This window comes from Pleurodeles waltl, chromosome 5, assembly GCF_031143425.1.
Source record: "Pleurodeles waltl isolate 20211129_DDA chromosome 5, aPleWal1.hap1.20221129, whole genome shotgun sequence".
NCBI lineage: Eukaryota > Metazoa > Chordata > Amphibia > Caudata > Salamandridae > Pleurodeles > Pleurodeles waltl.
The window spans coordinates 1,208,673,163-1,208,817,341 of NC_090444.1; the positions used below are offsets into that span (position 1 = coordinate 1,208,673,163).

General features: G+C 46.3%; 1 long non-coding RNA gene across 1 annotated transcript; it reads right to left on the reverse strand.

Moving 5' to 3' along the window:
• Positions 1-20,223: 20,223 nt before the first annotated feature.
• LOC138297374 (uncharacterized) lies at positions 20,224-82,042 on the reverse strand. The gene is made up of 3 exons (XR_011204064.1): positions 81,883-82,042; positions 54,152-54,274; positions 20,224-21,263 (listed from the first exon to the last, which is right to left on the reverse strand). It is a non-coding gene; the product is annotated as an uncharacterized lncRNA (long non-coding RNA).
• Positions 82,043-144,179: the final 62,137 nt, after the last annotated feature.

A 144,179-nucleotide genomic window follows, 5' to 3' on the forward strand; every position in this document is an offset into this window, starting at 1 on the left:
GGTCTGTACCGCCAATGGTTTACCACGGTTTAATGACCGCCGATGTGATTCGTGGGTCATGATGCTGAGGGCGTATTTCTGTTGGCGTAATGGTGTGGGTTTTGGTACTGCCAGTTTATCACTGACCTTTGGGCTGGCGGACTTGTGTGGGTGTCTGTATAGTGGTGGACTTCTCTGTGTGGGTCATAATACCTGTAGCGGTATACCGCTGCGGTCACGGTATGTTGGCGGCAGGCGGCATTTACCGCCAATGTTGTAATGAGGGCCATCATTTGTCTGCCAAACTATTAATCAGGCTTTAAGTCTCAAGCCAATGACTCAGAGGCTAGTTCAAAAACGTCAATGGATAAAAAGGGAGGACCAAAGCCCACTTAACGGATATTGTTAGAAATATGTTTGCTTGATAGCTGTGCTCTCAACACTGAGACCTTAAACACCATCAATGTCTGGTGCATGAACTGTGTTTCAGGGAAGACTTGTAATTTATTGGTAGTGGATAAACTACTAAACACAAATGTTCATTCATAGCATCTGAAGCAGAGTACAGATTAGGTTGTTTAAAATACTGATTAAAATTCACATTTATGTTTTTTTCATACTTTTTAAAACCAAGGGCCTCCTTATAAGTGTGGTAGTCCAAAGACCGCCGCACTCCGGGCAGTCTGACACGCAATTATGACTTAGGCCGGCCGACCCGCCTAAAGACCACTGTCCCAGGCAGGATCACAAATCTTGACGGGGTAACAGCAGTCAGGCTTGTAACCAGCCATGGCTGAGCTGAACTCCGCACCACCTGGCTGATTACAACCCCACTTTCTGCCAGCCTTTTCATGGCGGGACCCTGCCATGAAAAGGCTAGCAGGAAGCCAGTGCCAGGGACCACATCGGGTTCATGGCGGTGGTCCCCCTGCCCAGCACCATCAGAACAGCTTGGCAGACAGTGAATATTCCAAGGGTGCTGGAGTGCTAGGTTACTGGCCCAGGCTCCCTTAAAGGAGCTGAGGCCAATACCCTAGCACTGTTCCAGTCGGTCAGCCCAGCAGAAATGCGTATTGCAATGTTCCCACTGGTCAGCACGGTGGAAACATTGTAATACGCTTGGGGGCGTCACCGGCATGGTGGTGGCATCCTTACTGCGGCTTTCTTTTAAGTGCTAACGGTGACCATCATCTACCTAAAAATGTTACAGAACCTCATTTTATTTATGTGTGAGTTATAGGATTAGTGCCCATCATTCCTCTAAAGGTTGCCTCAGGGCGAGAGAATGATACGTGATCGTGACTAGCTCACCAAATACAGAAAATGACGACCAGATAACTGAAATAAAATTTGATGGCAAAATAATTGCTGGAAACCTCTGTTTGAACATACTCGTTTAACTGCTATTTAACATCTATGTTGAGGTTTACCTTGTATACAGATTTTTTCTATATGACCCACAATCCACTATAGACCTAGCAGTGGGTTCCTGAACTTTTCAATCAAAAAGTCTTTTTTTGCTGAAAAAACATGGTGATTCACACTGCAAGCTACATATAACATGTCTGGTTAGAAATAATGAATGCATCATATACTGCAAATTTTAAAAGCATAGCTACGTGGACAGCAGGTAGGAAAGGTCAGCACCCCTTAAGAACTGTAGAAATGTACCAGCATCACAGTATTATTATTGCCATCAAAGGTATGAGATGAGACGGAACAGAAATAGGATTGTGTCTTTTCAGATGAATGGTATATTGAGTGATTGTACAACCTTCCAAAGCAACTTTCACTAAATGGATAAACAGTGTATGGCTAAATTAGCAACTGCATTTGGCAAGCGTGCCTAACATCTGGGTTTAGTGTATCATGAAAAGTTAATTAGAAAAGAATAAATAGAGAAATCCAAAACATCATAACCACTACATCATTCAGCATTATGGAGTGATAAATCTCTTGGATGCTTCAACTTTGTTAATTGGAAATTACAAGTGTAGTTCCTACCCTTTCTCGCCATGGTCCTAATTTTATTAGGGCCAGGTTCACCATCTAAACTCCTCAACAAAGAAGAGGCAAAAAAAAAAACATATCTTGGTGAGGCAAGTATCAAACAGGTATTCATAAAAGGTAAGGTTTTCAACAAAATAGAGGGGGAATGGGGTGAATGGATGGGCTCTGACAAGGAAGACTAGGTCTCTACAAATTAAGTATTAACAATAATTAATAGGGGCATTGCAATTTAATTTCCCTTCCTTGTTGGAGTCCTAACATTATATATTAGGTCTGGAGCACACTGAAAGGGTAACAAAATGTACACTCTTGAAAACTAGACACCTAGAGGAATCCATGATTGGGTGACTTCCATGGCTTTCTCCAGGTTGTTTTACCTAGAAAGTTCTGGAATCTGCAGGGAGCCACAAACTTTGTTCCACCCAGAAATTCTCTAAGACTTCTGATAAAAAATTTACCTTACTTGTGTGGGCATACCTATTGCCCACAACAGTAAATGGCCCAAAACCCAAAATGGATTCATCACAATTTTTCCACTCAAAACAGACCCGTTTTTTGCAAAGTTGGTAGCTGTAGATTTTGGGCCCTAGCTCAGCCGGCACCTAGGGAAACTTAGCAAACCTGCACATTTTTCAAAAACTAGATAGCTGGAGGTGTCCAGGGTGGTGTCCCTTCTGTGGATCCCATGAGATTGGTTTACCCAAATTGCCATGCAAATCTCAAACTTTGCCATAAAATCACACATTTTCCTTACATTTTTGTGATGGAAACTTCGTGAATCTGCAGGAATTCACAAAATGCCTACCACCCAGCATTACTCCACTTGTGCCAGTAAAAATGCAGTTCCCATTGTATGGCTGGGCCTAGTGCCCATGACAGGAATGATCAAGCCAAGATCAATGTGAGCCCTTGCCTGGGGACTCCTATTGATCTGTCTTATCACAGAAATGTGATGAAAATGTGTGGTTTTAGTCAATGTTTGAGGTTTACAGAGCATTGTGGGTAAGGTGGTGGGGTAAATGGCAGGGAAGATGTGGTGAAAATGATGTGGGAGGCATGCTAAGCACACCTTCCAGACTTCCCCTGGATTTCTAGTTTTCAGAACTGACTCTAGTTCCTACTGTCTACTGGGCTTTAGTTCCTTGGGGGGCAGATGTGGTAATTGTTGCCCCCTCCATCCCTAAAGGAGCAGAACGGCTTCTTGCTTTGTTTTGGGGTAGGAGCATGGCATGCCAGTGGTGGACAGCACCACCCCTATGCTTAATTTAAAATAACATCCCTGGCATCTAGTGGGCTTTCTGCCCCCCTTGCAGGTCAGATCAGGGGTAACAGACAGATGATTGTTTGTATGGCAAATAAGGGTGGCAACATTGTTGTGATGATTAAGACAGACTATGACAATGAGCTATACTCGCAACTGGGGGGTTACTGAACATTATGAAGGATTGGGTAGTAATCCTATTCCACAGATCACCAAGGACTTTAATGCAAAATTTAGAATACAGCATGACCAAGGATTGCTTACTCATGAGTACTTTTATTGACTAATTGATAGACCTTGGTACGCTTGCCTTTACACCCTACCTAAAGTACATAAAAAGCTACATTTCCTCCTGGTAGAGTAATAGTAGCCCAGGTAGGAGGACACCTAATGGATGTTGTCTTGAGACCCATTGTGATGAACCTCACATCCTATATCCAAGACACCAAGCATATTCTTAATTTAATGCAGGATGGTGTGTGGATACCTGGTATGATTCTGGTAACCATGGATGTGGTTTCTTTGTATATGAATATTTCACATGGTTTAGGTATTGAAGCACTGAAAGCTTTTGTCAATACAAGAACTGTGGAGTACATGGAACAGACTGAGATATTACTTGACATGACTACATTGATTCTAGAAAACAATATTTTCCTATTTGATGGCTCCTGCTACAGACAATTACTCAGGACTGTGATGTTTTTGAGATTCGCACTGTCCATATCAAATCTTTTAATGGGATGGTTGGAGGCAAAATGGATCTGGGGCCAAGGAGGAGCCAAGTAGATGAAGTATAACTATTATTGGGGTAGATACATTGATGACTGTCCAATGATCTGGAAGGGAGATGTTAAGTCACTTAATGACTTTTGAGCACAGTACAGAATGGATGGCATTTTTGGATATTGAACTTTTTGTATGTGACACTAATGTCTGTAGTACAATATACAGGAAAAAACCTCTTGTAATGCTCTATTACATGCGTCTAACTTCCATCCTAGGGCATAAATCAATGCCACCCCTTTTGGAGAAATGTTGAGGACAAGGAGGAATTCCAGTCTGGATGATGAATTTAATATGGTCCTTCAGGGTATGGAACAGCGATTCATAACTAGGGGCTAAGAGAGAGCTAAGACGAGGGTGAGACAAACTTCACATTTTTTTAAACTCAAATCTCAACAGCTAAAACAAGTAATGCAGATAAAATATGTTTGGTACCTAAGTGCTACCCTAATTCAGGAAAATTGTATGGTGTCTTGAAGAGACACTGGCATATACTTAGCTCAGATAAGACACTCAACCTTATATATCTTTGAAACCCAGTATCACCAACAGAAGGGGTAAAATTATTGCTAATCTGATTAGTCCAAGCTACCCAACAACAAGAGGCAAATCTGACTGGTTAACAATGCACAAAAAAGGTTTCCACAAATGTGGACGTAGTAATGTATGCAGGTGGGCTGTGGATAACAACACAATTTGAATACAACAGGACTGGGAAGTTTCAGATCTCAATGTACATTGATTGTGGTACCAGATTTGTTGTCTGTGTGATTGTATGCCAATGTCGCAAAATATATTTTGCTACTATGTTCAGGCCACTGAGGGAGAGGATTACGGAACACTTCAGAGCCCTCAAACAACTTGATATGAAGTACCCAATTGCCTTACATACTCTGGATTGTGGAACTGGAGGAAACTATCTTAACTTTAGATTCCATGGAATTGATCATGGTAAAGTAATGTGAGGGATGGTAACAGAGAACTTATGCTGAGGCCTTGTTTAGCCACTTGTATAATGAAAAACGTAGAGCAGTTGAACAAGGTCTCAATATTGATAATGAACTTCAGTATTTTTATGAGGACTAGATGTTGGATGTATCTGTTTTGTCGATTAAATTCATATAAGAACTGTATAATGTACGTGAGATTGACCGATTCATATTAATGGGTCTCTCTAATGATGATGGTTACATTAATGAATATTAGTCATTCTGACTAATGTTTTACTGTTTAAATTTTATATATCATTAAACATAAGGGAGAGTATCTGTTAATATTCTGAAAAATGTTAAATGACTTTTCTGATGAATCTTGGACTACTTCTCTTTGGTCTTTATATAAGTTTCTTTTGGGTTGTGTTTGCTATTTTTTTATTCTTTCTCTACTGTCACACTTCTGTGGTTTATAGGGGTGGGGTTCCGATTGTTTTCTCTCTGCTGCACCTGATTCTTTGCTCTACTTTCTTCTGTTATTGATAACGAATAAGAACGTGACAGTCTGATTTGGAGTTGAATTGAATTATGGAGAACTATGGAGACTCATGATTGAGAACACGAAGGTTGGCTTAGCTTGCGATATGAGGTCTTTGTGGATTTTTTTCATAACAGCATAATTGTTTGTGGTTTAAAGATAACTATGAATGTAGGTAGTTTTATGTAGCCTGGGCTGAGGATGTTGATTATGTAATTATGATACCATTATAGGATGGCCGCCACAATTGTGGATGTATCTTGCACGCTGTATGCTGCTTTGCCGTGAACATATAAGACGTAATTGATTAGATGGCACTTGGTGACATGCCAAAATTCAAATGGAGCACTCTCCATCTTGATATGTGAAGATTTTGAGGTTAGCTTCTATTACCTATTATGAATAAGATGGTGATAGCCTGATTTTGAGTCAAATTGAATTATGGAGACATGTGTTCATGAACACAAAGGATAACTTTAAAGTTTTTGCGATACAGGGTCTTAGTGGCTTTTATCCATAACGGCATAACTGTTAGGGATTTGAAGATGTTTACTAATGTGGGTAATGTAATGTAGTTTGAGATGATGATTACATAGCCAAGGATGTCAACTTTGTAAATATGACAATATTACAAGATGGCTGCCACAACTGTATATGTTTCTGGCACGTTGTACGTTGCTTTGCTATGTACATAATAGACATAACTGAAAAGATGGTGCTTAGTGAACACACCAGTACTCGTACGAGCACTCCATCTCGAAACGTGAAGATTTAGAGATGAGGTTGCTCCTCCTCCTGTTTTGACCCTCGGTCTTTACAAGATAACTGAGGATTTTATTACAAGACCGGAGGCTCATATTATGCAGTCTTTTCATGCTTTAATTTCAACAGCAGCAAAGAAGAAAAAACTATTTCCCAAAAAGTAAAACTACAAAGTGACATCACAAAGGGATATCCAATGAGACGTCGAATACAGCTATTAATATCTTAACTGCGAACAACAAGTCCTCTTTTCTTGCTGCTAGCAGTCAAGATAAGTATTAATATTCTTCTTTTACACAAATTATTTATATATACATTTATTGCTTTTGTTTACTGTTTAGCCGTGTTTGCTTATCGCGCTAACTGTATTTCAAGGTTTGTTTGCGCTCTCACGCGCGTGCCGCTTCATTCTATTCATGTCCTGCACGTCTACTTATGGTCGTTCTTTCACCATTGTAGACGCGTGCAGCCAGCGCTTACCTATTCTCCCTGTGGGACAGCCTGTGCTTCAATTTGCTTCAGGGGCTGTTTCCTTATACGCGCTCAACACATTTTTCGTTTTTCCCCCCGTGTTGTGGAGGCAAGAAACATTCTTCCCTGAGGGCAGCTCGCCTGGGAGGGGTTTTTCCTTCTGGATACCTCCTCCTTTTGCTCACGTAGGCCTTTCTTGAGTGTTTCCTCACGCCCACCCCTGTAGCCACTCCCTGCCTTCACAGGCTGATTGTTTAACTCCTTTTTTGCCAAAACAAATTAGCTATTCCGATTTTTCAGTTATAGCTTTGTTTTTTGTGCTCATTTATACATAGTTTCTTCTTTCAGTATGTCTGAAGAAGAAGATTCCCAATTCTTTAAGGAAACTTTAAAGTCTTATTAAGGATTCTGTTCAACAGGCAGTTTCAGCTCCATGTTGAACATATCCAAAAATTTATAATCCTGTTTTTTCAAACTTATTTCTGCTACTGATATGCCTTCTATAAAAGGCAAGAAACGTGCGGCCACCCTTCCTGGGCCTTCGAAAGGCATTTCTGTTTCTCTTGGTCCTCCCACCCGAGAGGTATCCAAATCGGGAGTCCCTTCCTCTCCTCTCCACATTACCCACTTGAGACACCGATGATGATGATGACTCTCCTAGTCATACAGACGATATGGACGGATCTTCAGATCCATATCTTTATGGGCTTCCGGAGAAAAGGCATAGAATTTCTCCTATTGACAGTGGTGCCGCTCACCCTGTGTCTCAGATCTTGGTAGATCACTCTGGTGAACCAATGTTTGATCCTTCCTTCATGGTTCATCCAAACTCTTAGGAATGGTATCCTGCTGACCATGTGGCAGACTGTCTTTTTATTTACGCCACTCTCTGGACAAAGTTACCAGGAATAAACTCAAATCTGAGTGTCCCCGTCCCTCTTTGCCCGACAATGTCACTGCTACCGCTGTGATTGACCCAAATATGTTCATGTTCTGTTATCTGGTTTTATAGAGCGCCAACTACCCGGAGGCCTCGTAGCGATGACAGAGACATACCACCCAGAGACAAACAAGCCAGAGCCAAATCATGAGATATTAGAAAAGCCAGGTTTTAATAGCTTTCCAAAATTTGTACTCCTGACTGATAGACCAAATGTAGTGTGGAAGGGAATTCCAAAGTTTAGCTCCCTGATACCTCAACATGTTGCTGCCCCATCTGCTTTCTTCACTCTAGGGAGAGCTACTAAGGCTTTGGAAGCCGATCTAAGGGCTCTAGGCAGCTCGTAGAAAGATACCAGCGTTTTCAACTGGTGTGGGCCCCTGTTATGTAAGGCTCGGTGAATGATACATAGGGATTTAAACTTCACTCGCTGTTCTACCGGGAGCCAACGCAAAGTAACCAGCACCCACTTGGCAGATATGTACCTAGGAATATTAAGCAGAAGGCGATCGGCCGCGTTCTGTACTCTCTGTAGTTTATTGACAATGTATTTGGGTGAACCTAAGAAAAGACTATTGCCGTAGTCAAGTCTTGCCAAAATGAGTGCTTGTGGCATCAGCCTTCTTGCCAAAGGCGGAAGTAGACCAAGTACCTTTCTTAGGAGTCTTTGTAAACCAAAACACGTTGCCGAGACCCTCCTGGCCTGGTATTCTGGAGTCAGGTTAGTATCTAACCAAATTCCTAGGCTCTTAATGTAGTCCATCGGTGGTGGCAGAGACTCCAAGGGGAGCACAGGCAGAAATTTATTAACAAGATTGGATTGGTTTCCCATCATTACTTCTGTGTTTTCTCCATTCAGATGTAGTCTTCCAATTAGTCATCCAGCTCGAGACTGCCTGTAAACAGAACGGCAGTACCGAGCTATCTGACCCCTCCTTCGTGGAAAAGGATACCACCAGCTGCGTATCATTAGCATACGAAACCAGGGATAAACCAAAAGGCTCCACTAGGTATGGCAACAGGGCCATATATATATATTAAAGAGAGTCGGGCTCAATGATGAGCCATGTGGGACCCCACATTGCAGCTTATACTGTTCTGAGAGAAAGGAACAATCCAGAACCTGGAAGGTTCTGTTTTGAAGGAATGAGGTCATCCATCTAAGTGCTAAGTCTTTAACGCCGGCTGTCCCCACTCTTTGGATTAAGAGGCCACGATCCACAGTGTCAAAGGCAGCACTTAAATTCAGCATTATAATTGCTGTCACCTGGCCATGACCCATACGTTTTCTGGCCTCTTCTGTGACTGCTATCACAGCTGTGAGAAGGTCTGAAGCCCATCTGAGTGGGGTGAAGGATGTTGTTATCTTCCAAGAATGTAGAGATTCAGGAATTGAAGTGTTTGTCCCGAATTTTGGCCATGACTGGGAGTAAGGATATGGGCCTGTAGTTCTTAAACTCGCTGGCATCTAAACTGGGTTTTTTCAACAGGGGTTTGACTACTGCGTGCTTCCATTGTTCAGGAACACAGCCACTATGCAAGGAAGAGTTTAAGAGTTCCATTATGACAGGTACTGTAACAGGGGCACCCAGGGCTAGTACAAGTAGTGGAACTGAGTCCAAAGGGGATCCTGATTTAAGCTTGCAGAGGAGAGATAAAGTAAGTTCCTGTGAAATAAGGGAGAAGCAAGATAATATATTCGTGGTGCAAGGTATGGCCTGGTCTTGAAAACCATTCTCAACCTCAGGGAGATTTAGATAAATGGAGTCAATCTTCTGTAGGAAGAACCTAGCCAAATTATTGTTGTGCTCTTCCAAAGCTTCCGTGGGGTCTGGGGCTGTGGGAGAATGGAGTACTTCCTTCAGCACCCGAAAAACCTCCTCAGGGGATCCCGCTGCCTGTTCTATCCTGTCAGCATAGTATAAGGACTGGGCTCGTCATATTTTGGTATGATAGTGCCTAATCGAATGTCTATACTCTTCCCTAGCTCCAGATTTTAGGGAATCCCTCCATTTCCTCTCTGAGCATCTACACTTCCTCTTCAGAGTTGCCAAGTACGGAGTAAACCACTGGGCTTTGGCTCTTCTCAAGTGCCCTGTCAGAATCTTATGGGGAAGTAGGGTGTTGAGACAGTCAGTGATCCATTCATTAAAAGGTGCCGTGCCTATGTGGTTGCCTTTCAGAAAAGACTCCTTTCGGTTATCTAAAAGCTTAATCCACTCATCCGGGTTGAGGCAATGCCACCTCCTAACATGCCAGACCGTAGTCTGCAGTTTTTTACCAAATTTGGGAAAGACCCTGAGAAAGGTGTGGATAGAGCCTGGTCAGGTTGCCAGGATAAACTTTTGGATGTGGTGGGTCCTCTCACCAGGATTTTCGATTTGGCTGAGGAGGACAAAATAGACAAATCATCAATAGACCCTGTGGTTCTTTATAACTGGGTGCAACACGCCATTTGTATGCAAACGCCCAATTGTCTATTGAAAGGAGGAAGTGTCTCCTTCTAAAGATCGATCCTAAACTGGCATCGTTGGCCTCTAAAGATGAAGGCCCTTAAGCTAAAGGTTTGTTATTTGGAGATTCCTTCATGAAGGAACTGGGCAAGTACGTCTTCACCTTCGCCACCCTGGACAAGGCTCATCTGTCTATTAAACAGATATTTGCGTCACAGGTTTTTGCCAGGGCCGGCAAAGGCAGGAGTCATTTTGAGGGCCGTTCCCTCAGAGGTCAATATACCAATCGAGACCCCTACAACCAGCAAAATCAACTCGATACCTACACAGGTTACAAGCCACGCTTCTACCCCCGCCGTTCAAGAGGTTATCGGAACAGGGGTTATATCAATAAAGGAGAACAGATTTCCGTTAAGTGTTTCCAAGTCTGACCTTCCTCCAGTAGGCGGCAGACTGGCTGGATTCATGGTGGTTTCTCACATCAGATCCCTGGATAATACATCCCATCCAAGGTTACCTCTTAGAGTTTTATCAACCCCCAAGTCAATCCCTTTTTCCTCTTCCCCTTGTTTTTTCTCAAGAGCAAAACCAACTTCTCTGCAACGAAGTCCAGTCCCTTCTCGCCAAACAAGCCTTAGAAACAGTTCCGTTCGACTCTTCGGGTTTTCTCAGTACCATTTTTCTGGTCCAAAAGAGAAACCAGAAGTTTTGACTAGTTCTGAACCTCAAAAAGTTCAACAATTTTGTGGTCTATCAACATTTCACGATGGAGACTATCCTCCACCTCAGGGATATTCTACTACAAAATGACTGGTTGGTCAGATTAGACCTTCAAGATGCTTACCTCACAGTACCTATTCATCCTTCACACAGAAAATGTCTTCAATTTCAATGGCAAAACTCTTTTTACCAATTCAAGGTTCTTCCTTTCGGGCTCTATTCGGTCCCTTGGTGTTTCACCAAGATTCTCAAACCTGTAGCAGCCTTTCTCCGATCTCACAGTGTCCATCTCATTCTTTACCTAGACGATTTTCTCCTGATGGCATAAGACAAGGACCTTCTCCTTGTTCACCTACACTTTTGTCAAGATCTTCTACTCAAGTTGGGATTCCTCATCAACTTTCAGAAATCAGCCATCATTCCATCTCAAAAAATGGAATTTCTCGGTTTTCTCATCGACACTACTCGTTCAATTCTTCAACTTCCCCAGCACAAAGTCTCCTTAATCAAGAAAGAAATTAATCAATCTGTCCCTGTCTCACATCTCCCTCAGAACTCTAGCTCATCTAGTGGTCAGTTCTCGACTGGAGGCGCATGGTCTCTGAAGGAGTCCTTCTTGCACATGAACAGTTTAGAGATGCTTGCAGGTTCCTTTGCCACCTGATCCTTTACAAAGGACAGAGTAAGTTGTACCATTCTTCTCAGGATGGACAACTTAACCGCCGTCAGATATATCATCCATCTAGGAGGCACCAGGTCCAAGATTTTGTCTACCCTGGCAAAGCATCTCTGGGAATATTGTCTTCCTCGACAAATTTCAGTCAGAGCAGTTTATCTGCCGGGCAATCTGAACAGTTGCAGACTGGTACTCCAGACATCTTCACGATTCCAGCGATTGGCAGTTGCACCCTTCAGTCAATCGTCTTATTTTCATCTTTGGCATCATGTCCATAGATCTTTTCGCTTCTCGCCTCAATTCCCACCTTCCTTCTTTTTTCAGTTGGAGGCCGGATCCGCAGGCTCTTGCCATGGATGCTTTCGTTCAGATTTGGCCGCCATCTCTTCTTTACGCTTTTCCTCCCTTCCTTCCTTCCTTCTGATTCCTCGAGTCCTTGCATAAGCGCGCAGACAACACTCCACACTAGTTCTCATAACCCCATTTTGGCAAGCTCAGCCTCGGTATCCAACTTTGCTGGAACTAACAGACCGTCCGGTCTGGCTTCCTCATTTCCCCAACCTCCTCTTAGATCCCCAAGGTCGGCAACACAACTTGGTTCTCTACAATTCCTTGTTTCTCATTGCTTGGAGGATTTCGGGCCGTCCTGGAGAACCCCAAGAATTTCAGAGGATGCTCTCAAACTCATCCAACAGTCCAGGGCACCTGGTACCTCCAAGGCTTATAAATCAGTTTGGTCCATTTGGTGCAGCTGGTGTATTGACAGGAATTCAGGTCCCTTTTCAGCTGATGTAGTGTTGGTTGTGAACTTCCTTGGCCTCCCAGGATAAGGCCTATCACACTATCAACACTTACAGATCTGCCATCTCTGCTGAACATCATAGAGTCAATGGCAGACCGATTGATAAACATCCTCTCATCGGTCAACTTTTAAAGGGAGTAAGATGTGTTTTTCCTCCATCTCCTAAATATAATGTAATGTGTGATGTTAATTTAGTGTTAAGATTTTTTTACGGCCTGGCCGGATAATGATGTCCTCTCTCAAGCAGCTTTCCTCAAAATTGACTATGCTTTTATGTCTGATTTCCCTTAAACGAGTTTCGAATGTTAAAGCTTTGGATGTTACCTAATTTTTCTTCTTTCCTCTTGGCGTTTCCTTTCAGGTGCAAAGACGTACTAAAACTAGCTTAGCATCTGTTCATTGCCCATTTTTTCCCCTCTCAACCCAAACTGTGTTGGAAATTGTCTAAAGAGCTATGTGACTTGTACTGCAGATTTGAGATCATCCTCTGCCTCCCAATTACTTATTTCTTTTCAGAAACCCCATAAACCTGTTTCTTCACCTATCTTAGCTCGTTGGGTCAAATGGATCATGTCTTTAGCTGGGATCAATGTAGATTCCTTTGGGGCCCATTCTGCCAGAGGGGCCCATTCTGCCAGAGGGGCCATGGCCTCTCGAGCTTTCTGGGCCGGATCCTCTTTACAGGATATTCTCAAGTCTGCAGACTGGTCTAATGAAAGCACATTTAGAACTTTTTACTGTAAACCGATTTCTCATGTTTCAGATTCTGTTATTGCTATGCTTTGAATATGCATAATATGAGCCTCCGGTCTTGTAATAAAATTTAGATTTTCCTAGCCTTGTTGTCTGAAAGGCTAGATTTTATTAAAGACACGGAGGCAAGTATTATCCCACCACTCAATTACCCCTTCCCTATTCCTTTATTTCAGTTCCAACTCCCTCTTCCGGCGTTGGCTCTTCCTAATCAACATGATGTTCTTCCATCAAGGCAGGATACTTTCTTCAGTGGCTCCCCTTCCTGGGCTCCCGTCTACGCTCACCAGCTTCAGGACAGCTGTATTGACATTTTTACACTGATATCTATTTTTTTATGCGATTTTGTTGGTTACTGCTCCTCCTTAGGTCCTGCATCAAGAAAAGAGGACTTGTTCGCAATTAAGATATTAATAGCTGTATTCGACGTCTTATTGGATACCCCTTTGTGATGTCACTTTGTAGTTTTACTTTTTGGAAAATGTAGTTTTTTCTTCTTGAGTGCTGTTGAAATTAAAGCAAGAAAAGACTGCATAATACTCGCCTCCATGTCTTTAATAAAATCTAGCCTTTCAGACACCAAGGCTAGGAAAATCTCAATTACTTTTAGAAAGTTCATGTTTTACTCAAATCCGGATGTGTGGTAGTGGTGTGTTCAGGGTACTGACAAAACGTTACCAGGGAGTTGCTGCCGTTATGGGGTGGTGTTGGGATTATATTGTTCACTCCCATGCATCCAGTTGAGTTTGGATTGTATTTAGGGTACTTAGTGATTATGCTTACACATATTGAGATATGGAACTTCATTCCCTCTGGCGACTAATAATGTTGAACCTTTGAAATTGTTGACATTGTATATTGAAGAGTTTGACTGGTCATAGGCATAAAGTTGCTCTGAAAATGACTTTCTCTGATTAGTGAAGGATAATTACCCACAGACATTTGCACATTTAGCGATTGATAAGATTATGAAATTCGGGATCGATTACAAGGACTATATTCAGATGATTATGCTCTTGAATGTGGGTCTTGTGGTAATACTTCATTCTGAAGGTTATTGTAGGGTGGCATTGCACATATCTATGTATATATATTTCAAAACAAAGGCAGTCTGTTATTCAAGTGGTGCACTCATCTGCCGGTGCTTGTGTAGGAGGCTGGCCTGGTTTGTAGTGGGTACCTTAGGTACTTACAACAGGTCCAGTTATCCCTTGTTAGTGAATGTAGTAGTGTTCTAGCAGCTTAGGCAGATAGAGGTAGCTATAGCAGAGCAGCTTAGGCTGAACTAGGAGACATGCAAAGCTCATGCAATACCATTTATAGTTTCACAGTACTTACACACAAGTAAAGACAATACTCAGTGTTACCAAAAATAAAGGTATTTATTTGGGTGACAGTACCAAAAATACCTTAGAGACAATACTCCTTCTGGAGGTAAGTATTATACACAATATATACACTAGACACCAAAATTAGACAAGTAAATAGTCATAGAACAATGCAAACAGTAGGAAATCCTACAGAATGCAATTGGAGAAAATAGGTCTAGGGGCAACACAAACCATATACTAAGAAAGTGGAATGTGAATCACAAAGTCACCCCTAGGCAAGTGTAGTGTGTGCAGAATCGCTGGGAGAGTAAGACTACAGTAAAGGTAAGTACATTACTCCACCCCAGAGCCCAGAAAAGCAGGAGTAAAGCACTGCAAGTTCTCTTAGGTCACACTGCACCTTGTTTTTGGGATGTTGCAGCAGCCAACCAAGTCTGCAAAGAACAACTGCTGGATTATTGTACCTGAAGACCTGCAAAGGAAGGGGACCATGTCCAGAAGTCGAAAGAAATTCCAGGAAGGACAGGATCCCCTGCCAACCCAGAAGAGGGTGCAAAAGAGTTCCTGGTTAGTTGAAGACTGCAGAAAGGCACCCTAGGAAGATGCCAGCGGGTTCCTGCATAATGCAAAAGATGTCCCACGGCGAGAAGATTGTTGCAGATGAGATTTCATGTTGGAACGCACCAACAAGCCTTGGCTACGACAAAAGTACATTTTGCATCAAAATGACGCTGGATGGACCCAGGAGGGAGCTGGTGGCCTCAATTCTATGTGAGGAGGAAGAGGGGGCGCTCAGCACTTTAAAGATCCCACAGGATGCCAGTCAGCACCCCCAGAAGCTGCAGGATCTGGGTTCAAAGGAGGTGCAAAATGCGGTTGATGCAGCACAACAAAAGAAGATCCCACGCCGCCAGAGAACAACTCAGCAAGTTGAGCATTGCAAGGTGGAGTGCTGGGGATCTGGGCCAGGATGTGCATGAAGGCATTTTGCAAAGAGTGCACAGAGGCTTTAGGAGGCGAAGAAGACACAATGCAGAGGGGTATTGTCGTTCTTGGGGAAGGCAAGGACTTACCTCCTCCAAATTGTGTCAGCAGGATCTCAGGGCAGTCTATGTCGATGATGTCCACACTCTGTGTCCTTAGGAGCATGCTCATCATTGTGAGAGGAGTCCCAGGGTACCAGTCATTGCCTTGGAAGGTGCCTGCTTGGAGCAGGGGAGGGGCTCCATCACTCCACAGGAGATTTCTTCGGTCCTTTTGGTGCAGGATGAAGACAGGGAGTCCCCAGAGCATGCACACCGTGGAAACTGTTGCAGTTGCTGACTTGGAGCTGAGGTTGCTGAAGAAAAGTGTCTCTTGTAGACACTTTGTTGCAGTTACAGTGTTTCTTGGAGCAGGCTGCAGTTGATCTGAGGTCAGAAGAGTCTGAAGTTGTTGCAGCGGATTCCTGAAGGAAACTTGCAAGCAGAATCTGAAGAGAACCCACAGGAGAGACCCTAAATAGCCCTGAGAAGGGGATTGGCTACCTTATCAGGTATGGACCTAACAGGATGGGTCTCTGACGTCACCTGCTGGCAATGGCCACTCAGAGCCGTCCAGAGTGCCCCCACACCTTGCAAAGCAAGACGGCTGAAGTCTGGGACACACTGGAGGAGCTCTGGGCACCACCCCTGGGGGTGGTGATGGACAGGGGAGTGGTCACTCCCCTTTCCTTTGTCCAGTTTCTCACCAGTGCAGGGGAGAAGGGGTATTTGAACCAGTGTAGACTGGTTTATGCAAGGAGGGCACCATCTGTGCCCTTCAAAGCATTCCCAGAGGCTGGGCGAGGCTACCCCTCCCCAGCCTGTTACACCTATTTCCAAAGGGAGTGGGTGTAACACCCTGCTCTCAGAGGAATTGCTTTGTTCTGCCTTCCTGGGCTGCCCAGACCCCAGGAGGGCAGAACCCTGTCTGTGGGTGGCAGCAGCTGTAGCTGCAGTGCAAGTCTCAGAGAGCTGGTTTGGCAGTACTGGGGGTCCATGGTGGAGCCCCCAGGATGCATGGAATTGGCTCCACAATACCAAATTTGGGATGGGGGGGACAATTGCATGATCTTAGACATGTTACATGGCCCAGGAGTAGCAGCTCGTCCATGAGCTTGTCCAGCTCTTCAGGGGTGAAGGCTGGGGCCCTGTCACCTGCAGGATGTAGCATGATAGCTTCCAGTGGCAGTACACAGCAGCTCAGGTATTGAGGTCTTGCTGGCAGCAGCATCAGTAGTCAAGTGAGCAACACTACAGAAGATGGCGGTCACGTCTGCCACATACTGGGCCGTCACCGCCAGCAAACAGCGCCATTAGCCCAAGTCTGAAAAATACAGCAATGTGTTCCAATGGCAATTTCCATCACGGTTGGGACTGCCCACTGCCATGACGACATCTGCCAGCAGACTTAGGTCATTTCCACATGTCCAGGGCGGTAGGTCAGGTGGCTGCCATTTTGAACACATTTCATGTATGGAAAGGTTTTGGGATCTGTGTCATAAACTAAGCCCTTTTTTGTGCAGTATATTGTAAGTACTGCCTTCATGTTTAGTTGTCTGTGCATGTGAGTAGTAAAAACTGTAACTGAGGGATTTGTGGTGATAGCAATGTACACCTATTCTCATGATCTTTTGTCAGTTGTTAATGTAGATAATGTGCTAGAATATGTGTACGACATGTAAAGTCAGTTGAACTAACAAACAGACAGTCAAAGATAAATATACATGTGTAGTACATTAGGTAATTGAGGGAATGTGCACCAAGGAGTGTTATCGAATGCATAGCTATGTCCTGTACTGTAGATGTCAGAGGTTGTAACCACCCTCAACAGCAGGTATGTGTGACTTATATATGGGCATTTACACGATGTATGCATTATTTATGTCACATACAATATTTACATGTTTCCACATAGTTACCCTGCCATGAGGAGAGGAAAGCAACCACCAGCGTATGGTCCATTAGTAGATCTGCACACCATGGAGGAGAGACATACTATTCAGACACATCATCTGAATCAGCAAACTATCATAGATCTTTGTGATAAGGTGGAGCCTGATCTGATGCCTGCCATTCACAATCCCGATGGCATACCACCCATCGTGCAAGTCATGTCAGTGCTACACTTCCTGGCCACTTGGTCCTTTCAGAATATAGTGGCCCTAACTGCAGGGATGTCTCAGCCCATGTTCAGTCTGGTTTGAAGGATGTGCTGTGCGCATTGTTGAAACACCTAGACAGCAACGTACGGATTTGGCCTATGTGAAGGCAAACCTTTATACTATAGGACAAATTCCACATGTGGTTGGAGCCATAGATGGCACCCATGTAGCCTTGGTTCCCCCCAGTGACACTGAACAGGTATATAGGAACAGGAAAAATTACCACTGCATCAACATTCAAGTCGTGTCTGGCAGACCAGTACGGGGTATATTTAAGAGCCCCTAGCATCATTCTAACGCCACATTAGTGTCATTGTTTATGCTAATGTGGCATTAGAAGGCCAAAAATGCCACACCACTTTGTAAACCTTTGGGCTACATTATGACTGCATTAGGCATAATGTTTGCAAAGGGTGCATTACCCAGTTAGGGTGGCTGAAAAAAATAATAATAATAATATGGAGCAGGGAAATCTAAGATTTCCTTGCGCCATTTTTTCAGCATTTTTAATGCTTGCTCAGAGCAGGCGTTGAACGGACGCATGACATTGATTACAACGGGACCCCAATGTACTCTGCAGGAGTAGCGCCAACATTTTCAGCCATGTCCACTTCAAGTCTGCCTGTAATTCCCATCTGCTTTGGTCACTTGCCAAGGATGGAAAAAAATTGGGGGGATAGGGAGAGATAATGGTCCAGTGTATAATCTCCCTCAGTTAATACAATTAAAAAATCTCGATACACTGTTCAAAAAAGAAAGGGACAGGAGGAAAAGTACAAAGGAGTCCTAATATTGAGGAGCAGAAACCTCACACACCCAAATGGGTGTCGTGCTTCATCATCGGAGTTGCTCCTCATCAGACCAGCACTGCAATGTCTGATGGGCACCCCCCCAAGGGGGGGCTCTTTGCCAGAAATCTTTTCTTGATGATGCCAAGACCCCAAGAGTGGGTTTGGAGAATAAAAGGGAAGAAAGGAGAGAAATAATATAAGATAAAATTGACTCACGACCCTAAATAAAGAGTAACAAATTTATTAGTCCATGTAGGGTATGGGCCAAGATTAAAATCAGTAGGGAGAGTGCACCTGAAATAATGGTAGGGTACTCTCAATCACAATTATTGAGGCAGAGGAAGCGAGGAATTACCAAACCTTCCCTGAGAGAAAAGGGTCTACATGTTTCACATCTCTATGGTCCAGCCAGATCCCATGACGCTTCTTCAGGACCAAAATAACATACTTCTCCTATCACAAATAATAATACTGAAAAGACTCCTATAACTTGCACCTGTCAGTTATGTCTCCAGTCACTTACACATTATCTGGTGTAATTTGAATGTACTTATCCTACATGTCGCCCCTCCCAATTTGAGGAACGTACTTCATGGGACAGCATAAGCCACTGGCCGGACGTCAAAATTATTGAAATAACCCCGAACCGCACGGGGTGACCTACCCTGGCTGTGCTCCCGTATGAGTCTTGGCCCATACCCTACATGGACTAATAAATTCATTACTCTTTATTTAGGGTCGTGAGTCAATTTTATCTTATATTATTTCTCTCCTTTCTTCCCTTTTGTTCTCCAAACCCACTCTTGGGGACTTGGCATCATCGAGAAAAGATCTCCGGCAAAGAGCCCCCCCCCCCCCCCCTTGGGGGGGTGCCCATCAGACATTGCAGCGCCGGTCTGACGAGGAGCAACTCCGATGATGAAGCACGACACCCATTTGGGTGTGTGAGGTTTCTGCTCGTAAATATTAGGACTCCTTTGTACTTTTCCTCCAGTCTCTTTCTTTTTGGAACAGTGTATCGAGATTTTAAAAAAAATTTACTTGCCAAGGATGAGCAGCCAAACTGGAACTCTGAAACCAGGTACTAATTGCCTTGAATATGTGGGGTGTAACTAACATAGCCAGACTGTCTGGACATTGGGGTGGAAATGTGTTTCACCGTCAAGTTCACCTGTAGGGTACAGGAGGTGGTCAAATGTGTCATTTGTGCCCCAATATGTGTCTAGCTCATGTGTAAATGTAGAACCATATCCTCTCTCATCACAATGGTTTCTGTTGTATGTAATCTCCCTTGAACCTAGCTGTCAGTGTGTTCCTACTTTGCAGGCCAATGTGCAGGTCTCTGTGGACTGACATAGGTGAGTGGCAAGCCTACAGGTATGTGAATGATCCCTGGACTGGGGATATCAGTAGTGATCTGTCTGTACCATGGGGTATGATTATTAGGAAGCTAAGGTATGGGTATGTGATAAGGTTTTACCAGATGATACAAAACGACCAATCTGTATGCCTCCTGGCTTGTAGGAAGACTAACATGACCCTTACTTCTGTATCCTGTGGTTTAGCATTGTCGGACACCTTAGCAAACATTCTGATGTTACTTTCAGTTATACTATATGTGCTGTTTGCATATCTACCAATAAATGTGTGCGTAGATGTAGTATACAACTTTTTAAAATGTTTATGTTACAATCCTAATGTAATGAGACTCCTAATGATAGATTCAATATTTGACGTCCATGACCAAGGTTGTACAATACAGAGGGACATATTCATACTAGAGTTGGCATGCAAAACAATTGTTCATGGTTGATAAATGACACATACACAGGACTTGTGTTTAAGTGTAATTTATTGAGGACAGTAGAACAATGTGTGACTAGTAGCTTTAAAAAAAAACACAAAATAAACAGTGAAGGGTTCGGTCATGGTGGCTAGCATCAGGAGGGTAGCTGCTCACCATTAGGATACACAAGTCCAGTGTCCTTGCACCATGGGAACATGGAGATTGGTTTCTGAACAGTCAAATGTTGTATCTGTGGCACAAGGGGAACAAGTCAGGAGAGGTTCACTTCCTGCCAGTGGATTTGGTCTTAGCATCTGCACCTCCTGAATGTCTGGGTGGACGTCCACGTTTGAAGGGTGTTCATCTGCTACAGAGGGTGGGGTGTGAGGCATGTCCTTCCCTGGCAGGACCTCAATTCTACTAGCAGTCGCAGATGTTGAAGGGCCTGAAGAGTCTTTACTAGTGGAAGAGGCCCGATGTTGTGTTGTAGCCCTACTCAGGGTAATATTGATGTCCCTCAGCACCCCAGCAACAAAAGCCAGAATAGCATTTTGTGCCTGCCACGGCTTCATGACTTTCTGGTGGTTGTCTCTGCAGCTTTTAGATTTCCCCTATCATAGTGATTACCTGGCCCATCATGCCTTGGGAACTTTGGTAGGGTCCCAAGACTTGGGAGATGGGGGCCCCCCCCATCTTCTGGCCCACAGCATCCCTCCCATGCACCCTACCCCCACATGCCTGTGCCCCTGGCACAGTGCGCACACTCCCGTTGGTGGCAGGACCATCATTGTCAGGGGTGACAAGAGGAGACTCAGATACCTGTAAAGTGGGGCACACAATGGATGAGACAGTCATTGGGACACAGGTTTGGGGTTGAATGGTTGCCTGTGTTGTAAACGCAACAGAGTTTGGAGAAGTGGACGTGGGCAGGGTGAGGCTGACAGTTGTTGACTGAACAGGTGTCCTTGATGGGCCAGGTTTGTCATTAGTGCCCAGACATCCAGAGGTATTGTCCTCAGTGGGGCCTTCATCCAGACGGGTAGTGGCAGTTTCGGGTATCCTGTCCAAGGTGGTACTGGCAAGGTTACCTGTGAGAGAAGTGGAACAAATAGTTCAGGTTAAATTGGGGGTATTGTTGCAGTTGTGAGAGATGCAGACAGTGCCTTAATATGATCCACAGCAATGACAAGGACAGCTGCTGCACAGAATAACTTAGTACATCAAACTCTGACTTGAAGTCCATACACCACGTTTTGAGCTGTTAAACTATGTTGTTAGTGATTGTACTGCTGATGCCATCTGATATTGTCTTATTATTGACATGGGTGTTCATCTTTGTTACCTAGTAAACTCTGGCATGATAGATGGCACAAATAAGAACTGTACAATGCATAATAGTGTAATTGTTGGGACACAGTATGTGTGTAAGCAATATATCTTGACCTGTATCTGGATGTACTGTATGTGCATCCACTTTGACATCTGGCTTTCCACCCCCAGGCGAGTACATTTCTATTTTAGGATTATTTATTCTAAGGCCATTATGAATGGGCACTCAGCAATAGCTGTGTTTTGCTTGTGATGATAGTGGGCCACTGCATTGCTGTCATTGCCATAAATTGTTCCACAATTGAACATTCAAGATGGATTAGATTGGTAGTTAATTTAACATGCATGACATCTCATATTTAGTGCACTGTTCAGGTTTTCACAATGATGGAATATTGCATTCTGGTGGTTGTAGGGCTATAATTTGCAGTACTTCACGTACCATTTCTAAGTGGGGCCAGGGGAGTTTAGTGAATATGTGGCATGCCAGAGAGGAGTATTAAGTCATTTCGACAGAGGTGTAATTGGAGTGGTGTGTTAATTGGGGTGAGGTAAGGTGTTGAAGGAGCATGCAGTACGTGACAGTTGAGTGACATGACTATTGTGGGGACTTCCTGGCTCCACTCCCCAGGTATTCCTTTCAGGCCCTCAGGATGTAGTATGTCCAAGACCTTCTCCTTCCAAGATGTGAAAGTAAGGGAGGGAGGTGGAGGCCCACTGCCAATCTTCATTACTGCTAGCTGGTGCCTGGATGCCATGAAACGTACCTCCTCCCTGAGGTTGTTGCACCTCTTCCTGATGTCCTCCCTTGTGCGTGGATAGCTGCCTACAGCCTTGACCCTTTCAACTAATTTTTGCCACAACTCAATTTTCCTGGCAATTGAGGTTTCCTGGACCTGTGCTTCGAACAGGTGTGGCTCTAACCTCACAATTTCGCCCACAATGACCCTCTACTCCACATCCATGAAATGAGGGTGTTTTTGTGGAAACACGGTAGTGCTGGTGAAGACAGCGTGGTAGAGTTCAAAGTGAAAGGCTGCTGAAGTAGCTAAATGGTGAGGTGTAGGTGCTGTGATGTGAGTGGGTGATTGTTGTTGTGGGTTGTATGTGGCAGTAAAATGTGTGTTGTGTATATTGTGCAGGTATGTGGTGTATGCGTATTGAAATGTTTATGGGTGCCTAGTCTTACTTTTTGTATCTGTGTAAAATGTTGGTTGTGGCTGTGTGCGGTGTTTTGTTTGCAGAGGGTTGTGTAGGGGTGTGCTATATAGTGCAATGAGTAGGTGTGTCGATGTGTGTGTTAGGTGAAAGGGTATTCAAACTATCTAATGTAGTGTTGTGTTCAGTGTCATATGACCGCTGACTTCCGTGGTTCATACCGCCAAAGGTTTTCCGCCATGAAAGAACTGCTGTTGTGATTTGTTGATCAAATCTGGTGTGTGGATTTTTGTCAATCTGGCAGTGCTGGGACAACCGCTTTTCCATCCTCCAAGGTCTTGGCAGATGAGGAAATTTGCCTAATTTTTGTCGGACTTCAGAGTAAGTCTTAATACAGCAATCAGATAACCGCCAACATGGTGGTCTTTTGGCAGCCACCAATGCAGCGGTCTTCCCCTTAAAATGCCAAAGTCATAATGAGGCCCAGAATATGTATGTTACCATAAGCATATATAAGCAATGAAGAGGGTTACTTGTGCATGTTTTCTAATATAAAGATATTAATTTTGTTGTGCATGATTGAGAGAGTGTGGGTGTGAAGACTAGCTTTGAGTAGAGTTTTGGGTGGCATGTGTGAGCTTTGCAAAGATGCTAAAATCAGTATGTGGCAAACTTGCAGTTGTGTTAAAACATGGAGTTAAGCAGAGATGTGTAAGTGAGATGACATTAGGTTTACATATTATAAGGACAAGCCACTTTTTGCATGTTGACCACCCCAAACAATATTTTAACTGATACCGCTGATTTATGGATTTTTTTTTTTTAACACTGAGGATGCCGTCCAGTTCCCAGTGTGTGCTCTGATCACTAACACATGTAGAATTAGCTAATTCCCGATTGGCATATTTAATTTACCTGTATGCCCCTCGTATATGGCACCCAGGGCCTGTAAGATAAATGTCACTAGTGGACTAAAGCACCTATTGTGCCACCACTAATGACAGTACAATAATGTGAGTGTACAGTTTAAAGCTGCAAATTTGACATGGCCAAATAAACCTTTTTGTCAGGCCTAAACCTTCCTTTTTATACTTGTACATCATCTCTAAAGTAGGCCCTAAATGTATATATGACAGGGTGCATAGTGTTTAAGATGTGCACTCAGGTTTTACATGTACTGGAACTGAAAAATCTCCCAAGTCATTTTTCACTATGGCAAGGCTGGCTCTCTCAAAGAAAAGCATAGTATAAAACTTCAATTTAATAGCTACCACAATTCAAGGCTTCAAATTAATAGAAATTTAAAATCCAATCGGATGGTAAAGTGGGATTTTAAATGACTATTTTGAAAATGCCACTTTAAGAATGTTTTTTTTTGTGTGTCTAAAGCCTCTAATAGCCCTTTCTGACATAATCCCCAACTGTTAGCTGGCAACCTTCTAAAATGTGTGATTGTATCCAGAAAAAATAATCTAAAGGCCTTGGCTGGGAGGAGGGGTGACCGCCTCCTGGCAGGATGGCCTGGGGGGATGGGTACATTGTTGGAAAAGGCCCCTCTGCAGGGTCAACCCCAACCATTTTGCTATCCTCCTTCTCCAACCTCATTTTTGCTGGCTTTAGGACTCTGGACACTTTACAACTGCTAACCAGTCCTTAAATGCAAGTGCTCTCTCCCTAAAAACATGGCAACATTGACTCATACCCAATTGGCATATTTAATTTACTTGTAAGTCCCTAGTAAAGTGCACTACATGTGCCCAGGGCCTGTAAAATAAATGCTACTAGTGGGCCCGCAGCACAGATTGTGCCACCCACATAAGTAGCCCCTTAACCATGTCTCAGGCCTGCCATTGCAAGGCCTGTGTGTGCAGTTTCACCGCCACTTCGATTTGGAGTTTAAAAGTACTTGCCAAGCCTTAAACTCCCCCTTTTCTACATATAAATCACCCATAAGGTAGGCCCTTGGTAACCCATAGGGCTGGGCGCTATGTAGGTAAAAGGCAGGACATGTACATGTGTGTTTTATGGGTCCTGAAAGGGAAAACAAAATTCCTACATTTGTGTTCCACTACTGTGAGGCCTTCTCCTTTCATAGGCTAGCATTGGGTCTACCCTCATACTGTTTGAGTGGTAGATTCTGATCAGAAAGGGGTAAACAGGTCATATTTAGTATGGCCAGAATGGTAATAGAAAATCCTACTTATTGGTGAGGTTGGATTTAATATTACTGTTTTAGAAATGGCACTTTTAGAAAGTGAGTATTTCTCTGCGCCTAAAATCCATCTGTGCCTTACAGCCTGTCTCCAATCCATGCCTGGACTGGTTGACAGCTCCTGTGTGCATTCCGCCCACATAACCACAAACACAGGACACTTAGACACATCTGCATACTGAATGGGTCTTCCTTGGCTGGGAGGGTGGAAGGCATGACACTTACATTTTAAAGGCTAGTGGCCTGCCCTCACACAATGGACTGCCAAACCCCTTACTGGGAACCTGGCAGACAGACCTGTACTGAAAAGGGACCTTGTGTACTTCAAAAACACTCTTTGAAGTCTCCACCACTTAAGGCATTTTTGGGTATATAAACTGCATCTCTGACCCCACCAAATCAGACACTTCTGGACCTGAACCTGCAACCTGTCAAGAGGAACTGCCTGGCTGCCCAAAGGACTCATCTGGACTGCTTTGCTGTGAAGGACTGCTGCCCTGCGACGTTGCTGAGAAGTCCTCTCCAAAGGATTGGATTGAGTTTGCCTCCTGTTTTCGGAAGTCTCAGAGCCAAAAAGATTTCATCTCCAAGGAAACTCCTTGTGCACTGAAATCTGATGCAAAGCCTGCCGGAAACGATGCACAGCCAGCCCTGTGACGAGAAACTCGCTGCACAGCTAAACCGGAACGTCGCAGCCTGACAGCACCTGCGTTGCGACTAGAAATTTGACACATAGCCGTTCCAGTTCAACACAGAGCCGGAACGATGCAGTCGGACTTCCTGACTGAAGAATCGATGCAGTGCCTGTTGTACAACAGAAAATTTGATGCATCACCTACCTAAACGTCATAACGCCTGCGACTTGTTCTTGCACGCTCAGGACTTTCCCCACATCGTCCCTGGGCATCCAAAGATCCCCACATCACACTGAGGAACCAAAACTGTGCACCAGAAATTGACACAAAGCCCCTTTGCAGCGTGGAATAAAACAACGCATCGTCTGTGCCGCTTCGGAACATCCGATGTACACCTTATTTTTTCACACATCTCCTCCTCTGTGGTCTTTGTGCGTGGTAATTTTGACACAAACCTGGTACTTGTGCAAGAGACAATTGTTGATTTCTATGATTTAAGACTCTTTTCAAACTTGCAAAAGTGATATCTCAACTTGAGTTTATTGAATCATCATTTTTACCTTAATTTAACAAGATGAATATCTTATTTTTCTAAACCTGTGTAGTGTATTTTTGTTATGTTTCACTGTGTTACTGTAGGATTTATTGCACAAATACTTTACACATTGCCTTCTAAGTTAAGCCTGACTGCTTAGTGCCAGGCTACCTGTTAGAAATGGGGTCTTTGGTTGGCAGTCAGGTTACCCTCTGTCCAAGCAAGGACCCTAACTCTAGTCAGGGTAAAGGAGAATCACCCTCAGTTAATCCCCGCTAACCCCCTTGGTAGCTTGGCATGAGCAGGCAGGCTTAGCTTCAGAAGCAATGTGTAAAGTATTTGTACCAACACACATAGCTACTCAGTGAAAACACCACAAAATTACACAACACAGGTTTAGAAAAATAGAGAATATTTATCTAAACAAAACCAAACATACACAATTCAAGTTATGAATTTTCAAAGAATAAGAGTCTTAAATCCTTGAGAAAAAAGTGAGAACGTTAGCATACAGAAGTTCCTGGGTAGCGTCAAAATAACACTGCACGGGTGAGTGTGTGTCAGGAAAGGCCAGCGATACGTCGATTTCTCACTAGCAAGTGAGACCGTGCGTTGTTCCTCCTCCGGTCGGGTCAGCATGCATCGTTTCTCCTCTCCAGCAAGAGCAATGCGGCAATCCGGACAGGCACCTCTGGTCCGGGCAGGCTTTATGCTGTTTTCCGCACCCAGCGATGTTGTGCTGAAAATTTGGTCTCACGGTATCCCAAAACCACGCTGTGTGGGGTTTGTGTTATTAGCCTCCATTAGTGGGTGTTGTGCGTTGTTTCTCCAGCCGCATTGCATCGGTTTTCCAGCCGCAATGCAGGTGGAGCGTTGATTTCAGCCGCGAAGCCGGCGGCGCATCGTTTATCAGCCGCGTCACAGACAGTCTGTCAAAAGTTTCCCTGCATGGTGGTCTGTGCGTGGATTTTCAGTCCGTCTGCCAGCTTCACCTTTCACGGGCCCAGGAACTGGATAGGGCACCACTTGGCAGGGCAGGACTCTCAGCAGAGAGTCCAGATGCTGGCAGGTGAAGCCTTTGATGGCCCTGAGACTTCAAGAACAGGAGACAAGCTCAGTTCAAGCCCTTGGAGATTCTTCACAAGCAGAAATTCACAACAAAGTCCAGTCTTTGTCCCCTTTCACAGGCAGAAGCAGCAACTGTAGGATAGCTCCACAAAGCACAGTCACAGGCAGGGTAGCATTTCTTCTCAGCACTTCTCCTTGGCAGAGGTTCCTCTCGATTCCAGAAGTGATCTAATTTTCAGGGGTTTTGGGTGCTCTTCTTATACCCCTTTCTGCCTTTGAATTAGGCCTACTTCAAAGGAAAGTGTCTCTTGTTTGTGAGATCTTGCCTTGCCAAGGCCAGGCCCCAGACACACCAGGGAGTTGGAGATTGCATTGTGTGAGGGCAAGCCCAGCCCTTTCAGATGTGAGTGAGCACTCCTCCCCTCCCAGCACAGTTGGCTCATCAGAATATGCAAGCTGCACCCCAGCTCAGTTTGTGTTACTGTCTAGAGAGGTGAAAACAGCCCAACTATCAAACTAACCCAGACAGGGAATCCACAAACCGGAAGAATCACAGAATGGTTTAGGCAAGAAAATGTCTACTTTCTAAAAGTGGCATTTTCAAACACACAATCTCAAAAACAACTTTACGGAAAGATGTACTTTTAAATTGTGAGTTCAGAGACTCTAAACTCCGCACGTCTATCTGCTCCCAAAGGGAATCTATGCTTTAATCATATTTAGAGGCAGCACCTGTGTTAACCTATGAGAGAGATAGTCCTTGCAACAATGAAAACCGAATTTGGCAGTATTGCACTGTCAGGGCTTTTGAAACACATTAGTATATGTCCTACCTAAAACATGCACTGCACACTGACCATGGGGCTACCTAGGGCCTAACTTAGGGGTGTCTTACATGTAAGAAAAGGGAAGATTTAGGCCTAGCAAGTGGGTATTATTGCAAAGTCAAATTGTCAGTTAAGACTGCACTCAAAGACACTGCAGTGGCAGGTCTGAGCCATGTTTACAGAGCTACTAATGTGGGTGGCACAACCAGTGCTGCAGGTCCACTAGTAGCATTTGATTTACATGCCCTGGGCACCTCTAGTGCACTGTACTAGAGACTTACTAGTAAATCAAATATGCCAATCATGGAAAGCCAATTACACATACATTTTTCATAGGAGCACTTGTATGTCAGCACTGGATAGCAGTGGTAAAGTTCCCAGAGTAACAAAAACTGAGTCCAGCACACATCAATAACCTGGGAAACAGAGGCAAAAAGTTAGGGGAGACCACGTCAAGGATGCCAAGTCTAACACTACCCAATAGTGGGCACAGGATAATTTGGATTGTGTGTGACTTACCCAGACTAGGATTGTGGTCCCTATATGGACAAGGGTGAATACCTCTGCCAAGTAGACACCATTTCTAACATTGGTGATCAGCGGTGAGGATAGGATTTGTGTTTGTACAGTGACATAAATAGCCATGTGTACACTACCTACCCACAGTTAAAGGTCAGTTTGGTTTGTCCTTTTTGCTGCAATTTTTTTTCTGCTTTACATTTTAACCTAATACTAAACATGTCTCTGGCTGGGTCTCAAGGAGGGAGGAGCTGCAGAGTTCGATCTAGCCAAGCTTGAGACATACACTGTCAGACAGCTGAAAGGGTTCTGCAACGGGATGGGTGTACCTACCCAGGGTGCAGGAGTAAGAAAAGGCACTGAGGGCCTGGGCAGAAGCCCGTTCACAAGAGAATGTTGTAGTGGAAGAGCCAGAAGAGGGCTCCTCAGAGGATTTGCCACCAGCAGTGGGGTATGACACCCCTAGATCTGTGCCCCCTGCTAAACCAGGGAGCATTGTCTAAAATCACAGCCTGACCACAGAGGAAAGGAAGGAAGAGAGTTTCAACTGCAGATGGCCAGGTTAAACATGGAGGCAGAAGAGAGGAAAGCAGAAAGAGGCTGAGAGAGCAGCCAGACAAGCTGAGGCTACTGCAGCTGAGGGTGTCTTGGCTGAAAAAAAAAAAATGAAAAAAAAAAAAAACTCATCTTGGCTCATGAACTTAGTCTGAAGAAGCTGGAGCTCAGGTCTAGGTGGCCTGAGTCCAGCAATGATGGTGGCAGCATGCATACAGGACCTGCTGGGGACAAAAAGGTTCAGATACCCAAAGATTGTGCCAACTTATGTGGTGGGAGAGGACATTGATAAGTGGTTTTCTGCTTAGGAAATTGCACTGAGGGCTCATGGGGTTCCTGAAGAGCAATGGGGAGGGGTGGCAGGCTTGTGGAAACACGTGCCAGTACTTGGAAAGGAGACACTTCTCACTCTAGAGGTTGGGCCCTGAACAAGTATGCCCCTATGAAAGCCATTTTGATTGCCAAGCTTGGGCAGACCCTTGAAAAGTATCGCCAGAAATTCAGGGACAGCACCAAACTCTCCACACAAACTTGCACACTTTTTAGACTTCTCTAGTAAGGCACTGAATCAATGGGTGAGGGGCAGTAAGGTAGATGAGTATAAGGGGTTATATAATTTGATCCTGAGAGAGCATATGCTCAGTATTTGCTTTACAGAGTTGCACCAGCACCTGATTTACAGTAAGCTGACTGACCCAAGGAAGCTTGCTGAGGAGGCAGACCTCTGGGCTAGCACTAGAGTGTCCAAGAAGGTACCTGTGAGTGACCCCAAGCAGGGTGGTTCCTGTTTCCCCCCCCCTCCAACAGAGTGAGAGGGAGGTTAAAGATGACCCAGACAAGTCCCAGAGTAAGGGGGGGAAGGGAAGGGTTCCAATGCCCCATCAGAGAAACAGGGTGGTGGCCTAGGGCACCCCCATTCCCAACCCTACTGCTTCGAGTCGGTATGTGATTGCTCCAGTAAATAACTTAAGCTCTATGACAGTAACGAAACCCAGTTTATTTTTAACACTTTGTTTTTAAAATACTTTTAATTTCTTAATTCGACGTACTCTGCTGCTAGCGTTTTCTTCCACTCTGCCTGTGTTCAGAGGCAGTCAGCAGCACTTTTTTTTTAACCACCTTACCTTTTGCTTCTGCCCTCACTTCTATACACCGCCTACTTACTCTCATAACCCCTTCTTCCCACCCCTTACACTATCTACATTGGCGGGACTGCCATTTCTGTCCCATTTTCCGCCCGCCATATTGGTCAGCGGTCTAGTTGTTCGGCATCCATTTCAGATGCCCAATTTAAAGTGCCCTACGCGCCGGCTGCGCAAGGTTCGTGATTGCTCCAGTAAATAACTTAAGCTCTATGACAGTAACTAAATCCAGCTTCTTTTTAACAATTTGTTTTTAAAGTACTTTTAATTTCTTAATTCGCCGTACTCGGATGCTAGCATTTTCTTCCAGTGCCTGTGTTCAGAGGCAGTCAGCAGCACTTTTTTTTAACCACCTTACCTTTTGCTTCTGCCCTCACCAGCTCTCACTTCTATACACTGCCTACTTACTCTCATAACCCCTTCCACTCTATCTACATTGGTGGGATCGCCATTTCGGTCCCATTTTCCACCCGCCATATTGGTCGGCGATCTAGTTGTTCGGCATCCATTTCAGATGCACAATTTAAAACCACCCTACACACCGGCCCGAGGAAGACATGCTACCGGAGGAAGCTCTAAAAGATTAGTCTATTCCCGCCAACAGCTGTTGGCTTATAACAGTCCTCCTCGGGATACAGCCCACTGTTTACACCCCTGACTCTGCAAATTGCGCTTGCCACAACTGCATTTGGACCTCTTATGATTTGCCACCCCCTTCTATTAACACTAGTGAACATCATGGCAAGCTTTTTCTGAAAAACTGTCGTTCTTTATCTGCGCACAGCCTACATATTTTTTCATTGCTAGAAGAATATCTTCCAGACACCCTGGTTTTGATGGAAACATAGCTTAATGAAGATTCCTCCCCCAAAGTATTACGGTCTTTACCGCAGGATTACTCAATTATCCAATTCGACAGACCCCAGGCAAGGGGTGGAGGTATTGCCATCGTCCATAAAAATTATACTAAATGTTCTACTACTCCCCTAGATATTCCCAGATGTGAAAGTTTGTTCTTCTCTTCAACTCTCAACTTTCTCTGGAATACTTATCTATCGCCCCTGCGGCCCCTATGGAAGATTCATACAGGCCATGCCAGATTTTGTAGCGGGCATTTCCTGCAAAACCCCTAATTTTACCATACTTGGAGACGTCAATATTGAGGACAATATACAATGTCCCTCTGCCAAAATGCTCCTTTCCAACCTGGCGGCATTAGATTTAACCCAGCTCATTACAGGACCTACCCATAGTAAAGGACATACAATCAACGTAATCTTCAGTAATCTTTCTAATTTTCTTCTTTATACCCCTCTGCCTCTGATCTGGACAGATCACTACTTACTGTCATTTACACCACCCTGTGGAGTCCCTTTCCCCCCACCAACCCTCTATAAAGAGAACCTCCCGCCAATGGTCAAAATTGGATCCTAGGGATTGGCAGGACACTCTTCGTCTGTCATCCTTCAATCATGAAGAGCTCAGTATTGGCCTTATAGAAACCATCAATAACTGGATTTCTACCTCCCTAGATAGTCTTCTTCCTGTTAAAACAACTACTAGAAGGTACAATCATAAGACCAAACCCTGGTTCACATCCCAATTATCAGGAAAATAAATAAAAGAGTGTAAGAAGCTAGAGAGAAGGTGGAGGAAAGACTACTGCATTGCCGCAAACAAATACAGGGCAGCTTTTAGAATCTACCATGATGGAATTAAATCAGCTCAATCTATATTTTACAGTGCTAGAATAGAACAATCTGCTAATTCCCAGAAAGATTTTCCAGATCTTTAAAGGATTTATATCTCCTCTAGTGATCCTCCCACAGGGGGCTCCATTGATCATAATAATGATCTGTCAGATTTCTTCCAGAAAAAGATCATTGATATATATTCCTCCTTTCCGGTCATTCCTGGTCAAGAAAGATGGTCACTCGCATATCAGCCCCTGGAGTTCATCGGTCTCACTTGCAGTCTTTCAGCCTCTGACAGAGGAATTAGTCACCAATTACTTGCATATTATAAAATCAGGTTCTCCCCTTGACACTGACCCTCCTATTTTAGTATTGGCTTCCAACATATTATCTCCCATATTGACCAACATTCTTAACCTCAGGACTTATACCTCAATCCCTTAAACATGCTGTTAAACCCATACTGAAAAAACCTAAGCTCGACCCCACACTGCTAAGCAACCATAGGCCTATCGCTCTTCCGATTCTGGCTAAGATAATGGAAAAGCATAACACTCAGCTAACATGTTTCCTAGAAGACCACAAACTTCTAGACCCTTTTCAGATAGGTTTCAGGCCCCAGCACAGAATCAGCCTTACTAGTAGTCATGGAAAGCACCCGCCAATTGTTACATTGCGGTGGGCACTCAGCTATCATTGTGTTAGACCTCAGTGCCGCATTTGACACTGTGGACCATAACATTCTTCTCCAAAGACTTTGTCATAGGAATGGAAGGCACAGTATTGAGCTGGTTCTCTTCTTTTCTGAAGGATAGAACCTTTCAGGTCCTTGACCACTCATTTCTGTCCAACACACTTTCCCTCACATGCAGGGTCCCAAAGGGTTCTTTGCTGAGCCCCACACTTTTTAATATCTATCTTTTTTCTTTAGCTAAAGTCGTGGAACCTTATGGCCTCTCCTTGGTCTCATATGCTGATGACAGTTAGTGGTGTCACTTTCCAATGAGGCTATCTCTCATTCAAACCTCTCATTGTGTCTGGCAGACATAGCAAAATGGATGACTGAGTCCAAACTTATACTTAATGATGGAAAATCTGAAGTGATGACTGTGGGTAATTGTGCCCCTTCTCATTCTCCTACAATACTTCCAGAGGATTTTAAAAATCTTTCTATCCTGAGACTATATAAAGAGCCTAGGCTTCTGGCTAGACCGTTGTCTTACGATGGACCAGCAATCCAAAAAGATCGCCTCATCTCACTTTTCCCTTCTAAGAACTATGAGGAAAATTCTCAATCTCCTGCCTCCTCTTGCCAGAAGACTTCTTATCCAGGCCCTAATATTGTCACAACTGTATTACTGCAATTCTTTTTCTCAGCTCCCATAGCTGCATAAGGAGATTGCAGGTAGTGCAAAATGCGGCCGGGCGATTACTCAAGAATATACCTAGACATATATAAGCCAAACCTGCTTTAGTCTCCCTCCATTGGCTACGCATTAATTTTAAAGCCCTCTGCATGACACACAAAGATCTTCATAACAAGGGTCACAGATTTCTTAAGCATAACATTTCATTTTACGTCCCAGCAAGGACTTTGAGATCCTCTGCTGCCCTGCTAGTTCATACCACTCGATTCAAGAGAACTATTTGGGGAGGTAACTCTTAGTTAAAGCTGCTCACCTCTGGAACTCCCTTCCCTTAGACCTGAGACAAGAACATCGAGAACTACCTTTTTGTAACAAACTGATGACCACCTTATTCACGTCAATCTTTTCTTGGGTTTTTGCCCCAAGCGGTCACTTACCTTTTCAGCGATGGGAGGCCGTTTGGTAGCCAAGGGCTCTATAAATTCCCTAAACTAACTAAACTCTGAGTGCTCCCAGCAAGGACACAATCTGGGGGATTCTGGCCCTCATTATGACTCTGGCGGTAAAACCCACTTACCGCCACGCTCACCAACTCACGGTGGCAGCATATCCATTCACCATATTATGACACACCAATCTGACAGAATACAGCCAGATACATAAACTCGCCAGACCAAAAGTCATTGATAAACCGGCAGTATCAAAACACACAGTTCCGCCAACAGAATGCCCATCACATTATGACCCACGAATCACCACTGCGGACATTCAACTGCGGTAAACCATTGGCAGTTCATACCATTGCGCTCACCATGGACACCCACATACAAAGCACCACCACATTGGACAATTTAAACACACACCTGAGACCCATACACACACACCACACCCACACCACTATAAAACACACCCATATTACCCACAACCCCTTATGAATACAAATCTTGGCACGCGACAGAAACCAAGACCACTGCGACAACTAGACACACACAACACATACATCCCTCACTCACCTCACTTCACACACCCCAACACAGTACCCAACACACCCACACACATCACAACACCCATGGCACCAACAAGGCACCCATTTCACTGAGGAGCTAAGGGTCATGGTAGAAGAAATCGTCAGGGTAGAGCCACAGCTGTTTGGTGCATAGTTGCAGCAAATATCAATAGCCAGGAAGATGGAGCTATGACAGAGAATCGTGGACAGGGTCAACGCTGTGGGACAGCACCCAAGGACAAGGGATGACATCAGGAAGAGGTGGAATGACCTACGGGAGAAGGTACGTCCCATGGCCGCAAGACACCAGCTCACTATCCAGAGGACTGGCGGTGGACCCCTACCTCCTCCCCCACAACTCACAGCAGGGGAGGAGGAAGTTTTGGCAATAATGCATCCTGAGGGCCTGGCCAGAGTCAGAGGAGGACTGCACTCTGGTAAGTCAACTTTCAACAATTATCACCCCCATACCTGCATGCCATCACATACCCTCTCCCCCACTCCCATCACTGTGCTCCATCCCACACACTCAATCACATTTTGCTAATCCCAATGCCTCGCCCTGGATGCTGTACCAATGCATGGACACCTCTCACAGCCCTGCATGGACACTCATCACTAAAGCATGCACAGCATAGGTAAACTAACAATCCCACCAAACACCAACAGACACAAGTAAAAGCTGCCAGGGCAACACCAACCATAGAGGGGAAGCCATGGATGTGCAATATGTCCTACACATGAAGCATAATGCATCATTTTCATCCCCACAGGTACCCCAGCCAATGTCACTAGAGAGGAGGTGCCAGAAATATCTAGTCCCCCAACAGAAGAGGCCCACAGTGATGACAGTAACTCTGGTCTTCAGGATCTGGACAATCTACCTGGCCCATCAGGGACCACTGGACGGCCAGTTACACAAACCCAGTCACAGACCCCCACAGAGCCTCCCCCATCAGGAAACACCACAGCACCCACCCAGCGTACCTAAATCTGTCCGCAAGACACGTCAATCAGCAGTGTGCCCACCTCTACAGGGACCCAGCCACACCTCGCCCTCAAGACAATCAGGGACCTGGGGTCAGTGGCAGTGGGCTCACGGTTCAGGGGACAGAGGCACAGACCAACAGGGAAACTGGGAGGATTGCTCTGCACCAGGGGGACAACAGGAGCAGGGAACCAACTCTCCAGGAGGAACTCAGACCCTGGGAGCCTATCAACATTCCCAGGACACGATGGGCCAGATCCTAGACAATGTGCAGGAGAACAGGCGGCTGAAAGAGGACCAGTATCAGGGAGAACTTGCAGGCCATCAATAACACCCTGATCTGCATAGCAGGGGTGCTGTCAGACATGGCCAACATTATGAGGGAGACAGTGTCACACCAGAGGGGCCCCTGCCACCAGCCATCCATCCATCCATCCAAACAGCCTTCCACTTCCGCTGCTAGTGACCAGGAGACCCCACCACAGGACCCACAGGCCACTGGCACCCCTCCCCCTGCAGAAGGTGAACCACCCCAGAAACATTCCCTGTGATCCAGACAGAAGCCAGAGACACTTGCCAAGACCCCCACCAGATAATGATTCTCCTGATTGTCCCCCTTGTGTCCCACTCCGTCACCCTGTCCACCTTGTACTGCCATTGCTCCCCTTCCTATGTCCCCTTGGACAATGCACCTGTGCTACAAACAGACTGGAACAATACCCTGGACTTTCCTCCATCACCCCATCCCACTGCACTTTCCCCACTATATATTAGTACACCAATAAACACCCTCTGATATAAATCAATTTCGAGTATGTCTTGTATTTCAAATATGTATTGATTGAAATAGGTACAACCAATGCAAATGAACTGTACTTAGGATAAAATCAATGACCTGCAGCTGGCTGTTGTGATTACACCAGGGGTATTTGTCAAATCAACATCTGCTAAATGAATAGCCAGAGGGAACAGTAAGTGGGCATAGAAGTGTTAAAAACCAGCATGCCAATGCCACACAGAATACGACCAAAGTCATTGAAATGTAAAGTTGCACTGTCTCACCTTTGTCTCATTGGAAGTACTGACAGATCACAGATGTTCTATTGGCCACATCCTCATCCTCTGCCTTCACATCCTCACTGTCCACAGGGTTCACTGCTGCTACAGGGGCATCTCCAGTCTCCTCCTGCAGAAAAGGTACATGGCATCTGAGGGCCAGGTTTTGCAACATGCAGCATGCAGCATGCACAACTATCTGACAGACCTTCTTGGGTGAGTAGCACAGGGATCCACCTGTAAGATGGAGGCACTGGATCCTGGCCTTCAGGAGGCCGACGGTCCTTTCGATGATTCTTTTGGGTCACCCAAGTGCCTCATTATAACGTTCTTCTGCCCTTGTCCTGGAATTCCTCACTGGGGTCTGCAGCCATGTGTTTGGGTAACCAGAGTCACCTGCAAATATTGAGGGACAACATTTAGCCACACACTATCCTATATGGCCAACACCATAGGCATACACCAACTTATAATGGGTGGGAACCAGGGCTCACCTATTAGCCACACCCTGTGCCTCTGTAGTTGGGACATCACATTTGGGATGCTGCTATTCCTCAGAACAAAGGCATCATGCATCGACCCTGGATACTTAGCATTGGCGTGGGAGATGTACTGGTCCGCCAAGCACACCATCTGCACATTCATGGAGTGGAAACTCATAAGATTCCTGAACACCTGTTCATTGTGGCGGGGGTGGAAAAATGTAATATTTGTTCTGTCAATCACCCCAGTTATATTGGGGATATGTCCCATTGCATAAAACCTGGCCTTCAGTGGCCAAATCCTCAACCTGGGGGAATGCAATGTAGCTGCACATGTTTTATCAGGGAAGACAACACTTGCCAGCAGTATTCAGAACACAGGCTGTGACATTCCTGCTGCTAAGCCCACTGTCACTTGGGGAAAGAAAAAAAACCAGTTGCCAGGAAATGGAGAACTGATAGAACTTGCACAAGAGGGGATATCCCAGAGGGCTGATGGATAGCAGATATCAGGTCAGGCTCCAAGTGGGCACACAGCTCTGTGAATGTGGCCCTGTCCAGTCTATATGTGAGGATTATGTGCCTGTCATCCAGTGTAGCCAAGTCCACAAGGGGTCTGTACACGGGGTATGTCTCCATCTCCTATTCACCCGCAGCAGTAGGTATCCAAGGGACAAAAGAGTGTGGAGGCTGTCACAAACTGAACAATGGAGCCACAACACTAGTCCAATCTGTAAACATGTTATGGGACAGTGTAATTTGTTAACTATGTACCTATTTGTCCTGTGATGCAGCATTATTCCATAGGCCTTCTCCACACCCTGAAATGGTGTCCGCCTGTCCTGTGTGGAGGGACAGGTGGAAGTGAGGTAATGGCGCTGATGTTGTGCGCAGTGGTAGTAGGCGGTCAGGAACCGCCATGCAACTTCTCATTGGTTATAATTGGGCCCTATGGGGTACAGTGTCCAATGGTGATCTACGCCAGCGGTGACAGTATGCACCGCGGTGGACGTGACCGCCATTTTCTATCATATCTCACTTGTTTCCTGACCTTCCATAGGAGAGGACTTACAATGCATGTGCTGCTGTGACCTGTGTCTGGAACCTACCAGGGAAAGGGCCCCAGCCTTCACTTCTGAGGAGTTGCAGAGACTGGTGGATGGGGTTCTACCCCAGTGTGGACTGCTGTATGGGCCTCTAGACCAACAGGTGAGTACACTGTGGGCACGAAGCATGTGACATGAATGCATGCAGTTGTGTGTGAAGGCATTGTGTAAGGGGGTGGATGCCCTCTTGGCAGTGTACACGTCGTGTGCTGGGCTATGTGTGCCAATGGTGATGGAAACTAGTATGGTGAGCCATTTGTGTTACTGGCTGGACTGTTTGTCTAATGGCGTATTCCTGTCTGTATTTCCTCTGCACGTCAGCGTCCATCAAAAGAAGGGTATAGGGAGTGCCATCGCCAAGGCGGTGTGGACCCTAGGCGTCTATGGCAGGCAGAGCACACACTGTTGGAAACGGTGGGAGGACCTGAGACGCTGGGCACAGAAGACCAGAGGCCCAGCTCGGGATGGCCTCCCAACAAGGAAGGGGTGACCCCACTGATGGGCCACATACTGGCGGTGGCCTATCCTGAGCTGGATGGGCACTTGAGGGCATCAGAGCAGCCACAAGGGGGTGAGCACAGTGGCCATCATTGAAGCTCACACCTGGAGGGGTGGTAGTTGTGTGTCAGTGGGTGCCCCTAGGCCAGGCATAGCAGCATAGGTCTTCTGGTGGCTAAGGGTCTGAATGGGAACTACTACCTACTTAGCTTGTTAGCATATACTGATGGTCAGGGCTTCGTGGGTCCTAGGAGTGCTGCAGTTGGCGGTGTGTGCTCCTCCTCATGCCTTGATGGCTAGCAATATCACTGGTAGTGCAATGCATAGTCCGTATGCCTGGGGGGGGGGTGGGGGTGGGGGGGGGGGGGGGGGGGGGGGTTCGGGTCAGGTCATTGACCAAGTTTATCTTTGTCTCTCTACCCCCTCTTTCTTGTTTTGTCATCTTGTCCTTGTGCGTTAGGGAGGTGCATCCCACAGAACCCTGTAGTCAATTCCTTCATTCTTGTGCAGCTGGTTGGGTGTATGGTGTGTTGGATGTGTGTGTCACTCTCGTTTTCCTCCCTCCCTTGTGTGCTAGGCGGCTGTACTCACCTTCGTCCTCTTCGCCAGCGTTGGTGTTTGTGGTGGAGCATGACACAGAAGATCATTGGGGGAGGGGGGGGTGGGGGGACATGCAGTTTGGGTTCCAGGGAGGTATGGTTCTTCCCTGTGTCTCCAATGGTGAGTCCTTTGACTTCTGTGCTCCGTTTCCGTCAGGCTTTTGATAGCGTTCGTACCGCCCCAGAAAAGGTGGCGGATTTAAGGGTCTTAATATGGTGGGCGGAACCGTCTTCCTCCTGGCTGTAGGCTGCTACTGCCGTGCTGACTGTTGATTCCACCCTGGCGGACGGTGTGGTACATTGCCTGTCTTTTGGAGATATCACCACCATGGTCATAATTTGGCAGTAGTTACTGATAGCCTGTTGGCGGTATTACCGCCAACAGGCTATCACCCATCGCCAGGGTCGTAAAGAGGGCCTCTGTCTGTTCAAAGAAACCACCCATTGGGGGAACCTCTATAGGGGTGGCCAGTGTGGCCTTGGGGGGGGGGGGGGGGAAGTGGTCACCAGGGGCAGGTCATAGACCATGCCCTAATTTCCCTCATTTAAGAGATACTCAGAGGGTAAGCTGGTGATCCCCGAGGGTGGGAGTGAAAGGGGTCCCAGTCACTGCTCAGAGGTACAAAGTGGCTAGGCATACCATGATGGTGGAGAGCATAGTTTTCCCAGAGCAGTAAACCAATCAGGTGTGTAGGGTGACTCCAGCCCATGGGTAGGATTTCTTCCACCCTATAGCGCTGGTATCCCTGGAGTTGGGTGGGGAGGTGACCCAGAGAAGGGTCAGTTAGTCCTCCGATGCCCATTGACTGCATTCTGGGGAATGAGTAGCCCCTGGTGGCAGGAGAACCGAGAGGGGTGACCCCCAAGGGTGCCCTACCAGTTCAGTTATCTGGCAGTACCACTCCCCTGAGGAGGGTAAAGGAGCCCAGGTATAGGGCAAGGTGAGGGAGGACTCCCTGTCCCATGTTCAGCCTCACGGTACAGACCCTGGGTTGATTGACCAGTGTCACGATACCACCTCTGACCTGGTTGGAGGTAGAGTGGAGAATGGGTACAAGACCCCTGGGGCTACTGCCCCCATTCTGAGATGCCTCAGGGAACTCCCTGCCAGCCCCAAGGCTGGAGGACAAGCTTGCCAATGGCCCCACTCAGGGCCTCCATTTAACAGTGGATGGCCTGGAGTGTGACACTGACTGCTGTCAGTGGCCTCTTTTAGCTACTGTCCTTGTGGATAGTGTTTCCTGGGTTGGGGACAGAATTCAGACCCAGGGAGTGGAACGGGCCACATCACCTTGTTGGCCATGGTGGTACTTTCTACCTACTGGGATGCATCTGTGAGCAAATTAAAGTTAGGAGCTTCACAGATGGGGTCCACAGATGAGAAGGGTTCCCCCGGAGAGTATAGACAGAGGAGCCTCACTGAGTTCAGAAAGGCATAGAACTGGCAACTGCCCCTGCAGTAATGGGCCATTGTCCATGATCTATCACCTTAAGCAGGGAAGTCCATCAAATTATTGATTAGCCTACCCTGGCTTTAGGCTGGAAGGGGAGTATTTTGGAAAGGGCCCCTCGGCAGGGTCACCCCAAACTAAACTTTCTGCCTTCCTCATTCTTTCTCCAACCTCATTTTTGCTGGCTTTAGGACCCTAGCACTGGTCAGCAGTGGTAGGGTGTCCAATGTGCATGTGCTCTCTCCCTAAAAACATGGTAACATGGGCTCATACCAAATTGGCATATTTAATTAACCTCCAAGTCCCTAGCAAAGTGTGCTACATGTGCCCAGGGCCTGTAAAATAAATGCTACTAGTGAGCCTGCAGCACTGATTGTGCCACCCACATAAGTAGCCCCTTAACCATGTATCAGGCCTGCCATTGCAAGGCCTGTGTGTGCAGTTTCATTGCCACTTCGATTTGGCATTTAAAATTTGCCAAGCCTTAAACTCCCCTTTTCTACATATACGTCACCCCTAAGGTAGGCCCTACGTAACCCATAGGGCTGGGTGCTATGTAGGTAAAAGGCAGGACATGTACATGTGTATTTTATGGGTCCCGAAAGGGAAAAAGTCCTACATTTGTGTTCCACTACTGTGAGGCCTTCTCCTTTCATGGGCTAGCATTGGGTCTACCCTTATATACAGTTTGAGTGGTAGATTCTTATGAGAAAGGGGTAAAAGGTTCATATTTAGTATGACCAGAATGATAATATAAATTCCTACTTATTGGGGAGGTTGGATTTAATATTACTATTTTAGAAATGCCACTTTTAGAAAGTGAGCATTTCTCTGCGCCTAAAACCCATCTGTGCCTTACAGCCTGCCTCCAACCAACGTCTGGGCTGGGCTGGTTGACAGCTCCCTTGTGCATTCCACCCACACAACCACAAACACAGGACACTCCGTCACATCTGCACACTGAATGGGTTTTCCTAGGCTGGGAGGGAAGAGAGCCTGACATTTCATAGGCTAGTGGCCTGCCCTCACAATGGACTGCCAAACCCCCTACTGGGACCCTGGCAGACAGACCTGTACTGAAAGGGGACCTTGTGAACTTCAAAACCACTCTGAAGTCTCCCCCACTTCAAGGGAATGTTTGGGTATATAAACTACGTCTGACCCCACCAAATCAGGCACTTCTGGACCTTAACCTGCAACCTGTCAAGAGGAACTGCCTGGCTGCCCAAAGGACTCATCTGGACTGCTTTGTTGTGAAGGACTGCTGCCCTCTGTAGGAAAATAGCCTCTTTGTAGCATGGTTAGCCCCACTTTTGTCCTGTTTACGAGTGTCAGTGTGTTTTTATGGTGTCACTGGGATCCTGCTAGCCAGGACCCCAGTGCTCAGTTTGTGGACTAATGTGTATGCCTGTGTAGTGCCTACATGGGTCACTGAGGCTCTGCTAACCAGAACCTCAGTGTTTATGCTTTCTGCTTTTAAAATTTGTCACTGTAGGCCAGTGACTTCATTTACCAATTTCAATTGGCATACTGGACCCCCTTTCTAAGTCCCTAGTATATGGTACCTAGGTACCCAGGGCGTTGGAGTTCCAGGACATCCATATGGGCTGCAGCATTACTCTTGCCACCCATAGGGAGTTCAGACAAACCCTTACACAGGACTGCCATTGCAGCCTGCGTGAAATAGTGTACACACTATTTTACAGTCATTTGCCCTGCACTTAAGTAACTTATAAGTCACCTATGTGTCTAACCTTCACTTGCTGAAGGTTAGGTGCAAAGTTAAGTGTGAGGGCACCCTTTCACTAGCAAAGGTACCCCCACATAATTCAGGGCCATTTCCCCAGACTTTGAGTGCAGGGACGCCATTACACGCGTGCACTACATATAGGTTAATACCTATATGTAGATTCACAATGGTAACTCCGAATATGGCCATGTAACATGTCTAAGATCATGTAATTGTCCCCCCCCCCCCCCCCCCTATTCCAAATCTGGTATTGGGGAGCAAATTCCATGCATCCTGGGGGCTCTACCATGGACCCCCAGTACTGCCAAACCAGCTCTGAGGCTTCCACTGCAGCTACTTCTGCTGCCACCTCACAGACAGGGTTCTGCCCTCCTGGGGTCCGGGCAGGCCAGTACCAGGAAGGCAGAACAAAGAATTTCCTCAGAGAGAGGGTGTTACACCCTCTCCCTTTGGAAAAAGGTGTTACAGGCTGGGGAGGGGTAGCCTCCCCCAGCCTCTGGAAATGCTTTGAAGGGCACAGATCATACCCTCCTTGCATAAACCAGTCTCCACCATGTCAGGGACCCCTTCTCCCCTGCTCTGGCGCAAAACTGGACAAAGGAAAGGGAACTGACCACTCCCCTGTCCATCACCACCCCAGGGGTGGTGCCCAGAGCTCCTCCAGTGTGTCCCAGACTTCAGCCATCTTGCTTTGTAAGGTGTGGGGGCACTTGAGGCCTCTGAGTGGCCAAAGTCAGCAGGTGACAGAGACCCCTCCTGATAGGTATTAGCTGATAAGGTAGCCAGTCCCCCTCTCAGTGCTATTGAGGGTCTCTCCTGTGGGTTCTCTTCAGATTTTGCTTGCAAGTTTCCTTCAGGAATCCTCTGCAACAACTTCAGACCTCTGATCAACTGCAGCCTGCTCCAAGAAACGCTGTAACTGCAACAAAGTGTCTACAAGAGACTTTTCTTCAGCAACCCCAACTCCAAGTCAGCAACTGCAACAGTTTTCACGGTGTGTATGCTCTGGGGACTCCCTCTTCATCCTGCACTAGGACTGAAGAAATCTCCCGTGGAGTGAAGGAGTCACTCCCCTGCTCCAGGCAGGCACCTTCCAAGATGACGACCAGTTCCCTGGGACTTCTTGCAGCGACGAGCGTGCTCCTAAGGACAAAGAGGGTAGACATCAACCTGTCCTGAGGTCCTGCTGATGCAAATTGGAGGAGGTAATACCTTGCCTTCCCCTAGAGCAATGGTACCCCTGTGTACTGTGTCTTCTTTATCTCCTGAGGCCTCTGCACTCTTTGCAAAACCTTTCCTTGCCCAGGTCCGCAGCACTCCATCCTACGATGCATAATTTGCTCAGTTCTCCGGCGGCGTGGAACCTTCTTTTGTTGTGCTGCATCAACTGAGTTTTGCACCTCCTTTGAACCCAGATCCTGCGACTCCTGGGGGTGCTGGCTGGTATCCTTAAGGCTCTCTAAAGTGCTGAGAGCCCCCTCTTCCTCCACAGTGTTGAGGCTCCCAGGTCCCTCCTGGATCCATCCAGCACCATTTTGACACAAAATGCACTTGTCGTAGCCAAGGCTTGTTGGCGCCTTCCAACACAAAATCTCATCTTCAATGATCTTCACGCTGTGGGACATCTTTTGCATTATGCAGGAACCCGCTGACTTCTTCTTAGGGTGCATTTCTGCCGTCTTCAACTAACCAGGGATTCTTCTTTTGCACCCTCTTCTGGGTTGGCAGGGGCTCCTGTCCTTCCTGGAACTTCTTTCGACTTCTGGACTTGGTCTCCTTCATTTACAGGTCTTCAGGTCAAATAATCCAGCAGTTCTTTGCAGACTTGGTTGGCTGCTGCAAAATCCCAGAAACGATGTGTAGTGTGTCCCAAGGAAACTTGCAGTACTTTACTCCTACTTTTCTGCGCTCTGGTGTGGGGTAATTTACTTACCTTTACTGTATTCTTACTCTCCCAGCGATTCTGCACACACTACACTTGTCTAGGGGGGAATTTGAGATTCACATTCCACTTTTTTAGTACGTGGTTTGTGTTGCCCCTAGATCTATTTTCTCCCATTGCATTCTATAGGTTTTCCTACTGTTTGCATAGGTTTATGACTACTTACTATGGATAATTTTGGTGTCTAGTGTATATTGTGTATAATACTTACCTCCAGAAGGAGTATTGTCTGAGATATTTTTGCTACTGAGTCACCTAAATAAATACCTTTATTTTTGTTAACACTGAGTATTATCTTTACTTGTGTATAAGTACTGTGTAAATATAAATGGTATTGCATGAGCTTTGCATGTCTCCAAGTTCAGCCTAAGCTGCTCTGCTATAGCTATCTCTATCAGCCTAAGCTGCTAGAACACTACTACATTTCAATAAGAAAAGGATAACTGGACCTGGTATAAGGTGTAAGTACCCAAGGTACGCACTACAAACCAGGCCAACCTCCTACACTCTGACTTTGCTGAAAAGTGCTCTCCAAGAGCTTGCCTCCTGTTTTCTGAAGTCTCAGGGCCAACAAGACTTAGGGGGTCATTCTGACCCCGGCAGGCGGCAGGAGCCGCCCGCAGGGAACCGCCAGAATACCGCTGCGCGGTCAAAAGACCGCCGCAGGTATTCTGGGTTTCCCACTGGGCTGGCGGGCAACCGCCAAAAGGCCGCCCGCCAGCCCAGTGGGAAACACCCCTCCATGAGGATGCCGGCTCCGAATGGAGCCGGCGGAGTGGAGGATGTGCGACGGGTGCAGTAGCACCCGTCGCGAATTTCAGTGTCTGCTAAGCAGACACTGAAATTCAGGGTGGGGCCCTCTTACAGGGGCCCATGCAGTGCCCATGCCATCGGCATGGGCAATGCATGGGCCCCCAGGGGCCCCACGACACCCCATACCGCCATCCTGAACAGGATGGCGGTATGGGGGTCCAGAATCCCCATGGCGGCGCAGCAAGCTGCGCTGCCATGGAGGATTCTACAGGGCAGCGGAAAATCGTTGGGAGACCGCCGGTTTTCCCTTTCTGGCCGCGGCTGAACCACCGCGGTAAGAATGCCCTGCGGGGCACCGCCAGCCTGTTGGCGGTGCTCCCGCCGACCCCGGCGGTCAAGGACCGCCGGGGTCAGAATCAGGCCCTTAATCTCTTCCGTAAATCCATGCGCCATAAATCGATGCACAGCCTGCCCTGCAACAAGAAAATTGTCACAGCTTAACCGGAACGATGCAGCCCAACTTCCTGAATGAATAATCGACGCAGCACCTGGTATGCAACAGAAAATTTGGTGCATCGCCTACCGGATCAATGCAACGCCTGTGACTTCTTCCCTCACGCCCTGGATTTTCCCCGCATCATCCCTGGGTGTCCAAAGATCCCCGCTTTGCAGTGATTAACCAAAACTGCACTCTGGAAATGGACACAAAGCCCCTTACAGCGTGGAAAGAAACACATGGTCTGTGCTGCGTCAGAAAATCTGACGCACACCTTATTTTTCCACACATCTCCTCCTCTGCGGTGTCCATGCATGGTAATTTGACACAGACCAGGTACTTTTTACAAAGACAATTGTTGATTTCTAAGATTTAAGACTCTTTAAACTTGCAAAAGTGGTCTCAACTTGTGCTTATTGAATCTTTATCGTTTTTACCTTAATTTAACCAGCCCCTGTTCAAAAAAGATGGAACTCATTTCTAGGTCTGCTCCTATTATCCAACTAGCCAGTGGCACCAATCTCCGTGGGGGAAAATCTGCCCTAAAACTGGTTTTGAATGAGAAGTTCCCCATTTTCCTGGACACACCTCAGGGATGTGCCTAGAGGTCTGAGCAAGTGACAAAGAGTAGGTTATGTTGGACTTGGCAGAGTGGGACCCTGTGGGATTGTGTATTAGACCTAACTGGACAAAGTAAGGGATAGTTTCATTGTTACTTGAAGAGGACTTCTATCTGTTTCAAATAAAAATCTATATTCTCACAAATGTTTACCATCTTCCGGATGGGTGAGTAAAATGCTGCCGGATTGTTAGATTTGGTTGGTATGGTGTGTGTTTGCAGTCTGGTCTTTGTGGGAAGCTTCAAGTGTTTTATCTCAGATTCTAAGTGGTGCTCAAATCATGACAGTGAGAATGTAGCTGCAATTACACATGACTGTAGCAAAAAAGTCTAAAATAGATATGTTGGGATCAGCATATTTTGCGAGTAATTAATTTTCTTCTGCCACTCCATAATCAATAGCATAGATATCACAGCTCCTACTGGAATATAAATATCTATAATGATTAAGCAATTACATAGTACTAAATGCATGTAATGAGGGTAAATTGTTTTTAAGTGCCCTTGTTGCTAGCAATCTCATAACACCATAGTCACAGAATTGGAGAATGCGACAACCTTAAGCAGCACATACAGGAAGCTTTAAGATGTCTGCGAAAGTTTGTCAAGCCCACTATCAGAAAACGATGTGCTGTGGGTGAGATGTCACTCCATGCATGGAGAAGTGGCATGTAGATGCGTTTAGCATGTTGGTGCCTTCAGATCTAAAAGGGTAAAATGACTTACAGAAGATTTTCTAAAAAGACCTCTATAACGTAAACTAATCACCTTGAGACACAAGAAAGGAGTGTATAGTATGAAGAGCTAGGATCACTTGAGCCAACATTTTCCTGTAGCCATTGAAAAGCAGACAAATGTGGGTATATGTGAGAAAGTAGCCTCTTTCTAGCCTTGTTACCCCCCACTTTTGGCCTGTTTGGGAGTATATGTCAGGGTGTTTTCACTGTCTCACTGGGATCCTGCTAGCTAGGGCCCAGTGCTCATAGTGAAAACCCTATGTTGTCAGTATGTTTGTTATGTGTCACTGGGACCCTGCTAGCCAGGACCCCAGTGCTCATAAGTTAGTTTGTGGCCTATATGTGTTCCCTGTGTGATGCCCAACTGTCTCACTGAGGCTCTGCTAGCCAGAACCTCAGTGGTTATGCTGTTTACTTTAAAATTTGTCACTAGCAGGCAGTGACTAAATTTACTAATTCACATTGGCATACTGGTACCCCCATATAATTCCCTAGTATATGGTAATGAGGTACCCAGATTATTGGGGTTCCAGGAGATCCCTATGGGCTGCAGCATTTCTTTTTCCACCCATAGGGAGCTCTGACAATTCTTACACAGGCCTGCCAGTGCATCCTGCGTGAAATAACGTCCGTTATTTCACAGCCATTTACCACTGCACTTAAGGAACTTATAAGTCACCTATATGTCTAACCTTCACCTGGTGAAGGTTGGGTACCAAGTTACTTAGTGTGTGGGCACCCTGGCACTAGCCAAGGTGCACCCACATCATTCAGGGCAAATTTCCCGGACTTTGCGAGTACGGGGACACCATTACACATGTGCACTATACATAGGTCACTATGTATGTATAGCGTCACAATGGTAACTCCGAACATGGCCATGTAACATGTCTAAGATCATGGAATTGGGGTGACCATTCCATGATCCCCGGGTCTCTAGCATAGTACCCAGGTACTGCCAAACTGCATTTCCGGGGTCTCCACTGCAGCTGCTGCCAACCCCTCAGACAGGTTTCTGCCCTCCTGGGGTCCAGGCAGCCCTGGCCCAGGAAGGCAGAACAAATGACTTCCTCAGAGAGGGTGTAACACCCTCTCCCTTTGGAAATAGGTGTGAGGGCTGGGGTGGAGTAGCCTCCCCAGCCTCTGGAAATGCTTTGATGGGCACAGATGGTGCCCATCTCTGCATAAGCCAGTCTACCCCAGCTCAGGGATCCCCAGCCCTGCTCTGGTGCGAAACTGGACAAAGGAAAGGGGAGTGACCACTCCCCTGACCTGCACCTCCCAGGGGAGGGGCCCAGTGGCTCCTCGAGTATGTCCCAGACCTCTGCCATCTTGGATTTAGAGGTGCTGGGGGCACACTGGACTGCTCTGAGTGGCCAGTGCCAGCAGGTGGCGTCAGACTCCTTCTCATAGGCTCTTACCTGTCTTGGTAGCCAATCATCCTTTGTTGGTAGCCAAACCTCCTTTTCTCGCTATTTAGGGTCTCTGCTTTGGGGAATTCTTTAGTTAACGAATGCAAGAGCTCAGAGTTGCTCTGCATCTCCCTCTTCACCTTCTGCCAAAGGATCGACTGCTGACTGCTCAGGACGCCTGCAAAACCGCAACAAAGTAGCAAGACGAATACTAGCAACCTTGTATCGCCTCATCCTGCCGGCTTTCTCGACTGTTTCCAGGTGGTGCATGCTCTGGGGGTAGCCTGCCGCCTCTCTGCACCAGGAGCTCTGAAGAAATCTCCCGTGGGTCAATGGAATCTTCCCCCTGCAACCACAGGCACCAAAAGACTGCATCACTGGTCCTCTGGGTCCCCTCAGCACGATCGTGGTCCCTGGAACTCAGCAACTCTGTCCAAGTGACTCCCACAGTCCAGTGACTCCCACAGTCCAGTGACTCTTCAGTCCAAGTTTGGTGGAGATAAGTCCTTGCCTCCCCACGCTAGACTGCATTGCTGGGTACCGTGTGATTTGCAGCTACTCTGGCTCCAGTGCACTCTTCCAGGATTTCCTTCATGCACAGCCAAGCCTGGGTCCCCGACGCTCTAACCTGCAGTGCACAACCTTCTGAGTTGTCCTCTGGCGTCGTGGGACTCCCTTTTGTGACTTCGGGTGGACTCTGGTTCACTTTTCTTCCAAGTGCCTGTTCAGGTACTTCTGCGGGTGCTGCCTGCTTCTGTGAGGGCTCCTTGAGTTGCTGGGCGCCCCCTCTGTCTCCTCCAAGTGGCGACATCATGGTCCCTCCTGGGCTACAGCAGCACCCAAAAACCTGTACCGTGACCCTTGCAGCTAGCAAGGCTTATTTATGGTCTTTCTGCGTGGGAATACCTCTGCAAGCTTCATCGCGACGTGGGACATCCGTCTTCCAAAGGACATGTCCCTAGCTCTCTTTCTTGCAGAACTCCAAGCTTCTTCCATCCGGTGGCAGTTTCCTTGCACCCTCAGCTGACATTTCCTGGGCTCCTGCCCACTCTCGACACTGTCGCGGCTATTGGACTTTGTCCCCTTGTCTTACAGGTACTCTGGTCCGGAAATTCACTGTTGCATTGCTGGTGCTTGTTCTTCCTGCAGAATCCCCCTATCACGACTTCTGTGCTCTCTTGGGGTAGTAGGTGCACTTTACACCTACCTTTCAGCGTCTTGGGGTGGGCTATTTTTCTAACCATCACTGTTTTCTTACAGTCCCAGAGACCCTCTACAAGCTCACATAGGTTTGGGGTCCATTCGTGGTTTGCATTCCACTTTTGAAGTATATGGTTTGTGTTGCCCCTATACCTATGTGCTCCTATTGCAATCTACTGTAATTTTACACTGCTTGCATTACTTTTCTTGCTATTACCTGCATAATTTTGGTTTGTGTACATATATCTTGTGTATATAACTTATCCTCATACTGAGGGTACTCACTGAGATACCCTTGGCATATTGTCGTAAAAATAAAGTACCTTTATTTTTAGTAATTCTGTGTATTGTGTTTTCTTATGATATTGTGCATATGACACCAGTGGTATAGTAGGAGCTTTACATGTCTCCTAGTTCAGCCCAAGCTGCTTTGCCATAAGCTACCTTCTCTCAGCCTAGCTGCTAGAAACACCTCTTCTACACTAATAAGGGATAACTGGACCTGGCACAAGGTGTAAGTACCTCTGGTACCCACTACAAGCCAGGCCAGCCTCCTACACTATATTAACCTAAACAGTTGTTTCATTATTGCTATTGTGCAACTAGTATGTCTCTACCAGATATTTCATTACCGAAGGTAAGTAACTTGTACATCTGATAGACTTTTAGTTGCAGATTCCTTACCGTAGAATAGATAACCAAGCAATGCCATCCTCAGAGGTGGGCTATAAACCAAGATCATACTAGAAAGTCCTGCAGGACCGAATGACCAAAGTAGCCATCCTGGCTGACCTGACTGTCCAGGTAGTATTGTATAGCAAACGTGTGCAGGGATGCCCATGTAGCTGCCTGGCAGATATCCAGGTCAGGAACTCCACGTGCTAATGCAGTGGAAGCAGCAGTTGCTCTGGTAGAATGAGCGTGAAAGCCCTTAGGGGGTTGCTTCTTGGCCAAAGCATAGCACATCTTGATGTAAAAAAGTACCCATTGAGAGATGGTATGTTTTTGCACCACCTTCCCTTTCTTCACACCCACATACCAGACAGAGTTGATAGAACACCAATGCTCTTTTTGGGTCCAGACAGTGTAGTCTCCCCTCCTCATGGGAAGGATGTGGGGGTGCTTAGAAAGTAGGAAAGGTGATGGGCTGGCCCACATGAAAAGGCGTAACAACCTTGGGAAAGAAGGAAGCCTTAGTGCGCAACACCACTTTGTCAGGGTGCACAGACAAGAATGGAGGCTTAGAAGAAAGAGCTTGAAGCTCACTCACACTGCAAGCAGAAGTGATGGCAACAAGAAAGACAGTTTTGAAAGTGAGGAGCCGTAAAGGGCAATTATGCATCAGCTCAAAGGGAGTACACATTAAGTATGGACAAGATTGAGGTCCCACTGAGGCATGATAAATGGAGTGGGAGGAAATAAATGGGTGAGACCTTTAAGGAATCTTTTTACAATAGGAGATTTAAAGAGTGAGGACTGATCAGGTAGCCTAAGAAAGGCTAAAATGGCTGATAAATACCCTCTAAAGGTGCCCAAAGCAGAGCCCTGCTGGGCCAAAGAAAGAATGAACAAAAGAACCTCAGACAGCGGAGCAGAGGGGAATCAACAGATTTGTTGGTACACCATGCCACAAATGTATGCCGACAGGCGTATACCATTTTCGTGGAGGGACACCTGGCTGCCAAGATAACATCAGACTTCAGGTGGAAGATCAAGAGTCGTCAACTGCCGCCGCTCAATCTCCATGCATGAAGACGGATATTGGACATGTTTGGGTGGAGAACCGTCTCCTGTTGCTGTGACAGAAGATCTGCCCGAAGTGGCAGTCTGGAGGATCAGTGGCCATGCTCAATAGCTCTGGATAACAAACTCTCCGTGCCCAGTCCAGAGCCACCAAGATGACTTGGGCCCAGTCGTTCCTGATCTTCTGGAGAACTCTGGGTAGAAGTGGTATAGGCGGAAAGGCATAAATAAGGCTGGAGTTCCACTTGAGATGAAGTGTCTCAGAGTGAGTGTTTCCTTCAAAACTCCAACATGCAAAACAGCTGACATTGTGCATTCTCTGCAGAGGCGAACAGAGATAACCAAGGCTCTCTCCACTGGAGAGTCCTTGCACCACTTTCGGATGGAGATGCCATTCATGATCGGCGGTGCATAGACGGCTGAATTTGTCTGCTCTGGCGTTGAGAACACACCAGATGTGGAACCACCAGGGTAATGCCCTGATGTTCCAACCATGTCCAGAGGCATAGTGCCTCTTGATAAAGGTTCAGGACCCTACTTCACCCTATTTGTTGCAGTACCACATGGCAGTAGTATTGTCCATGAACACATGCACTACTTTCCCTTTGAGAGAGGGAAGAAATGCTTTCAATGAGAGCCTAATCGCCCGGAGCTCCAGAAGATTGATAGAGCCCAGACTCCGCTGGAGACTAGAGGCCTTTGATCTCCGCCTGTCATGTGGCTGCCTCATCCCAGAAGTGATGCATCTGTCACTATGGATAGATCTGGCTGGGGAAGGGCGAGATCTGCCGTGGACCCAATTCGGATTCGAAAGCCACCATTGCAGGTCTTTCGCAGTCCCCCTCCGTGAGCTTGTGGGTGTAGTGATGGTTGTGGTGCTTGTGAGTGTGGAGGAGGATGTGGTGCTAGTGTGTTGTACTTCTGGTGCTTGTGGGTATAGTGCCAATAGTGTGTATGTTGTTTGTGTTTCTTTGCGTGTTTGTGTGTGTTCCTGTTGGAGTGGGTGTCTGCAAAGAAGTGAATGCACTTGGGTTTGGGATCTGGATTGAGCACCTGAGCGGAGACAAAAGGATAGACTGGTTGAGAGGCTGGAGTGAGTTAGGAGCCTGCTATTTGCGCAGGCGTTCAATGCATTTCAGACATTGCATTTTTGGATGCCATTCACTGTTCAACCATTTGTTGCATTTGGCAATTTAGCCCCTGGATGCCATTCACTATCAGAGTCTGACCTACGGAGATTCTGCGTAGGAGGTGAATAGCCTCCTCACTCAGCACAACCAGGGTGACCGGGGCAGGTGGGTGTGGTACCTGTGGCAAAGGATCCCTCAGCCCTTTTTGAGGGTCGGGTTTGGCCAACTGGAGGGAGCAAGAGGGAAGGGGTGATGTATCTCTGGGTGGTGGACAAGAATGAGGTTTGTACAGTTCCAATGGGGTCAACCACCACTAAGGACTGGTCACTTGGGGAGGCCTCTGATAAAGAGGATGTTCTGGCCTGTGTTCCAGTCCCCTCACCCTCCATGCCACTGTGTCCATCGGTGTTGGATGTTTTCCCTCCTGAAACAGAGTGGTCAGCTGCTTCCAACAGCTGCCTTCTTGGCCATTGCCTCCTTTGCCTGCCCTTGAAGATTCTGTATTGGTGTTATTGTATCTGTGCAAATATAACTGATCAGGACGTTTGTTCTCAAAACATTTGGTAATTTTTCAAATTTTACCTGCCTCAATGCTTTTAACTTAGATTTAAGTACATCTTTGTCCTGCATGTAGAGAACATTTTCGTAAACTATTTTGTCACAGTTTTGTAATTGTTTATTATTGCTCCTAATTCAATTCTGATTTTTTTATTATCTATTTTCTATCATCTCCAGGAACTATTTAATGCTTCTGAATGTTTCAGAGTTGTTACTTTGAAAAAGATTTAGTCCAAACAATTGTGTGTGCAAAGCTAAAAAAGGGTAATTAGACATTATTTATAAAAATATGAATCTTGTGTCAATATTTACAATAACTTTCTTTTACTAATATTTGTATGAAATGAAAGGCTGTTTAATTTTTTTCGGTCATTTCACAATGGTAAAACGTCCTTTGAAAAAACCTATGTATTTTTTAAAAGTTCAAAATATTTTTTTCAATGCTGTATTTAAGTTGCTTATTAATGTATCACACCCTATGTTTTTACTAATGCTGTTGAAGAAATCCGAAAAATATTTTAGCAATTTTTAAATTACTTCTACAGCATAAGTAAATACATAGGGCTTGATACATTTTCAAACCACTTTGGTACAAATAGAAACATTTAAAAATTCTCTAAAATATCTCAATTTAATTTTAGTTTTTTACCAACGTCAAAAATAAAACAATCTAGCTTTCAGGTTAGTCAACTATTGGTAGAACAGTACAGTTGAGTAAAGTTTTACACATTGAAATTAACATTCCTGCCTTTTTTACAAAACATTATGTCTATAAAATACATTATTCTAAAAGCAGACTGGCTTATAAGCACATTTGTGAACGAGTAAGACATCATGCAAAAGTGTCCGTTTTTTAGCATAACCTTAAATGTTTTTTAAATTAAAAACATGTTAATAATCACTTTTTTATCCATGCAATCATGTTTTTGGTCATTTTGGCTTACATGCTCAATATTGGTTGCTTATAACACTAACTCACAAATGTGAAACTAGAAACCTACACTATCATATGTGCATTTTATGCTATGCCAGTTGTAATAGGGGTAACGTATCAACCTTCCCAGTTGTGGCAGACTATCATACCCGACACAAATAAATCTTTTGGCATATTTGGTACAACTGTCCCTTACAAAATGTAACAAAATTATGTAACATTTATTTTAGGCAGGCACGTGTCTGCTCTAAAGGGCCTTTTGTAAGTGATCACAAATATGGTATCCTCTAATATCTTCTTTAATACGTCATTTAAAAAAAAAAAAAATAATCACATTATGATACAACTTTTGCAAAACCAACACCTTGAACAACACTTCTTGCACATTGGTCATGTGTCACCCTTAATGTTGAAGCCAACTTGTTACTGTAATAAAAATTAGTTCTTTAAAATGAAAAATGAAAAATAATCTCACCCCCTTCATGCTGCTGTCGGTCTTTCAATGGTCCATCAAACTGGGAATAGGCCACCGCAAGCAGGCCATGGCCTTCCATATCTCCTTCTGATGGGAGTTAACTGTGTGACTTCATATTTTTAGCTTTTGATGTAGAACAAAATTTGTGAAATCAGACAAACATTTTTTAAACATTAAGACAGCATAGCTTATTGTCTTTTGTAAATGTTTTTCCCCAAAACAAAAACAATTTTGTAGTGACCCGTTGAATATTCTTATCCATTATGCCCTATTTTACTAATCCAGACCAGATATCAGTGATGTCATGAGTGATGTCATATGTTATAAGCAGTGCATTTCAGGGCACAAGGTATTGTTAGCTCATGGAACTATAACTGCTGAATTTCTTTGGTTTTGTGGAAGTAAATTCAGGACTTACCTCCCTGTATCCTTTGTTTTTAGATTCTATTTCCTAGCTGTAATGTCCCTGTAACCTTTGGTATTTTCAGTGAATATATATTGGTGTGTTCTACTTTCATTGAGGGAATTTTAGATTTAAAAAAATGGAAAAACAATGTGTACATAATACATTTAAAGTGTCTTATTTAAATATTAGTCATGTCATAAATGGAGTTAAAAAAATACAATCACATATAAATGTTGTTTACAAATGTGTTAATGAAGCAACACTTTGAAACAAAAATAAAATGTATGTTTTATTTCAAAAATATGTTATCCAAGATTAAAACTATTTTTAGCCCTTTAAATGAAGGGCTATGAACCCTGGGGGAGTGAGAAGAGGACGGCCTCCAGTTACGATACCATTTCCAGACCTTGCCACCATGGAAGAATGGATATTCTCAAAATTACTATTGTGTTAGTTGAGCCAAAGCATAGAAATCTCCATTCATGTTGTCCAAATTCTGATTTGTAGGAACCTATATGAAGCTCTTGATGTGTAAAAGTAGGTTGTGACATTCCAGACACTGCAACAATGTATTGGAAAGATCCTTTAACCACAAAATGGAGTACTGACATTATTTTCACTATTGTTATTGATGTGAGATTCCTATTCTGCAACAACAGATCTGACTCCAGCTGATGGCATAAATCAATAAGAGTTTGCCTATTTATTATGTATTGTTAGCTTAAATCCTGTTCTTCCATGGTGGCAAGATATGGAACTATGTATCAAAATATAGCCTGAATATTGGAATTATGCATGGGTTCTAATATATTTGAAAAATATGGAAAACAAATCTTTATTCCAATTTAATAAAATAAATTTTGAGGTTTAGTTTGTGTATTTAGTCGCAATTTTTTTTTAAATGAGAACATATAACATGTAACTTATTCACGCACAAACTTTTAGTGTAACTTTTTACAATGTATGATGAAACCTGCAAAGAAAACAAACTGAGAAAAGAAATACAACACCAATCTTGGAATGTGTAATGTTTTGATTTTATTAATCAAAACAAAGTTTAGTATTAAAGAACCAACATTGTTTGAAGTCCAATGCACAAAATACAATTGCCATCAAAAAGGTATGTGTCTAGAAAATAGTCCACAAAATGAAGGTTAGTCACACACCAGAGGAAATTAGGTTCTGCATCTATTGCTGGTAGTGGTGGAGGTCTTGCCATCCCCTCCTGCTGGTCCAGATGAACGTCCCCTCCTAAAGGTGACTGGTGGATCCATAGTTGATGGGACTGAGGTGGGTGCAGGTGTTTCCTCTTGTGGCAGGGCGCCCCTGTCTGTGGCTGGGCAGATGTAGTTTACCAGATGTGGTTGGACCACAGACAGGGGAAGCTGTAGCTGGAAAAGCCCTACATAAGTGGTTAAAAACATCAAACAGCACCCCAGTCAGGGAGCCCAAATTGGAGGTTAGGTTCTCCATCTGTACATTGTGTCTTCTGCAACTGCTCCACGTCCTGGAGCTCTGTAAGGACCTGGCCCATCATGTTTTAGGAATGATGGAGGGATTCCAAGACTTTGTCACCCAGGCCACCACCTACAATGAACCCAGTGGCCTCAATTGGCTGGCCCACAGATTCTCTGCCCCAAACACCATTGCCCTGTGTGCCCCAACCCACTGGGTCCTGGCTGAACTGGAGGTGGTGGTGTTGGACCAACAGCAGCCAGGACTGGCAGGCACAAGATCTCGGTGATGTTATTTTGGACACAGGAAGTTGAGGTATCCAGAGACTGGGGTGTTGTAACAGCTGGTGTTTAGGTGTGGACTGAGTGAGACTCATTGGAGCGGTCTGCCTAGGCACACTAGATGGACCAGCCTGCTCCTCATCATCATCATCTGGACTTGCAGGAATGGCTTCCTCACTGAAGACTTGTTCCTAGTCTGGTGTGGAGGTATCCTCAAGAGTAGTGGCAGATGGTTGTCCATGTACTCTGAGTGTTACACCTATGTGTAATTACAGCATTTTTTTAAAGTCAGGATTAAACATCAAATGGGTTTGATGCTAAAAATGAAATAACCTAAATGGTAAATGACTATTTATGTCATTATTATTCCTTTCAGTTGTTTCTTTCATAAGTTACAAAACCGTTTAAATTCGTTTAAATTAGACATGCCTACCTCAAAAAAGCATGTAAAATTATGTCCTGAAATGTAACAAAAGTATACACTTTCACCACAACATATTAGAGGGGAAATGTTAAAAAAAAAGGCCAAGTAGGGTGAAAATCAGAAAATTTAACAACTCTGAAGGATAAATAGCATTAGTCATATGAACATTGCAAAGTACATTTATTACAAAAATAACTTAAATCCAGTATATAAAATTACATACACTAAGTTAACAAACTGATGCATGAAGCAAATAACATACAAAATTAGATATGACATTTCAGAACATAACAAAATAGAGATTGAAAAATATATAACATTTTAGCATATGTGAAATTATGTAAAATAAGAGATTGACCAAAATAGCATTGCAATATTATTTGCACAAAACAAATATAAGGCATCATGGTAGTTGTAGTAATTTCAAATCAACATTAACACTTGCAAAATGGTAGGTTAAACATACCGAATAAAAATATGCAGTAGAAATTAAGACATTTACAATATAGGAAAAATATAAGAAACAGGTACAAGCTCCATAACATGTCAAATTTGATGGATTGAAACCTGTAATCCTAATTCAACAAAATACATTCATACAAACAAGCAAACAATGGAAAAAGAAATGTAAAACATGGCGAAAACTGACAAAACATTTTAACTGTTAAACAAGAGAAACAATGCTGCAAATTTCCAATATAAAGCAACAAAAAAATTATTCATAGGTGTATTTGTATGAGAAAGGTGAAAAAAAACTAATTAGCAACAGCTACATTAAGAGTAAAAACATTTAGGTTTAGTGACACATTTAAAATTATAACTTACCAGTCTCCACTCCACCAAGGATTCCTATCAAGCCTTCAGGATGTAAGATCTGCAAAACCTTTTTTCCCCCCATTGACAGTTGTAAGGGGCGGCAGGAAGAACTACCACCAGTCTTCTGGGGGTCAAGGTGACGCTTGGAGGCCAGGGAACGTGCTCTTCCCACAGGTCATTCCACCTTTTCCTAATTTCCTCCTGTGTATGCAGGTTGTTTGCTACAGCATTCACTTTGTCAACTATTTTGTACCACTTTTGCCTTTTCAGTGCTATAGTTGTATATTGAGTTAGGCTCCAAACCATTTTGGCTCTACTCTAATAATTTCATCCATCCATTTTTCTGATCTCCATTTTGCTAGTTTTAGGGCTCTGTGCACTTTACCACTGCTGACCAGTCCTAAAGTGCTTGTGCTCGCTCCCCTAAACATGGTGACATTGTCTCCTACCCAATTGGCATTTTTAATTTACCTATAGGTTTCTAGTAAAGTGTACTATATGTGCCCAGGACCTGTAAATTAAATGCTACTAGTGGGCCTGCAGCACTGACTGTGCCACCCACATAAGTAGCCCCTTATCTATGTCTCTGGCCTGCCATTGCAAGGCCTGTCTGTGCAGTTTCACTGCCACTTTGACTGGGCATTTCACTGAAAACTACTTGCCAAGCCTTAAACTCCCCTAAGGTATGCACTAGGTAGCACAGAGGGCAGGGTACTATGTAAGCAGAAAACAGGACATGTAGTTGTAGGTTTTTCATGTCCTGGTAGCAAAATACTCCCTAAGTAATTTTTCACTATTGTGAAGCCTGCTCATATGCCAGATTTGGAAATTCCCTTATATACTTTTTAGTGGTAATTTCTGATCTGAAAGGAGTGACATTGTCATGTTTGGTATGGTTGCTTTGGTAGTGAGAAACCCTGCTTATGGTGAAGTTGGTTTTTAACAATACTTTTTTAGAAATGTCACTTTTAGAAAGTAGGCATTTATCTGCACTGACTGCTCTGTGCCTTACAGCCTGTCTCCAATCCACATCTGGGCTGTGCTGGTTGACAGCTCCCCTTGTGCATTCCAGACAGAACACTCCACTGCATCTGCATACTGATGGGTCTTCCTGGCAGGAAAGGGATGATAAACCCCCACAGATCTCCTGGCAGACATGACTGGGTTGAAAAGGGACCTGGTGCACTTCAAACCACTCTTTGGAGTCTCCCTGACTTCAAAGGCACATTTGGGACTATATACTGGGTCTGTGACCCCATTCAAATCAGACGCTTCTGGACCTATACTGGACTGTCAGAAGGACTGCCATGCTGCCAAAGGACTTATCCGACTGCTTTTCTTGAAGGGCTGCTGTCCTGCTTGTTGCCCTGCTACCTGCTGCTCCCTGACTCTGCTGGTAGGACTTTGCCTTCCCCCACAAGTGATAAAGGGCTTGGACTCATCTTGCCTCCTGTTAAGTCTCAGGGCCATCAGACTTCACCTGCGAGAGAAGATCCACTTCTCCAGAAAAATCGAAGCAATGCCTGCAAAATTGACAACATCTGCAGAATTGACGCAGTGCTTGTCTTGCACCGGAAAAATCACTGCATTTCCTACTAAATCAATGTAGCGCCTGTTTCATCACAGCAGGTTTTGGATTTTCCACGCATCATCCCTGGGTGACGAATTGTCCCCGCACCACAGTAAGGAGCCAAGGCTGTGCGTCTGGAAATCGACGCATCACCTTGGATAAAGGAAAGAATTGATGCATCACCTCTACCGCACCAGAAAAATTTATGCATCGCTTTACTCTGATGCATCACCTCTGTGGCATTTTTTTAAGCTTCCCAGGTACTTTGTGCTAAAAAGATACATCCACTGATTCTTATGGATTAAGACTTACTTAAATCTCTAAAAAGTGAGATCTTGACTTGTGCATATCTGATTCTTGTCATTTTGGTCTTATTTTATTAAGATAAATATTCTCTATTTTCCTAAACTGGTGTGGAGTACTTTGTGTTTTCACTGATACTGTACGAGTTTCTGTATAAATACTGTACAGATTGCTTTATAAGCTATGCCTGCCTGTTCTGTGCCAAGCTACCGGAGGGTGAGCACAGGATCATTTAGGTTGAGTTGTGACTTACTCTGGCTAGGATTGTGGTCCCTGCTTGGACAGGGGGGATACCTCTGCCCACTAGAGTCCCAATTTCTATCAACTGACAATTCTCACTCAGTGAAACAGGAATTTCTTCTCCCTGCCATTATCATATAATTACGTTAAATACATTTGTTAACCCACAAGTAAAAAGACTAACAAATGATAAAACAGGGAACAGAGAAAGCAAAAAAAAAAAAAACCTGACTTCACTGACAAAACTTCTCCTGGACAGTGTTGTCCTGCAGTGGAGCAGCAAAGGATCCTGGTCTAAAATGAGGTGTGTTTTATTGTGTGGTATGCAGGTAAAACCAATTAGCCAGAACACATCAGGTGTGCGGTGCTAGCATCCATCTGAAAGCCATAGGCATTTTACAATGTTGAATGCGTCCCGTGATAGACCACCATCGGGAACCTGCTGTTAGGACAACGCCAGCACAACTGTGAAATATAAATATGCTCTGCACAATCCAGCCACCCTGAGGGTGAAGGAGTAATGTTAGCCAGCACTCCACATCACCGGCGATGAGCTGCTTATGCGATAGAAAACACTGTCAATGAGTTCCAAGGATCACCCAGCACATCTAAATAGGGCTAGTGAGAATCCATCAGCTTGACTGAGTACTTATAAACACCCTTACGGAGGGAGTCCCGTCAAGATCTAAATCAGGCCCTTAATTGAACAGAGCAACTTTGTGAATGACACTAAACTCGTACAGACAATGCCGAAATGAGCAGCAACAATCCTACATCCCTGTATTCTACCTTTGAACAGTACCTTTGAGCAGCAGACTTTCCAGGAGCAGCAATAGTACAACAAGTTAAACGTTGACAATAAACCTTTCAGAACAAACATCAGGTGATGAAAGGTGCAGTTTTCATCCCATTAATGTACTCAACCTTTGGGTGCCTTCAGTTTGCAATGGAGACATGGAAGAGGTCACTATGACTGCACTGCTGATATGGAAAGACCTGGTGGTGTTTCATACCTAGAGCCAAAACTTTTGAAGACTATTCCAAAATATTCATTTCCTACAATATAATCAAGCAAACAGAAACAAAATTCTCAAAACCAAGCAATCTCACAACATTTTCTGCACACAACCAACTCAAACAAAAAACTCACCCAAGACAAACAGACTCCAAATATCAGAAATCAGCTCTACCCAGTACTGCATAAACCTAGTGTACCCAGGTGATTTTGTATTGTTAGCATTATGTACTATTGAACTATATCTCAGTCACATTTTTTTGCTTTTCTCTGCTCACTGCACAATGGTCTAGATATCAAATTTTCCACCCTCCCCAGAACAATCACATGTGGCCACATAACATAATTGCACCTTAACTTCTTCCTCAAAATCCCCCTCTCCTTCCCACCGATTCTCACAGCCTTGCCAATGGAATCTTTTACACACCCAACTTACAACCACAGTCTAATTTTCCATAACTATTCTAATACAATAACATTTTTCAGCTTACTGGTCACATCTTGAATCTTTTCTAAAGAAAACTCCTTCAGAATCTTCAACACCAATCTGTCTATCAATCCATTCCCTTATTCACCCAAAACATCATGGAAGATTGTCTACACCCAGAGCTTCAAATGACAAACCATCAAGGGTGAAAAAATATTGGATCACTGTGCCCACACTATGTGCAATGAACCCTTGGAGGTGTTCCATTCTATTTAGCTCAATGCATACACTCCACCAAAACCCTGTGCATGAATTTCAAATCCAGTTAGCATGTGGATGATATAAAGCAATTTTATAATTTTCAGTGTTGTATCCAGTTAAATAAACTTTGCATCTGTTTGAATCAGGCACTGTTTCACTGGGAAAACTCATGCACAAGCGCATCCTCAAGTAATTTAAGACAGGAAGCAGTGTTGCGCTCAGCCACCAATATCATTTCATACCATTGGCTGTAGGACAACACATTAAAAAAAAAATACAGAAGGCAACAATGACTTTATCTGCACATTTCTCAAACTCTTAGTTCAAATTGTATGTATTTGTGGTGCTCATACACTAATACATCCATTGCCAACATGTATATACTGGAATCAAACGGCAAAACCAGTTAGTCACAAAACAAAAGAACAGTGGAGCACACCGTAACTGAATTGTTGAACATCTAAGTAGAAAGGATAATTATTATGGTCAGATAAATCCTTGCATAGATAAAAGGGAATACAGTAAGAAATCAATAGCAAAAGCATCTGAGTGTATATTTTAGAAGTGCTTAATGTCTTTACTAGTTATTCACAATATATTATATCCATTTATAAATATGCGCATTCATAAATACATAATCTAATAATACAGATACAAAGGTGTAAGCAGTTTAAAAGACATAGCAATCCATGTCCAATTTCATTCCAATGTGATTACAAATCTCAATTATTCAAACTTTGGAAATTCTCAGCCAATTGATGTAAGCTGTAGCCGACATGTTTCGTTGTATCTCAGGACTTTCTCAAGGATGAAAAAATGGTAACATGAGAGAATTGTTATACGTCTTCCATGTAAATATTAAACCACAAATAGTACTACTAATTCGGATACTAAAAACACCAAATACAAAAGACACTACAAGAATTATCTAAAAGACAAAAACCTACTGCCCCACAGAGAGATGGGAAGATCAGCTGACAGACGAGAAAGGGACTCCAATGAGTGAGTGTGTGGGATGGATGTTCATGAACTTCCACAACCATGTCTAACTGGAATGAGATGGGGAGATGGGCTGACAGACGAGAAAGTGAATCTAACAAGTGAGTGTGTGGGATAGATAGAAAATTCCACAACCATGAGGGGAGAGGGAGAGATGCGGAGATGGGCTGACATAAGTGACTCCAACAAGTGTGTGTGTGGAATGGATGTTCATAAACCTCGACAACCATGTCTAACTGGAATGAGATGGGAGTCCAACGAGTGAGGGTGTGTGGTATGGATGTTCATAAACATCCACAACTATGGGGGTCATTCTGACTCCCGCCGGCCGTGGTAACCGCAGGGCCGGCGGGAGCCGCCAGAATATCGCTGCGCGGTCAGAAGACCGCCGCGGTTATTCTGAGTTTCCTGCTGGGCGGGCGGGCGACCGCCAGAAGGCCGCTTGCCCAGTGGGAAACCCCCTTCCACGAGGATGCCGGCTCCGAATGGAGCCGGCGGAGTGGAAAGGGTGCGACGGGTGCAGTGGCACCCGTCGCGATTTTCAGTGTCTGCAAAGCTAATGCTTTTTTTAAAGGGGATTATTAGATGAATAGGATAATTCAAGTCTAGCTCCTTTGTAGGGTCACACTGTATTCTCTCACATGTATTTATAAAGTACACATTCATGCCTGGGGATATCTTGGTACTGAATAATAGAGGTTTGTCACCCAACACAATTGAACACATTGTATTAACCTTGGAAGGATGAAAGGCCGAGTGAAAGCACCAGGATTCAAACAAGTCAGTAGGAGGTCAAACACAGATCCATCAAGTGAAAACCTTACTTTACTGACACCAGACTAATACTCTGTTTGGAGTCTTCAATATATCTATCATTGCAGATATTGCTGTGGAGACTTGACTATCACACACTATTGGGACTTGAACATGACTATACAAGCACACTATCTCTGTGAGACCTGGGTAACAAAAACACCATACCCTTGGGGACTTTGGTATCCCATTAATCACACACTATCCCTGTGGGGACTTTGGTATCCCTATAATCACGCGTTGGTACCTGGGCAACCCCTATAATAACTATCTGTGGGGATCTGGGCATCAATATGTTCAAACACATTATAACCTTGGGGGCTTGAACAACACTAAACACTATTGCTAGGGGGACTTCAACATCACTATAAAGATACTCTCATTGGGTACCTCAGTTAACAGTAATCATACAATTCCTTTGAGGACCTTGATACCCCTATAATCACAAAGTAGCTATTTGGAACATTACTACAATCATACACTCTGTGGGGACCTGGACAGGTCTCACTTTCTGTGGGACCTGGGCATCAATATTACCACACTATCTTTGTAGGAACTTGAGCATGACTCATGCACTCCTTCTACAAGGAAGTCCACATGTCTATCAAACTATTAACCCTACATGGACTTAATTTGGACAGTCACAGTTTCTCTACAGGTCTATAATTACTAACTGAGGATGTGGCATCCCTATAATCCCACTCTGAATACAGGAGAATGACTAAAAAAACATACTGTCTGTGGACCTGGATAACAAACATCACACTAACTCTGAGGTGTGGGCATCACCATAATTACATTCTGTGGGGACCAGGGTTCATTTTAATCAATCACAAACTACCACTGTGGGGTCTTGAACATCACTAATCACACTATCTCAATGGGGACTTGAATGTGATAAAGATCCATCTCATTGGGTACAAAGGTAACACTATACTCAAACACCATTTCTATGAGAAACTTGATACCCATATATTCACCAACTAACTGGGGAGACGAATGACTTTAGTCACACTGTCTTTGAAGACTTGAACATTTACATAATTACGATCAATGTGGGACTGAGGCATCTACATAATCACTATCTTTGTGAGGACTTGAACTTGACTATCGCAGCACTATCTTTTACGATTGACCGTTATCACAGTTTCTCTACAGGTCTACAATCACTAGCTCTATGAGGATGTGGCATCCCTATAATCCACACTCTGTGTGACCGTGAAGTCCAGGTCCCCAATCTGACGGACCTAAGCAGCAATCTAAGACTATGTACATGGATCTGGCCTTCACTCTAACACATAACATCTCTGCAGGGACCCGAGCTTGATTGATAATACAGCAGTGTTCATACAAGTAGTAGAGCCACACTATGTATGGACTTGAATGTGTCTTTAGTCATACACCATCTCTGCAGGTATTTGAACATAACTATAATCACATACTACCTCTGGGGAGGACTTGATCATGGAAATCACCCAACACTATCTAATGGGACTTGTAAGTATAGTTAAATACTATATTTGTGTGGACTTCAGCATTAGTGTAATAATTTCTACATGAACTCCGCATCAATATAGTCACACTACCTCTGGGGGCCTGGGCATCAATATAATGACACCATCTCTGTGGGGAACTATATGTCAGTATAATCACACTAGCTCAGTGGAGACTTAAGTATTACTATCATCACACACACTGTCAGCTCTAGAACATTATCACATGGCATATTTGAGAAATATTGCAGTGTTATGACAAAGATGCCTAGTGGTGAAGGTAATGAAAAAAGGGCCAGGTAATATCACCTTGGCTTTACTATTTGACTGCACTGTAGGACCTTTGGCATCTAAATTAACTTCACTATGTTATGTTTCCTTATTCCCTAACCCTTCCCTGCCAAGGATGTAATGTTTAGGTCCTCAGCAGCACCGCACAGATACCAAGTACGTAACAGTCATATCCTGGACCTGGCCCACATGGGGTGGGATAAGACCTAGCATTCCCCAATGGGCCTCCCACCCCCCTCTCCTAGGCAGGGATGGAAGGGAAATCGCTTTTTGAGGGCTTCCATTTTTTAGATGGAAGCTTCTGGAATCTGCAGGAATCCACAAAATTCCTACCACCCAGCATTGTTGCATCAATACCGATCAAACTTCTGCCCCCACTTGTCACCCTAAAAATGCTCCCCCCCAAACTGCCCTTTTGGACCCGCTTTGGTTCCCCCATCAATTTCAACATGTTTTTGGCTCTTCCCTGTCACAGGCACTTGGCGCACCTACACAAGTGAGGTATCATTTTTAACAGGAGACTGAGGGGAATGTTAGGTGGTAGGGAATTTTAGCCAGTGTGGTGATCCCACACAAATGTAGTAAAAATAGGATTTTCTTTTTAGCTAAAAGGTTTGCTGAGGATTTTGGGTAGGAAAACACTGGGGGATCCACACAAGTCACATCTTCCTGGACTCCCCTCGGGTGTCTAGTTTTCAGAAATGTCTGGGTTTGGTATGCTTCCCTAGATGGCTGCTGAGCCCAGAATAAAAAAAAAAAAGGTAGTTTTGTATTTGATAATTTTGATCTGTCCACAGTGTTTTGGGGCATTTCCTGTTGCAGGCACTAATCCTACCCACACAAGTGAGGTACCATTTTTACCAGGAGGCCTAGGGGAATTCCGGCTGGAAGGAAGTTTGTTGCTCCCCTCAGATTCCAGAACTTTGCAGCAACGAAATTTGAGGAAAGTTTTTTTTGCCAAATTGAGGTTTGCAGAGCATTCTAGGTAACAGAACCTGTTGACAGCACCACAAGTTACCCCATCCTGGGTTCCTCGATGTGTCTAGTTTTGATAGGTTTTCCTAGGTGCCGGCTGAGCTAGAGACCAAAATCCAGAGCTAGGCACTTTCCAAAAAACACATCTATATTCAATGTAAAGACTTGGGGCCATATTTATACTTTGACACAAAACTGCAGCAGCGCAGTTTTGTGTCAAAAATAATACTGCTGGCTAATGCCATTTTGGTGCGCCATGCGGACGTCAAATTTATACTTCGACGCACAACGGCGCAAACCACAGATGGGAGTCATTTATTTTGACTCACTGCAGCATCAAGTCGTAAAGCAATAAGACGTTAACGCAGTGGAAACGACTGTGGGTCGATTTACGACCCCGCAAACCAGATATGCAGCGTTTTTGGATGCAATATCATCAAAAAAACCTGCAAACACTGCCATTTCAGCAGAGGAGAGACAAAATGGATCCCATATGCCACTACAGACCCCAGGAAGAGAACAGACCAGGAACCAGCCAGGAGAACCCACACAAGAACCAGGCCACTTAAGAAAAGAAAGTCGCTTCAGTGCTGAGGAGCAGGACATTTTGGTTAAATAGGTGACGTAACACCAGCACCAACTGTTTGTTACCTCTAAATTGCCAATTAGTAGGAGAGAGGCTATATGGCAACAAATTGTTGACACGATCAACAGTGTGGCAGAAGTATGCAGAACAGTCATCGGGTGCAAGAAACGCTGGCATGACTGCAAGCGCAGGACCAAGGAAAAGATGGCCAGGAACAGGAAGGAAGCACTGCAGACTGGAGGGGGAGTCCAGCACAGCAGGAGGCCCTGGACCCCATGGAGGAGATGGTCGCAGCCATCATCCCTGAAGAGATCGTCACAGGGATACAAGGACAGGACAGCGCAGACTACCAGGAGACAATGCACATGCAGTCACATGGGGAATTAAAATCCACTAATGTTAACTGCCAGCGGGGGGGGAGAATACCTACTACACAATGCATGCAAGTCATCATATACATGGAGTGGCATGGGTAAAGGGGGTGGCATGGCCTGCACAGACAGAAGCTGGGGCACACCATTACACTACAACAGTCCCATGGGGGCATGCTGCCATGCAAACGATGGAGCAAAGGGAAAGCCATGCCAGGAGGGAAGGGCACAACGTCAAACTGACATCCCGGCACACGTCAGCCACCATACCCTCTACATTAACTAGGGCCCTCTTAACCTCTAGCCATACAGACAACTAGAATGTAACTGCAACAACAGTTGCCACTACCACCTCCACTCTATGTGCAGCTCAAGTAGCCAACGGCAGTAACCTCCCATGGATCATACACACCTAAATTAGAGGATTGTCATCAATGTCAACAATCCCCTGAAAAAAAAGACAAAGGCCCCAGTACTGTCAAATGTCAATACCCATAGTTGTTGCAAACAGCCAATGTCAACAACCATAGGAGCTACACAGCACTAAGGACCTACACATGCTGCATATGTCAGGGTCCATCCTGTGCCTGGGTCACAATGTAACATCCCAAATGTCATACTGCTCAGACAACAGCATTGAGGGGGGGGGGGACACATGTAACTGGTCACTGACATACACCTGCACAGTCAGAGGAGGAAATAGGACACTGATATGATTATCAGGGCAATGCAATGTACCACACATTCCCAACATCAGCTGTACACATTACCAATGCCAACATACATATTGTGCCATAACATTGCCATGCATAGGACATGCTACATGTCAACTACATTTAAGTGGATGTGAAAGATCAGAGACTGGGGCAGGTCCAGATTGTCAAGTGTGCTGCCAGTGCCATCAGAACACCCACAGCCAGTGAAAGGTCTCACCATGAGAATGAATGTAGACGGAGGGTTGAGTAGGACAAGAAGGTGGCAATTCACTATTTGGTCAAAACCAACACCTAGAAGAGATGATGCAGACAAGTCTAATAACTCAATACTATACATGTGACATGCAGGTGGGCCGTAGGCCTGGGAGAATGCCCATTTGAAAGACTGGAGCAATAAACACGAAACAAGATCACACTGAATTTACACAGACACACTAATTGTACCCATATCATTGCAGAAGATGGATCTCCTGTGGATATGCCTGTCCCAGAATACCCTGATGACATGGATGACGAGCTGATAAACATTCCCCAGGAGACCATCCAAGACGTCCTTGGAACCCTCCAGACCCCACCTTCAGTCACAAGGAGGAGCACAGAACAAGCAGTGATCGCAGAGGACCCACCACCCCAATTATAAGACCTGCCAGCTCCAATACAGCTGAGGACTCAGACGACACAGGCACCAGCTTTGAGAGAACTGTAGTTGGGGTACAGCGGGAGCTGGCCAATGAGGTGCGGTGGGGATGCAAACTATGGCAGCCATCCTAGAGGGGATGCGTTCGTGCATGATGTCATCTGCAGATCAGGCAGCAGTTATGCAAGCCCCAACATCCATCCTGCAAGAACTACAAGAAACTGTCAAGGAATTCACCACTGCAGCAAGGGAGTTGCCACAACACCTCGCACCCCAAACCTTCCACTGTATGCACAAATGCAATCATGACCCCCTCAGGGATGACCTGGCTGCCTACCATCGTGATGTGGCTGCTATTCTTCGAGAATCAGCAGATCCTCCTTGCTGCAGTACTGCCCTTAAGACCTTTACAGGTAGCAGTGACCAGGATGTCTGACTCCACGTCTTCTAACACGGAGGTGTGTGTTGCCCCTTCACAACCACCACCAACAAGGACAGAGGAGGCAACACATCAGAAGAAGACATGGAACAGATCACCTTCACACGGAAAAGTACCCGGAAGCACAAGTCCCTGCCACATGGCCAGCTATTACCAAGGTCCTACGTTTTGTAACATGCCAGTTTTACAACTGTACTCAATGACTGTTCTGCTAACCACTATCTTGTCAGCCTGCCCAGTGCTGGTCTTACTCATTGGCAAATCCTGTCCCTCTGCACTGTCTGAAACATCACCCCAGCATGTCAAAAGCATTTTCCTTAACCCCTTGTGTAGGATCACAATGTAAGAAGTCACTCTAATGGAATCACAATCATGGACAATGTACATATAGCACTACAGCACTTTTCAATAAATAGCACTTACACAACAAATCTGTCTCTGGGTAATGTGACATATCAACTGTGCAGTAGATAACTGAAATGTGCCTACTGTCAAATTACGTAGCTTGTCAATACAACTGTCCTGTATTATGTAGTCAGATAAATATGCACAGTGCCCATGATTGCATTATACTCTGCCCTTCCTGGGGGACATATCTGATAAAATGAGAAACCATACACCATCAAGCTGTGTTGGACAGAATAATGCTTCCTCAAGGGATATCCAAGTCATAAAATAGTGGCCTCAAAATGTTGTCACCATGCAATATTAGCACATAACAGTGCACACAAATCTAACCAAACACTACAAAAACTGCATGAATGAAGCTGTCTAAGTTTACCTACAAAGAGGTAATCATTCTGAACTGTGTCACAAATGACGTATGAGAGTCATGACGACAAGAACACAAGAGTGCTTATGAGAATTCATCTTATAAGGGTGTCCTTGATCATCACACTGCAGTCAGACCTAAAACTGTTCCCCCAATACCAAGTCTGGAAGCACTGTTTGTGACTTAGAAACCTACTTAGACAGAAACACGTTGGGATCCATATTAACTGATTGGTGGTTGCAATGAATGGTGGAAACTTTGCAAGGTAGCTCTGGGGTAGCTGACAATCTTACAGCTCAGTTGGGATTTGTTTGTAGCATAGGACACAAATGTAATAGAACAGCATTCATGTACACTAATTCCAAGGCCATGATCAAGTAGCATTTAACACATACTGTTAAGGGTTAACTATATATTTATTAAATGCTAATCACAGAAGAGGAAACCGAGGGAAAAGTCTTACCTACCCTGACTACTCATTACCCACAACTGTCCCTAACTAACCAAAGCTAAACTTACATGTAATGAAACGTTCTAAACATCCACCCCCCCCGCTCTGAGACGGGACACATGGAGGACCACACATACTAACCTAAACACACAATATCCCAAACAAATATATTTTTTTTTATTACACACAAGAACCTCAACATAGCCCCACCCACCCAAGTAAAAATAGAAAGAATCAGGACCCCTCCACCCACTAACACTAACTAAACTAACAGCCTATACTAACCTAACACTAAGAATGAGAACAAGAATGAGAACAAGGAAAGAGGGGAGGGAATCATGTCCATTGTTACAGTCTAGAGGTTGGCCCTCCAGAGGGTCCTCTTTATGGACTTCACACACCTGTTAATGTGGCGAACATCCCGGCTCAGATTGCTTAGCTTTAACACACGGTCCATCTTCCGTCCCATGTTGTGGAATGTTGCAGGGTCAACTGATGGAGCTGGGGCAGTCTGGGTACCAGTGGAGGTCTGTGCGTGTGTGGAGCCAAGGCCAGTGGGCTGTCCTGCACCTGTAGCAATGCTGGGGCCTGAAAGTATGGAAGATGTAGGGACAACAGTCCCAGCTGTGGGTGGGGCCACCTGGCTTGAAGTGGTGGTTGTGCTGGTGGTGGCTGTGGTGGGCAAAGTAGGGCCAACCTGTGGGAAGGCCCTCCATGCCCCAGAGGCCCATTCATGGCGGTATCGATGGTCCATCCTCCTGAACCCAGACTACCAGCAGGATGTGCTGGTATCTCATGGCCCGCCTCTGGAACACAGACCTGGGCTGGAGTCATGTTTGCAGCTGTGAAGACAAATGCAAATATTCTACATTAGGAACTGCATTGTGTGAAATGGCACAAGAAGTCAGACAATACACCTACTGTACTTTTAACAACTCATCACAATACAGATCATTGAATGTCCCTGTGTAAGTACATGGCAGGCCAGCCTACAAAGGTCACATCACACAGCACATCCAAAACCTACAAGATGGGTAACTGGCATTGACTTGCCATCTGAGTTCTGCCAGTTATCAGCTAACAATCATGCTGCATATCCTCCGCCAATACCTGGGCTACAAATATCATACGGAATGCAAAACTAAAGCCACATGGTCTGCAAGTTGTAACAGGACTTGCCAGTATAGTACCCATGTGCCATACCCGAGTGTGTATACTAGGTTCCGACCAAACAGTCACTGATTCACATGTATGTGTAACATACTGATCGCATCAGTCCTAGGTACCCTATTCACAAACCCATGCCTTTGTTTGAGGGTGGATAAACAACTAACAATTCCAAACATGGACACTGAGGAGTGTATAGAAAACTCCACACGTGTTTGGCTCTACACACACCACAGGTAAGGTCTATCAACAATTAGGAGTCTGCAAACCCTAGACCAATCATAGCGTCACACATGTCAGGAAATGCAGAGCTTGGTACACAACATGTACTTCCAGTAAGGCATGACTTTCATCAGACAGTTGCAAGAACACCCATGATCATGATTAGCATGCACACCTAGCCCATTGCACTCAAGTTCCACATACTTGTAGCACTACATGTGGAAGTACATGCTGCTAGGAAGTTCTACCTACAGTTCAATAAGTACCTTTGTAAATAGGGAAGCAGAAGTCTGTTGGAAAGCAATTTGCTGTACCAATCTGGGATAATGTGGGTCTGACAGGCTGACTAAATCTGAGCTGACTTCCAGAGCGAGTCTTGTTGATACAAGTGTCATCCACATGACTCACCCCAGGACTCACTGTGGTGCCTACAGGAATGGCCTACAAGCCCTAGATAATACAATAGGATATGCATTGGCCAACTCAAAACATTTGAGAAACTGAAATCCCACTCATGGAACAAGACAAATGATTGGCCAACATCACACCTTGCTATGCGTGCAACACAGGAGTCCATCACACATAACCAGCAAACACAACACATAACAGACATTTCAACACTTACTGGAGTGGTCGGGGTCCTCAAATGTAGCCACCTCTCCCACAGTGTAGGGTGCCGTCCACCTGTAAGGCATGGAAGGAAGAAATGTGCTCCAAATCTGTGCACTGACCAACAATGTCAAAGACACATACAATGTGTAGGCTGAATAAGGAAATGGCAGCCATTCAGACATGATGATACTGCATCTGATATACCACGGCCAACTTGTACATAGCATGGGTCTCCTGTGACAGTTACACACATCTGCACACATCTGCACACATGCATTGGCCCTAACTATCATGTGGTGGCAAACATGCCCCGTCATTAGTGACGAGAAACAAATAGAGTGTAATTGTCTCATCATGTGCATCCAAGAGACAGCCAAAGCCTGGTTACTTGAGGACTGCATTACCAGTCAAACAGCCTATGTGGCCATGACACATTTATTACACATAGGTACAATGTACAGAGGGACAGGGACTTTTGTAAGCCCTCATGTTAGTTTCTTCATTTGAGGTGGCCCAGCTATGGTGATTTGCAGCAACCATGGAGAAGTGAACCCAATGTGCATACCTTAGGACTGCCATCCCTAATTGGAATGTGGCACAACTAACTCCAACAAACATTCTAAGATGTTAGCTGAGGGCAACATACACCTTTTCACAATGTTTTCAAATCCAGATCTGACATGTATCCAAAAAGATGAAGGACCACAATAATCCCTAACATTCATAGAACTTCTGTGAACGCTTTAATTCCACACTCACTCATATGAGACATGTCTGAGCCACTTTGCTATTAATTGACGTGAAGCCAGCACTCATTTTCTGCATCATGTAGTGATTCTAAAGTCAGTCTTACTATTGCGTCAACAAAGTTAGCCAATGTTAGTACATCTTTACTTCTCTGGCAAATTTAGCCTATATAGACATGATTGGCTCCTATTTTGTTTGGTTGTCTGACACAAAGGCAGCACCAATTTACTTAACGGAAAAGTATCCTATAAGGTTGCAGAGCACGTGCTACCTGACCGCTAGCAATTGCGATCCTTCCCATAGTGCATCAATTACCCTGTATATTTCCCCAACATTACACAGTAAGCAAGTTAGCTGGCAGATATTGTACAAATCTGATGTCACTACAGAGCATTTAATAGTGCACATTTACATGATTAGTACTCACCAACAGGGCCACCAATCACGATTCCCAGGTGGTCCAAGAGATCCTGCTCCCTGGTGAGGAGGTCAGCCCACCGGTGCTTCAGCTAGTGGTTACCCCTCTGGCTGGCATACACACTGCAGGTGATGCAGCACCTTTCCCCGCCAGATTCTGCGCGCCTCAGTGATACCCTGTATCACCCTGCCGCCTGCCTCGATCAGTGGCAAGAAATGGCACACAAGCCATATGAAGCCCCCCAACTCTTCACCCATCCTGCCAAGACGTGGCCTACCAGACATTGTACAAATGAGAAAGGGAATAGGGGTTAAAGAAATAGAAAGGGGAAAAGGTGGAAGTAGGGGTACAAAAACAGATGAAACGTAAACTTAACCACTACAAGAGCCCAACTATCCCCAAACTAGCACTACCCACAACTGACTCCCACAAACAAACACTAGAAAACTGGACAAATGTACACAAAACACAGTAGGACACTATACACCAACAATATTTATTTCACAAATTGACAATAGAGACAGGACACAAAAGCACAAAATCAATGGACAACACTCAACACAGCCTAGAAGATTCACAGACCTCAAAGTGAAAGTGAAAGTACACCCACTGTACATGATCTGTAAATAGGATATCCTATTACAACACTTCCCGAATAAAAATGTCCACCCTTTTTCACGTTATGCGTCATTTTTCACGCATACCCTCTGTGCGTCATAATTTGACGCACAGGAGTGAAGAGTAACCTGCATCCAAATAGTAAATAGTCTGTACAATTATTTGGATGCGGCTTAATTTTCACTCCTGTGCGTAAAAAAAAAAAGACGCTAAATCTGTATTGTGTACAAAAACTGATGCATAACGCTAGCAATGTCAACATTTCAGTGCATGAACTGGTTTTGGCCTTTTTTCCGTTTTTATGTTATGTTACATTTGGGACACATCAGAGATAGGCTGATGGCACCCACTATGGTGTATGTTCACATGTGTGACAAACTGCAGTGGACCATGACCTGCTACTTCCTTCACAGTATTTTGGCGGTTGGCTGACGCACTAGATAGCCATGTGTGGCCTACATATATGTATTGCACAATTTGGGCATGTTTGGCATCAGGAGAGGATAGCAATGTGATGCACATATGTACAATACCTAAATGCCTATGGCTCAATGTGTGTGCTATGGCAACTAATGTATTTGTTGACCAAGTGTGTGTGTGCATCACATGATGCATTATTACACATATGCTTGTATGAATGTGAAGTCCATGTGTTCAAACCTTAGATGAAAGTCATTGTGGAACTGAGGACATGTGTTAGTCATACATGTAGCAACATCTGTTATGTGCACTTCCAAGATTTAGGGTAAAGTAGACACCACATATGACAAAGCATGCACCAGATAGATGGCAGACGCTTGTTCATGTCAATGGTCCACATTTTCAACATCCTATGTCCTAGATTTTTGGTAACAACTTGCTAGGCACTTGTTGGTGAATCCCACAGTGAGTCATACACATGACTTGAGGAAGTGGGTACCATGTTTGCCCAGACAGCCAAAGGTGAACCACAAATGTATGATTACGCCACAGTTGGTCATATAACTGAGCTACAACTATCCAGTGGCTGTGGTGGACGAGCAGACAAGGCTGCACGTGTCCACATTTCCAGTTTTCGATTGCACATAGGTGTCTTGTTCATGTGTGTGGTCCAATCTTGAGCCTGTATATTTTTTTGGGGTGTAAATTGTCAGTTAGGTGCAGGACTCTTCATGAGTCAGTGGCAGCTATTCCTGTATCTACTGAGTATCCTTTGTTGATCAATGTGAGTAAAGTGGATGTGGACATAAGAACCTACATGGGGATGGTCCCACCCTGCCACTGAAGACGTGTAATGAGACCGTCAACATGGCAACCTTGGTGTGCTGGGTGAGAATGTCTCAGGTGTCAGGTTCCTGCAGGTGTCATTACAACATTTGTACACAGGTTAGCCTCTGCAATTCCCACTACATCTGGGATCATAGCCTCTGTGCTGATTATTCTTGCGGCTATTCACCACACAGCCCATCAATATGTTGTGAGCAATGTAATTCTGTGTGTGAACTGTCAGGGTCCTGACGTGTGGATTTTTCATGGACATCAGAGGCAGCTGGGTCTGAATCCCTACATACGGCCCTGGGACACTGTCCCACTTTGTCATTCATGCATAAATGAGACCCAGACAAGGGATGGGCCATGAATTTTGGTATTCACAGAGGATTTAACTCCTATGGTACAGTTAAAAAGCAGATGATGATATACAATGTATTTGGGTATGCATTGAAGAAGCACATGCCCAAATACCCTCTGATGAATGAGAGGTTTGCTAACGCAAGTGTGGTACATATGTAGACACAGGTATACTTTAGGGTGACGCACAGACAGATGCCAGTCAGGCTGACAGGATGCAGGGTGAATCAGGATACAGCAATTTGACAAGTTACATAATCAGTGGTCTGACTAAGACTGTTTGGAGGACGAACTAGACAGTTGACATGTCAAACTGTGTATGTCCTGTGTTTTTGAAGGTGACAAATGAACCCAAGGGCTGTGTTACACGGCTTAATTAGTATCAATGCTTAACGGTGTATTTGACAAAATGGCAACTCCTATGCTGTTCCAGGCATCAGCAGGGGCAGTGCTTGTTAAAATGGGTGGTGTGCATGGAGGTGATCACAGGTGTGGGCTGCATCTGTTTCTCACAAGTCCCGTAGGTGAGATTTGTATTCTAATGGCCAACAGACATTTTCACATTGGAAGCAATCTACAGGTGCTAACAGGGCTTAGAAACTAGAAGCCAGTGTATTAATTGACCCGACGTCCATGCAGTCAGATGTTCTATGACAATGGTATACCATAGGAAAGGGTGTAGCACACTGGATTACTATTGACAAGCTGTGTGTGTAGAGGCGGGAATATCAGGGTACACATCTTACTATTCCAGGGACCTCTTCAGACAGGTGGGTTGTGACCAGGTGCATGGGTGTGTCAGGAGTTAGGAAATGGGCTGACATGTACATGGAATGTCCTGTGCGCAATGCTGCTCATATGTGTGGCACTTGTGCTGTCTATGTACTGCTTCTATGGAACTCTGGTCACAGATAGTCCTTGCAAATATTGGATGCAGTTTGACTTACTGCCGTCAAGGGTCTGGTCTGACATTCCTGTTACGGATGCAAAAGCACATCCACTGCCTCATGTACGAGGCTTGTTTTCCCATTATTGGGTGATGGTGTCTTAGTTGTGAGTCATATGCTGCAATGAACCATGATTTCAACATGTGTGAAATAGGTGTGGTCCTCTGCTATTGGCCTTCAAAGGTGAAATGTACAGGATATATGTCATTTACTGTGTGTGTGTGTGTGTGTGTGTGTGTCCCCATTGTATTATACGCACCACATTTGCTCTGGGATTTTCAGTGTCCTAATTTGTATATCAGCAATGCTCCATGAGGCAACACTCTTAATCTGATAGTTAGAGATGAAGGTGTGCAAAAATGAATAGCCAAATGATGATATGGTGATTATTATAGGTGTTTATTTAAATTAGTTCATAAAGTGGTGATGGTGATATTTATAAGAAATTGTTCACGATATGTTGCCGCCTGCGTAAACCAGCGGCTGTGTTCTGTTCCCCCTCATGTTGCAGGCCACCATCCTCTTCAGGCATGTGTGGCTCGGGTTCCAGGGGGGGAATATTTTTTTATGCAAATGTTGTGCAGAATAGCACATGTTAGGATGATCTTACAGACCATTTCCGGGGAATATAGGAGGCTATCACCAGTTATGTCAAGCCACCGGAACCTTGACTTGATGGTGGCCGAAGGTCCTCTCGACTATGGTGTGTGTCCTCCTATGTGCGTCATTGTAGGCACGCTCTGCTGCAGTACTCAGGTTGCCAATAGGTGTCATTATCCATGGCTGGATGCCATACCCCTGATCAGCTGCAAGAGAAAATGAATGGGATCATGTTGATGTAGATAGCCGTATTGAAATCACCTTTCATGGCAGTAGTTGTCTTGTGTTGTCTGATTCTTGTGTTATGTCGCATCCTAGGCTTGTAGGATGTCCCATCTGCATTGTGTTTCCTTAGCTGAAAGGAGTGTTTGGCTGCTAACCGGTTGTCAGCAGTATGTTTTGGGATTTGCAGTAGAGTGTGCCCTCCCTAGCATTGTGACTTGTGATACAGGTGTCCCTGTGTCTTCACTGGGTGTGAGATGATAGTTCCATACACAGGTTAAGATTGACAGTGTTGTTAACACATTCATATCAATGTACCCTGGACATCCCATACCTTTAGACTTATGAAATGGATTAATGTAAACATCATTGAGACACTTACAATTTGCAAGGTGACAATTAGGCATACCACTCCAAACGTTGTGATCATTGACGTCTTGGCATTAGACTGTACACTAATTTCAGATGTGTGACAGGTTCAATGGTGACCTAAGAAACATGGCTAGTGGTGTCACAACCTCAGTGTGTTCCTGTCGACATGTTGCTGTTGTGGTGAATGGGTTGTGTGTCCTAGAGGGTTGCTATGCAGTGTGTATATAAGTAGGTTTCTGTACTTACCAACAAGTAGTCCATTGCCATACCGTCCATCCTGGAAGTGTTCATTGATGGTGCTGTGACAGAAGATGAATGAGTCATGGACACTCAGGATATTTAGCCACGATGTTGGTGATCAGTCCTTGGTGATCTACAATGGCCTGCACATTGATGGAATGTTCTTGCTTCCTGTTGCGGTAGAGATGTTCAGTTGCAGCAGGTGGCACAAGGCGTACATGTGTGCAGTTGATTGCACCAAGGACGTGTGGGAAGCCACTAATGAGGTAAAACCCCTGTCTTGTTTCCTGCTGCTTCTGCAGTGTGTTAGGCAAGCAGATGTGGTGGGGTGTAAGTCCAATGATGGCATGCAGAACTTTGGGCAAAAAGGCAGAGAATGATGGCTATGCTATTCGGCAACCAGGGAACCAGTTTGAAAAGAGCCACTTGCCAGCATGTGAAGTACGGCAAGCAGCTTGGTTTCTGTTGGGATGGTGCGGGGTGTCAGCAAAGTGGGTGCCAACTGTGGCTCAATGTTGCGCAGCAGCTGCTGAATGGCCTGCCAGTTCAACCTGTACCTCTGGATGATGTGGTGTTCCCTGAGGCCATGAAGGGTTGTTCTGGGGCAGAATATCCTATGCCTTCTGCGCTGCCTTTGGGGTCCCTGCTGGTGTTGTGGTAGCTGCTGTTGTAGCTACTGGGCTCTGCGTCCACACTGGATAAGAATCACCTCCATGCCTCCCTTTTGCTGCTCTGCTGCTGCTTCTGTGTGTTCTGATTAAATACAGGTGTGTTTGCCCCATTTTAACGCCTGCCCTGATCCAGGAGTTAAATTGACGCAAATCGGGCTGTGCGTCATTTTCCAGCTCCGCCTCCCGGCCGTGTGTCATTTTTGCCCGAAAGCATAAATACGACGCACAGCCGTTTAAGTAATTTTTTGGATGGGAACACCTACCTTGCATATACCAGGCGCGTTGCTGCATCCAAAAAATTATGCACACAGTGGAATTTTGTCGTCCGTCAAAGTTTAAATACGGGGCAAGGTTTGCGCTGAATATGCGTCAATTTTTTATGCACATTCGGCGCAGACGGAGTATAAATATGCCCCTTGATGTGTCCATGTTGCGTTTTCTGTTGTGGGCACTAGGCCTACCCACACAAGGGAGGTACAATTTTTATTGTGAGACTTTGGGGAACACAGAATAGCAGAGCAGGTGTTATTGCCCTTTGTCTTTCTCTACATTTTTTCCTTCCAAATGTAAGACAGGGTGTAAAAAAATACATCTATTTGAGAAATGCCCTGTAATTCACATGCTAGTATGAGGACTGCAGAATTCAGAGATGTGCAAATAACTACTGTTTCTCAACACCGTATCTTGTGCCCATTTTGGAAACAAAGGTTTGCTTGATACCCATTTTTCACTCTTTATATTTCACTAAATTAATTACTGTATAGCCGGTATACAATGAAAACCCATTGCAAGGTGCAGCTCAGTTATTGGTTCTGGGTACCTAGGGTTCTTGATGAACCTACTAGACCCATATATCCCAGCAACCAGAAGAGTCCAGCAGACAATGATATATTGCTTTCAAAAATCTGCCATAGCTGGAAAAAGTTATAGAAGAAAACATGGACCGAAATGGCTTTTTTTACCTCCATTTCTTTTTTTTGTTTTATTTTAGCTGTTACATTCTGTAGGAAAACCTTGAAGGATGTACACAAATGATCCCTTTGCTGAATTCAGAATTTTGACTACTTTTCAGAAATGTTTAGCTGCCCAGCATTGGTTTCATATCCATTTCTGTCACTAACTGGAAGGAGGCTGAAAGCACAAAAAATAGTAAAAAAAGGGGTATGTCCCAGTAAATTGCCAAAATTGTGTTGAAAATTGGGTTTTCTGGTTTAAGTCTGTCCCTGAAAGCTGGTGATTTTAGAACTGCAAACCCTTTGTTGCCATTTTCAGGGAGAAAAACCACAAGCTTTCTTCTGCAGACCTTTCCCTTTTTTAAAAAATAAATAAATAATTTTACCTGTATTTTGTACAATTTCTTGGCTTCCTCCAGGGGAAATCCTAGAATCCCCAGGATGTTGGAATAAAGATGCAAATTTGAAGCGGGTAGCTGACGTGGACAAAAGGTTGAGGACTCAAGCTCGAACTGCCCTAAATACCCAAAAAAGGCTTGGCATAGGGGGGAGAGGCCTGGCAGTGAAGGGGTTAAGGTGTGAGCACTCCGCAATAGGCTAAACATGCATTCAATATGCTATTTTCTCCTGAAAAATGCATCACCATTAAAATTAGGTGTGTGTTCCTTTGACACATGGGGTTTTTATAGGAACAAACTGATGTAATTTAGGTATAGCATTGAAAAATAGCATTTAGCAATTTGTTCATGACTGTATTCAATCACAAACGAAACGTTTGGAGTAAGTCCTCACAAGGTTAGTAACCCATGTTCAAGTTCCCATAAGAATGGTTCTGTGCCATGTGCTGTAATGAAGCTATTTATAAATTTGAATCAGGATGCCATATCTTTTTTGACATTTTTCTGTAATTATTATATTGTAAGACCATCGGGAAAGGTTAGTCCCCACAAGGCAGGTACATATACATATATATATACATATACATACATATACATATACATATATATATATATATATATATATATATATATATATATACATACACACACATATATATATATAGTCTGAAAATGAATTCTATCTCATACATGTTTCAAAATACTCTTCAATGTATGATGTCAATGCAAAACAGTCGACATGTGTTTGGAGACAGTCTTCTTAAGGGCTGTTGAACAAAAATAAATAAAAACGTGTATAGACAGTAGGTGTACAAATATTCAATACAAAGTACTGAACATTTCATAGTGAATAAAAACATTTAAAGATAAAATAACTGTTCTTATGCCAAAATGCAAACAATGAACATTTAGAGGCTACACAATAGCAGTTCCTGTGTCATAAAGGACCCCATGGGGGGGGGGGGGGGGGGGGAGCTACAGGGTGCCTATTCAGCACAGTGCTCTTGGCTTAAGAACCCCTGCGTGAGTCCGGGGATGGATGGGGTGGGTCTCAAGTTTGGTTACGCCATTGAGCTGTTCAATTGTAATTACATTGTAACAGTACCTATTTCACTCTTGTATCTAGAACAATAAAGTAATTATACTCTCTCGATAACAGAGGTACAGTTGTTGAAAAAAAACAGGAACACTCGAACAAACGAAGGTCGCATCTCGGGCAGCAGCACGCGATTTGAAGAAAAAAAAGTCATATCTATTTTACTAACTTAGACGTTAAAGATCTGATCGAACAATACTTCCCATCAAAGCTTAAGCCCAAAGGTTAATTCCACAGTAAATTACATATTTAACACAATCCGAAATTATACAATCTATTACCTATCAAGATCGAACCCCTAACGGGTTCGTCTCAAACCTTGCCACACTGGTGTTAAACCAACTCGGCCCCACTTCCGTGTGACTAAAATGAAATCACTAATAGAGTTTAACAGAATCCTACATGCAATTTCTCGAGGATCCTCCCCAAAGGAAGTGAAACAAAGCTGTTAAAATTTATGTTTCATTCCGTACTGTACCATGAAAATGTCCTCACAAACGGGGTGAAACACTTATCATAATCGAACTGTTTAAATGATTCATAGAGTAGTTACATGCACCTACAAACAAAGCCGGTGTCTAGTTAGAGGTAAAAAGGTTAGGACCATTATCTCGGTCATGATTTTTTTCAGTGAAATTATCTATAAGACACTACAGGTAGTGGAGGTGAAAATTTGCAATGGGAGACAAAGAGCAATCGAAAAGCCAATACGGACATTCAGAAAAGCCTTGGCTGTGTGAACACCCTCACTAACTCCTTCACTAAATGGTGCGCAAACGCGCAAGAACAAAAATGGTTGAGAGATGGTATAGCATTACCGATAAGTGATAATCTCTTCCTGGGAGAAAGAATTTTAAAGAACAAATGTAAGGAAATATCAAACAGATACATGTCATAAGCGCCCGTCACAAGCCAAGCTGTACTCAAGGCCCAACGGTTCCACTGTGCCGATCAGTCACAACTTTCGGAGCATCGCGACAGTCTCGCTGGCGTTAATGCACTAAGCTACCTATTAACGAGACGTTTCGCGGACCTAGAAGAAGTTAAACACCCTCTAGAATTAAGCTCGTACAGAAAAAGAGAATAACCACCACGTTACCTTAAATACGGTACAGTCGTCCAAGTAATCGGTGTCCAAAACAATATTAGCCAATCAAAGATATCCATGACATAGAACAGGAAAAGTTGTACCTAATAATACATCTGTTTAAGTGCCTTCCATCTACAATTATATATATTATTAAGTTAGCTCAAATCGGAAAAAATCATGTGCTGCTAAGCACATGATATATATACCTTAGTTAATGAATTGCACCTGTGAGAGGGAGCATGGCCACCTATAGAGAAGGAAAAAAGACTTTTGAGCAAAATTCTAAACAGCATTCATGTGCCCCCGACTACTGCTATCAATCGAAAACAAAACACAAAGTGTGAGAAACGATACCATAAATAAAAAATGAGTACTAAAAATGAGCTAGCTGGCAGAAAATAAATGTTAAGTAAGAAGGAAAAAAGCCGAAACGTCGTGAAATATGCTCGAAACTTGAGCTGTAATTAGTCACATGAAGTTGCCTCTACTCTAAATGGCTTCATATCTGTCCTTTGGAAGAAAAGCCTTCATTCAAATTGGAAGCTAACCCAAAAAACATTACGCAGCAGTTTTGAGTACATGAACCTTTTAACACTAACAGTCAGAAAGAAAAATAATTCTCAATAGCCCAAGCACCCTCGAACCCTGAGCTTTGCCCTTTACTAATCATAGGCAGTTGCGTCTACTCTATTTGGGCTTTCATCTACTTTTCAGAACGAAAACATTATTAAACCATTTTAAAATTGTTGATAAAAAATGTTTTCCTGGCTTTTTTCTTCTTTTCAAAATCTCCACCACTCCTGTGTGTTTTTTACTTCCTTCATACCAATGAATTTTATATCCTCTAGTTGAGCAAGTGAGTGTGATGATCTGAAATGTATTCTTAATGGCCCAGAGATGCTCCTTCCATCTAGTTTTAATTTGTACATGGTGGATCGAATGTATTGTTTATCACAAACACAAACATATAGATACTGTTGGAAGGGTTACAACAGATGAGTGAAGCAATACACAACTGATACTCTCCGCTTTCATCTACAAATATCTTGACATCAGATACATGTTTAAAACATATGCAGTTCCCACATTTGGAGGACCCTTTAGGTAGTCACAGAAGCCAGCTTGCTTTAGTACTCCTGGGGTTGTAATTAATAGTGTCACTAGGGCTAAGTAATTTATGTGTACCTTTCTTTCCGCTATTTTAGGTTTAGCTGGTAACCAGCTTTTGAGATCAGGATCCAATGTTAAAACATCCCAATGTTTATGTAAGCTGTTATAGATTCTTCTATTGCCATTGCTGTAAGTCGTGATAAATCTAATCTCATTGTTGGTGTTTTTATTTGCTGTTGGAAGAGCCCATAGGACAAGGGCACATGTTATAGTTACCTTATGGCATGAGTTATAGTTATTTGAGATAACTCTATAGCTGCTGAATGTCTATGGTTTATGTTGTAAAATCTGAACGTAACCATAATGTACCTGTAACCTTTGGTTTTTGAGTGAATATATATAGTATATTCACCAAAAAAACAAAGGTTACAGGGACATTATATTTAAGTTGACTTTTCATCCATACAAAACCATTGAATTTTAACAGTTATGGTTATACTTACAGTTTTAGTTATGTTGAGAACCTATAACTCCTTGCCTAAAGTTACTTTGAAGCACAAGTTATAGTTTCTTCAGATAACTATAGCTGTTAGAACTGGCATCCTTGGCGTCGTCTACCTTCACTTTTTGCCTTTACTTCCCAGGTTGTTGCTGTGTGCTGGACTCAGTTTTTGCTGTTTTTGTTACTTTGGGCACTTTACCTCTGCTGACCAGTGTTAAAGTGCAAGTGCTCCCTATGTGAAATTGTATGTGTAATTGGTTTTCCATGATTGGTATATCTGATTTACTAGTAAGTCCCTAGTAAAGTGCACTAGAGGTACATAGGGCCTGTATATCAAATTCTACTAGTGCGCCTGCAGCACTGGTTGTGCCACCCACGGCCGGCTTTAGGAATGGTGTCGCCCTGTGCAACAGTTTACTGTGGCCCTCCCATCCCATGACCTCCTCCTCGATTTCACTCACTACCGCCCGGCAAATGTGCCCCTCATTTCTCCATCACTCCCCTTTCACATTCATACATGTGTTGTAAAGGCTGGCTTTACTAATCCACTCAGCTAGCCACATAAAATATAGGGGCATATTTAAGAGCCCCTATCGCCATTCTAACGCCACCTGAGCATCATTGTTTTTACACCAATGTGGTGTTAGAAGGCCAAAAACGCCATGCTATATTTACAGAGTATCCCTCTGCGCTACATTATTCCTGCGCCAGGCATAATGTTTTCAAAGATGGCATTCCCCCTTTAAAGGGGTGCCAAAAAAATGGCGCTATAAAATCTGACAGATTTCTCTGCGTCATTTTTTCCGGCACTTTTTCACTTTTTCCGGCATTTTTTTCCATCACTTTTAACACCTGCTTGGAGCAGGCATTAAAAGGAGGTGTCTGTCGGGTACAATGGGCCTCTGAGTGCTTTGCAGGATTAGCATCAAATGTTTTTACGCTGATCCTGCAAAGTGCTAGACTAGCGTAAAAAATTCTGACTCTAGTCCCCTAAATACCACCATGTTGCACCGTATTTTAAATACAGCACACACATGGTGGTGTTAGGGGAGCACTAAGGGGTGCAAGAAAAGTGGATCAGCACTGTGCTTATTTGTAAATAAAAAGGTTCTGGTTCTGGTGCCCAAAGTCCTCCTCTTAAACACACAGCTGCTGCAATTAAATGTGTGAACACGGAATACAGAGGCAGCATAATCCTGAAGCCATCTTGGGCCTCTTCAATCCATTTACAGGACTCCCTGCCCCTTCAGCTCACTCTTGTGGATTTTTGCTTTTTCCCATTGTGACGCTTTTTCGTTTTTCTCTTCCTTCGTCTTTCCCATATGTGTCTTTTTCATGCAGTAAATGCTTGAGGCAGAACAATAAGCACTGGCCCTCAAAAATATGTGTTGGTGCTCTGCACCGGAAACAACAAGCACAAATGCCATTCTAACACCACATTAGTGTCATTTTTGTACACTACTGTGGTGTTAGAAGGCCAAAAATGCTGCACCATATTTACAAAGAGGCGCAATGCAAGCATTGCGCCACTTTCTAACCCTTTGCACTACATTATGCCTGCGCCAGGCATAATGTATGCAAAGGGGGCATCCCCCCATTAGGGGGGCCATAAAAATGACGCAAAGAAATCTATCAGATTTCTTTACGTAATTTTTTTCCGGCACTTTTAATGCCTGCTCAGAGCAGGCATTAAAAGGAGGCTTCCATTGGTTACAATGGGCCTCTGGGTGCTTTGCAAGATTAGCGTCAACATTTTTAATGCTAATCCTGCAAAGCATCGGACTAGCGTAATTCTGATGCTAGTCTCCTAACTACCGCCAAGGTGCGCCATATTTTAAATATGATGCACACATGGTGCCGTTAGGGGGGCGCTAAGGCGTGCAAGAAAAGTGGTGCTGCACTGTGTGCACTTTTCCTAAATATGCCCCATAGTTCTGTTTTTTACAGCAGGCATATTAACCCTCTATGCTATTTTATGTTGAGCCGAAGCTGCCACTGGGCAAAACTACCATCTCTCTCTCTAGCAGGAACATTAATCACAAGAGGTATCTTGACATTTTAATTGTTTCTTGAAGGCTTAACACACAAGGAACTTTTCAGCAGGTGCTTTTAAATCGCAAGTTTCGGAAGTTATTGCTAAACACTGCACCCCACTGAGGTCAGCACCCGGTGCCGTCGCACCACTTGCACCACCCAAAAGCCAGCCCTGGTGCCACCTACATGAGTAGCCCTGCAAACATGGCTCAGACCTGCCTCTGCAATATCTATGTGTACAGTTTTATCACTGACAATTCGACTTGGCAAGTGTACCCACTTGCCAGGCCCAAACCTTCCCTTTTTATACATGTAAGGCACCCCTAAGGTAGTCCCTAGGTAGCCCCAGGGTGCAATGTATGTTAAAGGTGGGACATGTACTAATGTGTTTTACATGTCTGTGTCAGGCCGATCATTGCGAAGACGGCCCTGCAATGCCCCGGGGGTACCTCCGGATTGGGAATAGGCAATCCGGAAGCAGAAGTCACATCCTCCAATGACGAAGAGCACCCAGCCAGAGGAGGGGTTTTTAAACTCCACAGCGACGCCACCAGGAGAGGACGGATTCTCCCAATGCCACGGACAGCGACGCGCTGACCGCAATGGAGGAGCACCGGGAAGACGCCGAAACCAGGACTCCAGAGGAGACACCAGCAGGAGGACTGCTCTGATGCCCAGAGAGATGAGGAGGAGGGGACAAAGTGCACAAACCGGCCATGCTCCAGGAAGAGCGTGGCCTGACCAGGTACGATCCAATGGCAAACAAAGGGAAATAAAGGGAGTCGGGAGAGCAGGGTCGGTGGGAAGGGGAAGAATGAGTTTGTGAAAGGAACATTGCAGTTTTCGATATTTTCTTGTCTTTGGTAGTTTTTTTTTTGTTTGTTCTGTGATTTAGCTTGTGAGCAGGGTTTGTTTAATTTGTGCATTTACATACCCATGGAACGTGAGGCTACTACGGGTTGATCATAATAGATTGTGTTGGTCAGAGCAAGGACAGACATGATGGGAAAAAAAGAAAGAGAAAAGAAGAGGCAAATAGGTCAGTAATAAGAGTTAAAAGAAAGAGAAAAAGGCAATAAACGAAACAAAAGAGAACACTAACAAGAGACAGAAGAAGACAACAGGATAGACAATAAAAAAAAGCCCAGTAAAGGAAGAAAGACCACAGAAAAGGCATAGAAAAGAAGCAAAGAAACAAGATGAAATACAAATACAAGAGAGGAGAGTCAGACAGAACAGGAGACAAGGGAGAGAAAGAGCAGAACAATTGTTGTAATACGTACCTACATACCAACCTTCTTGTATTCTTCTTTCTTTCCATGCACCTCCTGAGTCTCCATCTGGGTAAAGAAGAATGCAGAGAGAGAGAGAAAGGAGTGAAGACCCATGGGAAGGCAAAGACGAAGATTATAACAAACAGAGTAAAGAAAAGGGATATGAGACTGTAATACCCTCTAACAATCAATAAACCATTATAAAAATGATCCTTGTGCATCTCCATGACTGTCACCCTGTTACTATGTCCTAACAGTGAAATACTGCCACATTCGGTTTTCACTGTTGCAAGGCCTATCTCTCGCATAGGTTAACATGGGGGCTGCCTTTAAATATCCTTAAAGTGTAGTTTCCCTTTGAGAGGAGATAGAAATGGAGTTTGGGGTCTCTGAACTCACAATTTAAAAATACATCTGTTACTGAAGTTGATTTTTAGATTGTTAGTTTGAAAAATGCCACTTTAAAAAAATAGCCATTTTCCTGCTTTAACCATTCTGTGACTCTGCCTGTTTGTGGATTCCCTGTCTGGGTCAGACTGACAGTTGGGCAGTTTGTGAATCACCTCTAACAGTGACTCAAAGGGAGCTGGGGTGTAGCCTGCACATCCTGATGAGGAATCTGGGCTGGAGTGGAGGGAGGAGTGGTCACTTAAACGTGAATGGGCTATCCTACCCTCATACAATGCAGTCTCTAACCCCCTGGTGTGTGCCTGGGGACTGGCCTGGCAAGGCAGGATCCTGTAAACAACAGAGACTTTCCTTTGAAGTTTGCCTACTTCAAAGGCAGAAAGGGGTAGAAGTAGTGGGCCCAAAACCCCAGACTTTTAGATCACTTCCAGAACCAAGAGGAACCTCTGCTGTTAGAAATGGGGTCTTTGGTTGGCAGTTAGGTTACCCCCTGTTCAAGCAAGGACCCTCACTCTAGCCATGGCAAAGGCAAAACACATCTGGTTAACCCCCACTCACCCTCTTGGTAGCTTAGCACGAGCAGAAAGGTTGAACCCAGAATCAATGTGTAAAATATTTGTACCAACACACAGTAATACATTAAAACACTATAAAAATTAACACCACACAGGCTTAGAAAAATAGTAAATATTTTATCTAAATAGACAAGACCAAATACGATAAAAATCCACAATACACAATTCAAAATAAGTCTTTAGTCATTAAAAACACAAAAATAGTGCCTAGAAGCACCAATATTGCAATTTGATGTTAAGCAGTGTTGTGATGGAGTCGTTTCCCACAATGCGACACCACTGGTGCTGTTTATGGAGTCACACGAACCCTCAGATACAGTACCTTAGCAAAAAGGGAGAAAAACAGGCCGGTGCACGGAGTCGGGAAGCGAGGCATCGCTGAATCCGAGGAGGCGTCAGTTCCGGTGCTGCGGGGCAGAGGAGCAGAGGCATCGCAAAGAGGCGTCAGGTCCTTACTTCAGAGCAGTGGAGGTGAGGCGGCATCGGTTGCAAGGTGTCGGTCCCTTGGTACTTCCAGCAGAGATGAAGTCCAGCGAAGTCACAGTACTGTGGGGCGACCTCACGGGGTCACACTCATGTCACGGGGTTATAGGTGCTGCAACGGATTCGGGTGTCACAAATGTCGGTGTTGCGACACTCAGATCTCAGCAAAGTCACGCGAGATGAGCGGCTGCAGCGATGCGAGGCCTGCGGAGTTGTTGGGGTTGTCGTGCTTCTGCGAGATCCACGGCTTCAGATGCAGGTGGCGTTGTGGGTTCCATGCAGTGGTGACCTTAGCGAAATCGCATAGCATCGTCTGGCGTCATTTCACATGATTTCCCCAGAAATTTACTTCCAGGGGCCAGGAACTGGAATGACACCACCACCCACCCTCACAAGCTAGAGTCCACAGCATGTAGACTCCAAACTGAATGGTGAAATCTTTGCTGTCCCTGAGGCTTCAAAACAGGAGGCAAGCTCTACTCCAAGCCCTTAGAGATATCTCTCAAGCAGGAATGCACAACAAAATCCAGTCTTTACCCCCTTTCACAGGCAGAAACAGCAATTGTAGAATAGGACAACAAAGCACAGTCACAGACAGGGGCAGCACTTCTCCTCAGCTCTTCAGCTCTTCTCCATGGCAGAGGTTTCTCTTGATTCCAGAAGTGATCTAACGTTTGGGGTTCTGGGTCCACTACTTATACCCCTTTCTGCCTTTGAAGTAGGCAAACTTCAAAGGAAAGTCTCTGTTTTTCACAATATCCTGATCTTGCCCAGGCCAGGCCCCAGGCACACAGCTTGGGGTTGGAGACTGCATTGTGTGAGGTCAGGCACAGCCCTTTCAGGTGTGAATGATCACTCCTCCCTCCACTCTAGCTCAGATGGCTCATCAGGATATGCAGACTACACCCCAGCTCCCTTTGTGTCACTCTCTAGAGGAGATTCACAAACAGCCTGTTGGACCTGGCCCTTTTTGCGGGTTCACCTCCAGACTTTTTGCCTCCTTCCTCCTATTTTCCCTGACCTCTTGTTCTTTGCTCTAGGACTCTGAACACTTTATCACTGCTGATCAGTGCTGAAGTGCAAATGCTCTTCTGCCTAAAGTTGGTATGATTGGCTTACACCTAATTGACACCTTTATTTTACCTGGAAGTCCTTTGTACAGTGGTATCCATATACCCAGAGCCTGTAAATTAAATGTTACTAGTGGGCCTGCAGTGCTGCTTGCGCCACCCACAGAAGTAGCCTCTTAATCCTGTCTCAGGCCTGCTAATGCAGGGCTTGTGTGCACAGTTTACTTCCACCGGGACCTGGCATCTACATTTACTTGCTAGGCCCAGAACTCCCCTTTTACTACATGCAAGTCACCCCTAAGATAAGCACTAGCTAGCCCTATGAGCAGGGTGCTATGCATGTAGAAGGCAGGTCATCTACCTGCTTGCGTGACCTGTCCTGGTAGTGATAAATAGCCTAGTTTGTTTCTCATTGCTGTGAGTACTGCCTTTCTATAGGATTACATTGGAAATGCCCTTCCTTATGTCTAGGGGGTATTGTCTGATTTATGACGGCTAGCTTAGGCATGTTTGGTATGGTTGTAATGGTAGTGAGAAATGGGATTTTTTATTATCATTACAGAAATGCCACATCTAGAAGATAAGCATTTCTCTGTGCTTATGACTCTGGTTTTTTGCAGCTTGACTCCAATCCACGTCTGGTCAGAGTGACAGTTGTACTTTGTGCATACTTTGCAGACAGTCTGTACACAGGGAGGGTGGAGATGTCACAGAGGTGCATCTACAAATTGAATGGTCTTTGTGGGCGGAGAGAAGGGGAGGCAGGGCACACTTGCATTTGTAAAGGCTGTGCCACAGTCTCACACAAAGGGCTCGTTTACCCCCAACTGATGTCTGGAGCCTGTGCTGGAAGATAGAGGGGACACTATTAGAACCAGTTGCAACTGGTTGTCACCTCCTTTCCCCCTCTTTGCTATTGCTTTTCAAAACTGAGTACAGGGTTTTCCCTATAACAATGAGACACTCTGGTATGCTTGAACATGCTTGTAACTGGACACAAATTGCTTCTGGAGGGACTCACCAGGAACTGCCTTGGACTGCTGCTGCTGTGCTGGCCTGTGACCTGTGGTTACTTGGAGGCACTGTCACTGACAGCAACTCTTTGTGCTGGCCTGCTGCTGGACCCAACTGCCCTGTGCTCCATCTGTGTGTCCCCAGGGGCTGGTTGCTGTGGTCTCTGACAGCTGTCATCACCTACCCTAGTGCATGAGGAGCGCTTCATTTATATTGTAGAGCACCTTGAGAAGCGCTTTCATCTGCATATAAGCGCCGGGAGAGTAACTCTACTTTCTGCCTTGGTGCCTTGAGAGCACCGGGTTTGTAGGGCCCGCACCGTGAAAGCGTTTTGTTTTATTATCTTGTGCACCTGGAGAGCACTTAATATGATTGCTGAAATCACCACTGCGACCTGGGTGTGTGGAGAGCCCGAGCACACCCAAAATCCAGCTGTGTACTGTGCCCCCGGGGCACCTAACAGTGAAGAGTGGAGTGAGCGCGCTCCTAGCGGTGCCCCCGGAGCAAAGTATTCTCTGAGGAGGGCCCCCGGGGCACCAACAGGCCCTGACTTTGGCCTGATCACTGCTGTAGCCCGGGTGGGCTGCAGCTGACTCGCACACCGGATCGGGTGCGGGCAAGTCCGTTTTAGGAGACGGGTGGTGAGGAAGCCTCAACGGAGGCTCCCTGCCCCACCAGGCTCTTATCCTTGTGCTGTGTCCTAGTGGGTAGGAAACCTCACCGGAGGATCCCCGCTCCACCTGGCCCTCATTCTGTGTGGAAGGACAGGTGGGGAGAAAGCCTCAAAGGAGTCCACCTACTGGGCCCCTATTTTTGTCAGAGGTCGCGGGCGGGGAGGAAGCCTCATCGGATGCACCCCACGCCACTTGACCCATCTTGTCATTTGGGCTCTGCTCCCCCGAGAGAGCCGGTCGTGGCCAGGGGGGCCACAAAGACTGCAGGTGCCTTGTTTGGGTGTGGGCCCCCAGGAGTGGCCCCAATACCAGAATGGGGGGAGTGCGTCCCAGCTCCCCCTCCCCAATCACCAAGCGGCCCCCGTTTTAGCACCGAGGAGCGCTGGGGGCCCCCATTCCTTCGTGGCACTTGAGGGGCCTTCATCATTAAGACAGGTACTTTTGGTGACAAAATTTTCATTTGGGGCATTTAGGCTATGTTTTCTGCTCATGACTGGCCATGTATTTTTCTGATGCTCCTTCTATGAGCGTTCTGGGAATGTTGCGCTAACCTGTTTTTCTGACTTGCCAGGTTTTTCCTAATGTTCCTGGTATGGGCATTTTTGAGGATCTTGTGACATGTGATTTTACTGTAGTAATGTTTTCCTGACTACTGCTTATTGCTGAATAATGAGTAACCTGTTTGTTATATGTGACTACTGCTGATTTCTGCAGGGTAACAGTACCATGTAACGTTCTGACAATTGCTTGGGTAGCAGGGTATTATTGACATGTTGTGTTTGGTCTAATGATGTTGTGTACAATACAGTTTATTTTGATATACCTTGGTGTTGTGTTTCCTTTGTGGTGGGGATAGTGAGTCACGTGTTGTGTGTGTTGTGCAAACGCTTTACACATTGCTTCTGGGATAGGCCTGGCTGTTCATGCCAAGCTACTAAGGAGGTGAGCAGGGGTTATCTTGGGTGTATAGCTCCCTCGCCCTGACTAGAGTTGGTAGGTTCTGCCTGGCATACCAAACATGCCTACGCTATCCCTCACAAAACAGACAATACCCCCCAGACATAAGGCAGGGCATTTTCAATGCAATCCTACGAGAAGGCAGTATTCACAGCAGTGAGAAATCAACTAGGCTGTTTGTCACTACCAGGACAGGCCACGCAACCAAACTCTGGCCTGGTTCGGAGGCTCGATTGGGCTGTTCATCCCCAGTGTGTGACTTGCAAAGGTACTTCCCAAGGTCGGGGTGTGACACTCTGGGAGTGGAGTTCGGGGAGGGAGAGACTCACCCCGGACGTGGGTTCAATCCAAGAATGGTGACCCTTTGTTGGGGGGCCAGTTGATGGGTGATGGGAGAATTGTGCAGGACGACTGTACCCAACGCCCTGACAGTTCTCGATTCTGGTGGTACCACTCTTAGGAGAAAGTGATGGGACCCTAGAAGGGGGGGGGGTACGGGGAGGAGAGCCTCACCTCTAACTCCAGTGGAACCTATGGGTGCGGACCCTAGGTTTGTGGATCAGTGGCAGTGTAGACTCCCTGAACTGATTGGAAGTACAGTGGAGACATGTTGCTATGCACCTAGGGCTACCGCCCCCCACTCAGTGAGGTTTCAGAGACCAGAGGCCCATAGATGGCCTGGGGACTGGTTCTGGCTATTGGTAGCTAGGAACTCCTTGTGGGTTAGCCTAGGTTGCCTGGGAAGCTTTGACAGAGGGACCCAACTAGGATCAGAGTAGAGTAGAACTGGATTATGCCCCTGCAGTTGCAGCCCAGGACCCTTGTTCTATTGCCCCCAATCAGGAAAACCCATCAAGGTATTGACTAGCCTCCCCTGGCTTTAGGCTGGTGGGGGGTTGTGTTGGACCTGGCCTTTTTTGCATGGTCATTCCAACCAGTTTCCTGACACAGCCGGAGAGAACACTGCAGGGGCATCATTTTACAAGTGGGAAGGTACCTCGGGAGAATGGCGGGGCACCTCTGCCGAATATGGGAACGTCTCCTCTGGTTCTGGAAAAGGCAACATGCCCATTGCTTTGTCCTGGGGAGTGCAAGGGCACAGTCTCTCAAGTGGGTGACTTGCCCACTGGTTCTGGAGGGGGCAACATGCCCATTGCATTGTCCTGGGGAGTGCAAAGCCACAGTCTCTCAAGTAGGTGACTTGCCCACTGGTTCTGGAGGTACAGCAGCTCCTGAGGGGGTGGCCTACATGGTGTCCACTGGCGGTGATGGCTGCACTGTGGTGGTGGTTGGACGAGCCTCCTGGGCAGCCCCTTCACTGTCCGATGGCTGCACTATGGTGGTGGTTGAAGGAGCCTCCTGGGCAGCCCCAGCACTGTCTGATGGCTGCACTGTGGTGGTGTTTGGAGGAGCCTCCTGGGCAGCCCCTGCACTGTCCGATGCCTGCATAGTGGTGGTGGTTGGAGAAGCCTCCTGGACAACCCCTGCACTTCCTGCTGGCTGCACTTCCACAGCTGGCGATGGGGGCCCCATGACAGCTGGTGGTGGTGGCAGGGTTAGCCTGACAGCTTCTGCTGGCGTAGAGTGCCTTTTCTCCTCCTGTCCTTGGGTCGTGGATCCATTACCCTTCCTGGCAGAGGTGGATGGGCTCTTCCCCTCTCTGGCTGGTGGTGCAGGCTCCTTCCCCTTCTTCACAGCTGGTGCAGGCCCCTTCCCCTTCTTCACAGGTGGCGCAGGCCCCTTCACACTCTTCCCTGGTGGTGCAGGACTCTTCACACTCTTCCCTGGTGGTGCAGGACTCTTCACACTCTTCCCTGGTGGTACAGGCCCCTTTCCCTTCTTCCCTGGTAGTACTGGCTCCTTCCCCTTCTGTGTTGTAGGTCTGGTATCCTTACCACCACGATTAGGTGGTACTACCACTGTTCCCGTGGACTGTTTGGCTAAAGTGCTGGGCTGTGTCCTTGGTACCCTGCCCATACGTGCAGGACGGGGGGAGGGGTATTGAAGAAGTGAAATTGGGAAAGGAAAAGCTTTTTAGGGACGTTGGGGAGGGAGAAGGGAGAAGTATTTGGAGTGGAGCATGAGGGAGTGGTTGTTGGAGGTGTATGTCTGCTGGGCGTGGGTGCAGGTGCATGGGTTGTATGGTGATGTGAGGTGGGTGGCTGTTGGGTGTGTGAATGCTTGTGTTTATGTCCCTTAGGAGGGGGTACAGGACACAGGGGACGCATGCATGGTTGTTGTGGAGGTGTCTGCCAGTGAGGTGTGTGTTCTGCTTGGTGTGGTGATGCTGATAGTTGATGTAGATGTAGTGGATGCAGGTGTGAGTGTGGACGTGACTGGGAGGGAGGTGGAGGAGGAGGAGGGGGAGATAGTGGAGGCTGTGGATGTTGTTGTGTCTGCAACTGTATGGTGTTTGTGTGAGTGCCTATGGAATGAAGTGTGGTGCTTGTGTTTGCCTGTGCCACTCTTGTGTGTTGCCTTGTGTGCTGCTCGTCTGTACACCTAAGATGGGTTGGATTTGAGGGTAGTTGGACTGGGAAGTGGTAGTTGGAGGGGGATGGTAGAAACAGGAACAATGGCTGCCATTGGAGAGGAGGCCAGAGCCTAAATCGATCTCTGTTGGGCCGTCAATCCACCGTGAATGCCCTCTAGGAATGCATTGCATTGCTGCATCTGGGATGCCAGCCCCTGGATGGCATTCACAATGGTTGACTGCCCGACAGAGATGGATCTCAGGAGGTCAATAACCTCCTCACTCAGGGCAGCAGGGCTCACTGGGGCAGGGCCTGAGGTGCCTGGGGCGAAGGAGATGCCCACCCTCCTGGGTGAGCGGGCACTGGCAACTTGCTGAGGGTCTACTGGGAAGGCGGTGCTGGTACGGGGGTTGTGGTTGTACCTGCAGCTGGGGTGGTCACAGCGGTGTCCGCCACCACCAGGGAGCTCCCAACAGAGGAGGTATCAGAGTCTGTGTTGTCTCCTCCAGTCTCTGCTTGTGGTGCTCCCCTCACCCTCCGTCCCACTGGTTCCCTCGGCGTCGGTGGAGTCTGCCTCCAGGGTCATGTGGGATGCAGCTCCCTCTGTCGCTGGTGCCCCTGCTCCTCTGCCAGATGATGCTAATGCACATAAGGACAGAATTGCAAAACAATAAAGGGGGGGAGAGACAAAGGATACACTGGGTCAATGACTGCACCAACACCACCGTTGTCTTACACAGCACCCTCACACACAGGGAACAGGCCTACGCAATTTGCAGTGAATTACCAGTGATATGGCTAGTCACCAAGGCATGATAAGGAGCACACACCGCCAACTGCAGCACACCTGGAACCCATGATGCCCTGCCTGAAAGTGACTACTAACAAGCTAGGTTACCTGTATTTGGCATGCAACCATTACCCTTCAGAGGACCCATGCTGCAATGTCTGGCCTGGCCTTAGGGGCACCCACTAACACACAACCACTACCCGAATACCACCCCACCAGCGAAAACATGTAATGATACCCACTGTACTCACCCCCCTGTGGCTGCTGTGATTCCTTCAAGTGCCCATCCAGCTCAGGGTATGCAACCGCCAGTATGCGGGCCATCAGGGGGGTCAGGGTCCGACGGGCACCCCTTCCTTGTTGGGGAGCCATCCCCAGCTGGGCTTCTGCAGTCTTCCATGCCCAGTGTCTCAGGTCCTCCCAAAATTTCCAAAAGTGGGTGCTCCACCTACCATAGACCCCAGGGTCCGCACCTCCTTGGCGATGGCACACCATATTCCCTTCATTTGATGGGCCCTGACCGGCAGAGCTAATACAGACAGGAGGACAACATTAAACTAACATTCCAGCCTGTCACACACATGGCCCACCATACCCGTTTCCATCACCATTGGCACACACATTGCCCAGCACACAACATGTACACGACCAACAGATAATCCTCCCTTACACAATGTCTTCCCACACATCTCCATGCATTCATGCCACAGGCATCGTGGCCACAGTGTACTCACCTGTTGGTCGGGAGGCCATTACAGCAGTCCGTACTAGGGTAGGACCCCATCCACCAGTCGCTCCAACTCCTCCGAAGTGAAGGCTGGGGCCCTTTCCCCGGTCACATGGGCCATGGTAGGTTCCAGACACAGGTCACAGCAGCACATGCAGTGCAGGTCATCTCGTCTTGAAGGTCAGGAAACAAGTGAGGAATGATTTAGAAAATGGCGCTCACATCCGCGGTGGTGTACACCGTCACCGCCAGTGTACATTCCCATTGGTGACTGTACTCCATAGAGCCCAATATTATCCAGTGAGGAATTGCACAGCTGTTCACAACTGCCTACTGTCACAACGCCCAATGTCAGCAGAATTACCTAACTTCCACCTGTCCCTCCACACAGGACAGGCGTCGCCATTTCAGGGGGGGTAAACAGGCCTATTGATAATTGCTGCATCACAGGATGAATAAGCACATACTTAGACATTTACACTGTCCCAATACGTAATTGCACAATGTGGACTGCTGTTGTGGTTTAGTTGTTCAAATTGTGACAGCCTACTCACTCTTGTGTCCCTAAGATACCTACCGCTACGGATGAATAGGAGATGGAGATATATCCCCGTGTACAGACCGCTGGTGGACTCAGCTACACTGGAGGACAGGCACATTATACTCACCTATAGACTGGACAGGGCCACAATCACGGAGCTGTGTGCCCATTTGAAGCCTGACCTGATATCAGCTATCCGTCATTCTACTGGGATCCCCCCTCTTGTGCATGTTCTATCAGTGCTCCATTTCCTGGCAACTGGTTCTTTCCAAGTGACAGTGGGCTTGGCAGCAGGAATGTCACAGGCAATGTTCTCAATCGTGCTGAAAAAAGTCTTGTCTGCCCTGGTTAAACACATGTGCAGCCACATTGCTTTCTCCCAGGTGGAAGATTTGGCCACAGTGAAGGCTGGATTATATGCAATGGGACATATCCCCAATATTATTGATGTGATTGACGGGACACATATTGCATTCCCCCCCGCCAGAATGAACAGGTGTACAGGAATCATAAAGGTTTCCACTCCATGTATGTGCAGATGGTGTGCCTGCCAGACCAGTACATCTCCCATATCAATGCTAAATATCCTGGGTCGGTGCATTTTGCCTTAGTCCTGAGGAATAGCAGCATCCCAAATGTGATGGGCCAACTACAGTGGCACAGGGTGTGGCTTATACGTGACCCTTCGTCTCCACCCAGTGTATGTTAGTGTATGCCTCCGGTGTTAACCTCATAGGAAAGTGAGTGGCTAAATGTTGTCCTCAATACCTGCTGGTGACTATGGCTAGCCAAACCTATTGTGGCTGCTGACCCCTGTGAGGAATGCCAGGACAAGGGTTGAAGAACGTTATAATGAGGCACATGGGTGAACCAGAAGGATCATTGAGAGGACCTTCGGCCTCCTGAAGGCCAGGTTCAGGTGCCTCCATCTGAGAGGTAGATCCCTGTGCTTCTCACATGAGAAGGCCTGCCAGATAGTACTGGCATGCTGCATGTTGCACAACCTGGCCCTCAGACACCATGTACATTTTCTGCGGGAGGAGGAGACTGGAGATGTCCCTGTGGCAGCAGTGGACCCTGAGGACAGTGAGGATGAGGAGGCAGAGGATGAGGATGTGGACAAAAGAACATCAGTTATCCATCAGTACTTCCAATGACACACAGGTGAGACAGTGCAACTTCACATTTCTATGACTATTGGTGTATTCTGTGTGGCTGTGGCATGATGGCATTTCCCACTTTTTACCTCTAGTTACTGTCACCTATGGATTATCATTTTACAGATGTTGGTGATATGACAGCAATGTCTTGATGTGATCACTATAGCCAGCTACAGCTCATTCTTTCTGTGCTCTCACTATGTACAGTTCATTTGCAATGGATGTAGCTGTTTCCGTCAATACAAATTTTCAATACACGAAATACTGGTAGTCGAGTTTTCTTCAAGGGTGTTTATTGTAGTGCTAAGAAATTGAGGGGAAGGTGCAATGGAATGGGGTGATGATGGAGGAAAGTCCAGGGTATTGTTCCAGTCTTTTTGTAGCAAAGGTGCAGTGTCCAAGGGGCCATAGGAAGTTGAGCAATGGCAGTTCAAGGTGGACAAGGTGAATGAGTGGTGTGGGGACGTGGCTTGGCCGTCCAGCAAAATGGCTGCCACTTGTTGAGGCTCTGCCTGCGGAGCATAAATCTGCAACTTTTCTGCGCGGATCGGAACTTCTGAGCGCCACATCGGCGAGCAATCAGGTGACAGACACCATTTGCAGGAGTTCCGTGAGATGAGCCGGCCAGCCGCGGGACAGCGGGCGCGAGGAGGCTCGCTCTGCGGGCCCTCGAGGAGGGAAGCTGCACCTGATGCCGGCTGGCGGAGGTGAGGAGCGCGGCTGATGCTGGTGCCACCTGCTGCGCCCATCAGGCTTAGAGAAACTTGTGGCCCAGCCCGGGGGATGGAGGCGGAGACGGGAGCGTGACAGCGGACTAGGCCGTGCGGCCAGGTACGGCCTGAGGAGGAGAAGCGGGTTCCGACTCAGGCCGAGGCGGTGAAGAGCAACAGTGGGGAGATGGATGGCAAACTGGGCCTTGCGACCTGAGATGCCCTAAGAAGAGGAACAGGTGCAGGCTCACGCCTGCCGTGGTGAGGTGCAACATTGGGGTGACAGCTAACTGAGCTTTGCAGCTTGACGAGGCCTAAGAAGGAAGAGCGAATCCCGACTCGGGCCCATCGCGGTGCAGTGATACATCGAGTTAATGGGTAACTGAGCCTTGCGGCCCAGAGAGGCCTAAGGAGAAGGAATGGGTGCTGGCTCAGTCCCACGGTGGTGAAGTGAAGCAATGGGGTGAAGGCTACCTGGGCCTTGCTGACCAGAGTGCCTCAGGAAGAGGAGCTGGTCCTGGCTCGGGCCCATGGCGGTGATGTTCGGCATTGGGGCAGCGGCCAATCCCTCCCACCCTCCAGACATTGGCAGGGAGGTGGCCTGCCGAGGCCAGAGAGGTTGTTGGATCCCCGGCTGCAGACGAAAAAGGTGCCCAGCCCAAGGCACAGACCCTGATCGAGGGCTTTACGGAGATAGGGCAGCCCAGTGAGTGAACCGGCCCTACCAGACCACATATTGGGTGACTTCCCTCAAGCATTGAACTGGAGCAACAGCCTGGGGGATGTAGGCTTCCGGCTGGCCTGGACTGGTGGTTGTGGGATTGGTTGGTGGCCCTGCCGGACTGTGACTAGAGTTGCCTTGCAATGTGATGACAGTGGAGGAAAGTGTGGGATCACCGCCGGGGGCCTCCCCCGTACATAATGGGGAAATCTGACCTAAAACAGGTCACCTGGCCTTGGAGGGCAAAAAACAGAGCAGTCAAACAAGGCGTGTTATGGAAGCGCAACTGCCGGAGGAAGACCTTCATCTGCCCTCCGTTAAAGCCATGTTCATGAACCTAAAAAACAGCCTGGCAACTATAGATACCAAGCTGGACCACTCGACCAATCGCTTGGACCGCATGAAAGACAGGGTGGATGATCATGATGCTAGCTTGGACCAGGCTGAGGCTAGAGTGTCGGATCTGGAGGATGGTCGCATCTGAGAGAGAGAACGGTTACTTCAAATGGAAAAGGTATTAGAAGTGATCTGTTCTAAAAATGAGGACCTCAAAGCCAGATCTAGGCGTAACAACATACGCATCCTAGGTCTTCTTGAATTGACATCCATGAGACGCCTGGAAGACTATGTTGAGGAGATGCTCAAATCAATCTTTCTCGGGGAACTCTCCCCTGTGCTGGTGATGGAACATCCATATAGATTGCTGGGGTTGAGGCCGCCGCCGCGAAGCCCATCATCGCTCATCTACTCAATTACAGAGACAGATATAAGGTCCTACATCTGGCTCGGGACTGCTGCCCGCTCATCTTTGACAACAATGAACTTAGCCTCTTCCTGGACTACACCCCTGGGGTGCAGGCGGCTCACCGAGCTTTTCTTCCGACGAAACGCACCTTGAGCCACACAGAGGCCAAATTTTCACTCATCTACCCAGCGAAGCTGTGTATACAGCACAATGGGAAATGTCACCTTTTCTCCAACCCAAAACTTGCTGCAAAATTTGCTAAAGGTATTCCCAAAAAGCCGACCCCTGTGCTATCGCCGGAACTAGAAGACAAAAATCATACAAGCGACAATGACTGAAATGAGATCTACAGGGAGGACTACTGTAAATTCAGATAACACCCTGAGACCTGTGTGAGCGAGGATGAATGGCGCTCAGGTGATGTCTAACCGCCGAGTAGAAGCCTTCTAGACGGCTCTCGCCCACCCTCATGCTCTGGGTGGAAAAACTGTTGGCCAAGCCAGTGCCCTGCTGGATGAGTCCTTATTATTCTAATGTTGTTTTTGCGTTGGGATTTGGTTATGGGTGAGGGGAGATGGGGCGGCCGGGCCCATTTGAGGGGCCTGAGAGGGTGGGGATGGTATATGTACTGATTGTTCAATGGTTTGACGTTTTGCCCTTCTCTCTCTTCCCTCCTGTCATCCTCTTGATGCAGCTGCTTTTCTCTAAGCGAGGTGGGGGGGAGTTTGATGCTTCAGCGCACCTTAGAGCAATGGTTCAGAAAACTGTGACTCCAGTTAAGTGTCTGAATTGGAATGTTCGGGGGCTGAATGATGAGCGTAAGATGAGACTGCTTTCCGCTTACATGCAGCGCCATGCGATTGACATTTGTATGCTACAGGAGATGCACTTGACTATGGCCACGATATCTAGGGTGCGAGCTGGCTGGATCAGTGAGAGTCATGTGGCGCTGTATTTGAATTACTCCCAGGGGTAGCAATTCTGCTTAGAAAGGGCTTACAGTGGCCCACGAAAAAGTGCTCACAGGCACACAGGGCCGCTATGTTATGATACGGGGAACCCTCCAGGATAAACCCTTTCGCCTAGTATCTATGTACGGCCCCAATGTTGATGACCCCGAATTCTTCTGGGAAGTATGGCGCATGATTAACTCTCCAGGTCCTGGGTCGCTGCTATGGGGAGGAAACTTCAATGTGGTGTTGGACTTTGAGGCAGATCGAGAGAGTCGAGCCAGACCGCAACATGTGGCAGCTGCGAGGGCTCTGTCCCTCGTCATGGCTGAGGGTGCACTGGTGGACCTGTGGAGAGCTAAACATGGAGCACAGAGAGAAGGTACATGCATTCATTTTGTACATAACAGCTGGTCCCGCATCAAGAGATGGCTTGGCCCCAGAGATGTCGAGCTCTGGACGGAGTCAATTCAACATATGCCCCGTACTTTATCAGACCACTCCCTGGTTATGCACTGCAGATCTTAGATGGCCCCTGACGTGCATTTTCATGGAGGTTGCCCCACAGGGCGTTAAGAGATCGGGTCTTTCGGGAGGAGATCCGTGCTGCTATAGTGGAATACTTCTCGGTGAACCAGGGCTCTGTTTCCTGGATGGGCACCTTGTGGGAGGCCTTTAAGGTAGTGATACGTGGGATCTGTCTTGCCAAACAACATAGGCCCGTATTTATACTTTTTTAGTGCCGCATTTGCGCCGCTTTTTGACGCAAAAGCGGCGCAAACTTACAAAATACAATTGGATTTCGTAAATTTGCACCGCTTTTGCATCAAAAAGCGGCACAAATGCGGCGCTAAAAAAGTATAAATACGAGCCATAGTGTGCTGAAGGCATTAAGGCGTGACGTAATGAACCTAGAGTCACGACTGGCTGACCTAGAGAGCCGGCTGACCACAGACGATTCCAGCGGTCACCTGGCTGAAATAAGAGAAACGTTATCCCAGAATGAGGAGGAAGCACTTCGGGAGGTCTGTTTCTTAGGGAAAGAGGCTAGAGTGAGAAGATATGGAGAGGGCGAGAGAGCTGGTAGAACACTGGCAGCAATGCTCCGCAGGCTGTGGGCTGGGAATTATATTGTAGAGCTGACTGATTCAGCTGGCGTACACCATACCGGAACTGATGAAATCAAGCGTACTCTAACTGATTTTTATTCAAATTTGTATGCAGAGGAGTCGAGCTCGCCTGCCAAGTCTTACACTGATTTTTTTTACGATATCAGCTTACTTTGGCTTGAGAACTTGCGTCTGTAGTTCCTAGACGCCCACTTCTCAGTCGACGATGTAATTCAGGCTATACGTAGCTTGCCAGGAGACAAGGCTCCAGGATAGGATGGCCTGTCACTGGCTTTCTATATAGAATATGCTGACATTTTAGCGCTGCACCTCCTTGAAGTATATGCTGAGGTGCTTGAGAGCGTCATTCTTCCGGCCTCTCTATGGGCAGCCATTATTGTTACCATTTTAAAGCCCGGGAAGGACCCTTGTAGCTGTGACTCATTTCGACCACTCTCGCTAATAAACATTGACAATAAGATTCTGGTGAAATTGATAGCATCCCGGCTGCAGCCCCTGCTCCTGTCTCTGGCACTACCAGATCAGTCTGGTTTTATACGAGGTCGCTCTACCTTATATAACCTTTGCACTTTTTTTGCAATTACACGGATGGTCGAACTCAGCGGACGTGGTGTTTCTGAATGCCACCAAGGCTTTTGATTCTCTAGCATGGTCGTACATGTTCAGCTTACTGGCCAGAGTCGGACTGAGTCCAAGATTTATAAAATTGATCCATCTGTTGTACACGGAACCGACAGCTAGATTGTGAGTAAATGGGCTGCTGTCAGATCCTTTTTTGATAGCAAGAGGTACGCGGCAGGGATGCCCTCTCTCGCCGCTGGTTTTCATGGTGGCGATGGAGCCACTTGCAGCACTTTTGAGACAACACCATAGTCTTAGGGGCTTAGCATTCAGGCAGCGTCCAATACTGGTTTCGATGTATGCGGACGATGTTGCTCTGTACGTCCGTGACCCACAACTACATCTTGACACGTTAATAGATAAAATAGCCTGCTTTGGCTGGATATCAGGGATCATGAGAAACTGGACTAAGTAAGTGGTGCTCTCTTTGACGGCTGCTAGGATGCAACATGACTCTAGATATCCCATTAGTTGGGCAGAGGGATCAGTATGATATCTGGGAAATTGGCTCAGTGGCAAAGTCATGAGCCGTGGTCTGCGAATTATGGCAAGGCCATTATATGGCTGGAAAATAAGCTGACAATGTGGCGCTCGCTGCCACTTTCACTGACTGGTCATATAGCCATTGCAAAGATGGTGATCCTGCCCAAATTTCTATATTTATTTGTTAATATACCACTGGTCCTTACAACCAGCTTCTTGAAAAGGCTCATGTCCTCCCTGGTAGCCCTCGCCTGGGCAGGTACACAACCCAGAATCGCATGGGAAACTTTGACCTTCCAGTTCGGATCTAGAGCTGTACTATAATTGCTCACAGGCCCATTTTGCTCATTTTTGGCCACCCAATATGATATCTGCTGCATCTAGCTCCTGAGTGTGATTTGGTCTGGCCTAACAGATTAGCGGGAGTGAGACGTGGACATCTCAGGCCTCGTGCGCGGGGTGTGGATGCAGTGACATGCACGGCACAGGCTTGGACGGTGCTGCTGCAGCACGCAGGGACACCGGAGCCTTCTTCGCCCTCAATGCCATTGCAAGATATTGCGGGCTTGCCACTGTCGGGTGACGGTCAATTCTGGGAGAGCCTTCATGAGATAAATATGGTTACCTGGGATCTTGGTTTCCGGAGAGGTTGTTTGTTTCCTTGGAGGCTGCGCTGGATGACTCGCACAACACCGCGCTGTATCGACTCTTTTATGTCAGGGTGCAGGCTATGTTACAGTCGCAATACTCCTGCTTCCCTGCAGTGCCGACAGTGTGGCAACCGCTGGAGCTTATGTATACAGCACAGTCTCCTCACAGGCTTATTACACATCTATATGTCAGTATGCAGACACCTGTGGCCCCCATCGAGTCCAAGGCTAGGATCTCTTGGGAGACGGACATCGGGGAGATTGTTTCGGATGAAATGTGGCAACATTGTTGCGCACAACTTCAAGAACTCTCCCCCAACTATAGATTACACCCTATACATTTTAACTTTCTGCACCACTTATACTATACGCCAAGTCGATTAAGGAGAATGGGTGTCAGAACTGACGATTGCTGTGAGAGATGCCGTGCTCCTGAAGCGACTTCCATGCATTTGGCTTGGTGATGTGGGGCATTGCAGGGCTATTGGACAGAGGTGCTGCATGCGATTGGTGAGTTGGTTTGAATTGTGCTACCGCACTCCCCTAAACTTGCCCTCCTGGGTTATGTGAAGGGGATCTCCCCAGAATGCCGGAAATTAGTGGGGATGCTGTTGCTGCTGGCTAAATGTAAGGAAGGGATGTGCTGGGGGAGGCAATGAGGTGCTCGCTGTGGAGACTGGCTGAAGGATACTGCGTACTGTCAGGAACAACTAGAAACATACTGGGAGTTAATGCCTGAAAATTCCTGACCGCGTGATATATGGGCCCCCCTACGATCCTTTCTGGAGTCCAGATCATAAGATGGCACAATGTCACTCTATGTTTCCTACCAAGTTCTGAAACCAGACCCACCCCCTCCAAGATGATACGTGGTAGCTCCTTTTGTATTGAGAACTGTTGGCTGCTTAACCCCCCCCCCCCTCCTTTCTTCCCCATCTTTCCTTGTTTGGATGTCATTATCAAGTTATTAATCATCCTTGAGGGAATAATACATAATTGCGCTGATTTTCCCTTTCTGATCGATATGCTGCTCTAATCATCCTCACAGTTCTGTGGTGGGCACCATCAATATTGTATGTTTTTGATGTAGTTTATTGTTTTGTTGGCCTTATTTGTATGTCTGTATGTACTGATAAAGTCATAAATAAATATATTTAAAAAAAAGGTGACTAGGTGGGACACAAGGGGGGCAATCGGAAGAGTCTCATTTCCTGGCGATGGTCTTGGCAAGTGTCTCTGGCTTCTGTCTGGGTCGCAGGAAACATTTGCGTGGTGGTTCACCTTCTGCAGGGAGAGGAGTGCTGGTGGCCTGTTGGTCCTGTGGTGGGGCCTCCTGCCCACTAGCGGCAACGGAAGTTGGAAGGCTGGTCGATGGGATGGCTAGTGGTGGGGGCCCGCTGGTGTGCTGTTGCCTCCCTCATGATGTTGGCCATGTCTGCCAGCACCCCTTGTATGGAGTTCAGGGTGTTGTTAATGGCCTGCAAGTCCTCCCTGATCCCCTGATACTGTCCCTCCTGCAGTCGCACGTTGACTAGGATCTGGCCCATCGTGTCCTGGGACTGTTGGTAGGCTCCCAGGATCTCGGAGAGTGCCTCCTGGTGAGTCGGTGCCCTGGTCCTGCCCTCCCCCTGGCACATAGCAGTCCTCCCAGTTTCCCTGTTGGCCTGTGCCCCTGTCCCCTGAAGGGTGTGCCCATTGCCACTGACCCCAGGTCCCTGATTGTCTTGAGGGGGAGGTGTGGCCTTGGGTCCCTGTACAGGTGGGCACACTGCTGGTTGACGTGTCCCAGGGACAGAGGCTTGAGTATGCTGGGTGGGTGCTGTGGTATTTTATCCCAATGGGGGAGGCTCTGTGATGGTCTGTGATTGTACTTAGGTGACAGGCTGTCCAGCAGCCCCTGATGGGCCAGGTAGGTCCTCCAGATCCAGAAGTTTAGAGTTACTGTCATCACCAGGGGCCTCTTCTATTGGGGGACTGGATAGTGGTGGCACCTCCTCTCCACTGACATTGGTTGGGGTACCTTTGGGTATGTGAGTGATGCATTATGCTTCAGGTGTATGACATTTGTACATCCCTAGCTTCCCCTCTATGGTTGGTGTTGCCCTGCCAGCTTTTGCTTGTGTATGGTGATGTATTGTGGGATTGTTAGTTTCCCTATGCTGTGCATGCTTTAGTGATGGGTGTACATGCAGGGCTGGGAGGGGTGTCCATGCATTGGTATGGCATGCAGGGCTTGGCATTGGGATTAGTGAGATGTGTTGGTGTAGTGTGGGTTGGAGTGGAGTGATGGGAGTGAGGGTGTTGGTGTGAGATGGCATGCAGGTTTTGGTGGGGGGAGGTGATGATTAGTAAATGTTGACTTACCAGTGTCCAGTCCTCCGGCTACTCTGGCGAGTCCCTCAGGATGCAGTAATGCCAGTACTTGCTCCTCACATGCTGTGAGCTGTGGGGTAGGAGGTGGGGTCCACGGCCAGTCCTCTGTATGGTGAGCTGGTATCTTGCTGCTATGTAACGTACCTTCCCCCGTAGGTAGTTCCACCTCTTTCTGATGTTGTCCCTTGTTCTTCGGTGCTGTTCCATGATGTTGATCCTGTCCACGATTCTCTGCCATAGCTCCATCTTCCTTGCAATGGATATCTGCTGTACCTGTGCTCCAAACAGCTGTGGCTCTACCCTGACAATTTCCTCCACCAGGACCCTTAACTCCTCCTCAGTGAAACGGGGGTGCCTTTGTGGTGCCATGGGTGTTGTGTGATGTGTGTTGGTGAGGGTGTGTTTTGGAAATGTGGTGGGGTGTGTTGTGGAGTGTGTGAGGGGTGTATGGGTGTAAGTGGTGTGTGTGTCTAGTTGTCTCTGTGCTCTTCTTAGTCTCCTGGTGGCAATTGTTGTTGGCAAAGGGTTGTGGGTAATGTGTGTGTGTGTCTTATAGTGCTGTGGGTATGTGGGTGTGGTGTGTGTATGAGTGTCAGGTGTGTGTTTTTGTCAATGTTGTGTTGTTTTGTATTTGGGTGTCCATTCTGTGCGTGGCGGTATGTACCGCCAATGGTTTACTGCCGTTGATGTCCGCCATGGTGATTTGTGGGTCATAATGTGGTGGACGTTGTTTTGTTGGCGTAACAGTATGGGTTTTGGGACTGCCACTTTATCACTGACCTTTGGTCTGGCGTATTTGTGTATGTGGCTGTATTCTGTCGGATTGGTGCGTGTATCATAATATGGTGAACAGATATCCACCACCGTGGTGGTATGTTGGCGGCTGTCAAAATGGCGGTAAGCGTGATTTACCACCAATGTCATAATGAGGGCCTATATCTTGTGAGTAGGGCATCTTTCATTATAGAATAAGTGAGTACCCGATGATGCCCTAAAGATGTCAGAGTGTCCCTCCCCTCTACCTCCAAGAGCTTCCACAGACCCGTCCCCCAATGTGCTTCAGGGACCATGTTCATGTGGAGAGCTGACTCATACCCCTTGATCCACAAATAGATGTCATCCTCCCTCTTGTAATCCTTCACCAGATCTTTAGGAATGTGCACCCTCCTCTCAGGCTGCAAGGAGGTACTGCTGCCACTATATCTGCTAGACTGTCTCCTTTGATCCAGCTCCCTTAGACTGAGCTCATGAACCAGGAGCATCTTTTTCTCTTCTGTGGCTAATCACCTCTGTTCCAGCTCCATCTTAAGCTTCTCTAAATCAAACTGGTGCACCCTCTCTGATTGTCTGTCTTGCACCTCGTCAGGAGTCAGACCTTTGGATGGCACACTGCTACATGGCCTGGAAACTCTCCCCCTAGGCAGAACAGGTACATCCACTACACCACCCGGATTACTCTGCACCTCCTCACCCACATCCTCCTCTTCTTTGTGCCCCTCAGCCTCCTTAGCTGCCACCCAGGACCTCAATGCCTTTTGCAGCTCCTCCTTCTTGGTGGAGTTCTTGTTCGGGCAGGCAAGATCCTTATAAAACTGCTTCAGTTAAGCAGATTACTTCTGGAACCAAGAGGGACCTCTAGAAAGGGAAAGAGCTGGAGGAGGATTATTGCCCCATTGCCTGTCACGGTGCATTGCTGGGTTGGCCTGCAGTTGCTGCTTCTGCCTGAAAGAGGACAAAGACTGGGCTTTGTGATATATTCCTTCTTGTGGAGTGTCTCTCAAGGCTTGGACTGAGCTTGCCTCCTGTTTTGAAGCATTTGCACTCTCTGCTGAGACTACTGCCCTGCCAATTGGTGCCCTGTCCAGTCCCTTGGCCCTTGAAACGAAACTGGTAGAACAAGGGCAGAAATCCACACACAGGGAGCCGTGCGTGGAAAATTTTGACGTACCGCCTGCACCACCCGCTTTGCAGCTGAAATCGTCACACCACCTGCATTGTGGCTGGAAAATCGATGAACCACCTGCATGGCGGCTGGAGATGTGGCGCAATATGAGCTTGCAGTTGCTGAAAAAGACGCAAACCTCATATAGAGTGGTTTTCCATCACCATGCGGCTAGATGTCACACGCATCGTCTCTGGGCGTCAAAATTATCGTGAACCTGCACGGATCCAAGGTGCCCTTTTTGGAAATCAACACATTGCTCTCTTGCAGGAGAGAAAAACTACGCATCGCCTACCCAACTGGAGAAAAAACGATGCACGTCCTCGCTTGTGAGGAAAGAATTGACACATCGCTGACTTTTTCGCTGCACGCTCGCCAGTGTGGCTTTATTTTTGACGCAAACCAGGTGCTTTGTGTAAAAATATTTCTTTTGTTTTCAATGGAATAAGACTCTCTTTATTTTAAAAATAATTTTTCTATGGAGTAAGACTCTTTTTATTTGAATAATTAATCTCTTGACTTGTGTATGTTGGATTTTGTTGTTTTGGTCTTGTGTGATTTAGATAAATATTGCCTATTTTTCTAAACTGGCGTTGTGTCCATTTTGCAGTGTTTTCCTTATATTACTGTGTGTGTTGGTATAAATACTTTACACATTGCTTCTGGGATAAGCCTTCCTGCTCATGCCAATCTACCAAGGGGGTAAGTGGGGGTTAACCAGGTGTGTTTCTCCTTTGCCCTGTCTAGAGTAAGGGTCCTTGCTTGGACAGGGGTTAACCTGACTGCGAACCAAAGACCCCATTTCTAACATTGGTGATCAGATGTAAGGTTTGGGCTTGTATTTGTACTTGGCATACAGTGATTAAGTGTACACTACTGTTTTCAGTGCAGACAATTACGTGACCACATACTACTTGTTTTTGTTTTTTTATCTTTTTTGACTTTTTCTGCTTCCATTTATTTGGGTGATCTTTTGGTTGATTTTTTTAACTTCTCATTCGGAACTCTTTTTTCTGTCTTGGAACTTTGCACTTTTGACTTTCCATCATGTCTCAATCAGGAGATGCACCAGCTGGAGCTGTTTTTGAGTTAGGGAAACTGGAAAGTTATGCAGTTGCTCAACTGAAACAGTTCAGAATGGATCTTGCCTGTCCCATTAGGAGTTCCATCAGGAAGGAGGTGCTGCAAAAGGCACAGAGGGCCTGAGTGACAGCCAAGGAGGCCGGGGGGCACACATAGGAGGAAGAGGAGGTTGAGGAGGAACAGAGTGTTCACAATGGTGTAGTGGATGTACCTGTTATATCTGGGGGGAGGGTCACCAGGGAAGATAGCAGTGTGCCATCCAAGGATCTGACTCCTAAAGAGTTGCAGGACAGACAGGCAGAGAGGGCGCACCAGTTGTAGGTAGACATGTTTAGGATGCAAAGTGAGATGGAAGAAAGGAGACTGGCCATTGAGGAGAAGAAGATACTTCTGGCTCATGAGCTTAGTTTAAGGGAATTAGATCAGAGGACTCAGCCTAGTAGAGATGGTGGCAGTAGTACCTCAGTGCAGCCTGACAGGAGGGTACACATCCCAAAGGACTTAGTAAAGGATTACAATAGGAAGGATGACATATATCTGTGGTTCAAGGGGTATGAGTCTGCTCTCCAAATGAACATGGTCGTTGAAGCACATTGGGGGGCGGGTCTGTGGAAGCACTTTGAGGTAGAGGGGAGGGACACCCTGACATCCTTAGCGGACCCTCAGGGACTCACCTACTCTATAATGAAGGACGCCCTACTCATAAGGTATGGTCTCACACCTGAGCAGTACAAGGACAAGTTTAGATCCTACAAAAAGAAGGAATCCCAAAGATGGTTAAAATGTGTAGACTGTTTTTGCAGGTCACTGGATGGTTGGGTGAAGGGCAGTAAGGTAACAACCTTTGAGGGGCTGTATAATTTTATTGCTTGGGAGCATTTGTATAGTCTTTGTTTTCCAGAGCTGCACCAGCAAGCTGACTGACCCCATGAAGCTTTCACCGGAAGCGGACCATTGGGAGAGCACCAGGGTCCAGAGGAGGTATGTGGGAGACCATGCCAAGGGTGAGCAGTATCCCTCTCAGAAGAATAGGGAAGCTAAGGGTAAACAGGAGGGTTCTCTAAAGAGCCCTAACCTAGTTCCCAGGTAAGGATTCCCAGTCCCCAGTGGAAAGGAAGCCTTGGTTTTCTAACAGGAAACTTGCAGAAGGGGGTTCCTGCAAATGTTGTTCATGTGAGCAGGTGGGTCACGTGAGGAGGGACCCCAAATGTCCCAATTGGACACAGGCACCCACTGGTGCTCAGTCACATGGTTTGGACTGTGTAGCGCTTGAGGAGGAGTTGGTTCCAGGTGGGTGGGAGCCAGCTGCGATGACCCTTGTCTCACTAGGGAACAGTGAGATGTTCCAGAGAACCCTTGTGCCTGAAAAAACTAAGAAGTACTAGCAGTGGGTGATCATCAATGGACAGAGGGTGGAGGCTCTGAGAGACACAGGAGCCAGTGTGACTACTGAGAGAAGACACTAGGGCCCTCATTACAACCCTGGTGGTAAATCCCGCTTACCGCCATACCGACGGCCGCCAACATACCGTATCCGGGGTGGAAATCCGCAACGTGTATTATGACCCACACTGAGAATTCCGCCACTATACAGACACCCACACAAGTCCGCCACACCAAAGGTCAGTGATAAACTTGCGATAGCAAAACCCACACCGTTAGGCCAACAGGAATACGGCCACAGTATCACGACCCACGAATCAACGCGGCGGTCTTACAACTGCGAAAAACCATTGGCGGTACACACCGCCGCGCTCAAAATACACATACACTTACAAAACACAACCACATTGGACAATTCAAAATACACACACCTGACACACATACACACACCACACCCACACATTCACAACACTATAAAACACTCACCCACATTACCCACAACCCCTTACAGTGAAAAATGTGGAAGAAGCAGAGAAATAGAAGAGCAAAGACCACACAAGCATCCACAGACACACAACACCATCATTCATACACCATCCACGCACCTCACACCACACACCCCAACACATCACCCCACACATCACATCAACCATCACCTCACACAACACTCACACCACATCATGGCACCTCAAAGACACCCCAGGTTTTCTGAGGAGGAGCTCAGGGTCATTGTGGAGGAAATCATCCGGGTAGAGCCACAGCTATTTGGATCACAGGTGCAGCAGACCTCCATTGCCAGGAAGATGGAGCTATGGCAGAGAATTGTCGACAGGGTCAACGCAGTGGACAGCATCCAAGAGCAAGGGATGACATCAGGAAGAGGTGGAACGACCTACGGTGGAAGGTACGTTCCATGGTATCAAGACACCATGATAGCCGTACAGAGGACTGGCGGTGGACCCCCACCTCCTTCCCCACAACTAACAACATGGGAGGAGCAAGTCTTGGCGATCATGCATCCTGAGGGCCTCACAGGAGTAGCAGGAGGACAGGACTCTGTTAAGGCAAAACTTTAATACTGTATCCTCCCCACCCTACCTGCATGTCATCACATACTCCCACCCTCACCCTATCCCTCACTCCCATCACTCCACCATCTCCCACACACCCCACCATCACGACCCACCACTCCCACAACCAAGCCCTGCATGCAACAACAATGCATGGACACCCATCACAGACATGCATGGACTCCCATCACCAAAGCATGTCCAATAGAAAGACTCGCCCAGGGCACACAATCACCACTCACACAAGGGCCAAGGCGATGGTGCAAACACAGTAATAGAGGGAAACACACCCATTGCACAAGATGGCAAACACAGAAAAAATAACAATGCATTTACACCCCAACAGGATCCCTACCCAACGTCATCGGACAGGAGGTGCCAGACATATCTAGTCCCCCCACAGAAGAGGCCCACAGTGATGACAGCATCTCTGCACGCCTTGATCAAGATGACCAGCCTGGCCCATCAGGGACCTCTGGACAGTCGGTTTCCCTGCCACAGTCCCAAGCCACCACAGAAACTCCCCCCTAAGGAAATACCAGCACAGCACCCACCCAGTGGGCCCATGCCACTGTCCCCAGGGCACGTCAATCAGCAGTGTGTCCAACACTACAGGGACCCCAGGCAAACCCACTAACCCAGGACGATCAGAGACCTGGGGTCAGTGGGCACATGGTTCAGGGACAGAGGCACCGGACAACAGGGAAGCTGGGAGGACTGCTGTGTGACAGGGGGAAGACAGGCCTAGGAAACCGACCCTCCACGAGGCACTATCAAACATCATGGGAGCATAACACCATTCCCAGGAGACCATGGGGACAGAATTGGCCAAGTTTCAGGAGACCCAACGGCAGCAGGAGGGACAATACATGGGGATCAGGGAGGACTTTAACAACATATACACAATCCTGGTCACCATAGCAAGGGTGCTGGCTGACATAGGCAAGACCATGAGGGAGGCAGTGGCACAACAAAGGGCCCCTGACACTAGCCAAATTGAGGAACAGCCCTGCACCTCCGCTGGTGCTAGTGGACAGGAGGGCACACCACAGGAACAACAGGCCAGCAGCACCCCACCCCCTGCAGAAGGAGAACCACCCCGCAAAAGGTCCCTGCGATCCAGGCAGAAGACAGAGAACATTGCCAAGACCCATGCCAGGAAATAGGACCCTCCTGATTGTCACCCTTCTGACCCACTCAGTTACCCTGTCCACCTTGAACTGGCATTACTCCCCTTCCTATGCCCCATTTGACAATGCATCTGTGATACCAAGAGACTGGACTTTACTATGGACCTTCCTCCCCCATCACCCCAGCCCCTTCCACATACCCTATACGCATTAGCACCTAAATAAACACCCTTTAATCACAAACCAATCTGGAGTCAGTCTGATCTTTCACAAATGTATTATTACAACATCAGCAACAAATAGCAATGTAAATGTCCATTTGCTCATACCAATGTATGACAGTTGTTGGGCAGCAGTACATATATCAGAAGGCAGAATGAGGTACCCAGATCTGAAAAATTTAAATCCAAAGTGAACTGTCAGTGTCCACAGGCAGAGGTTAAGAAGCTGACTTATACAATTTCCTACAGAATTCAGAAATGTGAGGAGCAGTTACAGTCTCTTACTTGTGTGTCACTGGAAGGACTGCATGATGGTGTTCTTTCGGTTGTCAATATCTTCTTCCTCTGCCTCCTCTTCGTCACTGTCCACAGGCTCCACCGCTGCCACAAGACCATGACCAGGCTCATCCTCCTGCAGAAAAGGCACCTGGCGTCGCAATGCCAGGTTGTGCAACATGCAGCATGAGACGATTATCTGGCACACCTTCTTCGGTGAGTACTATAGAGAGCCACCTGTTAGATGGAGGCACCGGAATCTGGCCTTCAGGAGGCCAAACGTCCTTTCAATAATACTCCTAGTTCGCCAATGTGCCTCATTGTAGCAGTCCTCTGCCCTTGTCCTGGCATTCCTCACTGTGGTCCGTAGCCATGAGAGGTTGGGGTAACCAGAGTCACCTGCAAATGTCGAGGGATAACTGTTGGACACACACTAACCCTTAGGGACTACCCCATACCCAGACATCTACTCATACTGTGTGGGGACCTTGGGCCCGCCTATTAGCCACACCCAGTGCCTCTGGAGTTGGCCCATCACATAAGGGATACTGCTATTCCTCAAAATGTAGGCGTCATGCAAATAGCCAGGATACTTGGCATTCACAAGGGAGATGTACTGGTCTGCCAAATACACCATCTGCACATTCATCGAATGGTTGCTTTTTCCATTTCTGTACACTTGTTCTTTTCTGCGGGGGGACAAATGCCATATGTGTACCATCAATGGCACCAATGATGTTGAGGATATGTCCCAGGGCATAAAAATCAGCCTTCACTGTGGGCAAATCCTCCACCTGTGGGAACACAATGTAGCTGCACATGTGTTTCAGCTGGGCAGACAACACTCTGGTCAACACATTAGAAAACATTGGCTGAGACATCCCTGATGCCATGGCCACAATAGTTTGAAAGGAGCCACTTGCCAGGAAATCGAGCACTGACAGGACCAGTGCTAGAGGGGGGATTCCTGTGGGATGGCGGATAGATGACATCAGGCCTGGCTCCAATTGGGCACACAGGTCTTGGATTGTGGCACAATCAAGTCTGTAGGTGATTATGATGTGTCTGTCTTCCATTGTCAACAGGTCCACCAGGGGTCTGTACACCGGAGGATGCCGCCATCTCATCATTTGCCCCAGCGGATGTGACCTATGGAGGAGAACGGTGAGCAGAGGGTCATGTATCACATAGGTTGCACAAGTGTGTTTGCAGTAATGTGAGTAAATCCGTGTGTGGCGTAATTAGGCCGTATATATGCCAAATTGTGCTGTGATGCAGTTAGATGTCATGCCATGTGCCCCCTTGAAATGGCTGCTGCCTGACTTGTGAGGAGGGACAAGGGGAAATGAGGTAAATGCGCTGGCGTTGTGCAGCGTCGCGGTAGGCCTTCGAAGACCGCCGCGTAATTCAGCATTGTTTATCATTGGGCCCAATGGGTTCCAGGAGCCAATAGCGATGTACGCCGGGGGTGACGGTACGCACCGCTGCGGATGTGACCTTCATTTTCTATCTGTTTACTCACTTGATACCTGACCGTCAACAGGAGAGGGCCTACACTGCAAGTGCTGCTGTGACCTCAGTCTGGAAGCGACAATGGCTCAAGTGTCTGGGGAAAGGCTCCCTGCCTTCACTGCGGAGGAGTTGGACAAACTGGTGGATGGGGTCCTCCCCCAGTACACACTACTCTACGGTCCTCCAGACAAACAGGTGAGCCCACTGTGAGCATGATTCGTGGGCAATGCCTGTTTGGAGTGGTGTGGATGGAAGATACATGTGGGGGGGCTGAGGGCTGCATGTGAGGATGGTCAGAATATGTGCATCAGGGCATGGTTGGGAACTGGTGGGCAATTAGACTGACAGTCCAGGTGGGTGAGTAATGTCTGTTCCTCCTGTACCTTTCCTCTAGGTCAGCGCCCACCAGGAAGGGGTGCCCGTCGCACCATGACCCGACTGATGTTCCGCATCCTGGCGGTGGCCTATCCGAAGTTGGATGGGCGCTTGAGGCCATCACAGCAGCCACAAGGGGGTGAGTACAGTGTCATAAAGCTGACTCTGCACGCTTTACGAAGTGTCTGGGTGGTGGATGTGGGCTGTGGGTTCCCCTAGGCCAGGGCGAACATGGCAGGGTAGGTCCCTTGTTGGGCAGGCTCTGAGGCACTCCAACCCCAATATTTTTAGTGGGCATCTACAACTGGGCAGGCTCCTGTGGGTTCCAGGTGTGCAGCAAATGGTGTTAGGCATTGTACCCCATGGCCTGGTGAATTTCCTACTAACTGCTAGTGCATGGCCTAGTGCATAGGGCTGCTCCCTGTGTGTTGTGTCCGCCAACGGTAGTGGTATTGCTGGCATTGACAATGTGTGTTCTCTGTCTTTCCCCCATTCTTATTTTGTCACCCTGTCCTTGTGTGCATTAGCATCATCTGGCGGCGGAGCAGAGGCACCGGCGACAGAGGGAGCTGCATCCCACATGGCCCAGGAGGGTGAATCCACGGAGGGTGAAGGCACCAGTGGGACGGAGGCCGAGGGGAGCTCCACAACGGGGAGAGGAGGGGATACCAGCGACAACGACTCCTCCTCTGATGGAAGCTCCCTGGCAGTGGCGGACACATCTGTGCCCACCCCAACAACAGGTAAAGCCACCACCCCCCTACCATCACCGCCCTCCCAGCAGCCCCTCAGCGTGTTTCCCGTGCCTGCTCACCCAGGAGGGTGGGCATCTTCTTTGCCCCAGGCACCTCAGACCCTGCCCCAGTCAGCCCTTCTGCCCTCAGTGAGGAGGCTATTGACCTCCTGAGATCCCTCACTGTTGGGCAGCCAACCATTCTTAATGCCATCCAGGGTGTCGAGAGGCAGTTGCAGCAAACAAATGCATACCTGGAGGGCATTCATTCTCGCATGGCCCAACAGAGAGCATTTCATGCTCTGGCCTCAGCACTGATGGCAGCCATTGTCCCTGTGTCCAGCCTCCCCCCTCCAACTTCCACTACCCAGACCCAATCCCCTCTACCTCAGCCCATCCCAAGCACACCATCAAACCTGCATGCACACACATAAACACACAAAAGTGGCTCAGGAAAACATAAGCACCACACATCCTACAAGCACTCACACAAGCACCATGCCCAAGCACATATACCAACATCCACTTCCTCCACTGTGTCCCCCCTCCACGTTCTCCACCTTCCTCCCAGTCTCCTATCCACTCACACCTGCACGCACTGCATCATCAGCCACTGCCTCCATCACCAGCACGCCCATCACTACACACCGCTAACGTGCAATCACCACCCCCACTACCATTCACACGTCCTCTGTGTCCTCTCCCAGTGTGTCTGTGATCCCTCCTCCCAAAGTACACAAACGCAGGCACACACCCACTCAACAGCCATCCACCTCACAACAGCCTCCAGCCTATGCACCTTCACCCAAACTCAGCAGACGTACACCTGCTACAACCACTACCTCTTCCTCAACTCCCACAACCCCTCCATCTTCCTGTCCCAGTGTGTCTAAAAAACTTTTCCTAGCTAACATTAACCTCATCCCTACACCTCCCCCGTCCTTCCCCTAGGGCCAGGATGTCTAGATCCCAGCCCAGCACCTCAGCCTAACAAATCTGCATCCGCTGTGGTCCCTGCTAATCCAGTACGATCTAAGGGGGTACCCGTCAGAGCTGCCAGTGTGCCACCAACAGAAAAGAAGGACTACTGAAAAGAAGGACCACCCTATTCCACCACCTGCAAAGATCAAAAAGGGGCCGGCTTCCAGCAGGGGACAGTCACACCACCCACCCAGCAAGGCCTCGCCTAAACACCGAGTGGACAGTGCCAAGGTCCCTGCAGTGACTGTCAAGATGGGAAGGGGGCACAAGCCAAAGGGCATTTCACCTCAGGGCACGATGTCTCCTGGTGAGAGGCTGGTGACCACCATATCATCAGGGATGGCAGCCACATGCACCACAGTCACCTCCGCTGCTCCGACCGCCACCTGCACCGCCACCTGCACCTCCACCTGCACCGCCGCTGCCACAAAGTCAGTCTGCAGCATCCTCCCCAAGGATCATCCATCCGAGGCTGCCGGAGACGGTATGGTGTCTCCATCCACCACAACAGTCACTTGCACCACGGCCAGCACTAGCAGCCACCGCCACCTGCACCACCATCAGCACCACCGCGTGCACAGCCGATGCCACTCTGTCGGACGTCAGCCCAATCCCCAGTGGGCAGCCGTCAGAGTCTGCAGGTGACGTCCTGGACCCTGGACATGCCACTTAAGATACCACCTCCAGCACTGACACGAACCAGCAATTGGCAGCCTAAGTCGCTGCAGGATAGAGTGTGGCTCTGCCTCCATGGAGTATCATGCTACCTGTTCCAGGTACATCGCCTGGCTAAGACACCCAGGTGAGAGGATGTCAACTGCCACACCCCCGGTGCAGCATCACTGGGCACAAAGCACCCTCCAGAACCAGTGGACACATGCATCCACTCACCCATTCCTTGGCAGGATGAAGCACTCTGGGCATAAAGCCCCCTCCAGAACCAGTGGAGACATGCATCCACTCAGCCAGTCCTTGGCAGGATGAAGCACTCTGGGCACAAAGCCCCCTCCAGAACCAGTGGAGAAATGCATCCACTCACCCAGTCCTTGGCAGGATGAAACACTCTGGGCACAAAGCCCCCTCCAGAGCATGTGGGCAATCCACCCACTTGAGAGACGGTGGCTTTGCACTCCCCAAGACCAAGCAGTGGGCAGTGGACCCACTGTAGAGACTTGAGAGACTGTGGCTTTGCACTCCCCAGGACCAAGCAGTGGGCAGTGAACCCACTTGAGAGACTTGAGAGACTGTGGCTTTGCACTCCCCAGGACCAAGCAGTGGGCAGTGAACCCACTTGAGAGACTGTGACTTTGCACTCCCCAGGACCAAGCAGTGCGCACGGAGCCCCCCCGAGGATCAGTGGCGTCGTACCATTATCTGGCTGAGGTGCCCCCCCTTCCCCCTGAGGTGCCTGTGGTTTTTTTCGACCTGATGCCCCTGCAGTGTTCTCTCCATTTTGAGGCAGGTGTCATGTGTGGGCTTCACCCATGCTTTTTGGGACCACTGGTCCACGGACACTTCATGGGACAGTGTACGGACTTGTGTACTTGCTGTAAATATTTGTGTATACTGATTATTTGCTGTTCTCTTGATCTATCTGATTGTTCCTATATTACACTAGTTAAACTCATTTTGTTTGGTCCTTGCATTCTTCCAGGAGGTGACGGGGTGTATCTGTGATGTTATTGGATATGAGTGTGTGTATGTTGTTGTGGGTGGGGGTGTTGCGTGTTGAGTGTGTGTGTCACTCTCTTTTCCCTCCTCCCCTTCCCTGTGTGCTAGGTGCAGTACTCACCGTCATCGCCGCCGCCTTCTTTCCACTTCGTGGTGTATTATTAGATACAGCAACATTGGTAGGATCTGCAATTCGGGCTCCATGGTGTTCTAGTTCTTCCTTGGGTGTCGAAAGGTGAGTGGTTTCCCTTCTGTGTAGTGTTTCCGCCGTGCTTTTGATGACATTGTTACCGCCCCGGAATAGCTGGCGGATTGGTGCCTTGTAATAGTGTGGGCGGTACATTGTCTTCCGCCTGTCTGTTGGCCGTTACAGCTGCGGTGTTTGTTGCTACCGCCGTGGCGGTCGGAGTGTTAAAGTGCCTGTCTGTGTTGGCGATTTCCGCCATAGTAGTGATCCCATTTTTTTACCGCCGGCCTTTCGGTGGTATAACCGCCACTTTAACACCGACCGCCAGGGTTGTAATGAGGGCCTAGGTGTCTGAACAGCAGATAGTTCCCATGTACTTCACCAAGTAGTTGAGGTAGACAACTCAGAGCACCTGTGCAGAGTGGCTCAGGTTCCCTTTGAATGGGGGGGGGTCTCAGGTGCCTTGATAGTAGCTGTGAGTCCAACCATGTCTGTAGATTATTTGATTGGCAATGACCTGGAGGATTCCCCTTGGAAGGAGGTGGAACTCAGGTCTCACTTGGAGATGTAAGGTCAGCCTGGGTGGGTGTGTGTGTCCAACCGGCCGATGGTGGCCCATCACAGTGATCAGGAGACCCTGGAGTCTGAAAGAGTAGCCCAGATGTCTGACAGAAGGAGGAAGGGTAAGTGGCATGGGAAACCCGCTCCAGAAGTTCCCATGGTCCAGGAGGAGGCTGAACCTAAGGGGGAAACCCTGGAGCCTACAGGGGAACAAGTGGCTGAACTGGTGGAGGTATCTGAGCTGACTCAGTGGCAGCAGGAAGGAGGACCGTCCAGGGAAGCATTCTGTGAGGCACAGAAGACATGCCCTATTCTGGAGGGTTTGCAGCAGCGGGCTGCAGGCCAGGCGTCTGGCAAGGAGTCTGGATCACACTTGATCTACTGGAAGGACAGCCTCCTATATAGTGAGCCTAAGGTTGCTGAGCCTGGGTCAGTCTGTGCGCTGGTGGTACCCCAGTGTTTCAGAGCTTTCCTACTGGGTCCGGCTCATGATGTGCCTTCAGCTGGACATTTGGGGCAGGACAAGACCTTTTAATGACTTCTTACCCTAAATGTGCAGCCACTCAGATGCACACTGTAGGCCTTGCCAACTTATCAAGCAAGTGGCAAGAGTGGGGGGAAATGTAAGGCTACCCTCCAACCTTTTCTTGTTGTCAGCACCCCCTTTGAGAGGGTTGGTATTGACATTGTGGGGACTGCATCCCAAGACAGCCATGGGCAACAGGTTCATACTGGTCTTGGTGAACCAGGCCTCCCTGAACCCAGAAGCCATTCCTTTGAGGTCAATCACCTCCCCTGTTGTGGGACATGCTTTGATGGGGGGTTTTACCTGCACGGGGTTCCCTAAAGAGGTGGTATCTAATAGGGGTACCAACTTCATATCAACCTATATGAAGTCTCTGTGGAAGGAGTATGGGGTGACATATAAGTTCACTCCTCCTTACCACCTCCAAAGTAATGGTTTCGTTCAGAGATTCAACCACACCTTGAAGGGCACGAACATTGACCTGTCAGACCCCTTGAGGAGTAAGTGAGACGTCCTCTTGCCACGCCTTCTGTTCGCCTACAGGGAGGTGCCTCAAAAGGGTCTTGGATTTAGCCCTTTTCATTTACTGTAAGGCTACGCTGCCCAGAGACCTACGAGTCTGGTTAGGGAAGGCTTGGAGAAGGCCTCCAGTAAGCCTCCCAGGATGTATATAAGTCCATGCTTGTGAGAAAAAGGGGCTGATTGCAGAGGCATCCTAACCTTTTCCCCCATTTTCACTTATTGCTGGTGTTTTTCTGACTCTGATGGTGCCCTAGGTATTGCAAAGCAGTCCCAGGGCCTGTGCTCTGTGTAAATTAGGCTGATTATAATTGGCTATGTCAACCTACCTATAAGTTCCTAGAATATGGAAGGGCATGTAGGTTTAGTGACCCCAGCATAGGTAGTGCACCTGGGGTCATTTTAAAGGCAGCCCTGCCTTGCTGGCTGCTTTTACATTAAAGTTATATGTATATTCAACTTTAGAATTAAAAGTACTTCTAAAGTCTTAAACTACTTTATTTTTTACATATAAGTCTACCCTTAGGTGTGCCCATGTGCCCCTAGGGTTGGGTGCCGTGTAACTATAAGCAGGGACCTTATAAAATTAGTTTTATAAGCCCTGGTGAGGTAAAATAGACACATTTGTTTTCCCTCGCTGTAGTGAATGGCCTCCATAGGTTAAAATGGGAAGACTTTATTTTAATTAATTAAATCCACGTAAGTGCCAGATACCTTGAGTTTGGTATCAAATTAATTGTTATAATAAATCACACAACTTACAATTGTTGGTTTTAATATAACTAGTTCAGGTAAAGAGTTTTAAACTCTGCATGAAAGTTGCAAACTTCAGCTCTGTAGTGCCCTTCTCTGATTGGCCAGCCTCTGGCAGTCTGGCCAGGCTGCCTTGATGAGGTGTGAAGTGGCCTGGGCTGAACACAAATGATGTGCCTCAGGGAGGAGATACGCCTCAGCAGATGGTGAAACAGGATGGGGGAGAACAGCCAAACTGGACTTCAAAGGCAGGGAAGGACATTTTGAGCAGCCCAGGACCTCCCCCTCTTCATGCAACCCTAAGCAATAAGGTGCTCTCTTGATTAGATTAGGAGAGGGCATGAGAGGGGTGTTTTTAGGATTTTTAGTCACACCAGTGGGTGGGCTCAGCCAGATCTAACCTCCAAAAATCACTTTCAGCCATGTTGGATTTTTGAAAAATGTTACTCCCTGGGATTGATTTTTGCCACACTTCCCAGGAAGTGGTCATCAAAGGGGAAAGGAGCCTGCCTGTGATTGGACAACCAGGACCCCCTGCTCTCCACCCAGGGGCAAGGATAAATATGGCAGAGATGTACCCACACCTCAGATCCCTTCCAGGAGCAAGACAAAGAAGAAGAAGGACTGCCTTGCTGGACCCCTGACCTGCAGCTGGACACTACAGTCTGAAGGACTGCACCAGCTGCACACTTGGGCTTCTTCACTAAATGGACTTTTTCTGTCTTCTACTGCTTCAAGAAGGGACTCCCTGTTTGCTACAGGTACAAATGAGCTGCCCAGAGTCCCCTGCATCATGTCCTGCAAGTAGAGCCCAGCTGACCAGCATCCAGTGGCCATTTGAGGATTCTGACCAGTTGCATTCTGGGAATTGTGGTCCCAAATCCCAAGGAGCAACTCAGAGCTTCTGGAACCTTGGAGCACTTTGTGGACCCTTCAAGGACCTCTGGAAGAAGATTCAGAAGTATGAAGATGTTTGAAGCAACTACATAAGTTGAAGAGGTGTATTGTGGGAGTTGTAATCCCAGACCCCAAGAGGCAAACCAGAGCCTCTGAACCCTTGGCTGGTGCGGTGGACCACTTTCCTGAATCAAGAAACACTTCTGAAAGTAAGTTTAACAGTGCTACCTTGTAGTTGGTTTTTTCACATCGGCTCTCATTATTCTAATGAGACTACTGGATTTGAGCAGCAGAATTGCCTGCTTTATGGGAGATTGCGTCTCAGCACACTACATGTGGCACCTGTCACCCCATCCAGGTTTTGCTCCGGCTAACTAGCAGTGCCTCATCTCTACCCAAGAGCAGGGATGATTGGGCATCCAAGTGCATGACACAATTGACTCCTCAAGGAAATTGTGGTCACTCAGATCTCATCCATTTCTCTCAGTTACATTAGTCTCACATATACAAGGACAAGCAGAGGCAGTATGTGTTTCAAAAAGGTTTTAATGAAGCAACTGCATCCTAGATAATAAAACATGTACTGCAATAACCAGGACAAAAAAGCTTGACAAGGTTAAAATTGTGACAAGGAGTGTAAAGCATAGAAATAACGCTACCATAATGTCACTAGAGTCAATAGACTAATTCCTACCTAGGCTATATTAGAGCACAGCATGTTAAGCTCTAGTTCTGCTTTTCAGGTTCCCCTGGGAAGACATCATCCCCCATACCTGGGCAAAGGCCTTAAGTCTGCGTAAGCAGCTGTAGCGAAGCGTTCAGCAATCAGCATACAGTCGTGGTCATCTGGCTGGAATCTCCCTCTAACATTTATGGGACAGGGAAGTGTTTTTATAATAAAACAGCTGATGTTCTGAGAAAATGTCCCTACATAAGGATGTGTATGTTTCTATGAATACCAGAGCCAAAACGTTTACCACGTTTACCGGGCAACATATCTTACTGTCGCCCTGAGAGAAGCACAGAGTGAAAGAAATGTCTTGTTTAAGAACACAGTGCTGGCCTAGGCAAAGAACAGCTAGATAGAGAGAAATAAAACAAGACCGCAAATGTGGCTATTGATAATAAACAAAGCTGAATAAAATATTTCTAGGTTAAAATGCACAGTGGCAAGCTTAGTGTGCTTAAATAACGTGCATGAAGCTATAACTAAAGTGGCTACACAACACCCTCCCCTTGCTGGTTGAAGGTGGTTCAAAGCCTAATTAAGTATAAAATTTACTAAAACTCAACCTAAGATATATATATAAAAATGTAAATAATGACAAGTTAGAAAGGACACCTGAGCATAAATAAAAGGACAATTTAAAACTGTTAACTTGTGGCGTAAAAAGGCCAAATTTCAAGAGTCAGAGTCATTTTGGAAGTTGCCAATAGAATGCGGGACAATTGCAGATAGGAAATCTTACACTTCAGCAGGTGTTAAAGTTGAAAATGCATCACCAAGAAGGACCATGGCCCCCTTGTGTCCCATAGCGTGAGCTTTAGCCAAGGCAGGAGCATTCTGTGGTGTGCCAATTTATGACTTCAGAGCCGCATTCCTCCAGGAAGGGCAACTGATAAGCAGCTTCCCATTGCAAATGCACCCTCAATGCGCATGTCCAGTAATAAACCCTCAGCGAGAACATCAACAGATCAGCGTCCAATGAAAGCAAGCGCTGCGTAGAAAGACAAACTCTCAGTACATGTTCGAATGAGCATCAGAGGCACCGAAACACGGGCTGCATACAATGCAAAACCGGTCTGAATGACAGAGACCGGTCAGACTCCAATTCCCCCAGGAGTGTTGCTCCAAAGTACTGCATCATGCGCTCATGACACAGCTGTGCTGGTGGGAGCGCTTTCATTCCTTCTTGGTGCGGCGGGACAGCCATTGCACAGAAAAAGTAGCAATAGCAAAATGCCACCTATTATAGCCAAAGTTATTGGAAATCCCCCCAAAATACTGGAGAATATTGAGTGGATGGCTGATGGTATTAAACCGAATATGGAGGAGCAGGTGTGAATGAAACCAGAACTAACAGCCTTAAAGAAATTTGCGATTCCAGTAGTACTGGACGCATTAAATATTCGTCCCACAAGCTCACCAAAGTGTCTCAGAAAGTTGGTACTTAAAAATGACTGTATATCAGCTGATGACCTTGCCACCTGAAGTGCATCGGTCTTGCGTGCAGATGAAAGGGCAACATGTTTTTGGAACAATAAAGCCTTGAGCCTGATCAACTTGTCAAAATTCACATTTGAAGTAACAATATGGGGCCAAATGTCAGCTACCTCTGCTTGTCTAGTGGGAGAAAAAAGTACGCTGCCGCAGCATGTAACAATCTTAGAGACCGAAACAACATAAACTATTCCAGCTCGCATCCCACAACAGTCTTCACTATTGAGGAGAACATAGCTGCCGTTTGAAAGTGCCTGGAATGCAGGTCTAATCAAGGGGACTGGACCTCCCTTCAGATAACAAGCCAAGTTCGGTGCTGAAGCGTTACATGCCCTGTGCAAGTACAGCTGTTTACAAGCCATTGAATGGCTGACAGAAGTCCAGCAATCACTACCGCTAAGAAAGACATCTTTCATGCCACTGAGACATTTGTACGAGAAGGGCAGCTCCCACACCTCACGGATCAAACTATCTCCCAGCTTTTCATATCTGTCTACCGGAATGTGTTTTAAGCAGGACGTGAATTGAAGTGTTGAAATAGGCAGATTAATGACCCCATGCATTAACCACTCAGCAGATGGTGTTTCAGCCACAGTAAAAGGCAACTTTTGTAACTTTCAATATTTAACATAAGTCGCTTCTTTCTTAGCCATTAGTTGTTGTTGTCACGTTAAGTTAAATGTAGAAAATATGTCCCTTGCGCTAACGTGTTGCCAGGGAATGCGACCTGCCTTCAATGTTTAAAGTACTGCATAATGGATCCGAGTTGACTCTGTCCATGGTGTATAGAAGACATATCACTTTGTATTATGACTATTGCAGAGGAAACAATGTTGTTTACTGTGTATAAACGTTCAGACAGTATATTAATCCCATAATCCACAACAGCTACTGCCTTCTGTAAGTTTTCCTGGTCTATTTGCCTTAACCAGGCAGCAGCTTCTTGTTGAGAAGCCTTCCAAATTTCATTATATACTTCATATAAGAATCTCTTTCTGCGTTGTTTTCTGGGGCCTAACAGGAAGTCCTGTAAGTCAGTGTTATTAAACAGGAGACTGAGGTGTTCTGTAACAGCATCTAGTAAGGAACTCTTCAACCATTGCTGGCATAGGTTCCCTACACTGTATGTTGTTACTATACCTGCATGTTTGGATGACACTTAGCCAGGGTCCGGCCTATTAGTTCTAAAACCCCCATGGAGTTTATAATACATTCATGACACCCATTGTTATCTATTGGCCACAATACCCACCCGCCAGGAGGAGACAGTGAAGCATTAAACATGCCATTCTGGACCCATTGATAGAGCTGATCTTCAGTTAAATTTATACATTTTTGCCATTTGTGAAATCTTGCAGGTGCAGGAATACTGGGCACATTCAATTCTTTAATTTTTGTTAAGCCTAAAGAACTTGTTTGTTGTACAGTTTCATTTAAAAATATAATTTCAACTGGTATCAGGAATGCTCTAAATAAAGCTTCCTTCCCCCTTATTTTCCAATTTCGTGTTACCCACACCCTTTTTAAGTCAATGGACTTCAGCCAATATTCATAGCCTTCTATAGCCAACCAGGAAACAAAGAAATTTGAATAAATACATTTTGTATCTGTCAATAATATATGTACATTTTCCATTGATGGCAATTTAAAATAATACAACTCAACATTTTTAATATCGTGCCCAGATAAATATGCAAACTTTGCAGCGTATGTTTTAAAACTCCCTTGTGGTGGAGTTGGACAATGTTCCCATTGTGTGTAGTTAAAAATAGTCTTTGGGTTACTTGCTCTGTGAAAGAAATGGTGCCCATAATAATTATAGCAAAACATTTCACCATAATTCTCTTTAGATTGATAAACATCTTCACTTTCAAATACAGTATAATACTGCAATTCAGTCATCATAGAATCAACTGTTTTCACATCCCAGTCATCATGTTTAAACATATTTGGTATTTGAATGACCTCTGTTGGGCCGTATATATCAAATTTTACTTTATCCCAAACAATCCCATCAGGAATTGGTATAGCGGAAATGTTCACAAAAGACAAGTCTCTGCTGACCTTGTGAGAAGAAAAACAGGGTTTTAGGACCTTATTCAACAGGTTCAACTGTTGATCTTTCAGGAAGAAAATGACCATATATTAATAAAAAGAATGTTATAACAAAACCAACCCAAAGGGGGAAAGCCAGTATAGTCAAAGAAAGCCACAGATAGTCCCATGGGAGGATAAAGTAAGTTGCTTTAAGCCAATTTATCACCTTACATATGTTTGACAGTTCAGATGTAGAAGAGGCGAATGAGTCGAAACTGTGTCATTGATGTTCGCAAAGTATCCAGAAGCAGTTTGTGCAAAAGTGGGAGTCGTGTTTGTAGGTGGAGAACTGGTGGGGGTTTCCCGCGGTGGTTCAGAATAAATGACACCATCCGTCTGTGTTGAAATTGTGTCAAATAAATCAGTTATTTCTGTATTGTTTGTTGAAACAGATGTTAGTTAGTTAATGGAACTAATGCAAGATCATTTTCCACCCTCCAGAAGCTCGGAGAGGTGTCAGTGTTGCTGCTCACAACTTGTAGAGGGACTTCTTGACCAGTAGTGAGAGGGATTCGGGAACTACTTGCTGTTTTTCTTGGTCTGCTGTGCACAATCGGCCACATTGTGTAACTTGACATTGTCGATAGATACAAAGCTTTTTTTTTAGCACCAGCCAATGGTGGTAGAATGACAGTACTGGTACTGCGTATTCCCAAGACTGGGACCGGTGCACGATAAGAAGGACCAAACTCCTTTTTCACAGCAACCTTTTCACGGACTAGATCCCCAACTTTAGGAATCCAGCCAGTAGGTGTTACTGGTACATCCTTAATTCCTGTGGAGGCAGCACTGGCAGAAGCATTGTCATCACGGAATGGTTGTAATTCCTGTAAGACAGTGATACATTCATTTATCTCAAAGGGTGTTTCTGCCACCTCCATGCCTTGACCATCAAGATCTGGAACATACATTTGAGTTCTGAACAGGTACTCATATGAAGTATGACCCCCGAGGGACCTTCAAGGCAGATTGTTAAGTGCTCTCTGGACTCCATACAGGTGGTTAAGCCAGCTACCACCCATACCTAAGACTCTGGCAGTTAAGGACTGCTTTAAATCATGGTTTCGCCGCTCCACGACACTATTTCCCTCAGGATGAAATGGGGACGAGTAATGGAGTTGGACCCCTAACAACCATGGCGTCCTTGAATGCCCTTGAGGTGAAAGCAGGGCCCTGGTCTGAGTAGAAAGGCGCAACTGCATATGCACCGATAAAGACTCGCAAATATTTAATAGCAGTCTGAGCGTCAGCCGAGCATTGTGGCCACACCCATAGAAATCTGGAGCAGGGGTCAACAGCAACTAAAATGTATTTGTATGCACTATCTGGTGTTAGGGGACCACAATGGTCCAAGTACACACATTGTAATGGTTTGTTGGAAATTAGGAGGGGTGTCTGCCACGGGCGTTTATCAGTGAAAACCTTAATTTGTTGGCAGATGTCACAGCAAAGGACATACTGCTTGGCCTGTTTGTGTAGACCAGGCCACCAATAACGTGCTTGCAACAATGATATTGTAGCAGCCACACCAGCATGGGCAGATGCTACCCCCACATGTGCTGCTTTAATTAGCTCTGATCTTATATCTTTGTTGTGAATTACTCGAACCCCTATGCCTGGTATCACTACTTCAGCATCTAAACAGCCTCCCATTCTGTAGGAATATTTAGCAGGAAATGCTTCTGGATAGGGTGTGCCATCAGCCATAGCTTTCACGGCAGCCCAAATGTCATCCTCTGGCTTTGCTCCTGAGCGGGTTACTGCAGCAACAGTAGCCGTAGCCACTGCTGATTTGGCGGCTTCATCAGCCAGTATATTTCCAACAATGTGTATTCCAACGCGCTGGTGTCCAAGTGTATGCACAACATGGACATTTGGCAGGGTCTCTTTCAGATCTGCTACTTTGCCCAACAGGAGTCTGTGTTTAATGGTGTTGCCTTTTGAATCTCTGAACCCATTCTGGCGCCAGTAATGCAGGTATTCATTGAAGGACTGGACACAGTAGTACGAATCACAGACAATCAATGTTAGCTGTGCAGGATCCGTATGTTCCAGTGCCATCACCAGAGCCTTTAGCTCTGCTAGTTGTGCTGTGCAATCCCCTAGGGTTTGTGTGAACGTATGCTGGAGACAAAATGTATTATCCTCCATATCGCCACTTACGACTGTGCAAGCAGTGGAGCATTGATGTTTTGTGCCAATTGCAGGTTGCGCTCAGCCATCGGTGTACATGACTCTTTGATAATGATCAATAGGCAGTGTATTTTCTGGAACTGGGTATTCTAGTTCATATTGCAAAAATGATTGAGTTTGTAATTTTGGGTAAAAAATGTGGTCTTCATCAGTTGCTGTCAAAGACGTTGCCCATTGAATCCAACGTGGATGTTATGCTTTAGCGTTTGGAACACTGGCTGTGGTAACAGCCTCAACGACAGTAATGTGTTTGCCCTGGGATAGAGGTCTTTCTTTCATGACAGCCATCTGAACAGTAGTGGGAATTTTCTCAGTGGGAGCAAAGCGTCGTTCTGCTGCTGAGTACAAATGTGATTTGTATGCTATTGGGTCTGTCTCACCCTCATTGAAAGTTACATAGGTGAAACCAATGGCACCAGCAATTACTCTGATGACCAGATGTGTTTTGTTGTCCCTTGTGTGTAAATGTTGTGCGCTAGCATGTCTGTTTGCAAAGCTCTGAGTATGCGTGTGTGTTCGACTGTCTAAAATGTAATTGAAAAATCAGGACACGTTAAGTGATATAAAGGTTTTATGTGTAATGCATAATCAGAAATGTATGTCCTGCCAAAATTTAAGAAACCCAATAGGTATTGGAGTTTTTTAATTGCATTTGGAGGTTGTAACTGTGTAAATTTTTTCAAGAATGGCGGCGCTAGGCTCTATCCTTCACTGGATAGCTCATAGCCCAGAAACAGGACGCTAAAGAAGGCTATTTTTGTTTTTTTTAAACTGAATTTGTAGCCGAACTCGGCAAATCCTACGACAATGCGGGCTACCCGTCTTAAATGTTGCAGTAATTCATCATTCATGAGATAGATATCATCTACATAGGACAATGCTTCAGGGTCAATGTCGTGCAATATTTAAGTCACACGAGCCGCAAACAGCCCTGGACTCTTCTTGTAGCCTTGGGGTAAATGACAGAATTTTTTCTGTGAGCCTAGTGCACTGAACCTTGTTAAGTCTCTTCTCTCAGGTGCTATATTTTGGCAGATGAAACCACTGGAAATGTCCAATGTTGTTTTGTATTTTTTGCGCACTATGGGGGTCATTCTAACTCTGGCGGGAGGCGGAGGCCGCCCGCCAGAGTTCCCCCGACAGAGCACCGCTCCGCGGTCTGAAGACCGCCGCGGTGATTCTGTGTTTCCCGCTGGGCTGGCAGGCGACCGCCAGAAGGCTGCCCGCCAGCCCAGCGGGAAACCCCTTCCCACGAGGAAGCCGGCTCCGAATGGAGCCGGCGGAGTGGGAAGGTGCGACGGGTGCAGTTGCACCCGTCGCGAGTGTCAGTGTCTGCTAAGCAGACACTGAAATTCTTTGTGGGGCCCTCTTACGGGGGCACCTGCAGTGCCCATGCCATAGGCATGGGCACTGCAGGGGCCCCCAGGGGCCCCACGACACCCCATACCGCCATCCTGTTCCTGGCGGGCGAACCGCCAGGAACAGGATGGCGGTATGGGGTGTCGGAATCCCCATGGCGGCGAGACCGCCGGTTTTCCCTTTCTGACCGCGGCCAAACCGCCGCGGTCAGAATGCCCTTGAGAGCACCGCCAGCCTGTTGGCGGTGCTCTCGTGGTCGTTGGTCAGAATGACCCCCTATGTTGTTCATGAGTGCTGTGCTATGTGAGTTTTGTATAGCAAATGTGTGTGCATGACTGGTTAAGTGTCTGTAGTCTAAGACTATTCTTTACGAATGGTCAGGTTTAGCTACTGGGAATAAGGGATTATTCATTGGTGAGACACAGGGTTCAATTACGCCCTGGTACTCCAGTTGTGTGAGGATTTCCCTCACAGGTGGTTTAGCATCATGTTTGATTGGATATTGGGGTTGAGGTTGGGGTTGATTTTTGATAGGGGTTACATGATAGGGGGAAACTTTATCCCACTCTACGTGGTTACAATATAACGTAGGTGCCTGCGCCAATGCCCAATCGATGGCGTAGGATTTTGCGAGCTCCTCAGGAACAAGGGGGGAGAAAGGTTTAATAACATCTTCCCCATATGGGCATATGCGGACAAATTCAGGTGGCCAATCCTGTTTAGCCAGCAAAATATATCTGTTTACGATGCGATCCCGAAAGATTGAGTCTATTGTGCGCTCAATGCCTCCTTCTAACTGTCATGTTACTTTGCACATCCTATCAGGCGTGGAGACTCGCATGTCCGCAGTCTCTACTTGTAGGAAGTCATCAGCTGCTTTCACCTCCAGATGCTCTAGAAGATTCCGGCGAACTATTGTGACCTCTGCCGTGCTGTCTAATAGCACTAGTGCCCACTCCTTGTTCTTCAAGAGAGCCCTCTTCTTGAGTGGAATGTTGAACTGCAACTACTGCCACCTTTTTCTTTTTGACTTGTGTTTTTTGTTGGGGAAGTTTATCTTCCTTTTTAACAGAAACTTCTGTTGAGCGTTGTGATTCCTGTCTCAGTTTCACGTACTCAGTTGTTCGCTCAGACTGCCCACCTATCTCACTGCGTTTTTCTGATTCCTGAAAGGAATGAGATTGGTGCGTATCAATATATTGATATCTTTCAAGCGCTTTTATATTATCTCCATTTCTTAGATCATATCTATTCTGTGGGGTCTCCGGATGCAGAGATTCTCCCCTTTCTTTTTTAAATGTTTGTTGTTTTTTATCCCAGCGTTTCTTAGTACCCTCAGCAGCTTGCTTGGTAGAATCTTTATTAGATTTACCTTGAAATTGTGGTTTTGTTGGTCTGGCCCCCAGGCTTTCTTGACCAATGCTAGAATAGATCTCCGCGATAATCTTTGGCAGCTTGTGTTCTTGATCCTGTGGAGGAACGTCCCAGAGCCGCATGCGCACTGCTAGTGCGACTGCTTCCCCTTTAAGGTTACTTAATATAATTGAGGATACCGTGGCAAAGTTGCCCACTAATTGCATCCCAAAGTCCAGGGCCCAGGCAGCCCCATATTCATCTTGAATTTGTTTCAATACTTCCGGTAAATTGGCAAGTGTTGGTGTACCATGTGCGGTAGTATAGAACATGGCAAATACTGTGCCCCATGTATTACAGTTATCTACTACAATTGGAACCATCCGAAATGGCAAGCACATTGTTAATATTCTGTGTTTATCCTGAGGTCCCTAATGGGGAAATACTGCTTCCAGTGCGTTTATTTTTTGAGCTAACCAAAATGGTATTTCTTCTCGTTTGGCGGGTACTTTACCTATGATCGAATGTACAGTCGCAGGGTTAATACCTGGCATTACTGCATGTGGTTGCGCTGGTGCAGCACTTGCTGGGTTTGCATTTAATGTTTGCATTGCAAACTATATTAATTGTCTGTATATTGCCGTCAGATCAGCATATAAGCGACGAACTTCAGCTGCAGCTAGGTTCGCTGCAGCAGGGTAAGGTGTATAAGTGGCCAATAAGGGCCAGGTAGGACCTTCATTACTTAGAGGACCTAACTTAATGTGTAAAATTGTGTGGGATAGGGCGCCATCAAGCCAATTATTATGTTCTTGATAAGATAGAGGTATTTCTAAATATGCATGCTCTGCATTCTGCAGGTACGTTTGCAGGTGTGTAGTGATGAAATGTATTTCTGCTGGAAATGTGACGCAAGAATATAAAAGTTCTGTTCTATAGGCTGCGTGTGTGTCAACAACAAATGTGACTGGACCCCACTGGGCCGTTAGGCCATGTGCCAGTCAATGTGCAGTAAGGGGTGGTCTCATGTTGACTGCAATTGCTACCTGTTGTGGATTCGCCATAATGAATGGTAAATTTGTTTAGAGATAAGCACACCAAATGGGGATTATCCTTTTAGAGTTCAAGCTTGAACAACCTACAGCGTTAGTTAGGTACTCCCTATTTAGCTGAGGAGGAAATCCTCAACACCACGGATGTCTCCATAAATAGTACTGAGGTGTCTTTGTATTTAGTGAGACAGAGATACTCAGGAGGGCTCGAAAATTAGAGCCTGACCAAAGGTTGGCTCTGCCATGTCACATAGGCTCTCACTATTCTAATGAGACTACTGGATTTGAGCGGCAGATTCGCCTGCGGTGTGGGAGACTGAGGCCCTCATTATGAACACGGTGGTTCACACCGCCATGCCGGCGGCGGCGGAAAATACTGCATGGCGGTCTGAACCGCCATATTATGAACACATGGAGGGCCGCCAGGCTACCGCCGACAGGCGGCCTGACAATGGCAGATATCATTATCCGACTGGTCCGGATAATGAACCCTGTTTCCTCCAGCCTTTCCCTGGTGGGGAAAGGCTGGCGGAGGGGGTGCTCCGAGGCCCCTCTTGGGGCCCCTGAACTGCCCATGCAGTTAGCATGGGCAGTGCAGGGGCCCCCGTGCACTGCTCCGTTGTGCAGGTCACTGCCCGATTAAGGGCAGTTATCTGCGCGACAGGTGCTGATGCACCCGCCGCACTGAGGCATTGACGGCGGCTCCATGTGGAGCCGTCGGCAATGTCCTGGCCCTGCATTTTGCTGGGCCGGCGGGTGGAAACAGTGTTTGTAATTCGGCCGGTGTTCATAATGAGCCCCTGAGTCTTAACCCACTACAGGTGACACCTGTTGCCCCAATCCGGGTTTTGCTCAGGCTAAATAGCAGTACCTCATCTCTACCCAAGAGCAGGGATGATTGGGCAGCCGAGCGCATCATACAGTTGACTCCTCAAGGAAATCGTGGCCAATCAGATCTCATCCATGTCTGTCAGTTACATTAGTCTCACATATATAAGGGCAAGCAGAGGCAGTATGTGTTTCAATAAGGTTTTAATGAAGCAACTGCATCTTAGACAATAAAGCATGTTCTGCAATAACCATAACAATAAAACTTGACAAGATTAAATTTGTGACATGGAGAGTAAAGCATAGAAATAACACTACCATATTGTCACTAGAGTCAATAGACTAATTCCTACCTAGGCTATATTAGAGCACAGCATGTTAAGCTCTAGTTCTGCCCTTCAGGTTACCCTGGGAAGACATCATCCCCCATACCTGAGCAAAGGCCTGAAGTCTGCGTAAGCAGCTGTAGTAAAGCATTCAGCAATAAGCGTTCAGTCATGGTCATCTGGCTGGAATCTCCCTCTAATGTAAATGGGACAGGGACGTCTTTTTATAATAAAACAGCTGATGTTCTGAGAAAATGTCCCTACGTAAGGGTGTGTATGTTTCTATGAATACCAGAGAAAAAACGTTTACCACGTTTACCGGGCAAAATAACTTACTGTAGCCTTGAGAGAAACACAGAGTGAAAGAAATGTCTTGTTTAAGAACACAGTGTTGGCCTAGGCAAAGAACAGCTAGATAGAGAGAAATAAAACAAGACCGCAAATGTGGCTATTGTCAAAATAATAAACAAAGCTGAATAAAATATATCTAGGCTAAAGTGCCCAGTGGCAGGCCTAGTGTGCTAAACTAACGTGCATGAAGCTATAACTAAAATGGCTACACAACAGTGAGACCTTTTTGATCCCTTTGAGCGCTAGTTTTGTCTATGCACGAGACAACATTAATTCTTTAAAAATTCATATCTGTGGTTCCCCTTATCCAATTTTAATCATTTTAGTGTCACTTTAAAGATAAACATATAATCCATTGTTATAAATGGGTGTTGGAGTTTTATTGTGTTTTGTGTTTTACTTATGTACTATTTTGTGATTTTTAAATGCTTTACACACTTGTCTCCTAAATTAAGCCTTTTCACTTGTTGCCAAGCTACCAAGGGTTGAGGGTTTAATTTATTGAGACCTAATAGGAGCTGGGTGGAGGTTAGTGGCCTGTTGCTAAGTGTAGTTACTTACCAATAATCCACTTTCCAACAATACTGGCTTTTAGGAACCAGAGAGCCCGCTTCAGGAAGCTCGCCCCAGAGAACTTGGAAGCAAACCAGGAAGATATGAAGAGCTGGTGTGACCAGAATGCCACTCGGGTTGAGTTCCAACCTGGTCACAAAGTATGGGTTATGGTCCCAGTGGAGCCTAGGGCTCTCCAGGATCAGTGGACTGGGACATTTGAGATAGTGGAGCGCAAGAGTGATGGCACCTATCTGGTGAACTTGTAGATTTCCAGTAACCCTTTGAAGGTCCTACATGTGAATCTCCTCACGCCTCATTTTGAGAGGACGGAGGTAACTATGCTCTTGGCAACAGATGATGAGGTGGAGGAAGAGAGTGAGCCTCTTCCTGGCCTCCTGTCTGCCAAAGAGAAAGATGGTTCAGTGGAAGGTGTGAAGCTCTCCCCCTCACTGACCCAATAGCACCAGAGGGACTGTCGCCAAGTGTTGGGGCAGTTTGTCACTCTATAGTCCTTGATCCCAGGAGTCACTCATCTGTGTACACATGATGTGGATACCGGGGATAGTCCTCCTGTTAAACATAAGTTTACAGAGTGACTGACAAGGTTAGGGGTAACATCAAGGATGAGGTATCCAAGATGTTAGCATTAGGGGTATTGAGTTATCCAGTAGCCCTTGGACCAGCCCTGTGGTCTTGGTCCCAAAAGCTGCTGCTCCTGGTGCCACTTCAGAACTCAGGTTCTGTGTGGATTACTGGGGACTCAGTGCAGTTACTAAGACTGATGCCCACCCCATCCCCCGAGCTGATGAGCTCATTGATCGGTTAGGGGCTGCCAAATATCTAAGTACTTTTGACAGCACCTCTGTAAAGTGTTGGAGGCCCTGTAGAGGCAGGCCTCACTATTAAGGCAAGCAAGTGCCAAATATGGCAGGGTTTTGTGGTGTACTTGGGACACCAGATGGGGAATGGCCAGGTGGCATCCCTACAAGCAGAGATTGACACTATTCTGGCTTGGGGCCCCCCAAAGACCCAGATTGAGGTGAGAGCTTTTTTAGGTCTCACAGGCTGTTATAGGAGGTTTGTCAAGGGGTATGGCAGTATTGTTGCTCCCTTGACTGACCTTTTGATGCCCTGAAGGCAGCCATGTGCATGGCACCCATGCAAAAGGCATCTGACTTCTCCAAAGAATTTGTCATGCAGACTGATGCTTCAGAGCATGGTGTAGGGGCAGTGTTATCACAGCTAAATGAAGAGGGCCTAGACCAGCCTGTAGCTTTCATTAGTAGGAGGCTAATTCCCAGGGAACGTAGGTTGATCATGAGGCTTTTGCTGTGGTCTGGGCACTGAAGAAGCTAAGACCCTACTTGTTTGGGACTCACTTCTGGGTTCAGACCCACCACAGGCCCCTCACATGGTTAATGCAGATGAGGGGTGAGAATCTAAAACTGTTGAGGTAGTCCATTTCCCTACAGGGGATGGGCTTAATGCTGGAACACCGCCGTGGAAAAGAACACGCCAGTGCTGATGTTCTGTCCAGATTCTTCCGCCTTAGTGATGAGAACTCCCATGAGGTGGGGTAGTTCTCCCCACTTTCAGCTGGGGGGGACACGTGTTAGACCAGGCAACCTTGGCGTGGTCTCCCCTGTCTTTTTTGGCCTCTGCTTCCCATGTTTTGACTGTGTGCTGGACTCTGTTTTTGCTGTTTTTGGTATTCTGGGCACTTTACCACTGCCGACCAGTGCTAAAGTGCAAGTGCGCCTGTGTAAAGGGTATGTGTGATTGTTTTTTTCCTGATTGGCATAATTGATCTACTAGCAAGTCCCTAGAAAACTGCACTAGAGGTGCCAGGGCCTGTAAATCAAATGCTACTTGTGGGCCTGCAGCAGTGGTTATGCCACCCACATTAGTAGCCCTGTGAACATGGCTCATCCTGCCACTGCAGTGTTGGTGCTTTCTTGGGCTATCCTGCAGTTGCTGCTTCTGCCTGTGAAAGGGGACAAAGACTGGACTTTGTTGTGCATTCCTGCTTGAGAAGAACCTCCAAGGGATTGAACTGAGCTTGCCTAATGGTTTGAAGTCTCAGGGCCATCAAAGACTTCCCCTGCCAACACCGGGACTCTGCTGAGACTCCTTCTTGCCAATGGTGCCCTATCCAGTCCCTGGGCTCTTGAAAGGTGAAGTTGGCAGAAGAAGGACTGAAATCCATGCACAGAACGCCGTGCAGGGAAATTTTCGATGCACCATCTGCAACGTGGCTGATAAACAGCATGCCACCCGCTTCGTGGCTGAAATCAATGCTCCACTGGCATCGTAGGTACGATATGAGGCATCGCGGCTGGAGAAACGATGCAACACTCGCTTGCAGCTGCTGATAATGACACAAGTCCCACGCAGTCTGGTTTTCTAACATCGTGCGACTGGATTTCACACGCATCATCCCTAGACGCAAAGTCATTGTGAACCTGCCAGATCCGAGGTTCCCGTCTGTAAATTAACGCATTGTTCTCTTGCAAGGGAGAAAAACAACGCATCATTGACCCGAGTGGACAAGAAACGACGCACGGCCTCACTTGCGAGAAAAGAGTTGACACATCTCTGCCTTTTCCGATACACACTCACCCGTGCAGCTTTATATTTGACGCAAACCAGGTACTTTGTGTAAAATCAATGTTTCCATTGTTTTCTATGGAGTAAGACTCTTATTCTTTTGAAAAATCATATTTTGACTTATGTATGTTGGATTTTTGTCATTTTGGTCTTGTTTGATTTAGATGAATATTGCCTATTTTTCTAAACTGGTGTGGTGTGCATTTTGTAGTGTTTTCAATGTGTTATTGTGTGTGTTGGTACAAATACCTTACACATTGCTTCTGGGATAAGCCTTCCTTCTCGTGCCTAGCTACCAAGGGGGTTAGTGGGGGTTAACCAGGTGTGTTTTTCCGTTGCCCTGACTAGAATGAGGGTCCTTGCTTGGAAAAGCTTAACCTGACTGCCAACCAAAGACCCCATTTCTAACAGTCATCCTCCAACCCGCAGCAAAGTGAGGAAGTGCATATGGTCAGGAACGAGAGAAATAACAGCTAACTCTTCCAATTGCGCTGTATAAAGTGTGCTGTGTGGACGGAAGCCAACTTGGCCATGTGGGCTTAGGATACTTTGTTTCCTCCAAGCAAAATCTCGCATCCTCTAAAAAATAAAAAAACACACCAGAGGGCGCTTTTATTTTTATTTAATTTTTTAAGTGACATCATGAAATGGTGTGCTACGGCCTGTGTAAGAACTGCTCCTGAAAGCCCAGAGAAAGGTTAAAATGTGCATATTGTTTTGGTAGTGCTACAGAAGGTGAAGGGGCAACATCAAAGGAATCAGCTTTGAGCTCCAGGGCCATGGTCCCTGGGTAGGTCTGTAATAGGTTCAAGCCGCACAAGAGGTACTGCTTTTATCGGAAGGAGTGTTGGAATGCTAGATGGCAGGAATTTAGTGGATCCCTGCTGATTCTAGAACCTTTCCCCATAGCAATGGGAGGAGAATGCATTATTCTAGCCAAAACCTGGCCTTTGCAGGGCTTTTAGGGTAAGTAAACATCAGGATCCATACAAGCTACACCATACTAGATTTGCCCGGTCCTCCAAGTTTCAGAAATTCACTGAGTTAATTTGGTCTCTTTGCTGCTAGCTGACCCACAGCTCCAATCATGCATTCAATCACCATGGCATCATTTGCAATGGGGATAGGAATGCTCTAGTTCTCAGAGGGCAGAAAGTCTTTTGGGACTTTGAGGTTTTTTGTTTAAAAATAGAATCTTACATCCAGTGGGCTTTCAGCCCCTAAGGGCAGATTTAGTTAAATCTTCTATCTCCCACCCAAGGGGAGAAAATTTTTTAGGGCTTGGAAGGTGAGGATGATAGATCACTGTGGGTCAGCACCCATCCCATTCTCATTTAAAAAATAACCTGTGGGTGCAGTGACCCCCAAGGGGTGAAGATTTAGAATAACATTCCCTATCTGCCTCCAGGGGAGAAAAACGCTGTTGGTTCTTTATGGGTAGGGTAGAGCATGAGGCTTGGAGGGTTAAACCTACCACGTAGCATAAGTTTTTGTAAATTATGTTATCCCTTGAGGCGAAAGAGTGTGGAACTCTTTAGTGGTGAATGGAAGGCCCGATGCCTGGGTGGGCATTTTTCTGAAAAAATAATCACTGGTGTCCCGTGGGCTTTCTGCCTTTAGGAGGTAGGGTGGGGGTACATTTCTCAAATCTGCACCCAGGAGCAGAAAAAATGCTAAGCTTTGTATGGGGTGGGACCATTGCCCTGCTCATTCATCTTTTAACAGATGTTTTTGGCATATAGGCCCTCATTCCGACCCTGGCGGTCTAAGACCGCCTGGGCCGCGGGCAACGGAAGCACCGCCAACAGGCTGGCGGTGCTTCAGTGCCCATTCTGACCGCGGCGGTAAAGCCGCGGTCAGAAAAGGGGATCCGGCGGTTTCCCGCCGGATTTCCCCTGGCTGGGCTGAACCTCCATGGTGGCGCTGCAAGCAGCGCCGCCATGGGGATTCCGACCCCCTTCCCGCCAGCCTGTTTCTGGCGGTTTTGACCGCCAGGAACAGGATTGCGGGAACGAGTGTCGTGGGTCCCCTGGCGGCCCCTGCACTGCCCATGCCACTGGCATGGGCAGTGCAGGGGCCCCCTTACAGGGCCCCAGCATGATTTTCACTGTCTGCATAGCAGACAGTGAAAATCGCGACGGGTGCAACTGCACCCGTCGCACCCCTGCAACACCGCCGGCTCCATTCGGAGCCGGCCTCTGTGTTGCAGGGCCTTTCCCGCTGGGCCGGCGGGCGCTCCCCTGGCGGGCGCCCGCCGGCCCAGCGGGAAAGTCAGAATGGCCTCCGCGGTCTTCTGACCGCGGAGCGGCCATTTGGCGGTTCCCGCCAGGCGGGCGGCGTCCGCCACCTGCCCGGGTCAGAATGACCCCCATAGTGTGCTTTCTGCTCTCTCCTCCATGTTGCCAGATTGGGATAAATACTCCAATCTGCCACTCATTGGGGGTGGGGGAGGGTAGAAAGAATGTCTGTGACTCTAATTGATGGGGCAGAGCTCATTGTCTGTGTGGACAGCCCTCACCCATTTTTTCAACAAGTTTTCTCTGGTGTGTGTTGGGCTTCCAGCCCCTGAGGGGCAAATTATTGGTAAATCCCCCACAACCTCCATGCCATGGGGAATACTGCTAGGGCTGTTAGTGAGTAGGGTCACAGCCCATGGCTTGTGCAGGCAACCCTTTTTTAACACATTGTGCCTGGTGTCTGGTGGGCTTTCTGCCCCACCGGGGGAAGATTAGATGTAAACTTTCTGTCTTCCACTGCAGGGCCAGAAAAACTGTGGGGCCTTTATGTAGTTCGTGCATGGCATGAGAAGTGGGTGGGCTACCCTCACTCCTTTTTATGACTAATTTCCCTGATGTCTAGTGGGCTTTCTGCCCCCCCAAAGAATAATGGGGGATAAATCCTCTCCACTCAGCCTGGGTGCAGAAGGACTGCTGGAAGAGTCACAGGCTGGAGGCAAGGCCTGATATCTGGGAGGGTTGCAGCCAGCACTACTTATTTTATAATATAATATTATTGGTACATACAGGTGTTCTTTTGAGAGGGTGGGGGAGATTCCCCAAACAGCCCCGTCAACAGAGGCAGAAAGACTTTTGGGCCCGTTCTTGAGAGGGTTACTACCTGGGTGGGTCAGCCCATATCTCTTTGTTTTTGTTAAATGGTATCCCTGGCACTAGTGAGCTTTCTGTCTATGCTCAGGTGGTCCTTCCCCCATCAACTACCTCCTGGGTGATCCTCAAACAGAGATCCACTAGAAAGATGTTCCACTGGAAAGGAGACATTGTGCCGTTGGTACTTTGTCACTTTCCTGTTTGGCTCATTGACACCTAAAGCAGTAGGCACCAACTAACTGCTTTAAGCTTCCATGATGTCAGTTGCTGTTCAGACTAATTGTCACACAAAAAGTACTTTGGGGCATGAAAGAATCTCATCCTTAATATTCTTAAGTAGTTTTACCAGCTAGAAAATCCTTCTGCTGGTTGCACAGAAATTATTTTCTTCTATGGTGGACTAACAGTTTATGTCCCTTGCACTGTTGTGGTAGTGCTGTGCACATTAAACATTCTAAAAGGGATAAGAAGAAGATATTGGATGTGAAATTATATTTATTGAATTATTTGGTAGCTTCCCAATCAATCTCAATATCACAGTCATCAGGACACAGACATTTGTGAAGATTACACAGGTGCTATGCATAAGAACAGTCTTATCAGTTTTTTTATGATGTACATGCACAGTATTGTTTCCTTCAATTACTCACGTGCTGTACTTATATGTACTAACTGTAGTATGTCAAGATTTCACAACAATGACCCTAGTGAAGACCACAGTGCAATGACAATAGAAAGTTTCAACACAGAACCTGCAACCAGTGTGGATGTAGAATACAATGGGACACAAATTAGGCTGGACACAGACCCCTCTAAGAAATCATATAAAATGTGAAATTGGATTTGATGTTGATACCGTAGTACACGCTCCACCAGATGTGCTAACCACACCATTGTAGAGTAAATACACAGAGGAGTAGCCAAAATCTTCGTAGGAGACCAATTAAAAGGACATTATTTGCCCATTTTATGAGGAAGCTGTATGCAACTTCACAGCATCACTTGTGGATGACAACTCTGCAAGAAGAATGTCAGAGGTGCATCCCCTGAGCCACACAAAATTGTAAGCAGAGATGCAGTGCCAATTAAAACAATGTTTCAGTTTGTGCTCTGTATGTACGCCTACACACTACACATGCTTCACCCCAGTCTCAGCTTGCCGCCCTTCCCCTACCAGTCTAAGCACAGACCCCCAAAGTTACTCACGCCCTAACCTACTCTTTACCCATTCATCTCACAGCCACTCTTTCCCTAGCAACCACACCAATTCCTCCCATGTGATATCTCCACCATGGACTTAAACCATTGTTAGTATTTGCGAACTCCTGTTGTCAATGGTCTACCCCTCATCGTTGTCTATTGAACAGGGTCTCAGATGTTGATGTTCCTATTAATTGAAAATGTTCAATGAAAACAGTTTAAAAAAACAATGTTTCAGTTCACATTGCACTGATGAGAAAATTGTTGGGTAGCACACAGATTTTTAAATACATGATTTCAACCATATTGCCTAGGCCCTAGAAAGAGTAGACACTACAAACCAATAAGGCTCAACATCAAAGTCAGTAGGAGTTCATTGTGGCATCCTTACAAAGCAACACTTTGGCTTTGCGTACAGCACGTGGTGTATTCCGTAAGACCTCTCCGGATAAGGACTCAGTGGCTTTCCACTCTTCATTAGTAGAGAGTAGGTCAAATGCTTTTTGTCACTGCTCCTCCACCCTGGCATACACTTTGTCATGTGCCTCAACTCCACCATACAGATGCCTGTAAAAACATAGAAATTAGTTATTTAATTCATTATATTTGCCACATCTGGTTTACAAATTACTTTGTGTTCTTCAAAAATCCTAGACGCACAACAGAAAATTTATTAAACGTTTTTCCATCAACACACTTGCTTGCACTGTGGTCCATAGGCAAATGTTTTTTTTTTTTTTTTTTTTAAACAAGCAATTATTTATTACATTTATGTCTTAACTGGATGTATCCCCTAACCACACATGCCTTTTCCATGCATAGCTTTACAACATATTCTTCACCACAAATACCTTTACCACACAGATGCCTTTATCACACAATCATGCATGCCTTTACCCTGCATTGCAAATAGATTTACGATAATTAAAACCATATATATGGGAAGTTTTCATTAGGTCAGCATTTTCATAGGAAATTATTTTCTTGTTTTGCCTATAACTTTGGCATCATTTGAAGAATCTCCACAAACATTTCTAAAAGAGTGTTCTTTGTTGCTAAGTTTGTTTATGGGAAGTTTTGGGGTGATCCAACAAGTGGGGGCTGAGAAAAAAGGTGATCCCAAAATGCAAAAATCCCTATGATTTTTCTATTGTCTTCTTTAGGCAGCATTATTGCAAAAAACGCTGAACGGAATTACAATAAATTTAGCAGAAAGCTAAATCTTAGTCTTCAAATTGCATTTTTTATGATTTTGAATAAAACTGTTAATTAGTTTTTGACAAAATAAGGTACAAAATATTTGCATATCTGGATTGCTGGGTCCAAGGGACTCCCGCTAGAGACTTGCAGGAGTGCCAGTTCAAAAATAGAATACTATCCAGTGGAAGTTAGACTCCAGCAGGAGCAAGCACTCTGATGAGCTGCCAGCAACATTTTTCTAATGTTGGTGGCAGCCATTGAAGGATTCAGGGACTTAGGGCCAGATTTAGATCTTGGGGATACTTCCACAAATTACCCGCGATGGCAGTCCATAATACTGCATCAAGTTAATGGTGTTCACACTGCCATATTTAGCTTTATTGAAGTTCAACTGCCATCAGTGTTGACAGAGTCTCCTCCATTGCACTGGCTATATCCTGCAACATACCAGTGGTGGCAAGTAGCACTCCGTTGGGATGGTGGCATTGTGCTCACCATAATTAGATAACATAGTGGAGCTGGTGGTGTACCAGCGGCAGTCCCATGACAACAGGAGTCTGTCACAAGACTCGTGCAGCATTGTACTATGGCTGCGGCTATTGGATGGATGTTAGCAGCCCACACCTGATGTATATTGGACCACTGTGAACACCTGTAAAATGCACTATAGTACACACTCCATCTCAGACCATGATCCTTTTCCATTCCACTGCAGACCACCATATGAGGACGAATTTGCCACTGACTAGTCAGGTTATTTTCTTTTTTTCTATTTTGCCTCTGTTTTTTCACTTTTTTGTGTTTCATTTTTTTTTAAAATCACTGTAAGGACACTAGTTTGTTTCTTTTCTGATCACTATGGCAGGGAGGAGGAACCATGTTTTACAGAGGGAGAATTGACAGTCATGGTGGATGAAATAATGAGACTTAAGTCGCAATTGTTTGGAGCACAAGTAAAAAATAGTGCCATATCTCAGAGAAGGCAAATGTGGAACAGAATAGTCAACAGAGTGAATACTGTAGCTAACAATCTGTGCACATAGGAGGAAATTAGGAAGAGGTGGAACAGCCTGTGGGGGAGAGTCCATTTCATGGCCTCCAAGCATCTTGTTGAGGCACAGAGGACTGGTGGTGGTTCTCCCAGTCCACCATTAGAACTCTTTCCCTAGAAGGTGAAGGTCTTGCAGATCCTACATTCTGAAGGCTTGAAAGGAATCCTGGGTGAAGTGGAGACTGATAAGTTCCACCTACGTATGACACACTAGCCACAAATGGAGTCATTCCCCTTTACCTAACCATTCATAATGTTTCTAGACATCTAACATAACATATATATTTAAACTTCATTTTCCAAAATACGTCATGTTATCCAAATCAGCAGTATCATGGTTGTTACAATCTATTTAACAGTGACCAATATGTATTGCCAGATTGTGTGTTGTTCTTCATGAACCACCCCTTGCATTTGCCTAGTCTATTTCTGTATTTCAGGGTAGGTTGTTGTACTTCAAAAGACAGGTTCCAAACTCCATCCACATGCCCATGAAGGTATAGTGCTTGTAAGTGGTATCTTAACCTACTCACATTATACACAAATGTGTACATATGGTAAATGAGCCCCTATTTTCAGTGTATTAATGCGTTAATCACTTTTATTGGCAGTAGTGTTTGCAAATGACTACGACTATCAAGATGCCCTGCTTTTGTCTCTGCAAACCACTAGTACAATGTGATGTTGCCCAACCTCACTTTCCTTCCACATATACACAAAAGTCAAAGCTTTACCTAGTTGTCATTCACTATTTCATGATATGCATCAACATTTCAGATGCTGTGTTGATCTGGTATGCTGTCACCTTCT